Source organism: Myripristis murdjan, chromosome 20, assembly GCF_902150065.1.
Source record: "Myripristis murdjan chromosome 20, fMyrMur1.1, whole genome shotgun sequence".
In the NCBI taxonomy this organism is placed as follows: domain Eukaryota; kingdom Metazoa; phylum Chordata; class Actinopteri; order Holocentriformes; family Holocentridae; genus Myripristis; species Myripristis murdjan.
In genome coordinates, this window is record NC_043999.1 from 26,755,925 (window position 1) to 26,900,103 (window position 144,179).

The 144,179-nt window shown below is 40.7% G+C and overlaps 1 protein-coding gene and 1 long non-coding RNA gene across 3 annotated transcripts; one reads left to right on the plus strand and one right to left on the minus strand.

The window, feature by feature from the left end:
• Positions 1 to 12,640: 12,640 nt before the first annotated feature.
• On the minus strand, positions 12,641 to 99,423 carry tgfbr1b (transforming growth factor, beta receptor 1 b). The gene is given in 11 exon segments (XM_030078960.1): positions 12,641 to 21,474; positions 31,141 to 31,217; positions 31,220 to 31,270; positions 32,837 to 32,961; positions 40,749 to 40,905; positions 41,525 to 41,678; positions 41,680 to 41,693; positions 45,006 to 45,236; positions 48,746 to 49,024; positions 54,746 to 54,997; positions 99,327 to 99,423. Coding segments are annotated over 11 exon segments (1,536 nt in total). The 5' UTR covers positions 99,397 to 99,423; the 3' UTR covers positions 12,641 to 21,348.
• LOC115378636 (uncharacterized) lies at positions 97,395 to 104,345 on the plus strand. 2 transcript variants are annotated; one of them, XR_003930152.1, is made up of 3 exons: positions 97,395 to 97,529; positions 99,358 to 99,579; positions 104,109 to 104,345. It is a non-coding gene; the product is annotated as an uncharacterized LOC115378636 (long non-coding RNA). The 2 variants fall into 2 exon arrangements; XR_003930151.1 differs by lacking the exon at positions 104,109 to 104,345 and having other exon boundaries at positions 99,358 to 100,136.
• Positions 104,346 to 144,179: the final 39,834 nt, after the last annotated feature.

Consider the following 144,179-nt stretch of genomic DNA (forward strand, 5'->3'; position numbering starts at 1 on the left):
CACTACTCCCTATTTCACAGTAACTTCCCCAAGTTGCCCCCTCCCTTCAGCCAAGTGTATTTGCAATGTGATGCAGGTGAAATCTCATCATTACTGAAATACAGTGGAAAGCTGGTTTAGCTCCTGGAGGATGATTCAGACAGTCAGAGCCACAGTCAGAGTGCTTTAAATGATTCATGCTTGTTGCTGCTGCCAGCACCCTGTGGCAGTAATAAGAAAAGAAGTGAAAATAGTTAGCATCACCCAGGGATGATGGCAGACGCTGCAACATTATGTACTGATGTGTGTCTCACACACACAAGCGCACACACTTAGATTAGCCAGGAGACATACAGCCAGGAGTGTGTTTCTGCATAATATATCCTAATAAACACCGTTCTCTTAGCCAGCTGCCTACAGCGGGCCTTTTCAAACTTTTACTGTTGACTGTCTCGAGGCCCCGGACCCCCACCTCAAGTGATTTTGCCCCCAGGACTCAACATGAAAGGAAATTTGGTCTGTGACTTGTCAATTAAATTCAAAGTGGTGAGAATAAAACCAGAATGGTAAAAGAGTCACACTCATTCACACACATTTTTGGATTGTAGCATTGTCTAGTAAATTAACCCTTTGAAAGCCCAAGCAAATCCCTTTGTTTTCTTTCAAAAACATGCAGGGGAAAAAAAATACTGGAACATTAGTTAAAAACCAACAAACAAAACAAAAAATAACACAAAACAAAACAACACAAAAAAAAAAAGCTCTATACCTGAAAATTAGCAAAAGACATATCAGAAAATTAGCACAAAAAATTCTGAAATTAACCAAATAACAAACAAACAAGAAAAGTACTGAAGGTCAGGTCGGATCAGATTTCTTGTGTTTACATGCTTGACTGTGTACAGACGCCCGTTCATAAGCATTTCAGTTACAACACAATGAGAGCGCTCCTCATTTTGCTCCGGACCCCCGGTGGTCCCGGAGCCTCACTTTGAGCCGCGCTGGCAGGAGGCTGCTGCAGCAGGTTGCTGTGTGCGTCCAGCTCAGCCGGCACAGCGGAGCTCCTGGCTGAACAGGGCTCTGCAGTGAGCTCCCTGCAGCCTCCAGCCTGCGCTCGCCGCTCCTGTGTGAGAAAGTGCTGCTGCTGCACTTCTCAGCTCCATGGCTCGTGGGCACAGAGGCGCAGCGAGGCTCTGCAGCGCCGGGCGCCAGCCACAGGCTCGCTCATTCACTGCATTGATTTCCTCATTTTGGTATTGACCTTTCAGCTGTCTGCTCGCCCCAGGCTTCAGGAGTTACACACACTCACACAAAGGAAGGCTTGAGCTTGGAGAAGGTACGGTATATATTGTATTTCAAGCACTTGCTGGGTATGTGGAGAGAACTTTAAGCCACAGAGAACTTCTGCGATCCCTCCACAGTTGGGTTGTCACGTCGCCTTCTCAGATTCACACGTTTCTAGCTGCATTTGGTGCAGTTGCAGCAGCGTTCAGGCCACCTTTCCCCTGCACAGCGCTGAGGCGGTGGATACTTGAACACAGCGGCTGGTGACGCAGAGGCCGAGTCCCGTTTGTCTTTCCTACTGTTTGTGTCCCCTCCTCCCTCGCTACTGCTCCTCCCCCAGGGACAGGAAGCAAAGGAAGGGAGCAAAGCCAGAGAGAGAGAAGGAGGCAGACACCTATAGAATCAGGATGCTTGGTTCCTGACATGAAGCGGCCCTGTCACAAACAGAGCAGCAGCCAAGCTCTGCAGCGACTGGCATGTTCAAAATGAAAACGAGTGTTGTGCTCATTTGTTTCAGTTTGAGACAACATGCAAGATGGCGACGTCAAAATCAGTTACCAGGTCACAGAGGTAAGGAGACATTCGCTTCACAGAGCCAATTATCAGTTCTGTGGTTTATGACAGGCGACAACTTTGTCAGCCACAGAAGCAGAACATTATAACGTGGCTGATTCAACCAAAAATTCACATTTGAAAATCAAGGGATTTTGATTATATGTTGTGAATCTTTCGTGCCAACATGATTTGCAAAACGGTTTGTTGCAATGTAAAATGTGGCTAAATTGTAGTGAATGGGACAAATATTCAAAATAGGTCCTTAATGTTACCGTGACATGCTGTTACTACCTGAGTGTGAAAGGCAGGGCAGTATTTCACCTCAAACTGTGACTGGAGGTTTTTCTGACATGAATACACGATGGAACATCACTCCTTCATCCTTCATCCTCCTTCATCAAGTGGGAAATAGCCGTGATGGTCTTGAACTCATCATTTGATTTGTTCAGTTTTCAGTGTTTGAGTTTTTTTTAGGATAGCATATGAGAAAATGTCCCTAATCTGAACGTTTTCCAAGAGGAACCCATCGACTGGGCCTGTCAGCTGGGCATCACTTTGCAAGCTGCACCAGGCTGTTCAGGGCCCTGCTGGGAGCAGGGGGCCACGCCTCATCAGGGCCGAGGCTGCCCTTCAGCTGATGCTGCCACTCGGAGCGTGGGGGCCCGGCCTTCACAACATGGGGCTCCCACAGCCAAGCAAATTTGTTTTTTTTTGAAAGCTCTGTTAACTCAACCTGAAATTAAATGGATTTCTTTCCACAACATGGAAAAACACAATTAGCTAATTAACAATAAATTACACCAAAATAAGAGAAAGAAAGAAGAAAAGAAATGGAAAAAAATCAAGACAATGAGTAAATAAATAAATTACAAGAAAATTATCCAGAAATTAGCAAAAAAAAAGAGAGCCTTATGAAATTAGCCCAAAAATCAGTTAGTGAACAGATACCAGGCAATCAGGGAAAAAACAATAAAATTGACCAGAAAAAAAGAAAAAGAAATAAAATGATATTACAAGAGAAATGATATTGCAAGACAAATTACCATAACGTGCCCCCACCCACAAAACCACAAAATTATGAAAAAAAAATGTTTTAAAAAAGAAATGAAAAATTAAAAAATATAAAGAATTAAAATGAATTTTGTTCAGAAGATGAAATAAAACCATATGTATAGGTGGAGAGAGAGAGAGAGAGAGAGAGAGAGAGAGAGAGAGAGAGAGAGAGAGAGAGAGCAGACGGCGTGATCTGTCGTCAACCAGACGCTGACCTTGAGGCTTTCAGAACAAGCTGGAGGAAATCTTATTTTCTATGAACAGTAAAAATAAAAACTGCATCCTCCTTGGGGACGTCAGAGTTGATCTCTCCAGGGATGATGCAGCTAAAAATGACTTTGTAAATACATTACACTCTTCTTCCTTCTTCCCTACCATAAACACTTTCACCAGAGTCACCTACTCTGCTAAGTCCATTATTGATAATATCATCACAAACATTGGGAACGCTAAGCTGGAGGCTGGAGTTGTGCTTTCTGAGATTTCTGATCATTTCCCTGTTGTATTATTTCTTGACTTTGCTGGTAGGCCTTCACTCTCACTTCATAAAATAAAAACTAAAGCCCTAAAGCCCTCGCAGAAATTCTACGACGTCTGAGTGAGGACTCAGACGGGGCTACAAATATAGTGATGCTGATACCGCATATAACACTCTGACAAAGGAAATCCCAGACTCCATTCAGAGGACACTTACTGAGAAGACTGTCATGTGCGGTTCAACTGTTCAAAATCCATGGGCATATTAAAATCTGTTCATAAAAAAATCATAAAAGTAAACGTTATTAATGCTACATGAAAAACCCAAACACTACAATTAAAATAAATATGCTAATTATAGAAATAAACTTACACACATATTATAAAAAAGAGTAAGAGTAATCATTATATAGAACTTATAAAAGCATCGCAGGGTGATTCAAAGAAACCTTGGAAAGCGCTAAACAAGGTCTTAAATAGGGGCCACAAAACCAATGTGCTCCCGGACATTGATAATACACACATGCACTCACATGCCACAAGTCACATGAATTTATTGATAATTTTATCTCCAATGTATCTAATAAAATCATCCAACCTCAGGTAATGTCAGGATAGTTACCTGACATTACCTGTCAGGTAACTATCTGAATTCCTAAAACCAACTAATTGTGATGAAGTTTGTAAAATTGTCATGCACGTAAAGAGCTCACATTCAGTTGGAGCTGATGAAATCTCCAACAGCATCCTGAAAAGTATTGTTAATGTAATTGCTGAACCTCTTGTTTATTGTATCAATCTATCTTTACTTTCCGGGGTAGTGCCACAAATGGTGAAAAGTGCGAGTTACACCAGTCTTCAAATCTGGTGATAACGATTTGTGCAATTATCTAGTTTCTATCTTGCCTACTCTTTCCGAGGTTCTGGAAAGAGTAGTGCACAACAGACTGAATAGCTACCTGGACAAGCTAAACATCATTGTGCTATCCCAGTATGGTTTGAGTACTACCTGTGTGACAGTACTTCAGATCAATGATGCCATCGATTAAGGCGCCTGTGGTATTGGCATTTTTTTTTTATTTATCTAAAGCATTTGACATTATTGATCTTGACATCTTAGTTAATAACTTGCATCACTATGGCATCAGAGGACTAGCGCTTGATTGGATTAGAAGTTATTTGTTTGGGAGACACCAATATGTTTATGTAAATGACTATAAATCATTAAATAAATTATATATGGTGTTCCCCGGGGTTCCATTTTGGGGCGACTTCTCTTCATCTTGTACATGAATGACTGACTAATTCCTTGCTAGTACTGCATAAAGTATTGTTTGCTGATGAAACCAAATTGTTTTTGTCCCACAAGAATCCAAGTGAACCAATCTTACATAGTGAGCTTATGAAAGTATACACTTGGTTTAGATGTAATCAACTTTCTATAAATATCAGCAAAACAAACTACATTGTGTTTCATTCCAAAAAAAAAAAAAAAACAAACAAAAACTGATACTGAGCATGTCTGTCCCAAAATAAATGGACAGGATATTAAGGCCAGCTCCACAGCTAAGAGGCCAGCTAAGGCCAGCTAAGAGTCAGCTCCACAAAATTCCTGGGTATCCTCATTAAGGAATTTCTTAACTTCAAATGTCATATTGATGGTCTAATGGAAAAACTGTCCAAACACGTTGGTTTGTTTTTAAAGTTGAGACATTTTCTCCCACTCCCTGCACTGCTCACCCTTTACAAAACCCTATTTGAGCCTCATGTAAATTAGTAATGTCATTTGGTACAACACATTTCCAAGTTACCTAAAAAAGCTACAGATTTTCCAGAAGAAAGTCATAGGCGCCTTATTGTGGTCTGAGTTTAATTCTCCTATCAGACCGCTTTTCCATTGTTACAATCTCTTGAGGCTTGCAGAGTACAATTACCTCCAGAATGCTTGTATGATGTACCAGGTTGTTCATAAACTAAATCATAAATTATGTGATCTCATCCCAGTCTGCCTTCCTCTGCACACCCATGACACCAGAGGAAAACAGCTAATCACTGGAAAAAAAACAAAGGCTAAAATACACCAGCTTCAGTGTCGTGTACAGAGGACCGCAGATTTGGAATAAGCTTGATGCTACATTGAACATGTCACATCCTGTCTTCACCTTTCAGAAAAATTTATAAAAGCAACTCTTATCTAGATATGATTAATTACTGTGCATATGAAGAGTCTTATCTATGGATGAGTTGATCGGTATTCTGCTGCTATTTTCTTTTCATTAATGTTGCCCTGACTGCTTGTACCTTGGGTTCCTAGAAGTGCTTGAACTCTCAATGAAACCTATCTGAATATATACATGTATATAATATCAATCAATCAACCAATCAATATCACACATCACTGTACACTGAAATGTCAATATATTTCTTTGTGATGATGATGATGTGTGAAAAAACAAATCAATTAATTTAAAAAATATATAATAAATTCATGAGAAAAAAACTCACAGATTTACAAGAAAAAACCTGAAAATCCTGAGATTATAATTACAAGAAAAAAATAGTTTTCACCAGGAAATCCTGGTGATTTGAGACCAGAATCACAATCTTCTCATCAGCATCTAGACATTGTCGTGACTCTGGGCTATTCAGAAGAAAAAAACATTCTAATTTTTGAGGTTTTTTCCCATGAAATCATGACTTTAATGTCAGAGAATTTCATTTTTTTTTTTTTTTTTTTTTTTTTACAAATTCGTGACTTTATAATTTCAGAATTTTCAAGCCTTTTCTTATAAGGTATCCACACTCTATTGTGCACAGGAGTTGCCACTGTTTTATATTAGTTCTGCTGATTCACTCATCTTCTTCTGCGAGGACTGCACATTGGAAAGCGTTAGTACCGGTAGTGGGAGCCTGCTGCCTTTTCTTTTCAGTCTGTTTTGTATCCTCTTTTCCTCCCCTTCCTTTGTCTGGGTGTTTGTGCCCTTGAATACACAAAGGTATGCTGGCATCTGGTTTAAATTCTCCATACACCGTGAAGAGCAGGTCTATTAGGTTGCTCCGGGTGCACTGGGGTCTGCTCATGCCGTTGTGGCTCGGTGTTCCTGCCGCCGGTTGTAGCTCCAGACGGAGCCAGACGAGCCAGAGGAAGATGAGCCATTTTACTGTCATGTTGCATGACTATTGTGACAAGAGAAGCACATGTTTAACACACCAGGACATTAAAAGAAACACAGAAGCACAGCCTTCACACATGTTGCAAGCCACAGGTTGCCAACAGCGTCATGCATGATAAAAGTAGTATTAAGTTACCGTTTGGGAGCTTGTAATTCAGAGCCATCACCTCAGGCTGGTGTGGTCATAATGAGCTGTGTCACACCAATCACTGGAGCCAATAGTGCAAAATAAGAGCTAATACTTACCACTGGCCTGGCCAAGCTCTCAACACCCTGCAATCGATTCCACTCACAAATGAGCTATTGGCCACAGATTAGTCAATGCCAGAGGAATCAATAGAGGCATTCAACTGGCATTTTAATGCTTAGCCCCCTGCTAGAGGTATAGTGACAATTTTTATTCATCTAAAAGAGGGTCCTTCTTATCTGCAGCCTGGTGATGCTGCCCTCATGAATTGCAGTTGGAAAGTAAAACAAGTGAGCAGCACAGTAAGTTAAAGTTACAGTTCCTCAAGTTTGTATCAAAAAGAAGCAATATCAAACGGGTCACTGAACAAAATATGCTCAGATTTATGAGCTACAGAGGTTGATTTGTTGTTTAAAAACATGCATGATAACTGTCATATTAAGTTTGGTTTTATTTACGGCTTATGCTTTGTAACCTCACAACCCATTTTATTTTCCGTGACTTTACAATAAAACTTCAAAATGTGGGAAAAAAATATGTTCAAAAGTACACAAAAATATGTACCAGTGATTATTTTACACATTATGTTTTAGTCTCACTGCTTATATTGATCAGGGTTAGGCTTATGGAAAATGTGCCACCTAGACAGTTCCATAATTAACATTAGAAAAATTTAGCAAAAGTATCTAAAAAATAGCTACATACATAACTAACTAAATTAAAATAATTTCAGGAAAATCATTAGAAAATTTGAAAAAAAAAAAAAAAAAAAAAAAATACTACTACTAATAATAATAATAAAAAAAAACATACATGAAAATGATAGAATTAGCCAAAAAATACCAGAAAATCACTTAAACATGCCCCTGATTTTACAATTAACACAAACCAAAATATATTTTGGGGGCAAAATCACATCAAGTGGGGGTCCGGCGCTTCATGACAGTCAACTTGATGGTCCATAAAATGCAAAAGTTTGAAAACCCCTGACCTACACAATGCACCGCAGCCTTTTTGACTTCAACGTGAAAGGAATAAATCACAGTTTGTAATGCAGAGTGGAGTCCAGGACGCTGATTATGGCCCAAGGGCCTTATTTACTCAACCTGGACTATGTGCCATTTGACAGGCCTAACAGCACGGCAAAATGGCAGATCTGTAGAAATCTGTGGGCTAGACAAAGCTCACACGGGATTAACTGTCACCGGGCAAAGAAGCAGACCGTAATGAACTAGGCTGTAAATTATACAGCTGAACGCTTATGTACTTATGCCCTTTGATGTGCTGGGAGTCTGCTCCCTGTGCACTCAGGGAGTTTTCTTTCATGTGGAGGAATAATATGGCCAAAGTGTGTTCAGAGGTACTTTACAGAAAGTTTACCCGGGGGAACGCCTGGTTCTGCTCAGAGCTGTGAAAAAAGCTAGGGCTCAAACAAAGCTTTTTAAGGACACTGGTTTTCAAGCTGATCGACCGCTCTGAGCCATCCGCTGGCCTGAAGGGACCAGGCGGCCTCAACTTAGCAAAGCATTTATCAATAAGTTGCTCAGGGCTTCTGGGTTGGCTTTACCATTGAAATGTTATCCATACCAGACCGGATTCTTGATTTCTGTCTTCATTCACCACCAAGATTTAGTTCCTTAAAGTCACTAAATGTAATGAAATGGAGGTTAAGGGGCTGCGTTTTGTACAGTAATCCATTCCAGGTGGGCTTTAGTTCCCCTGTGTAGGGTAATATAATATTGTGTGGACCCTGGTAAGACCAACCAACTGTCTAGCAAAGAGAAAATATTTGCTTGTTGGAACTGAAATAGCTACCCTGATTGAATCACTTCACTCTTAAATGTGAAAGAAACAAATCCTAATCCTCAACAAAACCACTCCCTTCAGTCAGGAGGAATCCACTGATAGACTCCTGTCCATAGAAAGGACTTTCTTCTTATAGTTTCTTCACGTTTCCTACACCTAATGAAAACAATAAAATACATCTTAATGGAAAATTACATATTTTAGTTAGGGACATTGATAGCTCTGCACTACACTCTCCAACATTCAGTGAAAATGCTCTCCTATCCCTGAAGTCCAGAGCCACACAACCTACCAAAGAGCTGTGGCGTACTGAGTCTTAGCTGCCCATGCACAAAAACACTGACTGGACTGTTATAGGTAATAAAGTTTCTTGGCAGTCAGTTCCTTTATGGATTCAGGTGTTTTTGCAATATCCTGAAGTAATTAAAACATGCTCCACTGAATAGAAAGTTTCAGAATGACTGATGTATAGCAATTGTTTCCTTCTGCTCCCACCGGCCACCACTCCATTTGCAGGGGAGAACAAAGGATTGTGAAATGATACCAAACATTTACTATTTCCATAATTATACTTTACCTATCGTGAAGATTCCATAGACAGATTTTCTGAAATGGTATTTGGTTTGAATTCAGCACAAGAGTTGAGTGAACAAAAATATGAAAACACATCAGAATTGTGTCAATACTTCTAAGTAGAAGTGGCCTCAAAATCTTTAATTAATAAGCACATTTTTCAAACTCAACCTTCCCCAAAGCCACTTAACTCTACTTCTACTGGTAACTTTTCTGAGGCTTTTAAAGCATCTATTTAACTGCTACAGATCTGCATGAAAGACCGAGAAATCATCTTGACCTTATCCACATAAAGATAAGACATCTGAAAAGGAAATAATACAATAGCTTGCTGGGAACATTCAAGCTGTTAAGATTGTGTAACACAGCTGAACAACAACAGAAAACAGAGCTTGAGCACCCAATCTTGTACAAAAGAATTGCCCTAATCTTAAGGTTCCATTCTGTGCGGTAGACTGTTATCAGCACCTCCCTTTGTAATGGTGCTGAATTCAAGAGTTGTGGAGTAAAGCTTTTAGCTGTTGTAAACCCATTTTCTTCTCAAATCTGGTAGGAACTGTCAGTAACTCTGTGTCACCACTTCTGTTCTTAGCATGTACTTGTTGAACCCATTGAAAACAAACCTATCCACTAAATATGAGCAACTACCAACTATCTCCAAACTTCTATTATCTTCTTCTTTTATCTGCGGTGTACAGAAAGCCACAGAGTAACTTGAGTCGAGTGTTTCAGAGCAATTCCTGTCTGGTTTTAAAGCAATGGACACTACAGACTACCCTCATTACAGTGAACAAGAGCCCTCCTTGAGCAGCAGATTGAGTTGACAGTTCACGTTTAATGCTTTGAGATCTTAGTGCAGTCTTTGAGATTATAGACCAGGCAGTTTAAAATGACCTTCAGGTTCTTTAGGACAACACTGAAATAACTTAAGTCATACTTTTTTCCACCTAGTTCAGGACAGTTGTCTTCTTCAGCACATATTACATTTGGCGTTCCTCAGGGTTCCATTTTAGGCCCCATCCCCATATTTGGCATTTACAAAACATCCTACTTGGCTGCATCATTAAATACAATATTGTGTTACTTTGCTACACCAGTGACAGAAAAATCTAGCTAGTCCCTGAGAATGGATTAGCCATCTGAACCACCGGTTATTAGGCAAAGTCCTTGATTCATCCTCATCAAGTGGGCACTAAATGGCATCGTGAGCATGAAAATAATGCATACCATAAACCATGGCCATCTGAATCACATCTGAACCAAACTTTTGGAAAACTATGGAACAACACAGCGACATGAAAATCTGGCTTTTGAATAATCAACTGTGTGTATGCTGCAACTGCTGCTCCTGCTGGCATCTGAACAACTGTCTTGTCCTGCTTGCTTGTCTCTTGTATGTGTTTCTGTCTCATTCAGTGCATGTTGCTGTCCATTCTATGTATGGTCTACAGTGTGCTACTGTATGTACTCTAGTGTCATATATGTGCTTTTATGTGCTTATATGAGCTGTTTGTTCTGTTATTGTGTGTGCTCTGCTGTAGTACCTTGTGTATGCCATAATTACATGTACATTGTTGTGTCTGCATGCCATAGTCTGCTGATTGGGCCTTTTATGTGTTATTGTATCTCTTAAATTACTTATTTAGTTTTAATCTCTGTTACATATGCATTTTAAATGTTTGTCAGAGTTTTAAGCTGCCTTTTAAAACTCTGGCCAGGGACAGCTGATGAAAACGAGCCTCTGGCAAACTCTGACTCACTGACAGCTTAACTATTCATTACTGTGTACTGTCCCAGAAAAATAAACCAAAAAATAAATAACTAAAATAAAATTTACCACCACCACCAATAATTTCTGTTGTTGTTTTGATATATTCATTGATTATTGTTAAGCTGACTGAATTAAAAAATTATACTAAGGTAATATGCTTTTTCTCTTTGTTTCCTGTTTATTTTTGTTTTGCTTTCAGGGCGCTGAATTACATACAGTGCCACCAGAAAGTATTCACAACCCTTCACTTTTTCCACATTTTGTTACGTTACAGGCTTATTCTAAAACGGTTTTGAGTATAGTTTTCTAGTTTGAAAAATCTACATGAAATAGCCCATAATGACAAAGTGAAAATATGTTTTCAAACGTTTTTGTAAATTTATTAAAAATGTAAACATTTAAACATAATAAGTAGATAAGTATTCACACCCTTTTCTATGATGTTCAAAAGTGAGCTCAGGTGCATCCAATTTCCACTGATCATCCTTGAGATGCTTCTACAACTTGTTAGAGTCCACCTGTGGTAAATTTAGTTGATTGAACATGATTTGGAATGGCACACACCTGTCTATATAAGGTCTCACAGTTGACAGTGTATATCAGAGCAGAAACCAAGCAATGAAGTCAAAGGAACTGTATGTAGACCTCAGAGCCCGGATTGTGTCAAGGCACAAATCTGGGGAAGGAAACAAAAAAAAAATTCAGCAGCATTGAAGGTCCTGAAAAGACCTGTGGTCTCCATTATTCGGAAATGGAAGAAAAACAGGCACTGCTCATTGCCTGGCTAACACCATCCCTTCTGTGAAGCATGGTGGTGGCAGCATGATGCTGTGGGGATGTTTTTCTGCAGCAGGAACTGGGCGACTAGTCTGCATAGAGGGAAAGATGACAGCAGCCAAATATAGAGAGATTCTTCAAGAAAACGTGCTCCAGAGTGCTCTGGAGCTCAGACTAGGGCAAAGATTTATCTTCCAACACGACAATGACCTGAAGCACACAGCCAAGATAACAAAGAAGTGGCTTCAGGAGCAATCTGGAAATGTCCTTGAGTGGCCCAGCCAGAACCCGGACTTGAATCCAATTGAACATCTCTGGAAAGACCTAAAAATGGCTGTCTACAGACGCTGCCCATCCAACCTGACTGAGCCTAAAAGGATCTGCAGAGAAGAATGGAAGAAAATGCCCAGAAACTGGTGTGCCAAGCTTGTAGAGACATACCCAAGATGACTTCAGGCTGTGATTGCTGCCAATGGGGTTTCAACAAAATATTAAGCCATGGGTGTGAATACTTATGTACCTATTATGTTTAAATGTTTACATTTTTAATAAATTTACAAAAATGTCTGAAAACATGTTTTCACTTTGTCATCATGGGCTATTTCGTGTAGATTTTATAAAGAAAACTGTAATTGGTTTTAGAATAAGTCTGTAATGTAACAAAACGTGGAAAAAGTGAAGGGGTGTGAATACTTTCTGGTGGCACTGTAATAACCAACCATAACTCTAAGTCTTCATTATCATTTTAAAGCATGATCTTTAAAGATTCAAAATTGATGTGTTGAAGGGAGGAGGATTACAGGCACTGGGTAAGAAAATCTACAGCAAAGATATGAAGATATGATATGAACTAACATAACTAAAGTTAAATTCCAATAATACACCTTTAACCTTTTATTAAGATGATAGTGTTCAATTAAAAACTTCATTTGTCAAAAAGAATCTTTTCAACTGCAGTGAAACAACAAAATCTGATGAAAAATGATGAGGCCAACAAATACCGGAGACGTTTGTAATGAAACTCTTTGTTTCTTTATTCACACATTTTCTACTCCAGCTATGTTAGAAGTTAACATAAGTGTCAGTCCTCTAGTTCCTATGTTGATCTCTCATTCGTCTGTACACGCTATATAAAAAAGTCAAGATTATAATATGTTTAGAAATCCAAGAGGGTTGTGAGGTGAGGAGGTTTGGAGACAGCTTGTTGAGGGGTTTTAGCTTCAGAGTCTCTTTCCCTTGCTTCCACCCTCCTCCGCCTCCAGTTTGACTGATTTTTTACAAAAGAACGTATTGAACAAGGCATTTGTACCAGAGCTCAGAATGGGGCTTGGACATTTGTAAAGCGCTTTGACTGTACAGCTCACGCAGAACACAACCAACAGGTCATATACAGAGCATGGTAAAAAGAGGAATAGTATACTGCTTGGGCACAACACAAACACAATACAATGCCATCTGACAAAAAAGTACCATTGACGAGAAAAAAGTTTTATTCTCTTCAAATTTTTTAAGCATTTCATAGAAACAAAAAGAAAATAAATGATAAATTGCAAACTTGGAGTAAACAAATTGAGAATATATATACAGTGAGGTAAAACACATTGGTCTTTAAAGGAGGTATTTTCTTTTTGATTAAATGACCTTTTTAAAATGTTAATTAAAATATTTTTCAGCTTTTGGATGACTTATCTATAAAGCAGGTAATGCCGACATCGATGCAGAGACACAATCACATGCAGTCTTGTCATTCGAGGTGGAATAGAGAGGAAAAGGAAGAGAAAAGAAAGTCTTGTCAAACTTAGGCACCAAATGAAACGTGATAAAGCTTTCTTCTACCCTTGTTGCCACAAAGGCCTCACTGCAGCAGCCAACCAGAGAAAAGTAACGTTTTTGTCAATTGTCCTTTGGCTACACTAGAACCCTTTAGTGACCCAAACCATTCTGAACTTCAATCTTCAACACTTGTCCTTGCTTTTTGTCAATGCATACACTTAAGGAGAGCCAAGGTTGATAAGTAACAGTATTCTTGGATCCTCTCTGCCTATGTCTCTGAGACGATGGAGGGCAGCCACGATGTGCGGACTTGACAGAAATCGTTTGAGATCCAACCCTTCCTACTGTGCAGTAATCACAGGGTGACCTCTCCGTCTGAAATGCCACTGCTCTGTCTGGTCCTGGAGGGCCACCGTCCTTCGTCCCTTGTGGTTTTGGATTTGAGGTCCGAATGTGGTCCTCATCACAGTGTATGGATCGTGCTAGCATAGATACTGTAGATCATTCAACCTGTGTGATCCAGTGGGACTAACTGAGTGGGCAGACACGGAAGGCCCTAAATTTGCATAACGAGAAAGAGAGACAGAAATAGACCCGTGTGGTGGACATTTGCATGCTCATGAAGTTCGCAGACCTCTACCGCGACCTTTGGGCTAAATTATGCAGATTGTGCTCTGGCTCGGCTTTGCCGGATTGGTTGAAGACTCTGAGAGGGCTGATACATTCACAGCTGTTGTCGTTTTTCAGTGTGTGGTTTGAAGCAGTAGAGCTGCTGGCATAGTTCACATCGTGTCCCTGTTTCGGCCCTCCATCAATCCACACCAAGGAGAAAAACACACAGCTCAGCTTTTGTACCTGTCTTGGCTAAAATGTACAGTATGAAAAGGCTGCATATTAAGTTATCCAATGAATAGACCTCCTAATGAACAGATCATATCTGCATTATTGGGTTTGAGTCACAAAAGGGCTTGACCAAATTCACTTAGCTGCTCCCATGCGCACGCACGCACACACACACACACACACACACACACACACACTTCCACTAGATTTACCGAGACATGGAATTGGATGGTGGCTGCATTTCAGTATTGTCAAGTGAACTCCTCCCTTCAATCTGAACTAACACGGGAGGAGAGTAAAGGCAAGTTATGATTCTCAAAGAGGAGGTACTGTGGGTTTTCTTAAAGGACTCATCTTTTTTTATCTGTGATTATGAAGTGGTCTTATGGCCCTGACAGTGCTCTAAAGAACTGGCCACAAATTCTCCAATTCTAAAGCAGCCAAAAAACCCACAAAAATGTAACAGGATTTATGTTTTACCCCCGATGCCTTTTCAAAGAAAAGAGTGATGACCCATATATGACCCTAAAACCCATTTAAGAGACAATCATCCGTGCCAGTGTGCAGCTTTTCCTCTAAAGACTTGAACTTCAAGAACAGTTCACAAGAAGCTAGGGACAGATCTGAGCTGGTTAACTCAGCAGGAGCAGCGGCGCAAAGGGACTGGCTGTGGTGAAGTGTGACCCTTGTCGCTAGGAGATATCTGTATGTCACTGAGAGAGAGAGAGTGATGACAAAGAGAATCAAAAAATGACAAGAAAGAAAGGCAAGACAGAATCAGAGATAGAGAGACTGCTGTATAAATACCACAAGAGAGAAGAAGCCAGGTGCAACATTTTTTTTTTTTTTGTACAGTTAAGTCACCTTGGATTTGGAAAAGGAAAAGAACAAGGCTGCTGGTGATTTTAAGACAAAATGAAGGTTGTTGTCCAAGAAGAGGCATACCAGAGGTGCTGTTGAGTTTGAGCTGTTGTTGGTGTTGCTAATATGTCCCAGAGAATGACCTTGCTAATGGAATACATGTAACTGTACAATCTCATTAGCCCCCTTTCTATTTGAGGGCCCAGTGCGGCTAACCGGGGCTTACTTGAAGGGACATTTTCAATTTTGTTTCCCGCACCACCACCACCACCGAGTGCCCCTCTGGCTCACACATGAACCCTTGGCCCTGGTTTTCACTGGTAAGCCCCAGTTGGCCTGACTGGTTTGAGAGCCTTTTGCACAAAATATTTAATTCAGCATAGTCTCCCACCCTTCTTTATTTAATATAGCAGCAATATCCACTTACTTTCTTCAAATATCAGGATAGCTTTCTTCTTTTGTTTTCGGTTTAATGCACGAGATAGGTGCAGATATTTACAAGGCTTAATATGTTGGTTCCTGTTGACCTCTCTACATATATAAGCACACTTTATTCTAGAGAACAGGATGTAGCAGGGGAACTATTGATATGGGTGCATATGGCATCATTGAAGTTGAACTTTACACTTGAAAGGGGTTGCATGTTGGCGTTTGTTGAACGACACCAAAGGAACAAGGCTCGTAGCAACTGATAATGCAGTGACAGGCAGATGATGGCATAACTTGTCAGTGTAAGACACTTTCCTTCTAAATGAGTCAAAAATGTAATACAACCTTTTTATGCAATAAACTCCTGGAAGAAGTGAAAATATCCTTTGAGTGATAATGTGATCATTTTTACGCCACTAATAATACTGGGAACCAAACGTGACTTATTTGCAAAAAAATAAATAAATGACTAAATAAACAAAAAGCTCTGGGGAAAATGGGAAATAAATCTGTATATGTGTAAATTATTTCATTCCATGCTGTTAATCTTATCTTTCTACTATCAATTCAGGATTTACCTCAGAATGTGGCCCATGCCAATCAAAACGTTACGCATTGTCTGAGATTTGTGATTGGTTGATGCATTTCATCTACTCGATGCTGCGACACTGATGTGCGGATCACAAACCTGTGACAACTGATTCTCATAATTTGCATATTGAAGGTAAAATAAATACACCCTGAGGCAAATCTTGAAAATAAATCACAAGAGAAACAAGTAACAATAACATAAAATAATATGGAATTATGGATTTTTTTTATGTTAATTTATTTTTGTATTTTCAAATAAGTCAGGCTGGTCGTCTAAGTGACTCAAACATGTGAGTGATGGTTAAGCAGATGAGGTGTGATGGAACTTGTCATACTTGACAAATGTAAACTATGTTTATGACTATGACTATGATTGCTAAAAACATTATCCTCTGATCAGTGGGTTTATATAAGATATGGCTTTGTGTCCGTATATGTGGCTGTTTCCTATATAAACTTTTTAATGTGGTTATGGAGCCATTTCTTTTATCAATGTGCTTTTGCATTGTTGATTTAAAGCATTGTCAAATGCTAATCAACTGATAACATGATTTATATTTTTGGGCTAGTCTACAGGTCATTACTAATTAGCATAAAGTTATGATGGTGTGGTTTGTATTATGGATTACAAAATACTACATAAAATACATGATTTACTAGCTGAAAATGCACTATCTAACTCTGCATATTATAGGTTTTGCACATTTTTATGATTTAAAGCTGCGGTCCTCAGCCCTGTCCTCAGGAACCCTGTCCTGACAGTTTTTGTTCCAGCTATATTCTCGCACACTTGAAACAACAGGGTCACACCAATCAGCCAGTCAGAATTAAACCCTTAATTGGATCAGGCAGGCTCTCAGTTTGAGAGCCACTAATTTAAAGGATATTTGCCGAATATGGAGCCAAAATAAAGTGGAAGTTTTATTACACTGACCCATTTAGAGATACATTATCTGCTTATTTATTCCTACATTAACAGTTGCTGCAAGGGTTTCTACCAGGGGTCTGCAGAGGGACAAGCTTTCGTTATTAACCAAATCACTACCTCCAAAACATCTGGATGTCCTTTCCCACACACATTATATTTAGCCGAGGGCCTTTGATGGAGGAGAAGATCTCTCAAAGCGTTTTGCGTTTCGGTTTTTTACTGTGTGTCAAAGTGAACGAGCTACTCCAATGCCCAGTGATCTGTTTGCACAGTGGTCTTCAACCATGCACCTGGTTTTCCTTTCAGCCACACTGACTTCACCTTGAACAAGACAGGAGGAACAAACTGGTGAACTCCGAGGAGGAAATCAGTAGAAAAAGCTGCTGTAGCGTTTGGAACAGAATGAAAACCATGCACCATGATCGATAACGACTGCGACAGCGTACTTTTGCAGATCTTTAACAGGGCCAACTGCCAAACGACGATTAGCTTGAGTAGCGACAGAGCAACATGGCACAGAATGATCAAATCTAGGCAATTTGAGGATATTTACATCCAACGGCGGCTCTCACCCCAGCTCAGAAAGCGAGGCGGACAATTAAGTAGCAGCACATCAATACATTATGCATCCATAAAGAAAAAAGATCAAGACAGACTGACTCACTGACATCCATATTGCCACACAGGTAAACCTTGCAGTGGTTAAGAAGTGCACTTATTGCTGAACAATCGAGAGATATTCTGTGGGATTCACTGAAGCAAATCACTGTCTGGCAAATGTAACTTTATGTCTGAATTATTAACGTTTTACAATTACAATTCCTTTATTTTTGACCTGTGCACTAGAAGACCAGTGCTTTTGAATTCCCAATACACAAGCAAGTCAGTCAGATCATTGGGTTTAGGTGTATGGCAATATTGGCAACATGACAGACACTTGAACAAAAAAGAAACGGTTAAATCAGGTGCTACATATACTTTTTTGTCCTTTAAGATAGAATAATGACACTACCTTTATCATAGTAATCAGTTATAATATTTTTTTTTTTACAAAACAAAAAACAAACAAAAAACCAAATAAGAGCAAATTCCAACTCTTATGCATTGGTCCCTTAAGGCTTGCTAAGCTGAAATGACAAAAAGTTGTCCATGTTACAGATATTCTGGGTGTTTTTTTTTCTTTTCATCTTTTGTTTGAATTGTACATTCTAGTAGAAAAAGACCCAAAAAACCACTGGAAAACCTATGGCTTAGTAAATATCCATTTTGCTATATTTAAATGAATGTACCTCACCTTTTCTTTTTTTTTTGTCGTTGATTATCCTTTTACAGAAGAGAAAACGCTTGAAAAGACGACATGTGGCGCCGCACCGTTTACAGCACACACATATGGAAAAAAAAAACAGAAATCCAACGGTTTATAGGGCAACACAGTAATGCCTACAAGTCTTTTTTTGTGTGTGTGTGTGTCTCTCTTCAAAAAGTCGCCGCAGCGTTTGTGGCAACTTTTTTTTTGTTTTTTTGTTTTTTTTGTTTTTTTTTTTACAACTAGAGTCAGTTCAGGTTCTGGAGCTCGACGTCCAGACTCAGTCACTGGGGTAAAGAGCTGTATTGATGAGCTGTTGCTGAGGTGGTTGCGGGGGGTGGGGGGGTTGGGTGACATGGCACCAGAGAGTCGGCTGGGATGTGGGTGCTGTGATGTGCAGTGTGTCCCGTCTTGCTTTCCAATCCCTACTTGCTTCCTTCAGTGTGCATAGTATGAGCTGCTGTGCGCTCGGCAGGGCTCCCAGAGGACTTCTGACACACACACTTCCACCCACTCACTCACACTCACACACTCAAACACACACACACACACACACACACTTCCACACCAAACCAAACACACACAGTCCACACCAGTCGACATGAGAGGACTTGGGTTTTTAAAGCAGTGGCACTTTCCGGTAACCGCTGGCTTGGAAGGCATGGTGGCAGCTGATTGTTGTTGGTGTTGGTTGTTGTTGTTGTAGTTCTTGTCGTGGTTAGCAAAGCAGAGTATAGAAAATAGACACATTTTTCTACTGTATATTGCATATGTTGCAGCATGTTTGCCAAAAATGAATGAGGTCGTGTCCAGTTTTGTTTTGCAAAAAGATACACATCCCCTGCCACCAGAAAGAAAAAAAAAAAACAACAAAGAGAAACTGAATAAATTAAACTGACCTGTCAGACTCCCTGGCAATAAGAAAGGGAGATAAACAAGTTACAAAATGAAAAAAGAGGTGCAAAGTTGTTGCAGAGAGGTGTGACGCTGATCACAACACAACCAGATGAGGAACAGGTGGAGCCAGACGTTTGTGCAGGCCAGCAGGGAGGCTTGCACACACTGTCCCAGGTTCAATCCCACAATGCAACAGCAAATGTTGTGTTCATCCACAGTCTTGTGTCCTGTTGAGGTGTCCTTACCAAAAGAGACTGAAGACCTACCTGCTCACTCATCCTAAGTCACTCTGAGTAACAGTATTGGCTAAACGACTAAATTGTAATCTGATCAAAGAGTAGGGCTGCAATTAGTATCTGACAAATTCAATTTCTTCCCCCCAACCCCAATTTAGAACCCATCCATTTTCAAATAATCTTTACATTCTGATTTGCCACTGATTTCCTCCATAGCTTATTGGCCATTAACTTTGAGAGTAAGAAGATCCGCCTCCATGGACTACAGTGAGAACAGTAGTCAGTCTTACTTGGTCTAGAAAAATGGCAGAAGAAACGAATTACTGCAAAACACAGAAAACGTCTTCTAAATTTTGGAACTATTGTACAAAACTAAACAAAATGTGTGGTGCGCACTCTATCAACGCGAGATGTCTTGGCACTAGAGTCGAGTGATTTAACAATATTATTTTAAAGTGTGGAAATCACAGAACTTGACTTGAGTGGAATGGATTTCCCTATTCAAAACAACATGCCAGGATGGCTGGAGCAGCAGCCTCTTTATGTGTAACAACAGCTCGCTAGTTAGTTAGCTAGCTTCTGGATAAAGCAGGCAACTTGCTGAGGTGAGAGGTTTTGTAGTGAGGACCAAAGCAGTGGAGAGACGTCGAGCATCTCAGCCCCCTTCCATCAGCCAGCTCAAGTTCATAAATGCTTTTCCTCTCCACAAAACTTCTGCTAAACTATGACACTTTGTAACATTTAAGTTTTATTAGGGGAAAAGGTAGATTTGATGCTGACCGGCTAGGTTTGCTAGTCAACACAGCCCCAAGTGTTAATAATTCTTCTACATCTGCACCAAACTCAAGCAAGTGTGACGCTCTTTATGGTCTTACTGACTTGTTACCAAGACCTAGAGGCACCATTTTATTCTGCATCAGCCAAATGACCATAGCAAACAGAGCAATGGCTGTTTCTCCATTCAGGTTCTGTGGTGAAAACACCCGTCACAACAAACATGAGTCAGCAATGCAGCTGTCAATGTCACACTTCACCGAAGGCGACTTCTTGATTATAGATGGATAGATTATTCAAACGTTCAATGTAAGGTTACTGGAAAGATTATTTGAAATTGAAAATACTTCCTGATAAGTTGCAGCCCCACTGAAGAGTAACTGTCCCCTGAACTGAAGAATGAAATGCTAACTGACGAATGAGGTAACGGTGATGAAAATGTCACCAGAATGAGAGCGGAGCCCGGCCGAGGAACCTCCCGGGGGGTTTCTGGCTGTCCGGCTCGCTGCTTTGCATTTCCCTCTCAAGTCTGAGTGTGTATTGGCTGAGCCTGCGGTGGATACGGGGGCAGGACTTAAGACGGACACCGGCTACCGTGATGGGCCCTTCAGAGACTTCATGTGACGGGTGGAGGGAAGTAGAGGGAGCAGGTGGAGGGACTGCATTTCCACCCTTCTTTCGATTCCTCTGTTTTTGCCTTCTCTCTTCAGATCCATCGATACAGCCATCCATTCCCTGATGTGTGTGTGTGTATCAACCCATTGCAACACACATGTGTGATTCCTCAGTCTTAAATGCAACAATCATCTGCTTGTCAACAAATGAAAGGGGGGGAGAGAAAAAAAGAGCGAAGGAAAAAAAGTTCTCTCCTCAAAACCAACAGGGAGGAACAATCGATGAGCAAAAATGAGGATAATAAAATTGTCTATAATGAGAGTATTATGGTAACAATATGGATGCCAGTCGGATGTGTGTGTGTGTTGTGTGTGTGTGTGTTGTGTGTTGTGTGGTGTGTGGTGTGTGTGTGTGTGTGTGTGTGTGTGTGTGTGTGTGTGTGTGTGTTTGGTGGCGGTGTCTACATCTTGATGCCCTCCTGCTGGCTGAGCTGAGATAAGGTTTTCTTGATTCGCAGAGCGGTGAGCCGGGCAGCACCGTTGGCATACCAGCACTCCCTCATGATCTTTGCCATCACCCGCAAAGCCTGATGGGAAGAAACAGAAAGGAAAGGTTAACACTTAATGAGAACATTAACATTTAACAAGGAGCTATATGCAAGATTTTGCCATAGCACAAAATACCCGGGGGGTGATAGGACTGTTGATCAGCAACAACTTGGGGTGTAAGGATTCATTCATTGTCTTGATGAATTGATTTCAAATGCCAACTTGAATGAACTGATGGGCTAAAAGAAACTGAGAGAATGAATCGTGCTAATATTGGCCTGATTCAAAATAACGTAGTTTGAACTGATTTAGTCTTGATTCTTGGAAAAATACACCAATTTTTACAGCTCCACTAAACCTAGAATTCCAAGTCTGGGAAAATGTTGGCTTCTGCAAGAGAAATGGCAACTTAGACAGATGTTTTGCGGTGTGTAAGATGTGTCAGATGGAAATCAAGCACTTAAGAAACACAACAAATCTACCCAGCCACATTTTGAGGGGAAAACTTTTTTGCAACTTTTTTGAACACTTAGTGAGAACACAACAAGGGCTGGCCCTTGCAGTGCTGTCCAAAATGCTTGGCTTCCTGATGTAATCAAAAGGCTGGAGCCATGACACAAAACACCTAGCTGCCAGTGCTTTAGTGCAGAGGGAATTCCCCAGATGAGTGATGATGTTAAAGAAGGGAAGAGATCGCTCTGTGTAGCCGACCGAGGGACATCACACCTGACAGGTGAACAAGTTGGAGTGTGTTACTGCTACTGCCCATTTCATTTATCATTACTGGACCAAGCAGACTATTCAATATATTGTGTCCTCACATTCATTTTGTGTGTGTGTGGTAAGGTAACAGCAAGGTCAAAATACTCAGCTCAATCAATACATTTAAGCATGCTCCTATGGCCCCTTGATCTGTGATCAATTACTGATGTAATTTTTTTTGTTACCTTCATTTGCTTTGTGTTTTTTCCACTGCACAACAACGCTGACTCATCAAATTTATTTTACCCTGACTAAAGCTCTTGCCATTTCCAGTGAATATCTCAGCATCTCCAGCATTGGCCTGTAAACAGCATCTGTTTTGTGTGTGTGTGTGTGCGTGTGTGTGTGTGTGTGTGTGTGAGAGAGAGAGACAGAGAGATTTATTTGAATCTCAGAGCATCTGACTGTTAATATGTGAGTGGCCAATTTGTGGGTTTTCCTGCAGTGCTCATTAAGGGCATTTTCACACTTATGCCGATTACCATTTTGGATTCGTTTCTGCCCCTCAGAGGTTTGTTTTCACACAAAAACTTTTGCACTGCGGTGTGTTGACTCATACTAGTCACACTGAATAAAACAGAGGCTTGGCTTTCTTGGTTCTGTTTACATTCCACTGTTGCCATATTTTTTGGACAATATCTAAATTCATGCAGTGACAGCACTAAGGCGAGCCTGTCACAAAGGGCTCGGTCCAGCCACGTTCACTCCAAATGTTTCCATTTCATGATACCGTACACGATGGTTTATATGTTGAGTCAAAATTGAATTAATAGTTAAGAATAACAGACAGTCTCATACCTCATCATACAGGTGGACCTACCTATATGAAAAACAGTAACTACAGTAACCTAACATATAAGTAATGCATAAATGAAGAAATGACACCCTCCTATTTACTTGCAGGTGGTGTGTCTGAGCACAAATGGCTCTGCACATTATAAGTGACTTTCAGAACACTGTGTAAACACTGTCAAATGCCTCTCTGAAAGAAAAACAGAGCCACAGCTTGAATTTTAGTGAACAAATAAGGCCAATACTTCATCATAAAATCGTTTTGCATTGCAGGGGATATTGGTAGGGATTACTTATCTGGGGGTATATCTTTGACAGCTGGACAGACAGAATGTCTTTTGAATTTTAGGACATGGAAGATCACATTCATGTACCTGAGGGACATTCTTCAGCCCCTTCTTGCATGTCAGATGAGACGAATGCTTTTAGAGCAGCGAGCAGCAACATACATCTGGCGTCTAGCCACCAATTTGGAATACAGGTCAGCTTCCCATTTATTTGGGACTGGCTTATCTGCCGCCTACATTCTAACAAATGGTGTTGTTGCTGTCCTCCCATAGTACATCAGACACCTTCAGAAAATGAATTCAGAGAAAAGCAAATTCATAGTCTCCCATGATGTGATGGAACCAACTGTGGAGCTGTGGTTCCACCTGAAACCCAAACAGACTGCTGTAATCTCAAGGGTTTCTATACAATTATTCTGCAAAGTGTGCTGGACCACAGGTTGCACTTCTGGAACAGAAATGTAGGCTGGCCAGGAAAGGTGCATGCTGCACTCATGTGCTTATCAGAGGGAACAGAATAATAATATTTCAGAGCATTTTGATTGGGTGGATATGCCTGGAGTGCTGTTAGGGCATGCAGCACATGCTTGTGGTTGCACTCTGGGGAATGAAACCACATGCAGTAAGAACAAGCCTTGCTCAGGCTACCTTTAAAGAGACATTTCACTGCTTATTTTGTGGATCTATCTGTAGGAATTGTATATGCATTCAATTAATGTATTAAAATTAAAATGTCATAAGGGAGGCAAGAGAGAAAATCTGTCAAAAACAGTTATTTTTGTCATTGTTTTATCACTTTTTCTGCTTCTAAAAACTTTCCATTATTTACCTGCAGATGTAAGGAATGATTCAGAGCCATAAAACACCCCAAATATGATGAGGATACACTGGCTACAGCACTTCAACATCTTCAGGTATGCTCCTACATTTCATTCCAGTATGAGAAGGATACATAGTCTGAGAGGCAGCCAGTGATCTCCTGCAACAGGCTCTACCGGTCAAATGGTAAAGTCTCAGATTTATCCCTGGAGAGGCATGGTTGGTGGTGGGCTTAGTGAAGAAAGCAGCCTGACAGGAAGTGGTTCCTGACAGAATCAGCTGAGGGCAGCAAACCTTCCCAAAGCATAAAGATAACACAGACACACCAACTTCTCTGAAGTTTTTCCTACATACAGAAATCGGAGGCAGCCGCCTTTCTAAAATTTCATCACACCTTTCAAATCGTGGCTCTGTACAACAGAATTTTCTAATTTAGGAATGATACTGGGACAAGCCACTGCAGCACTATACAATAATCAGTCTGAAAGAGGCTACCAAAGAAGAAGAGCTCCAAGTTTGTGTGCACTGCTCACTAGCCTGACTACCTGTCTCCAGAGGCCAACGTTAGATTAACTAATGGAGTACACATTGTGGTGAAAAGTCCGGATAGTTCATCACAAGGGTGAATCTTAATCTCTTTTTTTCCAAAGCAACTTCATACATCTTGATAAATTTTTTTCCTAAATTACATCATCTGAGGTCCCAATCTAGTCAATTTTTCAGGTCACAACAAAGTCTATTTTCAATTTTGCAAACGTGGTGAATCACAGACTCTTCAAAAGAGAGTTGGAGACAATAAAGATGACAGGCGAAAATACATGACACTAAAATCAACAAATCAAGCCAGAACTCTTGACAATTACAAAGTCAGCCTACTACCACCTCAAAAACATAGTGCGTAGTCATACTGCTTGTTGTTGCCCTTATCCACCCCTCACAGTCAAGCAAACAGTCGCACAGACTCATGCTAAGAGTCACACAGAAATGATGCATGATAAACCACAGACTGCTGTAATAATATCCTCCAGACAGATATACAGGTTTGGCAGGTTAAAACTAGACAACATTTGCACACTTGCACACACACACACACACACACACACACACACAGTATGTAAAATCAGTTGAGGCAGCTAAACTGGGTGATGAGGGAATGTGTAGCCTGTTAGGTTATGTTAGGTAAGAGTGGTTCTAGACTGCATTCCAGCTGGTCCTCGGCAAAATGAATAGTTCAGTTTCCCTCATTTAAAAAGAACATACAAAGCAGTGGCTTTATATGTTCGATATTATTTAATAATTTAATTCACTAGAAATTCTCCTTGCACTTCTATTACACCACCATTTATAATGTAGTGTTCTACTATTCAGTATTAAACAACTACAATTTTCCCATGTGAGATTTTATGTGACTTTATTTGAGGGCCCTTAATTCCCGATTTAGACAATTTATAGGAAAAGAAACCTATAATAATCCTTTGTTCTAGAGTTGTTGTTCACATACACAGCTAGCTGGAGAAATGTCAGGCTAATTTGACAAAAGGCTGATGTGTCAAAGTCAGCCTGGCTTCCCAATTTTCTACTTCCATGGAAGCAGGTGTGCACTAGAAGACTTCAAACTAACCCTGTCAGTCTGATCATGGAGAAAAATGTTACGACTCACAGACCTGGAGGTGGCTGACCTGCAAAAACCCTGAACCAAGAAATATACCAATGGAAACTGTATTCTACCATGAGGTGACAGCTTTATTCATTCCAGTATTCTCCTGTGACTGTAAAAATCCTGTGTGGGTGGCAGAGTTCTCTGAAGGACAGTCTAATTAGAACAGCTGAGTCTGGTGGAGATTCCTTTATATTAAGGTGCTTTCACAGCTAACCGTCCACTTCCTTGGTCTGATTCAGGTGTGAGGCTGTTATTTTGCTGCATTTTTTACTTGGTCCGGTCAAATTTTACAAGCAAGTCATGCATCTATTGGACAAAATTTTTACAAGGGGAAACTCAGTATACAACACAATAATGTTGTATTTGTGTCAAATAGCATCAAGCAATGAAGAGGTTATGCAACTTAACAACATGTTCTTTGGTGGAGGCTTTCATTCAAAGCACCTTACAGTGCAATGACTGGTGGTCACAGTGGGGGCCAACAACCTCCTGTCTATTTTTGGAAATCAAAAGGGAAAAAAAAGCTGTATGTGAGAGAGACAGTGGCCTTGTCTCTTCAGACATAAATCATGAAACATTTATTCTGTTCTCAGTGTCTGTGAAAACAGTTTTATTTTTTAATGAAGTAGGAGACCTTGGCACCAGCTACCCACGGACCTAATATTTTCTGCAGGCAGCGGTGGAAATTTTTGAGGATAAAAAAATGTGGTTGTACTAATAGGTGAAACTGTGTGAGAAGCCTTCAAATTAAAGTATATTTTCAAGTGTTTCTGTGATCCAGATATTTTGGCCTGTATTTGGCTTTCATTAACCTGGCACCACTATGAATCTATGTGTCTCTGTATTAGGATTAAACTGATATCATTATCTGTGTGTATCATTATTGTAGTTGTCTTGCTGTATGTCTGTATTGCCGTGTTTGTATGCTGTTGCTCCACTAACCAAACCTTCCTTCACAGCCCTCTTCCCCTTTTTCCCTCAAGAGGTTTATGCCTCTTGACAGGCCATCACTGTAAATAAGAACTTGTTCTTAATGATCTGCCTGGTTAAATAAAGGTTAAATAAAAAATAAAAAAAATCTCATATCAATATAATTCTGTCAATGTGTTGGGAGAATATTAGCCTTTAATTAAAAATTGGATAATGGCTTGTCAGTGTCAACTACTTGTAATATGATGCTGTCTGAGAGGCTTAACCCCGACAAGAAAAAACAAACAAACCTCTAAATCACAATGGACTATGAAATATCAGATATTGGTAGGTTGAATCCAAACACATGTATTGGTCTTGAGAAACCTATATTGGTCAAACTGTAATGGGAATGTCCTGGCTAAGGTATTCTATGTTATACAACGGCAGATGGTCGCAATAGCCAGTAAGGGAGGGATAAAACTGAGAAACTCAAATACCAATACAATGAAATTTAATATTGTTCTTTTTCCAGAATAAATCTAAAATCCAAAAATCCACACCACGGCTGAAAAACTGGGATTCGATGGTTTGTTTCCTTATATGCTGTGCTACAAGTTTGATTTAACAAACCTAGCAGACAGCCTGTGGCCAGTATCTGCACTGTGGGAGAGAAATGTGAAGCTTTATTAGTCTGCCCTCTGATGTTTGCTTCCAAAAGAGGTGCAGCTACATCAGCCTATGACTAGTATGAAGCAAGAACTGTTGTTGCTAGTAGTGTTGGGCAACTTTTGGGCAAAGTGATTTGATCGGCAGTCTGTTGTGGCCTGATATGATTTTAGAAGCGTTAAATTTGCGGCAATAACTCAGTTAAAGTCTTGTGCTTATTGGAACAGTAAATGCAATGCTACTGTAATGTAATGATAAAATGAAATAACCTCATACCCTGCTTTAACTCAATTTTTCCATAATGTACTTTTTGTGAAAATGTATGTGCTGTTGTTTCATACAATCGAGTGCAAAATTGCATTATGGCCAAATGCAATACCTAAACTGCAGGAGCTGCAGTTTTTCGATAAAGGTAAACCGTGTGTCACAACACTGCTGTAAATAAAGTTCTGTGGTACTACACAGATGCCTTGGCCTATAAATTGTATTTTCCAGATGAAGAAACAATACATGTTTGCTACAGACCCCAGCAAAAATCACAGCATCATCATTTTAAAAGCTTTTTCAGTGAAAATGAAAATCATAATGCACAAAGAGCCATTACTACTAAAATTGTGAATCATACTGCAATATATGTAAAATTAATCTCAATATAGTTTTTATCTCCACCACGCAGAATGCCTTGGGCAGAGATATTGTTTTCACTCCTGTGTTTGTGTGTTTGTGTGTGTGTGTGTGTGTGTGTGTGTGTCTGTGTGTGTCTGTGTGTGTGTACTATGAAGAAGCTCTTGTGGTTGGTGGAAGTCACAGCCTACTGACACTCTTTCTACCTTGCTTGACCATTCTCTCTATCTCTCTATAGCGGTCCCTCACTGCAGGTCACTGTCTATCTTGCTCTACCACGCAGCTCTCTTGCTATTCTTCTTTGCGCTCATCTACTGTATTATATTTGAACCATACAGTAATTTAATTTGTAATTTGAAAAGCTTCTGACAATACAATTAGCTGCTGAGTCTCTCCTGAGTTGATGTCTACACATACGGTGGCCTATAGTCTGAAAAAGGGGAAATACACCTGGAGATCTGCACTCATATCATTTTACTGTATCGTCTTGCTCTATTTCCTACCTCTCCTGCATATATGTTGGAGAATTTTCTTTTATACACATATATTCTCATTTTCTTATGACTGTACATGTGAAAACAAATCACTAAATTGATCAAATACATAACTCATTGAGTTATGTATTTGATGATAACTGTACATTAAAACAAGCCCACACATTACTTTGTTGCCAGAAGTAAGCTAACTACAGTAAAACTTACTTCTCCATACCATATTCACCTGGATTTCTGGTCCAAACAAAGAATTCCCTATCAACAGTTTTTTCTATACATCTCTACTTGTCAAACACCTGTTTACATGGTTTCTAGTTTACTACAGGTTCAGTGCACTACAACATAAAATTTTAATGCTGCATAATTTACCTGACAAACCCTATTGATTGCATTATATCATGCATGCCTTGGTTGTGTGCCTCAACTCAGTATTGAGGTAGTAGTTCATGCACAAAAACTGTACATCAATCAAATTAGGAGCACAGAAATGTAAATGGGATGATGAGATCCTACACAAGAGGCAGCCTTGCCAGGCTCCATTTCTGTCATATTACTCCCAATCAGCTCAAATCAAATTCTCCTGCGGTTTCAACCACAACCAGCAGGCAAAACAATAAAGAGTATGTGTGTGTGGGTTTGTGTAACAGCACTGCTGTAGTTAGGCTGGAACTGAAACTTGAGACTACAGGAGAGACAATACACACACTTTCCCCTCCCTCAGGCTAAATAGCTGCTTCCTCTCTGGGGAGTGTGGGTATGTGTGTGTGAATCTGAGAGTGTGTAGGTGTGTGACTGCGGTGTGTCTCATGTAACAGCACAGTGTTACTGAGAGGGACAACGAGGATCAGACTCAGCGTTGGGGTCAACTGGTCTACCTAGGCTGAAAATAATAGCAGCCTGGCTACATAGGCAGAAAAGCTTCCTATAGTTTACCACTAGTATCAAAACTATCCATCTGTCTATATCTATGTCTATCATCTCTATCTATCTATCTATCTATCTATCATGTGCTTATCTATCTATCTATCTATCTATCTATCTAGACAGATAGATAGATAGATAGCCATCTGCCCCTCATAGAGGGATCTATGAGATTGTAATTTATTGTGATAAAGTTCAATGTACTTGGGTTATTATTACTGAAATCATGCTGCATATAGCTCATAATGGAAACATTTTCTGATAAATTAATTAAGATATATGTTTTTTGGCAAGACTATCTGATAAGGTCAACATATAGTTGCTTTAATTTTTGTTGTTGCCTGTTTTTTCTGCCTAAGCAGTTTAGACTATCAAAATATGCTTCTTGTAGTTTTGTATTGGTAACAGTTTCTGATGACCATGCTGCAATTGTACCCCACATATACACATTAAGCTCAACTGGATGAAAAGAAATGAAAATGAAATGCAACCTAGGCTGTCGGATTCAAATTTAAAGCTAGTTTAGTTTGCAAGGATTATTAGCTGCGTCATTACGTATTATTAAGTCTCGTAACAGGTACACACAGAAAAACTAAGGCTCCAACTAGGGCCTGGGATAGTTTTCCAGAGTCATGCCAAAGCAGAACCATTTCCTGTGTCCAAAAAGAATGTTTCAGATCAGGGATATCTGTAGAACCATTTCTTTAAATGGTTCAAAGAAAGAAGAGTCAAGGTACAGGAAACTGGAACCAAAAATAATTCTTTACCAGTGCTACAGGTGAACCTTTCAGAAGAGGCCTTTAAAGAATCACTTAAGGTGATTCAAAGACCCATCAAAAAGGTTGTCTGAGGAATCAGAAACTGTTCTTTCTGAAAAGTTTTAAGAACCTATTTCAAAATAGCTCTTGGTGGAGCCAGTTGGTTCAAAGATGAACCCATTTTAATTTTTCCCCCTCAAATGAAGAATCTTCCACCTCAAATGAAAAACCATCCACTAAGTAAAATGGTTCAGAATAAGAACCAGAAATACTTTGTTGACCCCCAGGGGAAAACGGGTCAGCTCCAGTTGCTCAAATTCTTATGAGAAGAATTAAATTATAAGAAATAGGAAAAAGGAATAAGAAATATAAAAATATGGGCATTAGAAATGTGTAAAAAAAAAAAAAGTATATATGTATTAATTTGTAAGAGAATTATGTGCATTAAGTCTAAACATGTGCATTAATCCTACAAAATATTACAACAATAAATACAGAAGTAAGAAATTGAGCATATGTATAAAGAAGTATACATATAAACACCATATATACATGGGGATACTGCACTGTTTAATTGTTGTCCGACAGGCATAAATTATTGCACAGTTAAATGATGATTCTTAAATGAACTACTCAGCAGAACCATTTCAAGGCCAACTTTTTTTCTGCATGTACAGCCTTCAAATTTTGTTGTGATGTAACTGTTACTTTCCAATTTCCCTTCGCAATACAAGGTTGTGCTTGAATAGTTACACAATGAAAGCAGGAGGCATGAGGCTGTTGTGTCTGTCTTTATGGGTGATGAGTGCTGGTTGACCAACTCTGACTAACACTTTGTGATAAAAGACTCAACTTGGTATAGCATCACTGATAATGTCATGCCAGCATATTCTGACCCCAAAGTAAGTACACGGTATGCAAAATGCCTCAGCTCACCCACCCTGAACACCCCTGACCCTGCTGTCTTAGTGCAGCAGAGACAGGTACGGTACAGTGAGGGAGGTCCTACCTCGCAGCTCTGCCAGCGATTTGGAATGTTGGGCCGAAGCTTCTGCTCACAAACCACCTTCCTCATCTCCTCCACTGAGGATCGGACTGCACCAGGTCATAGTACGGCAGCTGGTAGTCCTCATGAATGCCTGACAGGAAAAAGATATATGAGACATGTGAATGAGTGTGTCCTGGGTGCATCAAATAAAAATAAACATTCAGACAAGTCTACTTTCTCCAGGGTCGGTGGGGTAACTGTAATTATGTGATTATCACTGGAGCTATTTGGCTATTTGTTTTTTTTTTTCCCTGCATTTTTGCTTTATTTTTATAGGCACTGTGGAGAGAGACAGCCACCGGGGAGCTTGGGCTATTAGTTAATGGCTCATAGGCCCGTCCTGCTCTAACAGTGCTAACACCAGCTCCTATTCTCTATCTTTTTCACTCGCACATGGTCTGACAGCTCTAGTCAGGGAGGAGCCAGAACCACCCACCAGCCAAATTCAGGTACAATATGAAAGTGGCCAGTAGATTCCTGACACAAAATAATAATTTACTTCTGAGTGGTGAATTTGAACATCTATGTGGCTGGTATATGTTCACAAGTGAATTTCCCACCCTGGTGCCAGTTCTACCTGATGAGAGTCCTGTGTTTCACCTGATTTTCAGATCATTTAATGTCAGTTATATGACTTTATGCTCACCAAGGAACCTGCACAGTGTCATATTTTTCTGTGAAAGTGTTGGCTAGCTGACATGGAGGCATTAGAGGAGATTTTCGCTATTTTAAATGGCGCAGACTTTGGTGACAGATAAAATGCCTAACGTTGAAGTAATCACAATCCATGGCATCTTCATATAAATAAATGTCTGTTTTACGACTATTGTTAAAGCAGTATAACACAATAGATCAGGTCTCATGATTCGACTGCAGTTTGAATCACTAAACATGCAGTGTCAGGCTGTTTTCTCTGTTTGTCTTTGCCTTTATTTAACCCTTTAAAATTCAACTGATTTTTTTCAAAAACATGGGATAAAAAGAGATGAGCAAATTAGCAAGAAATCACCAGAAAATGAGCATGAAATTAGTAAAAAGTTGATACTGCAGGTAACAGGACTATAAAAATTTGAAGCAGCCTAACAAACATAGCCTTGTAAAAGAACACAAGTATCCAGTAATTCTACAAGCAAGTTGTCAGGCTGTGGATCAGTCGACTTGTCATTTATTAATCACAGTTCCTCTGAGATTAATTAATTTTAGGCATGCAAATTTTGGCATTCATCAAATTTTGAGAGTGCCAGCTAGAGAAACTTCACTGATACAATCCAAGGATAATAACAGAGCATAACAGAAGGGCTTAAGTTTTATTACCTCTGTTACCCAGTAATCCTAATCCTAATTCTGTTTGAGTATGCTGTAAACGCTGTTAGGCAAAACAGAATATTTGAATGGTATGACACAGAGTTATTATAGGGAAAAAGTGCTGATACAGAATCCATACACAATTACACAGATATGGTTTGCATGCAAAAAGCTGTCTGATCAGTCATCCAGTCAGTCCATTCAGATACTTGTGTGTCAGTCCTTATATGCTTCCATCTGTCTCTCCTTACCTCTGTTCATCCATCACTCCCTCCATTAATGTGTCAGCCCTGCCTTCCCATTTATTCAAAGATTCATCCATTAATCTACAGACACCACTTTCCATCCTCACCTCCCATAGAGCAGCGGCTTGCGATTTCCCAGAAGACCAGGCCCATGGCGTAGATGTCAGCTCTCTTGAAAGACTCAAAGTGTTTCATGTTTATGGAATCATCCAAAACCTCTGGAGCCATGTACCTGACCAGAAAGACAACACAGCTGATGAGTGACACAGGCTGACAGACATTTGGAGTGTAATAACACCACAGCAGTCAGATGATGGAACATCCCATGTGGCTAGGAGGACTTTGGACTGTCCATGTTTAAAGGGGTTTTTGTCCCACAGGCCCTCTGGTTTCATTAATACACACAAGTGCCTCATATATAACACCTACACTCTGCTTGAGAAATGGATGACTATCTTCTCAGTAGCCTAATCATCACTGAGTCGTAATATTGGGATACTGCACTGTGGTGTAGTGTTACAGAAACAAAGTCCAGTTAAAGCATAGCACACTTACAGCAAGTTAACTAAGCATAAGGGCTGGAAAAGAGAGTTGATATAAATCCCAAACAATGTGTGTTGGCGTGCATCTTTGAAAATAATTTTTCAGTGACAACAAATAATTTTTCAGTGACATAAATCTTGTTGTTTGGTGGCCAGATACATAGTAGCAAATATCGTTTCTGTGGGATAGAACCATAACGATGACTTAAAGGAAAACTTGGAAAAAGGTCACGTTCTGCAATTTTGGCCGAGCATCTTGTCTAGTGAAAGAAACCGCAGACAGTGCAGTCGACACTGATGACTATGGTGCAATGGTTTGTGTTGGGTTGCAATTTGTTAAGTTATTCCAGCTTAACCTTGGCTTACCAGGCCTAGCTAGTTTGTTCCTTATCTAACTTCCATATAACATGCAATAGGTCGTAACAAGCTCCACTGCTCTATGTGATGCCTAATGATTTTGGCTGCTAACACTTTGCATCATCCTTGCAGCCAGACACTAGAGGAGCTAGCTAGGCTCATCAATATTGTAGTAGTTGTCATGATGACACCATTACCTAATGCAAAATTGCATGTTTCTCAGTATGAAGGTTCAAACATTTATAGCAAATGACAGTTAAAGTCACACAATAGGACATTGTCTTCCCATTAGAAGATTCTTATCCTCCTTGGTAGATTTGGAAGTTATCACCACTAGGATTTCGCTGGTGGAATGGTTGCTGAACATGGAGAAAAACTCATATGATATGGCTGTCGTTCTGTAACAACAGCAACGTAGTGAAATTCAAGATCTCAACTCTTGCACAATGTAGTGTGAAACACTTCCGCTCCAAAATCTTTAAGTCTGGTTATTCAGCTTAGCTACTGCTTTGCTGCTACTCAATACTCAGATATTCTTTCTAATGCTGAGCTTTGGGCAAAATGGAAAGTGAACATCCCAAGTTATAAGTTCACTACCACCAGTTGGTTCAAAGTAGGTATCAGGTTTTTGCTAGTGGAAGACCTGATTGAAACTGCCAGTGGACTTTCCACTGCTGTGTTAGAAATGGAGCATTGCTGATTCACGGATTTATGATTCATGGAATCATAAATATTCAATATACAATCACTGGTATAGCACTGGCTATCCAACTAATTTACAAACACCACAGTATACAAAACACTATAATAACACTACACAATGAACTAAAAACCACTAAGTGCATGAGTGCCAAATACTATAAATACTATGTGTAAAGAACAATTTTCACCTGAACAACAAACAGGTGTAAAAAAAGCACGATTAAAAGACTGTCTTAGTATCAGTGTAGCTTAACAGTGGCAATGGTAGTAGTTGACAGGAAGTAAACATGAAGATTCTGGAGAATGTGTGTGTCACACTACATTGTGCAAGAGGTGAATAAACTCAAACAGACTGACTTGTATAGGAGGTGCTGTTGAATTGTAGGCAGCTCCACAGAGCTTAGTATCAGGCATCACACTGGTTTATAAGCTTCAAACAACACAGACCATATTGCAACTGCTGCTCACACAGCAACCAAAATGATTAATATCTCCATGCAAGTGAGACCTATCATTATTGATGCACGCACAAGCATATACACACACACACGAACACGAACGAACACACACACACACACACACACACACACACACACACACACACACACAGTACTGATGATGTCTAATAAGAAGGATTTGACAGTGCAATCAAATAACTCCCACACTGGGCACAAGAGAGAAAGTCTTAATTGATTTTTTTTTTTTTTTTTTTGTAACATGAGCAATATACAGATAAATGAATGTCAGATAACAGTATGAATGTCTGGTCCCAGCAGTTATATTATGCTACCGGTTCTACTGCTGCTTCAGATAAATTAGAAGATGGGAAAAAAATCTCACTGGATCAAAAGACCTTAATGTTTGCCAAACACAGTCAGTGGCTTCTAGGTAAAGTGTAATTATTTGCATAGCAGCAAGGGGGAATGTGAAGGAAATAGTAGAAGAAACCTGTCTAAAATGTCTCTGAAAAGCACACAAGCACACTCCTTGACTATATTTGAAACAAAGAGCTAAAAAGAACAAGGGCTGAAGGATACAAAGCTGTAACTTCTTGTCTAAATAAAAGTCATGCCTATGCCCTATCTTTAGTGTATAACCTTGTATTGATCAAAGCTTGACAATCACAGCTCATCTTTGTGAGAACGCTTAGGTCATGCTCATTATCAGGACTGTGAGGGAGGTGGCTCTTCATCTCTGTTACCCTTAAAATACCCAGTTGTCAGTTTCAGTCTTAGAAAGGGCTGACTGGAAGGCAACTGCACTGTAACAGACTCCACGTCTGTGGAGCAAAAATAATCAGCTCGATCACATCTGGCATTTCTATGTCATTTCTCCAGCACTCATCATCATCCGATCCGACCTTGAACTGGCTGATTCTTGTCTTTCGTCTCCTGTTTTAGGCCTACCGTATCCTATAAGATCTGCAAAAGCCAACTTAAAATGATACTTCCTTCTCTGCTTAGGGCTGGCATATTTTACATGGACAACAGCTGATGTACACTGTTCAGAAAACCTGACTGTTTCTAGTAAGCAAATCTTTTTAGACCTACACTAGCTCCTGGCTCTTGACCTGAAGCCATGAAGCTCATGAAGCCCTCTGCTGAACTAAAGGCCGGATCATGGTTCTGCGGAGACTTGACGCAACACACACACAGTTGCCAAGCAGGGCGTGTGTGCCCAACATACCTCTGTGTTAAGCAATTCTCCGCCACAATGCTATGGGACATGTTTTTTTTTTCTGCAGAGCTACTTAGACCCTGTGGCGTACGGTCGCTGCTCCTCCCGTTGTTGTGCTGGCAGCGCCATTTTTAAAAGGAGCAGCTGTAGATCCAGATCCAGCAATTTGAAATCAACCGACGATTCGAGATGCGATCACAACAGCAGTTCTTTTAAAAATGATGCTGCCGGCACAACAATAGGATGTGACTCCGGAGGGTCGAAATGCCAGAACTGCTGTAGTTCGGTGGACCAATCATAGCTCTTGTTGTCAGTGGAGGGCCTGCATTGGGGGCTATGTGGGGTCTGCGTAGTTACAATTTCTTGGAAGTGCGCGGCAAGGCTCTGCAGCGTTCGCACAACCCCCATAAGTTTCGAATACCCCCGTATGCTCCGCTTACGCAGAAGCATAATCCGGCCTTAATTTCGCTCTGATGACCTAATGCTGCTTTCATGTCACATGTGAGAGACTGTAGATATGAACAGTCCATCAATTCAGCTTAAAGAAAGCAAAAAGCATGAACAATTCTCACCTCATAAGTCATCTTGTGATCACAATTCTTGACAAGTAAATGCATTGTACTCCACCAAATTTTTATGATTATGTGTGAATCTGTTCAGAAGTTATGACCCTCTAAGTGATATGTCACAGCCACTACAATGACCATCTTTGGCCCATGGGTTTAAAAAGTTGGTTAATTTGTCCTTTGCCAATGAGCAACCTTCCCACCAAATATGGTAATATTTAAGCATCCATTCAGAAGTTATGTGATGACCGGAGAGATGGAACGGACAGACACCAATTCATAGCCCCCTTTGATTTCATCAGGCAGGGGACAAAAATGGAAGGACATAATCCTTGTTGGGTTTGGATTTGTGGTTGACATTAAATTTTTTTGCTAGCTTTAAAACAAACTAAAATCTATGTTCACTAAGTTCATGGATGTTACATTTGAAAAAGATTGATCAAGAGCAAGCATAATCTACAGAATACCTCGATAATGGTGTTTTGACAGCTTTAAACAGCTTCAGACCACTGCTTTGAACCAGCAGTGATTTTTATACAGTATCGTACAATGTTCTAGATCTCCTCCAGCCAGTGGTTTACAACAGTGGAAATCTCTAATGTACGATTAGTGCAAATCAGAGTTAGTAATATTAAGTTTAAAATGAGTTAATCCGGATTTAACAGGCATTTACCACACAAAAAAATCTGATGTTGATAAAGTATCACTGATCTGACCTTTTTAAATAGATCATTGTAATAATATACTATACTAATAATATACTATGAATATACTTTCCCTGTCATTTTTATCAAGGTATAAAATTCAATAATTTTTCCTAATCATGTGAAAAGCTTTTTCTGCCATACCCAATACCCACGATCGAACAACAAAAACAAAGTAAGAAAAAACAAACAAAAAAAAAACACTGTTGGCATTCCGGACGGTTACCTGACTTAGGGACAGGGACAGTTAAGATTGGTTTTTTTGGGATGGCCTGCTGGACAGTAATGAAATAAAGTTAGTCTGGAGCCCTGTATAGCTGTAACTCTGATCATTGTGAAAGATGAAAAGAATGTTAGGGAGGGTGCACTGTGGCTTTAATATAATGCTTAGTTTCCAGCCTTGGGGCTATTCAAGTCTACATAATAGAATTGGAGGGACAAAAAAGAAAGAGACAAGGGGAAAAAAACTTTGGTGGTTATGTGAAATAATCTACCAGATATCTAAGACACAAGGGTGGAAGTAACAAAGACTCTCGTTCATGGAAATGTAAAAGTTCAGTATGTGATTATTTTTTGGGTATCAGAAATTTTGGAATATAATATATATATATATATATATATTATATATATATACTATAAATACTACACGGTTGGAAAACAGGTACAGTAGGGAATTGCAATACTGACTCAATTTTGTTGTTCAGTATTTGTTTTTATGCTGTTCAGTATATTTTTCTTGGCCAAATGTAGATGACATGTTGTCATGCAGAGTTATTTCCATCACTACTACAATGGAGTTAAATAGAACATAAATTGAACAATCGAAACATCAGTGGTAATTGTCAGGCTTTGGTACCAGTCCCTGAGAATCAAATATCAGGCTTCTTTCTAGACTCACCACTTTGACGCAATGTTTAACAATCATAAAGTGACAAAAACATTGTAGAAGAAGCCGAAAACATAAATTCCTCTGCTGGTATTAAATTAAAAAATCTACCAAGCAATTATCGTGCAATACATATGTATAATGGGAGAAACTCACTTGTCATTCACCAACTGTTAAAACTACTGCTCTCTCCACTTGATATTCTGTGGATAGTCACTGATGAGTTAGAAATTAGGAAAACAATTATTTGAGAATGTTTTCTACTGATTCAACACATCTGAATTTCAGCAGTCTATGAAACAAATCTTCTCAGTTACTGAAAGGATAGTATAAATAATTGCTCCTCCACTAATCAAAAATGTATTCATGTGCTTTTACATGTTTGAGTTTGTGCAATGTAACCAAAGAAAAATGACAAACTCACTGTAATTGAAGCTAGAGCTAATGCTACTGATGATCAGTGTTGCTATGGAGTGCAACTGAGTGAATGGGAAGCCTTGCAGAGAGCTACTGCTCAAAACCAAATGAGTGGTTCATTTGTTCACTGAACTGTGTTCATCCAGCCTGTGTCTGGCAGTAGAAGGGCACAGACCCTCATTATAGCTAAGATTCATTGACAAGACTCAAAGGTCTTTCTAGATAGTTCAGGACACATTAGTTTTGCCCCTAGATAGGAGCTACTAATTGTATAACAACTGCTAGACTAATAGACCAAGCAAGCATGTGTGTGTGTGCGCACGCGTGCACACACACACACACACACACACACACACCCACACACACACACACACACACACCATATCTAACAGGTGGTGTTATGGAAATATCAGCAAAGTGTTTTCATACATTTAATGTCTAGGGAAAAGAGGTGGAGCATGAATTATGGAAACCTGAATGGCCTGACAGCAACAACTCCATAACTCCTGTGGTGTGTGTGTGTGTGTGTGTGTGTGTGTTTGAAAGTCTTTGCTGGATGGCGGTGGATGATGCTGCTTTTTTGAGACAGACAGTACTTCCATGTGATGAATCACACTCACATAAGGACTTTTCAATGCTCTCCACTCTCTCTCTCCACCTGATGTCTAAGCCACAGAGTGCTTTCCACTGAAACCATATACCCTCTAGCTGCCGTACTGGAGGTCCTCCGGACAACAACAGATTAGAATCGGCCAACCTATCAGCATGGGACAGATATGATTTAGCTGTTGGTGTAAATTCCACTGATACAGCGGGTTTCTGAACTGCAGAGTGGGCTGTTCCAAGCGAGCAACACCTGCTGTCCCATTAGGTTACTGTTGTTAAACTCATCTACAACTTTAGAAATGACAGAGTGATTGGCTTGCTGATTCAATCTGGTCTCTGACCTACAGAGCTGGCAGTCTACAGCCAGAAGCCATTTAGCCTACAATACTATTTGGTTTCTGAATTGCCAATTCTCCAGTGAACCCCCAAAATGGCAGGCAGCCATGGTTTGGCAGAACATTTCTAACAGCATTCCTAAGCTTATTTAAAGACCCCATTACATGGACTCTTACTTTCCTGATTTATGTATTTGCTGTTGAACAGGATCTCTGGGCAGGACATAGTGCAGGTAAGGATCATTCACAACTGCAAACCAGGGTATGTCAGTTTACCAGAGGAACACAATTTCATTTAAAGGAACAGGCGGATGGAAAGAGGACCATTTAAAGAATTGTGATGGTTTTTACTGGTTGAAATTTCATGAACCACCCACTAGTGCAGGATGATGTCTCTATTTAAGATACTCTTTTACAGGAAGTAGAGGTCATGTGTGGTCATTTCATGTGGGACACTATGGGACTGTGATAGAAAACCACCAACGTAGTTTTGTCAAAATGCCAAATTCCTAGAAGTTCTCAGTAAAATTGCAACCTCTGTGTTCACAAGCAGTGTGCCTGTGGGGGTATAGCTTTCAAACCTAAATTGCACTCCATTTAGGCACTGTTGCCATGGCAACAACAGCACAAAAAAAAAAAAAAAAAAAAAAAAGAGAAGAAGAAGAAGACAGGGCGTTGTGGCCAAATCACAGGTATGTTCATACCAAAATATTGAAAGAATCAGTCAATTAATTGCAGAGTCAGGAGCGTTTACTGAGAGAATCTCCATGGAAGCAGAGGAGGGCGTGTGACGATAGTGGTATCAGACTTCAGCCAAGGATACAAGTACTGGCCCAAGAAGGGCCAGCAATATAGGACACACTTCACAGAGTGCAGGTGAACATCAGCCACAGAGGACCCTACATGATGTACCTGCCTGCTGGTGTCACGCAGCACGGCATCACTAAGGGCAGCGTCACTTGTGACACAACCGAAGTGGACAGTGAGTAACATTAAGATAATGGGAGGTGCAGTCCTTACATTGCACTAGGATGGCAAACTGCCTGTATTCCACAGAGGTCGAAACAACAATCAGTGACAGACTAGTAATTTAAGCCAAAATGGAACTCAGTTGTATCCTGCCATGGTATTTTAAAAGTTGTGATCACACAGTATCTTCCATCTTTCCCTGGCGATGCAAATATAGAGCTGCACAGATTATATAGCCAATATTGTGTTCCTTATTACCTTTTGGTTCCCACTCTGTGGTTGGGGGCGATGTCGATGGTATCGGTGGCTGAGTCATGGCGGACAGCCAGCCCCAGGTCAGCAATGCAGCAGGTCCCGTTCTTCTTTACCAGAATGTTCTTAGACTTCAGGTCTCTGTGGGCAATGGCTGGCTTACCTGAGAGAACAGATGGTAATTTTAGATGAATATAATGTATGAGAAAACAAAACACGAAACATTACACTTAAGTGATGCAGATAGTAAATCCTTCAATGAAATGGTCAGTGTCACAACTGATATATTATCGAATGACCTGCTTTTTGCCAACTCTGAAAATCAATTAACACTAGGTATAACACTTCCTTTCCTCCTGCAACTTGGATGAGTGGATTTACTATAAAGTACAAGCACGCACTAACAAACATACTCTCTCCATTGCAAACTCTCCCCTACCACCTCTTGCAAAATTCATGAGAATTTTCCTTGGCAATTCTAGTTTCAACAGAAGCCCTATGATTGATGAATCTTGTTTTTTTTTTTTTTTTTTTTAAGACAGTGACACAAGAGAGCAATGAGCCAACCAAGCAGAGGACAAGATTAATATGCATATTAACAGCAGTAGGAGGACAAACTTGGCACGTGGCCACAGGAGTTCCAATGTGCTATTTTACAAAAAAACCAACCAAGTCATGCCTTCTTTTGCTTACTTGAAACACAACAGCCAGCCTCCGGACATGACAGTCACTATCCACGAGTGATGGGTTGCATGTATGTGTTTTGAGTGGGGGTCTCTCACCTTGCGTGCCCACAATCTCCATGTGAAGGGGGCCAGGCCGCTGGCAGTGGACAGGGACAGTTTTTATCATGCCCTCCACAGTGACAGTGTAGCGGTTCAGGTAGTCAAACAGAGAGCCGTGCTCATGATAGTCTGACACCAACCACAGCTGAGTCCCACGTCCCGTTATCTAGACAAACAGAAAGAGAGGAGAGGAACAGGTATAAGACACTTCAGAAAGCACCCAACTGCACAGGGCTACATGAATACACACTAAAAAAATCTGCTATTAATCTGCTATTACAGTCATGTTATTCCATGACTGATGCATGAGGCTTTTCAGTTGTGGCAGTATGTAACCCTATAGTAAAACCCCTACCTTAGGAAGCTGTTAAACCACCTAAAAATTCTGTAGTATAGATTTTAAATAGTGAGTTGTAGGGCTCCTTACTTCACACACTGTATCAGAGGATTTGTGGCCCAACTCTTCTGCATTTTATCCTTCACCAAATGTTTTCGGCTACTGCTTTCGTCAGGGTGGTACATAGATTTGAGTCACAAGTCTGTAAATACCTACGTTAATTTGTGGCATCTTTTTTTTCTAAAGCCCTGGCGAAGGCCTACAGTGATCCAAACATGTTTGGCTTTTTTTATGATTTAGCCACTACAGTAAGGCTTTTTAATGTTTCCTTCCTCATCACATTTCCTGATACTTGGAGTGCCTAAAAAGCCCCCTTGTTTGAAGTACTCGAAGCACCCGTCACATTCTCAATCTTGGATCATAGAGAGCATCTTTTTCAGTTGTGAGTCAAACGTATGTACCATCCTGATGAATGAAATAGCCAAAAATGTCCACATCTCGTTGTGTGCACTCTCCTGGACACCTGGATAGAAATCCTCCATTTTTCTTCAGTTCATGAGGTGGAGTGCTTCAATCTGATCTGAGCTTTATCTAGTGATGGTATCAGTCATAGACTTTCTCACGTCAACTCTACTGCTGTAAGCCTCCAAAGTAGAGGTTTTTAGCAAGTCAGCTCTACAGTTAATGTTGGCCAGGAATAATTTGTTGACATATTGCAGTAGGACTGATAAGACCCATAACTGTTTAAGTTCCAACTAGCAGAATATTTTCCTCTGTGCTGAACAGATGAGTTGCAACAGTATTAAATCAGAATCAGAAATACTTTATTGATCCCATGTGTAGGCACATGGAGGTTGGGGAGGTATTATGGTATGATTATGGTATGGCACATGGTATATTTATGGGATGGCAGGGAGGTCCCAGACCAGAGCCAACCAACTATAATTTACTGCAAATGGCAATAACATTTTAGTACTGAATTTTATTTTAAAAATTGGACATTTAAAAACGGGACATTTTAAACCCATTTTGGGCTGTATGAAGTTTACCACACATTATAGGAGAAAGTCCACCTCAGTGGCAGGTAGGGTTGGGTACCGAAATGCGGTGCCAATAGGGCACTGGTTCCGACATAAACGGTTGTAACGAGACCGAATAAGAAAATTCGACATCCCGCGAGACATTAATATCATTAAAAAACATGGTTTTTAGAAATTCTTTTCATGTCTTTATTTTTTACACCAAATTAAATATAAGAGTATCAATAAGGGCATCGATAAGTACCGGCACCGATAAGCGGTATCAGTATCGATACCGCGAAAATTCCAATGATATACATCCCTAGTGGCAGGAGGCTAACAGTTAGCATTTGGAGCATCCAGTCAGTATCCAGCACTCAGTAACAATGAGAGGAAGACAGCACCACTTCTGTCCTACAGAACAGCTAAAATTTAATGAAAACTTCCATATTTTAGTTCACCATACCTTTACAGAATTACTGTAGTTTGAGGGAAATATCTGTTTTCCCACATTAACATGCAGAGTTATGCAGCAAAGTGCCCATCTTCTCCATAAGGAGAACCTGTGGACTAAGAATGTGCTACTACTACTGAGCTATTATACAACATACAAATATCCGTATCAACCTTCAAAAACCTCTTTTCAGTCAATGGAAGGAGTCATGAATGCAACACATCGACATCTACAGTACACACACACTCACTCACACAGCTCTGGTCTGTGTGTGTGTGTGTGTGTGTGTGTGTGTGTGTGTGTGTGTGTGTGTGTGTGTGTGTGTGTGTGTGTTGAGGCAGCTGTTAGATTCCGTGTTATGTCTGCTTGGTTCTCCCGGAGAAGCGGTTCCTCCCCCATACTGTCTACCAGCCCGCCTATTCACAGTGTAACACTCGCCCACAGAAACTGTGCTCTCAGTAGAGCTGCCTTCTGACAACTAAAGCCTCAGAGCTGTTTCTAAGAACCTGAACCTGCACTGTTGTCTGCACAGGCCACAGGCACAACCTGATGAAGCTCAAATTCGGGCAAATAAACTGGACTAATTGCTTGGTGCTGGTATCGCTTATTATTCTGAAATTATTTCACCTCCCCCTAGCTGTAATGTAGGCCAGTAGTGGTGCTATCTTCCTCTCATTGTTACTGAGTGCTGGATACTGGCTCCTGGATGCTGTGGGTCTAATTTAACAAAAATTATAAATAAAAGTTCAACCACCCCTTTAAGGTTCACTTATATTTGTTATGCACATGTGCATTGACTGGAATAAAAATTAAGATAGGTATTATTTTATCATCTCAAAATTTGATAATTTCCATGCCAAAACATTTGCGTTTCCCAAGAATTTTATTCTTGACAGAGTGGCATGAGTGGTTTCCATTCCAACTCATTTGTGGGAGGACTGGAGCCAGTCCATGGACCATTGTGTTGGTGAAATTGGTGGTTTGAATGCAAATCTCAACTTCTGTTGCACTTCATCTCTACTCACCCCACCCTCTGTCACGAAGCACAAACTGCATATGAGTTTGTACAAATTTGTGGTTACAGACAACGATGCACATGTACCGTGCACAATCGCATGTTCTGAACATTTGGCTCCTCCATCTATTTTTCCAAATCTAGCAATTCACATTTTCTATATCTGCAAATTCAATATATCTCAGGAAATTATTCTTTCTTTCTGTCCTTACTCATGCCTACACTTCTAATGAACTTCTGAATCTGTTGACATTTTCATTTTATGTACAGTAAGCAAACCATAATTTCTCATTTGTAAATTTCACATATATATTGATATATTTGTGTTTTTAAAAATATCTTAATACATCAATTTCATATTTTGACATGTTGACATCTTGCACACAAGCCATTTTCTTTGTCTATGTATGCTCTACAGCTGTCATTTCAGTTACAGTCATAATACTGTAACTCATGTTATTCATACTTGTCACTGTTAGTTATATGTTGGAAACACTGGACGTGTTTACTCTATTATTCAGTACCTTTCATTTTCTCTATTCTTATTGCTATTTTTCTTTTTTCGCTGTTTCATCCCCCATTTCTTCACAGGGATCAATAAAGTTTAATCTTTTAAAACCCAGATTCTGTGGGCTCTGATAAAGGCTCCTAACCTTTGTTGTCGGCAGCGATGAAGCCCAGGATGTTCTCGTGTCGCAGCATGACTGTCTGGTAGATCTCAGCCTCGCGGAACCAGGAACGCTCCTCGCGTGAGGAGAAGATTTTTACTGCCACCTCCTCCCCACGCCATTTCCCCCGCCACACCTCCCCGAAACGCCCTTTCCCAATGCTCTCTTGGAGGATGATGGTCCTGGCGATGGTCCTCTGGACCAGCAGCGGCAGACCTACCACAAACAAATACAATATATTATATACATACATATATATATATATATATATATATATATATATGAGAAAAACACAAGACAACAATGTGAGAGAACAGACAAACACTAGGGTTAGAGAAAGTGATGCTGAATTTTGATGAAACAACATTTTTTTTTACTGACTCAAGCCTGGTCTTGATGTGTGTAAACTGGGGTTAGACTGACAGGATACAGTATTGCACTCTTACTAAAAATCCGATCTGGTCAAGTCAGTATCATCAGATAGATAGTATCATCAGATGGAATTTGTAGAACTGATCAATAGTACACAGTGGACAGCCTTAGCATGCACAGGTTCTAATGAGGACATTTTGCTTCTTTTTTATCCCCATGAGCATCGCACGTTTTCTCATTTAGCACAGTAATTAAAACAGTATACACAATAAAACACAGCAGAACACACACACACACACACACACACACAGACACACACACACACATTCTACTGGTCTCACACACACACACACATACACACACACACACACACACACACACACACACTCTCCTCACGCAATATGGTGCAAAAAGCTAGAAAGCTGCCATCCAAGTCTTTCTCTGGCAGCCTGCTGGAGGTGCAAGTCTCCTTGGAGAGGCGCTAATTTATGTCTAGCGTGAAGTGCAGCTTTTGCCAGTCAGTGTGTGCATATAGTTGCTACAAAACAAAAAGGCGAGCAAGTCATGGTAGTATGCTGCTCCAACAAGAGGTCTACTGCAGCAGATGGCAGAATCATCCATCTACCGCCATCTCTACACTCATGAAAACACACACAAACAATTCATCACTGTCATCAGTTACATAATGTAAATCCTTTGATAGTAATCAATAGATTGTTTTGTTGTGAACGTGGCTGCATTCAGGCTAAACTGCAAGTGTACAACAGACAATCCACAAAAATAAAGCATGTTTAAAAGATGGGAATACTGCAAACAATAAAGCCAATTACATGATATTTTCATACTTTGCAATTGGGCTGTGACTGTGTACACAAAACTAAATGGAACAAAAGTGTTTTTCATGGGTTTTTAAATCAATGCACAACAACAAACATTGTCACCACTCTTAATCTCCAACCTTGTTTTGAAAAATCTAATAAAAGTCAGCCTCTCTGTTGATCATGGTGAGTCCAGATCCACCTTCAGGGAGCAGTGACTAGTGATGCTGCTGAGTGTGGAGATGTGAGCACTGGGAGGCAGACTAACAGGCACTGGAACGTCCACTGAGATACAATTAACAATTAAAATGTTATCAGCCACATGAGCAGAGGCATTACTAACTAACTGATCAGAGGACTGAGGAGAGAGCTGAACACCTGTGCATGGCTCAACTCAGCAGCTCAATTTCGGCTGGATTTTAGATGTATGTCAGATAACACAACTACTTTCTAGTCAAACTTTTGCTGGATTACCATCACAATGTTGCAGAAGCACAATGATGATCTGAAGTTTGGCTTTGATAAAGAGCCAACAATGGTTCATTTACTGTTTACTTTCACTGCTACAGACACACATTTCATATCCAGCAGCCACCACAGTGCCACCCACACTCCTTCTAAACGCTCTGCCTCGACCACATCGCTAAATAAGAAGTGGCAAGCCAGCGTGTCCAAATGGAGCCCAACTATATCCTGTGAGTGATCCTGTGAGTCACAGTGTTTCAGTGCAGCATAGAGGTGCCTCACATTAAAAAAAAAAAAAAAAAAGTAAAATAAGCGACAGTCTTCAGAAATAAATGTAACTGAGATGAGATGAACTGAAAGTATGCATTTCACATTCCTTAATTTTCAAACTTTGTATTTTACTGTAGTTTTTGTCAAAGATCTAATTTATGCAGAAGTTTGTGGTATAACCACAACAACAAAAAACATGTTTTCCCTGACTGGCTAATATGTATTAGGGTGTTTTTTGAAGTATTAATTCCTTACATCTCAATGCAGTGAAAAGACAAACAAGAGGGGCTCTGCCCAGTGATACAATGTAATGTAATTCCAATTTTTCAAGCAATTTACAAATCTTGAAAACACCACATTAAAAATTAAGCATCAAGCCTGTGTGATACAATCTGCACCGTTACTGTTGTGACCCACTGCACCTCTAGTAACTGTGCATGTGAATTCATTTGGATGGTTACAGCTAGTAGCCAGTTCCTCTTCACAAGTAGAAGTATTTATAAACTACAAGGGAGAGGATAGGGTAAGGGAGAGTGCAGGGAGAAGATGCACGCACACACACACACGCGCGTGCGTGCGCACACACACACACACACACACACACACACACACACACACACAGAAGCTGCAGTTGAGAGACAGAGTGGGAAAAACAGAGAGAACAGAGAAGGAAAAGTCGAACAAACTCGGGATGACAGCTGATGATGAAAGCTACCTAGAGCTGCAGGGCCCAAATCAGAGTCAAATCAAATCAGTGGTATGCAAACTCATTGCTTTTCCTGTGGCTTTTTTTAAAAAAAAAACAAAGTAAAAAAACAACAACAATAAAAAAATGTATGCAATCACTTTAATTTTGGGGCGGGGGAAGCCACCTCCATTCACCAGTCATGGGTCGACTGACCAGTGCATCCCTAGTCACAAGAAATGTCCAGTGTCCACTTTATTAGGTCCACCTGTACAATCTAATGCAGCCATAAATTCTACTTCTTAAGAAAGTTTATAATGTTCAGAGTGTGTTGACATTGTGGAGAATATGTACATTTAATTCTATGTTTATTAATGAGGTTGTAGTTTGCAGAGGTCTTGTACTGGACTACATTATATTGAGGTGTTTCTAATTTTTTGTCCTCCCTATTTATATACATGAGGGGGACAGAATAGTGGAAACAGCTCTCAACAAAATGCAGTCCAGTCCAACAGCAGCACTAACTATGAGCTCAATGCCAAACATAGAAGTGAATGAACACCTCTGTTACTGTGACAGCAAGAAAAGCTGAGCGTTATAGGCAGCAGGAAAGCAAACTTTATGGCACAACAGCTGGACTGGATTGTATTAGATTGTGCAGGTGAAACTAATAAAGTGGCTGCTTAGTGTATGTCACCTTATTTTGACCTGGAATTGTACTTAACCATTTCAATAGTTCATCAAGTAAATATATCAAACAGTTGCTAGCTTCACAAACGCTGAAATTCGATTGCTTTTCTCCATTTCATATCATTATCATTTGGTTTTGTTTGATTTCTGGTCAGACTAAGTAGGGAAGTTTAAAATATGGCTTCTGACTAGGAATTTGTCATTATTTTTAACATTTTAAAGACAAAATAATTAGTTGATTAATTGACAGTGAAAATAATCATTACTTGCAGCCCAAGATACATCATTCACAAGTTTCATTAAGTGATGGTGATGTCTGACAGATTGAATGCAACAAAGAAATGAACAAAGGGACTAATCTGCAGCCCCCTACCCCTACAAAGCCAGCCAACGACCCCCCCGGAGCACAGGGTGCAGCCCCCTACCTGAGCCGGAGCCAGAGGTGGTCATGTCGTAGATGAGGTCCTTAAGTGTGGTGCCTACAGTGATGAAGGGGTGGTCCATGGAGGGGTCCTCTTCATTGGGCACCCTGTGGTGGTGGTGGTGGTGGTGTGCCCCAGCACCTCCAGCTCCAAGACCCAGACCGCGGTGGCTGTGGCAGACGTAGAACGCCAAGACCAGCAGTAAACACAGTACACACACTGGGCCGGCAATCACTGCTGCCAGGGCCACAGGGCCCAGAGGGGGAGTCTTCTCTGTGGGCACTACGGGACGAAGAAAGGATAGGAAAAAAATAATATAAGAAAAAATAAGAATAAAAAAATATGAATAATAATAAAACCACAGCTAATAAAATGTGGCACATAAAAGAGCACAATAAAGATATAAGTCAACATATGAAATAAAAATAAAGGGACCTTAAATAATAAAGATAGGGATGAATAAGGAATAAAAAGACAGATGAAGATTAAGATTTATCTTAATTTATTGCTCTTTCCTGTGTTATTGCTGACAGCGCTGATGGTGACAGATCTCTGTGTGTTACTAGCCACTAACTGAGGTTTGCAGAGTTACTTCAGTAGATAGTGAGCTGCAGTGGTGACAGAGGTTTCTGTCCTGTCATGGTAATAAAGCAGACTGGAAAGTTTGTGCGCTACTTTAAAAAATAGCATCAATAGGCGTCTTATGTGAAGTGGAATTTATATATGACCTTGGGGAAAAATAGAGAATGTTACAAATATCCTACTGTGACAGGATATTTGTCACAGCCATAACAGTTTTTGGCACCTCACTCTGGACACATGAGCTGAATTGTAATTTCATCTAATTTACCTTTTGCTTCATCATTTGGTGTACATTTGCTTGTATGTGCATGTGTGGAGATGTATTCAGGCATGCATGACAGAATTCATATTTTATTCAGCAGCAGTATTTACCATGAGCTAATCACAGCTTGACATCTTGCCAGCTATAATGTTATTTGTGAACACTGAAAATACCATTACACATGAGTAAGATGCTTCATTCATTGTAGGGGAAATAGGGGAAAACCCCAGACTGGAATAGCTTTTTCCCGGCCTTGAGATCAACATGTGAGCAAAAGTGTGATCGACGTAGGCAGCAAGTGAGAGATCAAGTGAGAGAGTGGAGGCTGCTGGAGGGTTAACTGTCCATATTGAGGATACTAATGGCTGGCCAGTACAAAGCCTAAAGTGCTAGCCACAAGCCAGGAAGCTGTCAGGCCGACTGGAGCTAGGGCACACGCCATCTGCTAGCCTGATGGGATATTTGGCCTATTCTTAACACACACATACACACAAACACACACACTTTCAACTACAAGGCCCAAAACAGCAGCCACAATGTCTTCATCCTATCAACTGAACTGTATGTCGATGAAAGAAAACCACTTCTCATCCAGAGGTTCGTGCACCTTTTTAATCCTTGTGATGAATTTAAAACCCTTTGACAGGAAGGCTTGGGGTCACGGTGAGAAGAATCCAGCCTGGGGGAGTGTCCTTGAACTGCAAAGATTTTGCTTTTCCTTTAGGATTTCCTCTTCATAGGTCAACAGAGGATCACAAGAAAAAGTATTTTTCTAGTTAAAAATTTACAGCCTCAAGGCTTTTATAAATAATTATGTAAAAGAGCCTCGCAAGGGCAAATGAACACCTAAAATATTCTTAAGGTTCTATCAATAAGCATCCCCAGGGGTTCTGGAAAGAACCCTTGCACATTTTTTTACCTTCAAAAAAGAGGGAGGAAACATACTAACCGAAATATGTTATAATTCATTAAACATGCAGTTAGTGCAGTGGTTAGACCATGTCTTCCAAAGAGTTTGACCTGTGCACTGGGAGTCATGACTTAGATTCCCACCTGGGCTGTACAGTGTCTGATCCCTCTGACATCATGTGACAAAAATTGGTATTGTTGGTAACTGTGATGCAAAACCAGTGTAAAAAAAAAAAAAAAAAAAAAAAGATTTGAACTAGAAAAGGCAAGTAAGTTCAGAGAACAGATTTTTACAGTAATAATTTTCATGTTGCAATCTATCTCTAGAAGAAGCAGAAGAAACAGCACAGCACAGAACACCTATTTCTAATATTTGAATATTTTAAAGTTTTATTTTTTAGATTTCTACTGTCCCATAGCACAAAATGGCCATAATATGTCAGAAAAGGTTTGCAGGGTTGATAATTAATAGTAATGACTCAATGATAACTTTGTTGGGTTAGATTTCAAAGCTCACTTTAATTAGCACAAAGTGTCAGCTATCGACAGCTTCAAATAAAAACATTGATACTGACCTCAATCAAACTCTAATATGAAAGCCCTTTCTGCTTGTTGTACTATAGGCCTTTCCGATTTTTCTTTCTGCACACACACACACACACACACACACACACACACACAGTTCCTAGCAGCCTCTTCACAGCCTCTTGTTGACTTGTTTGGATGATTCAATCTCCAAATGTTGAATTGCAGAAGAGCAGAAGAACTGCAGGACAGACAATTTTTATGGCTTTTACCACAAAACTGCTGCTGACGAAGCCTTTCTGATCAACTGCTAACATGATAACAGTGAAAATACAAAAAGGAGAACATGAGGAGCATGAGAGAAAAACCGAAAGCTGACAGAGACAGTCTGAAAAACAGTGTGAGACAGTATAGATGAAGACAGTATTTACTCAAGACCTTTATTTATAGTGAGCAAGCATTTATTTAATTTAAGTAGGTTGAGTAAAAAATGACTGCCTCACTGGCAAAGTTTGCAACAACAATAAATAAATAAATAAATAAAATGACATAATGTCGGTAAACTGTAGAAAAAATGTTAATTAAATTGTAAAATCTAAGCAAAACAACCATTTGTGGCCCCTTTGCAAGTTGAGCTGATTCTCTGTAGGCTCTCCATGCTGTGTATCACTTCTCATTCAGCTGCAATGTGAATGTAGCCTTAGCTGTAAGAAATGAGCTAACTTTCAGTGCTAAACCAGGCACTGGCACTGAGACAAAGACAGCGGGTTTACATGAAAGCTTTGCTAAACATTCATGCCACAGACAAAATGAAAAGATCCTTCTCCTCTACAACAGAAGGCAGCTGAAAGCGGCACAAAAACAATACAACAATTGCTTTTGCAAGCTGGGAGAATAACAGTAAGTGAATGTTTCTAATGCAAACTGATGGGGCACTAAAGCCTGAATCAATCAGGGATGAGCTTGCCATTCTGCCCAAGTGTTCTGTGACACATCCTCCATTCTTTTTGTCCAAACAGTTCTTGGCCTCCAATATCCACCAATGCCTGAGATAAACAGCACAGAAACACTTTTCTTTTTATTTTATTAACCCTGCCAAGCTTACGGAGGTTTATGTTTTGACTACATTCTGTCTGCTTGTCTGTTAGCAGGATATCTCAAAATGCTATTAATGGATAAGCAGAAAAAATGGAGAGGTCGGCAAGGACAAACTGATTAGCTCTCCACACTTATTGACCAAAGTAGGAGCTTCAGCTTCTCCCTTAAAAGCTCAAATATGAATTCCCAATGGGTTCATGAAACACCATTAAACTTTGTATGCTAAGCTTATTAGCAGAGAGAAAAAGAGGCAAAACCTCCAACACTGGAGACTGAAGTGACTGTCTATACCAGTTCTGTCAGGCTGTCACATGCATTTCAAAGCATAAACGGAGCACCAAAGGAGCAGCCTGTCTTTCTGTGCAGTGTGTAGTGCAGTCAGTCAGCCCGAACCTGCTCAGGTTCAGAACCCTCCAGGTTCATTAAAAAATAACAATAGCAATAATATATCTATCTCTAACAATAACAAAAATCCCATGGTCAAATACTGCAACTCTACTCAACTGAGTTTTTTTTCTCTCCATATACAATGTTTCTGATGATATATAAAGCATACCTATCTTTCCATAGTGGCTGTGAAACCAGTCGGGTTAACATTAGAACCTAGACACCCACAGTGCATTTAAAAGTGCGCCAGAAGACGCAACAAAAAGAAGGGCATCAGAAACACCCTGTCTTGACGTGGTCCAAACTGGGTCCCAAGGCATGCAAAATACATGCAGGGCTCGAAATACTTTCTGCTTTCTGCAAAATTGCAAGTTGCCAATTTTTTTTTAATGCAATCTGGAAAAAACTTTCTGCAAATACCCAAGTTGTTCTTCCTGCCCTACTATAACCTACCTAGCCTGGCAAAGCTAACAACAGCATCGTGCATGGCTTTGTACAGAATGTAGTTTATATTGTGTGAAACAAAAACAGAGCTAGTCTGTATGCACAGAGCTGTATTGCTCACCCTTTGAAACAAAGATTTGAGAGGTGCATTATCTTCTTCATGTCATGTGTCCACTGAGGATGGGTCGGGTGGTTCTGGCGTGGTTCCTTGGGCCCGGGATGGCCCCGCTGGTGGCTCTTGCGATGAAGCACCCACTGAGTCCTCTTCCCGGGGGACCACGCCAGAACCTTTGGACTCGTCCTCAGTGGCCCTGGCTTCTGGTAATTCGGGACTTTTTTTTCTTACTGTGAGTTTCCGAAGGGTTCCGAGAAGAAATCACACTGAAATTTGTTTATAGCCATTTTTATTCTTTATCGGACGTATTACAGGCTAGATTAGGTGGAAAAGGACAAAATTGCACATTGTTTTTATTTTTTTTCTGCAAATTGAAGGTTGCAGGTGGGTATTTCGAGCCTCAAACTTTTATTTGAATGTTCAAATTGATTTGTTGGCACTGACATGACAATGCGGAAATCTTGTGTTTGTTAAGAACAGCTGAGGATCAAGCAGTTTTCTGAAAATGCATGACATGGATTGTCTATGCACTGCAAGCAACCTGCAGACATCTTAAGCAGCTACATCCGCCTTCCTTGTTTTTGAGACATCACTCACACGCACATTTGTCCAGCTGGTTTAAACTCCATGATCTGAGAGAATCTGAGATCATTTGAAAAACATTGCCCATAAGTTCCAAGACTTAACATATTTGTACCATTAATGATGGGACATTTTCTACTAACTTTACCTACCCTCAATCCAGCAAGCTTATGTAGAAAATGTTTTTTTTTGTTTGTTTGTTTTTGGTGAAAAATCTGGACCAAAACTGCTCCTCTATTTTTAACATTTTTGTGAAAAGAGCCCCTTTTTGCTCTTAATCTTAATGAGCTTTAAATGCAGCGGCCATCAACTGCCAGAGGAGAGGATGAGAAATCAAAACAAGGCTGTTCATACTGTCTGAGCACTACGGGGACAACAGAAACATCCAAGCTGGCAAACCTCAGCTTATCTTACCTTAAATAACTTTTGCCAATGGGAGTCTCTGTATACAGTTAAAAATTAATTTTGTAAATGGATATAGGTGGGGGGCTGATGGAGATCTGAAGTGGGGAGTGTGTGCCAGCCATTTACTCCACATGCATTTAGTGCTGTATCATTACTATTCTTTCACGCCAGCTAGAATATCTTGTGAACAGAAGGGATGCTGCTGAGGCCAGGGGCATGATGAGCCTTTCTTACTACAACTCTGGCAGGTGTCTTCACTCACTGAACTACAGGAGAAATGGAACTGCTATCCCGGGCAACACTGGTGCCTTGCCGCAGTGGGCATTCATTATCTTTTTAAGGAGCTGCCTCTTTTGCCTTGGATCACTGAAAAAAAAAAGCCGCTGGCTTGATTTTGTTCAGTTATCCTCCTGTTTTTTTTTTTTTGTTCCCATGTTTGTTTTACACAGCAAATGATCAGTTCTGTGGTTTATGATTGGTGACAGTTTTGTTAGCCACAGAAACAGAACATTATAACATGGACACTTAAGCAAAAACTTCAAATTCGAAAATGGAGGAATTCTGATTATTTAAGTACCCCCTGCACGAAATGGTTTGTTGTAATATAAAATGTGGCTAAATTGTGGTAAAAGGGCAAAACATTCAAAATCACTGGTACGGGTCGTCAGAGTAATGTCAATGTGGGTAATCTTACCAGGGAAGACACTGGGGTCAGGGTTCTTGTTGCAGTAGTCGGTGTTGCAGCACATGGGGTAAATGCCCGTCTCATGTTTGACAGACGGGGCGCAGATGAAAGGACGGTCTCGCGGGATCAGTTCATTTTCGTGTACACACATGCTGCGCTCGGTGGTCTGCCGGCTGCCAGACTTGCGGATGGCGACAAAACAAACGCCGTCTGTCGTGCAACTGGAGTTAGCGCTGCAGCGCTCACAGTAGCACTGGAGAGCTGGAGGAAGAGGAGGACAAGAAGAAGGAATGAAGAAGGGGTGGAGAGGGAGGAGATAAAGAGTTTAGACTAATCAATTATATAATGGAATCATAATAACACACTGTACACTTTCAGAGTTGTGCTGAAACATACATACAAACTTAGAAGTTTTTTTGTTTTGGCACTCAGTGTCTTTAAAAGTGTTGGGTGTTTCAACCACAATTTTATACCTGCAATCCTAAACCTGCAAGTAGCAGTTTTACTACAATAAATATGAGTGGCTATAATTTTGTAAGTTGGTTCACTGTGTGTGATCCTCAATTTCAAATGACAAAGAGCCACAAAAATTGAAAAACATATGTCTCCTGTCACTTTTGTCCCTCTCCGAGACAAAAACACTCAATGTTTTGTGCACTCTCCTCCAGGTAGATAAGGAAAAATTCTTTGGCTGAAACACAAACCGACAGAATTGAGGCCTAAAATTAGCTCAAAGAAACATGCTCCGATCTGTCAACAAAACAGCTTTTTTATACTGCTGAAAAGTGGCGCACTGGGACTATTCAACCCAGATACCTTCTTTACTCAATTTGTTTAAGACAGTTTAAGGTGTTGACTTGCTCCCACAAAGCCTGCTAGTTCATCACTGCTTTGCACATCAGCAAACATGCATTCTTCATATCAACATATGGGGCAGATAGTGAAAATTCTGACATATCACGTCCGGTCCTGTCAGTGATGCAGCTCTGATATTCTGATATGATATGCTTTGACTGATTGTGGTGGATATTTGTTGTAGAAGCCATCGTTACTACACTGTCTAAGGGAAGTCTAAACAGCAAAAAAAAAAAAAAAAAGAAAAAAGGGTGTGGGGGATAAATGTCTGAGCACCAACATGGAAATCAAGACTATGATACAATGTCAGTTTACTGTGTGTGCCACTACCCAAATCCCAATTTCCATGCAGGAGGCCAATAATCAGGTTCCCCCAGCAGCCCTGACATAACCCGGGCCTGAGCAGGGTGCTGTAGCCTGCAGAGTGACCTGAACGCTGCCTCTTGTGGGGGAAACTTCCCCCTGAGCTATGTCCTTCCATGAATTGTGAATAGTGTTTGGTCACTAGTGTATTTCTGGGAATGAATGATAAACTGCCTGTTATTACTTCCAGGTGAAAGACAGAGGTTGCACAACTATAAACTCTGAGCAGCCTTTATAGACTGCCGGCCTTTTTCTGCAGTCACCCATATGTTGTCCAGCTGTGTTACAAACGTGTGTGTGTGTGTGTGTGTGTGTGTGTGTGTGTGTGTGTGTGTGTGAGTGTGAGAGAGAGAGAGAGACAGAGAGAGAAACAGTACACTAGAAAGTGAGAGCATGGCTTTTTTGAAGGAAAATGAGACAATGACTGTGTGTGTGTGTGTGAGGGGGGGGGGGAGAAAGAGGGAAGAGAGAGAGAGAGAGAGAGAGAGAGAGAGAGAGAAACTGTGGCAGCAGTGATGTAATGTCTCACATTCTCTCAATGAGAGTTCTTCCCAAACTATTCACCCTCACATACACACAGTGCAGAGGAAGCAGTGGGAAGCAGAAGACATTTCATTGTGTTTACATGCACTTCAGTAATTAGGTTACTCTCCACTATGGGTGGGACTCACCAGTGATCTCATGATTCAATTTAATCACAAAGCTGTTAAGTTAGACTGATTTGAAACAGCACTGTAAACTAGCTAAGGCAGCTGTAATGCCAACTGAAAGCTACGTCACTGCGTCGTAACTCCGCCTGCACAAATCAGCTAACACAGGGACAACTTCAGCCTGAATAATGGAGTGGAAATGGAAAAGTCATTCAGTCTGGATATCAGGCTACATGGCACCTGTAAATACTCTGAAATTGTAGGTCAAGCACTGACCGAGTCACAAGTGTGCTAGACGGCGTGCTCTGCAATCCTGATGGTCTCAAGCCATTAGCAGTGGATTCACAGAGGAGTACAAACAAACCAGGTCACACACACACACACTGCAATGTGTTCTTGGCCCCCCAGCACAGGGCAGACAGATAGCAGGTGGGTTTCAGACACATATATGCATGGCTAGCTAGATGAAAGCAACACAGCATCACACCTTGCAAGACAAGACCTTTTAATTATTGACAGGACGTGCAGGCAGGCAGGCAGCGGTGTGCAGGCACTGGACATCAGACAGCAGCTTAACACAGAACACAAGTTAAAGGGGTGGGGTATGGTCATTTTCATGAATTGAACATTAAATCCATATTTATAATAATTATAAAGTCTACTTGTATTTTTACTCCCTAATTTTCTGGCAATGTTTTAATAATTTTTGTTATTGTTTTCATTTTGTTTGTGTTTATATTTTTTTGTTTTGGTAATTTTTCTGGTCAATTTTGTTCTGGAATCTGAGTTGAACGCCTTTCACAAGCATTTAAACACAAGAAATCTGATGATTAATCTGATAATTAATCTGACTTAAGCGACTTTGCCCACTGCAAGCGACTCATTATAAATACAGTTTTCTGCTAATTTTTTTTCTAATTTTTTGCTAATGTTCTGCTGCTTTTTTGTTTTAATTTGCTGCTAATTTGCTAAGTACCTTTTCCCCCATGTTTTGGAAAGACATAAAATGAATTTGATCAGGTTTGAAAGGGTACGTACAGCCTCATCATTTTGCTATGCCTGTAAATAAATGCCTGTACACACTCATGCAGAGGAGTGAGCACCAACATTTACTTTGCTGTTCTGACATGGCTCTCTCAAGTCATTTCTACAGGCGGTCCTTATAAAGGAAAACAGTAGCTGGTGGAGTGACATTACTTACGCTACAACTGCATCAATGCATGGACGTAGCTGCTTCCCAAACAGCTGAGAGAAAAGGCTTAAAAAAAAAAAAAAAAAAGCAAAACACTGGATCTACAGGATGTATACTAGACTTTTACACCCTCATCATTTTTACTATCATCTTAAAGGAGAGAAAAATCTATAATCTACCATTATCAGCCACAACTCCATATCACCAAGTCCTACTAGACATAAGTTATAACAACCACTCTGACTGATTTCACTTTTCTGCCATGAAAAAAATAAGTCATATCAAGTCATGGTTGCTATTATGGTTTGCTCCTGAAATGGATCTTGACACGCAGCCTGGAAGTGGGCAGGCAACTGGAATTCCTAAGTGGATCAAATAAATGTAGTACGATTCAGGCCTCAGGCAGGCTGACTGAAATGCTATTTCCACAGTGCCGTCCTCATTAGTGAGCACTGCTAATTAAAGCTAAATGCTAATGGCAGTGGGGCTTTTAAGTCTAAGGAGATTCTGTGTTTTGGCTGGTGGTGGTATTGTACCCGGATGATGTGTAGCAAATGATAAAGTAATAACTGACCAACTTTGCAATAAATGGCTCAACGCCCTGAATGAATTGAAAATTAAGTAATCACCAGTTACACTAGTGATTTGGTGAAATATATACAGTGGTGGAAAAATGTTTTCGGACACCCTTAAAATTTTACACAATCTCAAATATTATCATGAAATATTTGTGAAAAAATCTTTTTTGTGTTTCAAAAGGTGTGGCTGCATTAGACAGATACAAACAAATACAAATTATATTTTTTTGTTTATTGTTTACAAGAAAAACTAACAAAACTATATTCTTGACAAATTCTTCCGACCACAGAATCTTCTTCCAGTTCCTGGCTGTCCAGTTCTTGTGCGCCTGGGCCAACGACGCCGGGCTAACCTCTGTCTCTCATTGATCAGGGGCTTCTTGATAGCCTTGTAGGACCTTAAGCCTTGATCTAAAAGTCGGCCACGTACAGTGTGGGTGGAACACTGGACACCAGTTTGGTTTGACCACTACTGCTGAAGCTCCTGTGATGTCATTCGGCGGTTTTGCCTGCACATGCGGATCAGGATGCGGTCATTTCTTGCTGAAGAAACCCTTGGACGCCCAGATCTTGGTTTGTCTTCCAAGCTGTTGGCTCGTCTGTATTTCTGCAGAGTGGATCCAACTGCCATTTTATCTATTGCCATTTTATCAATTCAAGTGAATTTTCATAGTGTAGGCTACTGTGAATGTATTATTGTTGTCACTGGTCACCAATATGCACTCAGATTATGAAACAAAAAAGAATAAAAAATTATTTTCGCAAAGAAGATACCATTCTGTGGACACTTTCTGGTTTTGCGATACTATGCTGTTTTACGTTATTCATGTGGTACCACACATGCGGGAATACAACACACAACAACACACGCGGGCAAGCAGAGACATGAAAACATGGAGGAAGAAGGCTTAGAAAATGCATCATTCTCGCAATCGCAACCGACACCGACAGAGCCCCAGGAAGCCCAAATGGACCTGGGCCGGTGCCGCGCCCACTCGGTCAGGTCTGTCGGATCTGACAGGTGAGCGGTGCACACATACTGCCATATATAGGCCTACCTTTCATTATAAATCAACTTTTGTTCATACGCGGCTGCAGCAGCACAACAGACAATGACACAGACAACATGGTTGATTAGTGACTGCGCAATGCGGCCATTCGCCGGTAATCGTGGCATCAGGCGAGCCTACCTGCTGGTTTACATATGCAAGTACAATACATGTGGATTTGCTTAGACCCCCAATATTAGACGAGGGCGTTTTTTCAGGGCATTTTCAATGGAAAAAATATCATCTTATATTCAGATGAATACGGTATGTTATATAGTACATTTTCAAGTTATTCTATGAAAAACTATATCGTGGTATATCGTTATCATGATATAAAATGGTCCATATCGCGATAGAAGATTTTTTTCATATCACCCCCTATTAGCAGCTAACGTTAGCTCACTTTGGGATTTTTGTGTAGCGGTGATACTTCCGAGCGACAAATCTACATTTGTCCCATATCTGTGGCTGTTTGGGCCTGATTATGACTCAAGATGAGATTCTAGTGCTAAAAATGTTTTTGTCATAATACAAACCAACACTTCAGTACCAATACTAACAATACTACACTCAGCACTTTAGCAGTAATTCACTGCTAAAGGGATAGAGAAGCAACGCTGGTTAGCTATCATCACTGACTCTTGTTAGAAGGTCATTTTCTGTCTTCTTGTAGTCGTCCATGGCGGCTGCAACACATTCAGCACAGAGGTGGGAAGTAGGAACATCAGACAGTGAACGGAAAGCTCCATTTGCCAGCTAGCTATATGTGACAGCTAAAATGTGTTGCTGGCTCAACCTAATTACAAGGAAAATATGGTAAACTAAGAAAACGCAAAACTGCTTTGCCTGTTCCGTTAGTAAAATATTCCATAGCAAGAATAACTTTTATTACACGGATTAGCCGGCACAGTTGCAAAGACGTGACTAAGATGGGACCAAGCCAGCATCACACACTGTCCACACTGATCGGAATCTGGCTCCTTAACAAGATGGGGAAAACTGCTCACCCCTTTACACCACTTTATTCCAGTGTCACGTTCAGTTTGCACTTTGAATTAAATGGCAGCAGCTTTAAACTAAAGGACTGGTGGAATGTTTTAGCAGCCATGCTGACACTGGAAATTAGGCTGGTGAAAGACTGACTGTCAGTTTGAGTCAGTGTTTGATTTACCAAATGTATATTCCAACATGTTGTGTACAGGGACTGCATCTGATGGTTCAAGTGGAGGGAGAACCAGACTGAAAAATATTTAGTGTGTGTGTGTGTGTGTGTGTGTGTGTCTCCAGACTGATAGTAAAGCAGGAGAAGCAGAGAGAGAAACACAACTAAACAAAGGCCATCCAGAGCCAGCCAGACTCCTGTGACTCAGTCCCAAAACAGGAAGTTAGATAAATCCTGTCTGTCCTACCCAACCACACACACACACACACACACACACACACACACACACACACACAGAGGCACGCACACGTCAATGATAGATGTTTCAAGCTGTCTAGACGACCAAACCTCAATATAAATAAATGAAACGTTTCATGTGCCATAGTGTGTGTGTGTGTGTGTGTGTGTGTGTGTGTGTGTGTGTACAGCATGCATGTGTGGAATGTGTGCAGATTTTGCCATTTCCTTGATAATGAAGTTGACTTAAAGACAGGGCAGCTGGATAATCCCCATAAAGTTTTATTTGCAGTTCTGTCCAGGAGTCACAAAGGCGTCATGATTCTCTGGAGCTTCCTTTTCTGAGGTTACTACTGATTCAATGTGGCCCCAGCAAACTTCCTCAAAGAAATTTCAATGCTCACACACTATATTCATTTCATTTGCTGTTACAGCAGCAGGATTTGATAAACAATTTTGATTTAGTCTTTTGACTAAAAGGCATTTTAGTTTTGGTTAGAATTTTGTTACTTTGTTTCTCGATTTTTTCAACAAAAACATCAGTAGTTGTAGTTGGTGCGGACAATAGTTTTAACAAATCATTTTCCCTTTTTCCCTTGGTAAATTTGTGGAAATTAGTCTTTCAGTTATTTTTATTTACTGTTTTTATCTACCTTTTGTTATTTCACTGTGATTAATATCAAATATACAACTTGTCTGTCTCCTTGCAAATGGAGGTTTGGACTTCTGTCATTGTCATCTCTTTATGTGTTAATGAAGATGTCATGATATTTTGTTAGTTTTTGTTCATTTTTGTTTTGTTTTTGTCTGATCTCCATGCTGGAAAAAAGTTGTTGGCGAATACATTTAGTCAACAATATGAACACTGGCCAGCACTGTGACTTTGATACAACTTGTTATGAAACCATGTTTGTCTGAATCATTATTTACTCTTTTTAATAAGACCATTAGGGCCAGGTCAGAGCATGTTTTCAGAGTGACAGAACAAGGTCAGAGTATAGTCTTCACACGTCTTAATGAATTCCTGCTTCCCTACACCCACATAACCACAGTACAACGAGACCAGAAATTGCTTGTTGTGGCAAAACAATGTGCTGGCATCTTTTAACTGTGTGTGTTATATCAGACGTTCCAAGTTCAGTCATGAGACAGCGCTTTCAGAAAACATTTTTGTGGTGAGGCATTTTATAGCAAGTGGCAATCACTTCAGGTCCATTTCAATTTAATGAAATGTTTTTGGAGGACAGATGATTTATCAAAAATAAAAACACAGTTGCTCTTTTAACAACTTGACTGTAGTGTGTTAACATAATAAAAATGTAAACAAATAACGATAATTTTGTCCCAATAATATATATTTTTCAAAAATGCATATCATCCCAGCACTGCAGATCTTTTTCACACGTGGAGTGTATCTCTGACTTCACTAGCATATCTGCTGCCTTCTACTGCCATTTGTAAGCAAAATTACTTCCAGGTTCACAAGTTACAAATGCAGTTAGACATGCACTCAGCTTCATATCTTTGTGTGTGCGTGTGTGTGTGTGTGTGTGTGTGTGTGGCTGTTTTCTTTTCTTCCTTCCCAAACCAAGCAGCGACTTTGTGCCGCAGTGGTAGAACAAAAAGAAAATGTGCAAAAAGTAAGTGAAGTTTTACTGAATTCATCAAATCCAGTGTGTGACAAATGAAAGATTATCAAAGAGCAAAAAAAAGAAGAAGAAGAAAAAGAAATTTACAACAGCAGTAATTATTTTTCATGCAGTGCCAAACAATTAGACAATAAAATGCATTATTTATATTTACAAAATCAGCTTGGCTTCCAATCTCTGTGCCCTCCAAACATCACGCCAACAACTTTAAAGGTTTTTAAAACTTAAGCTGATCTCAATAAAGTGTTCAAGCAGTATTGAGTATTTAGATGAAGCAGACATATCAATGCGCACAGACACACAAACACACACACACAGGTTTTACCATGCAGTGTGTGCCAAGTGTTAATTGATGTTAGGTGTGATTCAGGCCTTTGCAGGAGAACAGGAATTAGTCAGTGGGCAGAAGAGGAGGAAAAAGCTAAGCAGACTGTCTGCCAGGCTTCCAGATGAAAGCCTGTGTTGTTGTCGCTAGTCGTCTGGTTAACACAAGAACAGAAAAGTGAATGACAGCAATCCTGAAAGCAGACACAAACACACACACGCCCATGACTCTAGTCTTTAATTACCACTGCTGCTTTCACAAAGCCAAACCCATCACATGCTACAGCGAGCTGGAGCTGAATTTAAACTGCTAATGCACAAGACCTGTTCTGCTGTTTTATTAAAAGGATTTCTGACTGGATGCAGTTCATGGAAGTTGTAAGGAAACTACACTTGGAAAACAACAAACAACAGAGTAAAGCAGAAACATTAGTAGTTCAACTGGGCAAGAAAATGCTCTTCTGGACAAATTGTTGTGCTGGTAAATGACACGGCAATCTTGGTATGCATCCGGAAATAACACACAGACACACACAAACAAACACACACACACACACACACACACACACACACACACACACACACACACACACACGCACAAGAGATTGCTGGGATAAAACAGGCAGCCAGACTCAGTAACTGGTGTCGGTAAAAGCAAGGCAATTTGTTTGGTGTATTTGTTAGATGTCATAAATAAGGAGAAACATTCTGACTTCACCCCATCGGCCCCTCCATCCTCCCTCCGCTGTGTCATTCACAAGTTAGTGGAGCTGGCCTGCTCCAGCCTGATGCAGAGAGGATTGAGGGGTGCTTTATGGCCAGCAGTCATCCAAGGGGATAACAAATGTCCACAGGATGCTGGGATACTAAATATTTAACCCAGCACATTTTCCACCCTGCTGTCCCATCGTGTGAAGCACCTCTGTGATGAAACTAACTCACCCACCTACTGCATGTTTCAGAGATGTAGCCTGTATGTAGCCTGACTTCTTTTGTTTACTATACCAATCTACTGGAAAACTGGAACACATTTGTCTGCATACCTGGTAGATGAAGACTGTGTAGTTACAGTTCTATTACCAATTATTTTTTGGCTGCTGTGATGATATTGTGGTCATAGATTAGCCTGTGGGAAATGCTCTAATGGCAGTTTTTTTCTAAACTGTGCCAATGTTCACTCTATCACCCTATTTATTTTTTAACACATTCAGGCAACAGGAATTTTTAAGTTCAAGTTTATTTAGAGCCCAATATCACTGTTAACAGTCTCAAAGGGCTCACATTTGCAACTGAAATGTTTGTAGCATAGAGCCCTGTGCACATCCCTTCTAACTAGCTTGTGCTCAGGGAAGAACTTTGATCAGATGTGAAATACCACCATCAGAAAAGCCAACACACATAAACACCTGCCTGGGATCAGTTCACCTGCAATTTAGTAAACAGATTTTGTTCAAGAAGAAGAAAAAAAAAAAAAGATTTTTGTATCAAATCTAGGTTTAGATTCTAATCATAACACCACGTTGAACAGTTGTGGGCCATTACAACAAACACCAGAGAGGAAATTACAAATAAGATTAGCAGTGTAATTTCACCCTGAGAGTCAAAACAAGTATGAGTCCCACTATTAAGAATTTAAAAGATCAAGCAATCCAGCTTGTCTGCAGATTTCTCAAAGTCAGTTTAAGGCCAACTGAACAACCAAAGCAAAAAAAATAAACATCTGCCGGTTTCTAGCTGAACAAAGCAAATGAAACCGAAACTATAACTGAGAGGTAATTGAAAAAAAAAGGACATCAGGAAATTAAATGTAAAACAACATGACGTCCAACATGTTTGGCATGTGTTAACCCTGTTCAGCACCAGCTTCATATAGCCAACACTAAACAGAACAAAACAAAAGCAAATAAGGCCATATATAGTTCTACTCACATCTGAAACAACACAATTCATGCTTTCTGTATTTCATATGCTTGACGTTCAAACTGTGCCTCAAGCACACACACATGATTTAATGCAACCAAACTGTCAGTACCACTGTCTGGGTGAGAAACTTTCAGCTAAAATCAGACCTGCATTTCAAGTTGAGAAAACATGACCTTTAATCCCTACATTTAGACACAGTCATGATATTTTTAGTATTTAAGGTGGTTATGTTTTAAGTATTTATTTAACCCCTCTTTGCTAATTAGTTTTTCCCCATGACTACGAAAGAAATCAAGTGAATTTGCTTATGGTTCAAAGGGTTTACACATCTGGATCACAGTCAGATTTCTTGTGTTTAAATGCGTGTGAGAGGTATCTGAACACACCTTTTGTAGCCTGAGCAAATTCACATGGTTTCTTTCAAAAACATTGGAAAAAGCTGATGCAACAGTTTGTAAAGCTAAAGGTTAAAAGACAATTACCACATGGAATTTTACCAGGAATTTTTTAAAAAAATTAGGGAAAATAAACAGGAAATTAGCAAAAACAGAAATTTCACAAAAACAACAGAAAAAGAAAAAAGAAAAGTATTATACCAAATTAACAATTGCAAATACTACAAACATTTATTTAAATTTAGATTACGAGAAAATGACCACAAAATGATTTCCAAAAATAAAAAAGCAAGAGTGAAAGCAAGTGAAATAAAACCTGTCAAAATGAAAGGCTGTCCACAGGCTCCTGGGTTTCAAAGAGTTAAGAGAAGCAGAGACGTGCAAAGGATGTGTGGATACGTGGTAATAAGGTCAGTTCAAGACTTCAGCTGAGTGCTGGGAGGAGCACATTGTGACTGATATGGAAGAGGTCAGATAAAAGCAGACAGACAGAGCTGCATAACACGGCCAGACAAGTTTACTGATCTATGAGGGTGGCTGGGACGATGCCAGGCAGACATGCAGGCAGACTAAACACACAACATGGACCAGTGGCATGTGTCATGCTCTCAACACCATTCTCTCCTATTTTATTTGTGAATACAGCTCAGACAAGGGTCCGGAATATCCAGAAGTTAGGGAGCTTCTAAGTAAGTGTGTGTGTGTGTGTGTGTGTGTGTGTGTGTAAATACTGCAGTATCTATGTAAGACGGGAATCTGAGTCATTTTTTCAGAGCTCTCCTGTGTGTCTCTTGTGTTCAGTCTAGCTTTAATCCTGCTGCTACTTCCTGGTGCTCCCTCACAGCTCTGTCTCCAGTCACTGGGCTGTAAAGTGACCTGGTCACATGTTTAAGTCTGACCGTCTCTGTGTCTGCTGCCCAAAGACATTTCAATGACACAAACCAAGCTTGAGGCTGCTTTCATTTCATAAGAACAGAGAAACACTGTTATTGATGCTAAGCACCACGCTTTATTTGAATCTATGTTCTGCTAGGGTAAATGTAAAGTGAAGTGTAGGACGACTATAAAGTGGCTGGTTAATGAGTAAAAACTCCCCTTAATAAGATGTGAGCTCCCCTAAAAACATGGTGCGGCAGTTCTTAAATTTCATGCCCCCCTGCTTGAATAATTAAATAATGTGAGCCTGAACGTGGTCGAGCCTGTGACAGATGTGAAATGCATCTTCAGTGATTGACAGCCGCATGACAATGAGGCTGGAGTGAGCAAAAATTGAAGACTGAAGATAGCCTGACAGCTGTCCACTTGTATTGGATTTCTCAGGACGGTTGTTAATACCATGTGGGAACAGCCTCATTGGTGCAACTTACATTTAGCATTTTTATTTCGGCAATTATTATTGAATAGGCTAATTAATAAAAAAGCATATTTGTTGAAATAAAAGTCAGCCTCTCTGTTGATCTGAGTGTGGAGATGTGAGCACTGGGAGGCAGACTAACAGGCACTGGAACGTCCACTGAGATACAATTAACAATTAAAATGTTATCAGCCACATGAGCAGAGGCATTACTAACTAACTGATCAGAGGACTGAGGAGAGAGCTGAACACCTGTGCATGGCTCAACTCAGCAGCTCCAAAACCTGACACATATTCTAGCTAAATTCTAGTGAAACTGTCATTGGATTACCATCACAATTCTGGAGAAGAACAAAGATGATTCTGAGGTGTGGTTTTGATGAAGAGCCAATAATGATTAATGTACTGTTTATTTTCATAGCTACAGCTACACCCATAGTCCATTTGAATGCTTTGCTCCACCCACGCCGCTACGCATGAAGCAGCAAGACTGCACATCCAAATGGAGTGCAGCTACAGCTAACTGTGATCCTTAACCTCTAGGTTAAACTCACTCACAGGATCATAGAGGTGGTTTCATTTCTAAAAATGGTAGTATTTTCTTTAGCTAACTGATACTCAACTGATAAAGAACAACCAGAGAAGACTGTTTAGCTCAGCTTTCATTCTTTCTTTCTTTATTATTTATTATTATTTATTTATTTCTCAAACAGATCCAACAAAATAAATCCCTAAATGTAGGATACAAAAAACACCTCTCTAAACAATACCATCAAACAGAGTCCACATGTAGAAAACACATGATGCACTCAAGAAGGAGCAGAAGGAAGCGAAAAGCTTATGTGGTGCTGCCTCTTCCTTACAATATCAAATCACTCTATATAAAATAAAATAAATAAATAATTAAATAAATTTTTAACACTACAAAATACTCTTCCCAGCAGGTTTACATTGTCAGATGGTAAAATCTCCTAAAGAAACTTGGAGTTGGTGATGGCAACTGAGTTTTCCAACTTTCTGAATTCTGATGTCATCAACAAGGAAATACTTGTGGTCAAGTGTACAGGATGACACTACATATTTACTTTAATAAAACCAGTAAAACAAAAAAATGTTTATTTTTTATAGTCAGAGAAGAAGCAATGGCCTTGCCACCTCTTGCTGCATGCCATGCGGTCAAGGTTTTCCTTTCTCCGCATTTCGGATTCTGGTACGTGCCTATGAACTGCAGCGACACCCTGAGGCTCAGCCCCATGCTAGAAGCTACAGGCTAGCCAGCTTCCTCTCCAGTCATTCCCACCACTTTAATCCATTAAACACCATTTCACACCCACATGCTGTAGCCAGGCAACAGAGCCAACAATGCATAGCAGAGCTGGCAGTCAGCAGTTAGGGCCAAACCCCCCATTCCTCACATTTATCCCCCCCATCGCTCCCCTCCTCTCTCTTCCTTGCCTCCAGCCCCTCCTTAATTATATTCCTCTCCTGTCACATCCTCCCTCCCCCTTTCCTATCTGCATTTTCCCCCTCCTCCCTCCCAGCCTCGTTCCTTTTCTCCTTCTTGTAACAATGGACGGGAAGACGTAGAGACAAGTGTCGAGAACAAATAAAGTGAGGGAAGCTACAAGCAGAGGACAGTGGAAGTCAATATTTCAGCACAGAAGCATGAAATGGATTCTGTGTAATCTGCCTGGCCGCGGCTGTGTTTGCATCTGAGCCCAGTGTGGGATTTACTATGCGCTTAAACTGCGTCCCGATAGGCTAAAGGCATTATTCTGGAGGCTGTGTTATTGCCGATAGGATGCAAATTAACTCCTGGGGTGAACAAGGCTTTTTGGTAGAGGAAGACACGGGCCATCCCAAACACTTATTGTGATCCTTGCAATTGTATTTTCAGTAGTCGTATTTGTAAAGGACAGGGCTAGCCTAGGCTAGCCCAGTGATTTTCAGTGAGGTCTGGGGACCCATGGGGGTCCATGAAAGCCTTCCAGGCTCTCAGGCCCTCAGTGAGATTAAACTATTACTCATTTTACTATCATTTAATTGAAAGGAAACTGGTAAGAAACACTGAAAAAAAAAAAAAAAAAAAAAATCTTGTTTTTGCAATCACTTATTTTCACGTTCAATCTGAAAATCTAAATGGAGGAAAGGAAGTCATTATGGCTGGGCAATGTATTGATGTTTATTGATATTTTGATATAAAACTACAGATCATATATGGGATTTTGGATAAGGTAACATTGTGATATAGCGTAATAGTCTTTTCCTAGTTTTAAAGGCTGCATTACAATAAAAGGATGCAATTTTCTGAACTTATCAAAGTGTTCCAGCTGTTCTGTTTGCCTCTACCTGTTTGGGCATCACATCCACATTGCAAATGATTGTTTATCAAAAATCTCATTGTGGAAATATTTTGTTAAAGCACCAATTATGATATTTGATTTTGTGCATATCACCTAGCCCTAGAAGGCATCTTGCACTGCAAAAATGCCCAAAATAACAAGTCATCTCATTTAAAACGGAATCTTCAAGACATCATTTAGCCTAGTTCATACCAGGCAGAAAAAACTGACAATGGGAAAGAAATCAGGGCTAGTCAGAACATCCCCATCAAACCAGTTTTCTGCCTTTCATTTTCCTCCAAAAAATCAAAATCTTTTAATGTGAACTTCAGTGTTCCAATCTTTTTTCCCCCCCAAACAAATTTAAAAAAATCTACCAGAGGGATGAGATAATCCCATTTGTTTTCAATGCAGTTTTACTTGCTATAAATATTTTGATTACGTTTAAACAGGTAAGAATAAAGTGGGTCAGCCCACTAGGATCAAGAAAATGACACTTGATTCACAAGAAAATTCTGGAAACCAGATGATTTTCATTGGAAACAAGTGGGACTGTCTCATCTCACTGAGATTTTTTTTTTTTTTTACTTTATTTGAAGAGAAACAAAATACAGTCACTGAAAATACGGGTTGGGATAAAAACATTTAGCTCTGATTTCTTTCACTTGAAATGGAAGTCTGTCACACTAATGCATGTCTATTTGGGGGTCCATGACATGAAAATGTAATTGGCCTACACTGCTTTGTATAGGCCTATAGAGTTGAGTGCTGAGGTTTGTCCTGATCCAGCCCTTGTCCACCTGTCTCCCCTCTGTCTTTCCCTGAGACATTTTTCAGTCAGTTTCTTGAACAGCCAGACTTAATGATGATTGTGTTTGGGGCCCTAGCAGTCACTCCTACTTAATTAATAGGTGGCAGATGGATGTTTGGGGGAGCTTGTGGCTGAGGCGAGGACAGACTAGGCAAACACAACTGGTTTCCTGGATGAAATGGACAATCCAGACAGCCAATAACATTAGTCACGTTTTCACAGTAATAGGTCACTCAAGTTGGTTCAATTCAGGCGTGACACTGCCACTTTGTTGTATTTTTCATTTGGCGTGTCCATATGGCCCTGTTTTTATATGAACCAATACTTAGGGAGGTGTTCATCTATTGGCCATGACGGATGGTGGATGAAGGAAACTCCGGTTGGACAACAGCATATTGGAAAAAACTCAGCAATACTGGAACCTTGGTATTTTTACGTTTTCCCGCATGAAACCGGGAAATCAGTCCTGGCAACATAACAATATGGTGATATAAGACTATATGTTGTCTGGGTTTTTGGATTTTGTAATGTTGTGTTATTGGCAAGTGTTGCATTTTCCTGGCTGCATTAAAGGGATTACGCCAGCCCCCTACTAATCAATCAAACATTAGTCAATGAGAAGAGTTTTGAAAGCTCATTAATGTTCAGGCTTAAATATGGATATGGATACAGACAGAACCTGTCCATACTCTACATTCATTTCATCCATATTTGTGCATGTTTTCAGGAACGTATGGATATGGACGAAACGGAGCAGTGCCACTGGAAATCGTGGGGGCAGTGTAGCCAATAGTTCAAGAGAGACTGGTTTATGAGTGAGACATGAAAAAAATCCCCTCATTGTTAACATTAGAGAAAAGAATTCTGCGTCCTCCTGTGGTGATGTGTTTAATGACCTCATGCACAGACCACCATCATCTACAACGTCGCCTCCTCTTCTGCATCTTTGTAGAAAGTCCATTATTACGACCTCCTCCACCGTCACCGATTGCTTCACATCCATGCCGATGGAAATGACCCACAAAAGTATGTGGCCAGTGAATGTTACATCATTTGAAATAGATTATTGTCATTTATTTTGCACATAACAGGAGTATATAGTCGACCGAGTTTGCATTAGTCGATTAGTCGCAGGAAAAAAAACCTTAAACTCAATTATATGGTTGCACTGTGCATGAAATGCTAAAGGACTTTTATAATGTCAAACAGACACAGGAAGTGGTGACTGTCACTCAGTGAGACAGGGACAAGCATACGCGCAATCATTTCAAGAGGGTGAAGGACAACCCAACAAGGTGACCTGCAAACCCTGCAAACAAAGGTTCATCTATCATCCATCGACCTCAAACATGACTTATCATCTGAAATATGTAAGTAGCCTAACGTTAGCCACCTAGCTCGACACATTTAGAATCATTACCGCTTTTGTGTGTGCCTGTAAAATTTATATTACTTGTTGTTACTTATAACCTTCTTTCTAAGCCCTGGAACCCACACCATCTTGTGATGCTCACAAAAAATACATTTAGATAATTATTATAAACAGGAAATGACTAGTCACCGAAGGGCTTGAACTGCTACTAGTTGACTAGGAAAATCTTTGGGTGGGGGCAGCTCTAAAAGGGATGCAGTTTTGTGAACTTATATGACTGTTCTAGCTGTTCTGTTCTTTGCCTCTACGTCCTTAGTCATCATATCCTCATTACCACTGTGTAATGTGTAAATATATATTAAAAAAAAACAAAAAAAAAAACACCACAAGTCATCCCTTCAGTTTTGTCACAACATCAATATTAAAGTATTTGGTGTTTGGTTTGAGGTGTTCCCACCTCTCCAAACCAATCGAGTTACACAATGTGATTTGATTAAAACAGACCAAAACAGGCCAAATACAGTGATTATACACCCAGAAAATGTATCCTGTCCCAACGAAACATATCAGTGACTTGCTTCAGCTACCCCAGGAACATTTCTAGCTGAGATTACCTACTGGATTTTGAGCTTCATCAGATGTCCTGAAGTAGTTTTAGTCCTGTCCAGACCGGTATCTTCTGTTTCAGACAATTAATGAATGGTGCACCCAGCAGCTTTATTGTAAAATAACCAATAAAAAGGCTTCACCATCATATGGGCCACTTGAACAACAGTTTTACTTGTTTTGCTGTATTATACATGACATTTAGCTGTCCTGGATTACCGCATCTGCCTAGTAAATTATTTTACTCTCTGCATGACTAACTGAAATTAAAATGTGAATGCATAAATAAAAAAAAACAAAGAAAAAAAAAATCACATTACTGGACTTGAGTTGCACTTCTCTGCTTTCCATGTCAAAGCAACTAGTATACACAAAGTATAAAGCTCAGCTTGCAAGTTTTTAAGCAAAAAAGGTGTCAATATTAATTAAAAAATATATATATACTACACCAGCTATCATTTCAATTTAGCTTAGAAACTTTAGGAAGTCCAATAATTCAAATTTATATTTGAATGAATGAATATTCCCCCACTACCCACAAAACCCAATGTAGCAGCCACAGTGAATCACATCCTACTACAGAAATCCTATTCTGCACTATAAGCAGGAAAAAAACTGTTGCAATAACTCTTCCATTCTTCAGAACTGTCATGTCATGCCAATGTCATTCTAATTCCTCATTCACTGAGGAGCTTACAGCTCATGGGCTGCAGCCTAAATGTCAAACGATAGAAATGATAAGAAGGTATCAGGCTGAGAATCCAAGAGAAGTTGCCTCCACTCAAAATATTAGCGACACTTACCATTCATGTGTTTTCCATTTTGCAGAATTCATATATTAATCACTGAACTGCATGTGCTGGTTAACATTGTACATTGAAACAATTTTTGAGAGAATTTAGTTGTTTCTGCATTGAAACAAACTGCTGTTGAAATAAATCACTGAAGGGTTTTTGACCTGAATTGTAATGTAGACTTCATGTCCTGCAGTGCAATACATTACAAGACAAATGTCCTGGCTGGCTACTGAAGCTAACAAGGAGCTGATGAGCAGGCAGTACTGACAGAAAAAGCTAACCAGCCTCAGAGACACAGTGGCAGCAGAAGGAAAGCCCTGTCCACCTGCTGCTGGAAGCAAAAGCCTTCTATGAGCCACCGGGACAGCTCATTAGCCGTATAGCAAAGCTGGGCAACAGTGGACATGCTGTCAACCAGTATCAGCACATCCACCACTAATTTCCCTTATATTAGTCCATGCTAGGGGGAAGGACGGGCATGACTGCACAGTGTTCACTGCACATGTGATGACTTCAGCTGAAATGTAGCTTTTAAATGTGCAAGGGGCATTTTTACATTACAGACAAACAAGAAAAACTGCAGTGTAACAAAATTATAACCAAATTAAGCTGTGATTATCGATAATAAAATAATTTTGTTGCCGGGAATTTTATCCTGTCCAATATACATTAATGATTTTCCCCAGCTGCCCCAGGGACATTTGTAGCTGCAGTTACCTATTTTTTCACTTTAGTTTGAGATTCATTTGATATCCTGGGCTCACCTGAATCCCATACAGATGTGTATGTCAGGTTATACCTTAGTCACAATGAAGTCTAGGGATGAGAATCAGCAGGGAGCCAGTAATACGATACAATATCATACAATCCACGACACTAGTGCATAAAATGTCTTTTACAATTTAATTTAAATTAAAGACTGAGTATCAAGTCAGGGTCAGCAATGTCGATCTAAAAATCAAACTAACTGATCAATTTTTTTTTTTTTTTTGACACGACATGAAAAAAAATCAGATACCCTCTATTTATCAAAATGTTTAACTTCTACTTCTGTGCCTTTAATGGTTACCTCATGTTTTAATAGTAGGTGTAACTAAAAATTCCAACAGTGTGTCTTTGCGACATTGTAAAGAATAAGGCCAGTTCAATATATTAGAGAGCACTACATGTCCCTGGATCCCCCAGTCAGCTACTTTTCTTGTTTCGCTGACTAGTTCTGTTTGAATTCAAGTGTCATCTTCCTGCACAGCCATTGAGCCCTACTTGTCCTTGCCTGCCTAGGAATATGAATGACAAAAGACAGGGTTAAGGAATTTTGTGTTTACCCTGAACAGGTTTCACTGGAACAAAGCCTGACGTAGGATCAGTGAACTTCACTGGTCATATCAAGTTCTGGTAAAGATGTAGAGAAAGGAAACCTGAACTGAGATCTTCCAGCATTCTGAAGGATGTACTGGACCTGTGAATAAACCCTCAGCTAAACCAGTTTCAAAAAGTAAGACATTATCAGTGCTACATGAAATTTGATTTAACAGTCAAAAAAAAAAAAAAAAAAAAATGAAGATCCTGCAAACCTGACCATAACTACTGAAATGCAAAAAAGTCACACAAAAAAGAAGTGCTCAAGGAAGTTTAATATTTAGGTATCCAATACAACTAAATATTAAAAAGGGCCCATACCAGGGATTCTGAATGTTTAGCATAATGTCTACAAAATTTATATACAATGTTAATTTACTATGCTAGTCTTTTCCTGAAGCAAGCAGTGGCATTTTAGAACTGATATAGTTTTCCTACTTTTTATTCAGTACAATATGAAAATGAATTTTCAGAGACTTATAATTTTCTTCACAGCAGTATTCCATCACTGTAATAAAACTGTCCAAATTCGTTTTCCTAAAAGCAGCAGCACTGTTGTGTTTTGATGACTTGAAATTGGGTAAAGTGAAATGGAACCAGCGGACACTGTGCTAAAACTTCGCCAAAAGCACTGGCTAGACAGTGGCTTTTCTTCTAGTGAGAATAAACAGCAAGCTGCATTCCACATAGCTAAGTTGCTGCTCTGCCCTGGCAAACATGTGTAGCAGCAGCAGAGGAATGCCAACTCACTTCCATATAGACGAGCTTTGGGCTCGAACCTGAGCCAGGGAGCAGAGGAATGTTTTAATGACTGAAATATCTTCTGTACATCTCAGATCCAACACAAGACACTGTCCTCCGGTGGGTCCCTTTCTTTCCCCTTAATGCTATTCTTCTCTTTAAGCTCAGGTTTATTATTCCATCACACAAAGAGTCTGTCTAGTCTCGCAGTTTAGCACTTTGGTTGCCTTGCTTCCTCTTTCATGATGCGTGTCTTTCAACCGTCAGAATTATCTGGCCTACACTTACATATACACTGATACACAGACCTGAGTGACACACTTGGGATGATACCGCTGTGGGATCAACTTTTGAGTTTTACACAGACCTCTATTTGTTAATTTTGAAGAGTCTTTGGCTTCACAGATTCCTCAGCTCCTCCTGCAATGAAATGCTATCCAAAAAAGTGAACTAAAGATGATCAGTCATACCTGTTTCTCACATGAAGTATCATTTGTAAGAACTTCTACATCATTTACAGGGTTCCTTCAGGTATCAGAAAGAGAAATTTAATGCTTCTTTTTTAAAAAATCGTTTTCTTCTTCAAATGCACATTTCAGTTACATTAAGTTCTATAAATGAGGTTGAGCACAGAGTTTGTCTATAAGAGTTTACATTTTCTAAGTATTACATTGTATTATGTTTTTCACCCACAGAAGTTGGTATGGCTAAGTAAAAGAACCTCCATGGACTTCTCTCTACCAGTAAGTAGGGCACGGAAGTATAAAGTGAGCCAGGTTAATGTAGAAATGCTATTTGCCCAAAAGGTAGGAGTAGCAGGTCAGTAGAAAGGAAGTATTAGGGTCAGAGAATGACTGATCAAAAATGAGACAAACTCAAGACCTGCAGACACTAGGGGCTGCATGGTATGATATAAAAAAAAAAAAAAAAAATAGATATATTATTTTGAAAGAAACAGTGATAGTGATATATTTGCGATGTTTTCATTTTAGCTGGAAAAAAACCTGAGGATGATGTGATTTTTACTGGGGTCTGCACCAAATAATTCTTTTTTTTTTTTAATCCAGAGAATGTGATTGGTAAGCCGGGGGATCTCTGTAGTTGGACAGTACTTAATTTGTAACTGTATACTGTCTCCTGTAACCTTTGTCAAAAAATTGCAGCTGTTGCGATTTGGATATTACACTTATCTATGCTGCCATTACAATATGATGTCGATTAATTGTGCAGCCCGAGCACACGGGCCAGAAAAATTCTGATTTACTGGCCGAGTGGACTAGTGGGGGAAATATGTTAGGTTGGACACTGTTTGCGTTTGTGTCTTTGATATTTTAATTATGAAGCAATTTGTGGACATTCACAAACATGTGATACAAAAGAAGTTAGAAAAACCTCTGATGTCAAATATTATAATTAGCACCATCATCATAACTATCATGCTGGACGTGAACAACAGTAAGAGGACCAGGTAAAGGTTTCAATAAAAGATATATCACTGTAAGCTCAGTGCCAGTGCTCGCCACCTCCTCCCAACAGAGCTCTGCATTATCAATGATGCAAGACCAGAGCTCTAGCTAACTGGTGGCCATTTGTCTTTTTTACCCAGGAGAAAGAGACCTTGGGCTGGAGGAGGACGAAGAAGATGTAGGAATGAAGACTCATCTGTCAGGCTTGATTAGAGGCTAAGACAAGAAAGTTGGGAAAGACAGGGTAAGAAAGCGTGAGAAAGAGCAAGACAGAGAGAGTGAACACTAATGTTGAAAGAGGGTGAGAAAAAGAGAGATTGAGTAGCCAGATAAAATTCTGCCCACAAAAAAAAACAAAAAAACAAAAAAAAAACAACAACACCTGAGTTGAATTCAGTAAATAGTTCTTTAGCTTGTGGAGGAAACAAGTGGCTCTAATAAGCTGCAGTGAAACAACTTTGTGCCACTCAACCTAGTGATTACTGTGGCATTCAAATTACTGACCAGAGCTGATCAGTAATTCCTAACTGTGTGTGTGTGTGTGTGTGTGTGTGTGTGTGTGTGTGTGTGTGTGTGTGTGTGTGTGTGTGTGTGTGTAGATACCTACATTAGCTGGCTAGTGGCTACTGAAGTGGTTCAGCTAAACCAAGCTGTCAAGCCAGTCAACATAATAGTCCCTTGCAGCATAATGACTTCAGCACTTCCTAACTTGACACTAAGAGACCTTCACGGCAGGCATTTGGAGATGAAATAGCAGGTAAACATGGCTGTTACCAGTGACATTAATTAAGGTTCCATTCCACGTAAGTATATCCGTGTCAGCATGAACAATAAATGGAACAGAAGTTTAATTAATTAGTGTCATTAGTACACCTGTGCTTACCCTGCAACTTCATGTCAAAATGCCCACTGTGAAAAAGGTCTACTGACTGATCCTAAGTCCCGCCCTTCCAAATTTCAAAGCAGCAGACAGGAGCTTAGAAAACACTACCTCTGCACAAACCAAACTTCTTTCTCTGTAGATAAGAATACAGTTCCTCTAGATGAGGAAGGTTTTTTTCTGTGGTTTATGCTGTTGCCTTTTAAAAAATCCATGGTGAAATGTTGTGCCTGCAGCAGAGAAACACAGTATCCATCCCAAGAGACTAAACAGTGGAGTGGACAAGACACCAAAACCACAACAGGACCAAGACACTTGCCTCCGAATGCAATTTTGAGACCAACCACACATCCAAATGAATATTAATATTAACATGCACACCTATATTATCTCCAAGGTAAGGTATTTATGAAATGTCACTTTTTAAAACAAATAAATAAATAAATAAAAATAAATAAATAAATAAAATTATAGCAGGACATGGATGATGTTAGTGGGATGGGGCTCTGTATAGTGTTGCTGCTTCAAATTGGATTTTTTTACACACTTTTTCTAACTTTATATTCTGCTTGCTAATGTTAGCTATTAGCAAGATAAATGGCTATTGTTTATAAGTAACTTGAGTTATATAGAGAGACAGTAAGTGAGCCATCCAAAGTGGCATGCATAACCTACATACACACACAATTGCACTGCCCAGCAGAAAATATCAATTATATTTCAATAAACTACTTGGTCAACATGCCAGTTGTTTAGACAAGTGACGTTGCCATTCAAAAGTCAAATGCACATTTACTTGTCTGATCAACATCGAGCCCAGCTATTAGCAAAATAGTGTTTTGTAAATTTGACATGAGCTAGGCATTTCTCTACACTTTATAACTTATATTTCTCTTTATTATTTTATATGTATCATGTTTTAATATGAGGTCAACATTGTGCCCACAGTGTTCTAACTGTACAGCTTTTTATGTTATTAGGTGTGTATAGGAAAAATTGCCTTTGTGGGATGATAACATTGAACTGAACTGACACTGAGCCATATGATTGACGGACTGACTGACCTGAATTTGGCTCAATGAACAGGTGTTGTAGCATACAACAAATTTTATTCCAGTTGCATTTCTGAGTTTGCATTGAGACTTTCACATCACATATTCTGTACACATATTTGTCTTTTCTCTGTGGTCGACACAGGGGAATACATCTTTTCAGGCAAGGCTGCTGTCTCAGCAGGACTGCACTACATGACAGGCTAGGCCTTTAGATAATGGGCTCCGGGTTGGTAGCTGTGCTATCTGCTGTAGTGTATGAAGCAACTCTAGAGAGTTGAAGTAAACCTTCCATCCCAGAAAAAATATTCTCAGACTTTTTAGTCAAATACTAACAACATGTGATTGTGTGGATTCAGAAGACATGTTGCATTGTCTGCTTATGCTGTGTAACATCCCAAAGAGTGGCTGTTAGCATGGCTAGTGACAATATAGCTAATGTTGGTAATGGAAGGTTGGTAGGTTCATGCTTTTTGCTAGCTCTCCAGCATGAAAAATAGTTGTCTGAGGTCACTGGAAAAGCTAGAATATATGATGGCAGACTATGCATTTGTATGAATTAGTTAAATATCCTTGCTGCCAGTCAATTAACAGTGTCTGGTCTCTTTAAAGGATATGAAGGACAAACACATGAGCTAACAGCCTGAAAAGCCTTTACAGAGAACAGTCCCATTCAGTTTACACTCCATTCAGTCTCAGCTCCATCTGCCACGTCACAAGGCAGCCAGTCAAAAGATGTTCTCCAAAGGCAAGATGAATTACAAGGCCAGTGGACCCTGTCAGGTTTACCTTGGAGTTAAATAATGGGTCATCTAAATACTAATAAGAATGGGAGAAACAAGCTGACTGTTGCAGTGGAACCAGGAGGGCAGTGTTTACCAGCGTTAAGCTTTTGTTTAACAGTAAGAAAAAATCCTGTGCACTTCCGAGGTGACGTGAAACCATTTTCATCTTGTTATAATGACATTCAAATTACCTCCTTCAACTGCATAACTGTTCTGCTTATTGCTCAGGTGAAGATCCACGGAGTTATTTCGTCTCCCTTCAAATCAAATGCTCAAACTGATGACAGATGAAAAAATAGCTTGTGGAAAGGTGTTTCTTTATAGATGCCTGCCTGTCAACATCCGTTAGTGTCAGATGAGCCCCTGCAGCGGTCTCTGACTCTGAACACGAGTGTTTGACTACTGGGGCTTCTAGATACAGATCTGATAGCGATTACGACATAGACAGCTCAGGCCTACTGTTTGAGTGCTGTGAAAACAGCACTAAAATAGAGACTAAAGGTAATATCCTTCTCAAATTCACATTATTTCATTTTATTAAAAGAAATTATAAGTCATCAGAAAAAAAATCATATATGTAAATATTGTTCTGTGTCAGTGGTTCTCCAACTTTTCAATGACTACATTTACATGCACACCATAATCCAGTTCGGGTCAATATTCCGGTTAAGGTAACTGTGCTGCAGCAACTGGAATATTCCGTTTACATGTTACTTGGCATGTTCCCGTGTTTCAGCGTATTCCAGTCTCTTACGTAATGTGACACTTCTTCTTTTTCTTCTTCTTCTGTCGCTATTTCTATGTTTTCTCCCATCGATATCTTCCATGATATTAAGTCTTTCATTAGCTGAAGCCAGACTGCAGTCTCCTGGCTCTTGCTGCTGTTTGCCATGCCATTCTCCCCGCTTGCAGGTAACCATAACAACAAAGACGCCACAGAATTCCTTGTGAGTCGAGCATGCGCAGTCGTGACTGAATATTCCAGTTCGGGGCATTTTCCGACTAAGGTGTTTACATGCCTCAATATTCCGGTTGGAACAGGCATATGCCAGGGGTCTTATTTGGAATTCTCTCCAACCGGAATATGACCTTAATCGGGTTCGGTGCGTGTTTACATGACACGTGCGCAACCGGAATATTGCAAATATTCCGGTTAATACAGGAATAAGGTGTGCGTGTAAACGTGCTCAATAATGTATCCCCTTTGAAATATTTTTTCAGTCAAGTAGTCCCTGACTAGTGCAATAAAAAAAAAATTGGTATAAAAAAGCCTATATAAAGAGGTCCAGCCCAGCTCCATCAGTGTGCGAAAAAACAAGCTGGTACTGAGGAGATTCGGTTGTTTCTGTTTTTGCTTCGTGTTTTCAGCTGTATCGCTGCTACATTTCAACCACTAATCCATTTTCTGGATTTTTCTCTTGGCTTCCCGGTCATAGTGAACAAGTGTCCTTGCTCAACAACCAAGGCAGCAGATTTCAACCACAACTACAGACATGTGATGTCTTTGGGAAAACCCAATACTGAATATAAAATGATTTATTAGACTTACCGTTAGGTTTTTAGCATATGCTGTTTTTTTTGTTTGTTTTTTTTGAATAATGCATGACTGTTTTTTTCTTTTAAATAACATTTTTTAAAAATCTCATGTTCCCTGCAGTACTCCAACATACCCCTAGGGGTACGTGCACCCCCATTTGAGAACCACTGCTTTATGTAGGCTAACGCTGTGATGAAGTGTTGTAATTTACATTTCACTTTCTTACAGCTTACCTGTTCTACCTCTACTTTATGAAGTAATTTCCTAGATAATTTCCTAGATGATGAGACCTTTTGATGATGAGAGAGGGTTTGAATTTGTTACTTTCAATCAAAGTGGGAGCATGAATACCTATTGCGTATGAATGTGTGAAATAAGCACTGGGTTAGATGTTTTAAACAGAAAGACAGTATAATAAAAAAAAAAAAAAAATCAAACTCCATAGCCCTACCTGCCTCACTTTAGAATGTAGAAGTAAACAGTTGGTCGAATTTCCATTTTTTGTGCCGCACTTACATTAGATCACTTCCCTGCTAACTATCTCCATTGGCTTATTTGACGATGTGGTGAGAACTCTTCTAAAAATCAATCAGTTGTTGTAACAGCCTTCAAAATAACCACAAAATAATAGTGAAATAATGACAGATTTTTCAGCATGGGTGAACTATCCCTTTAAGTATGGTGTAAGAGTGGGGTTTCCTTCTACAGCACAGTACAATAAAAAGTCAACATCAGGTTTTATAAAATGATTTGCATTTCATTCTCTAGCACTTAAGAATCAGGCAGTGAAGATGTGTAATACCTTGAAACGGGCCTGATGTCATTAGGCCCAATCTGATTTGGGCTAAATTAGCCATTATTTTGACAGTGTTAGGGGAGAAAAAAAGAAGGGAGGAAAAGAAAGAAAGATTGCCATGGCCGGGCTTTAAGTGGCTCAAGTGCAGCATAGAAGAAGCCCCGGGAGACGCTTCAAATGAAAAGAGAGGATATAGTTTAATCTAATACATTGACTCTCAGCAGAGCGGGGGAGGGGAGGAAGACTGGCACAACAGCCTCACATCACAGAAATCAATAGCAATTGTATTCCACATCCCCCCACACAAAAGCCATAAAGTTGCACATACCCAGGCAAACACATGAACACACACACACACACACACACACACACACACACACACACACACACACACACACACACACACACACACACACACACACAATGACAGAACCTTGAAATGTCCAAGGCAGTAATTGAATTATCTTACATTAGGTGTTCAGTCTCTATGCAGCAGAATGAAGAGGAGAGAAGAGGACGACTGTGCTGCAGAGGGAAAAGAGCACCAGTCCTTTCTCTCAGCAGAATTCAGCAATTTACTATTGAAAAATTGATTTTTCCTTGGTCTGTTTAGAGAACAGCTTGCTTCTGGTGAATCACATTCTGACATGAAATAGGCTGCAAATGAAGATAGAATAAAATGAAGCCTGGACACTCCATCCAGTGTGTGGACTCGCTTGTTGCCGGTCTACCAGATGCCAAAATGCTACTCTGAAAGGCTGTTACTGCTGTTTACAGGTCTGTGTGCATGCCTAAGGGTTGAGCAGCAGCATGTCCAGCCTTCAAAAGCCAGCATAGAGTTTTACTTTAACTGACTGGCAATCTCTGACCCAATGAAAAAAAACTCCATAATTTTACAACTTCAATCCCAAAATCCTCTCATGCAGTCATGAAGTGTGCATGCACATGTGCTTGCATTTCATCGGGCAAGCAGCTTGGATGGACTTGTGTATGCATGCTTCACTGACTGCACATTAGAGGATTTTACAGTTGTCTTTAGAGCAATATTTGAGCTAAGATAAATGTGTTTGGGAAATACTAAGCATACAACTGGATACTAGAGACTTGGATTATACAACATGAAGAGTTTGAGCTTTTTAAAAGGAACTTTTGATGGTGTACAGACCCAATTTCCATTGGGTCAGAGATGGCTGGCGTTTTTGGAATATGAGTTTACAATCAGGATTTGCGAACAAATATTTCTCTGTTGGGGACTGAAGGCAGCACAGTGAGTGCTTGATAGGGAGAAATATGCTAGGTTATTAACTAGATGATTCTATGTATTGTTGAATTGAATGCTGAATTGAATACTTGAATGTAATACATCCAGCCATTACTTTTTTCCACAAAACTTAGGACAAGTGCAAGGATTTTCTTGATGTCTCTCAACAGGTCAGTATGATAGAAAACCCTTAAGTACTGTAAGCTGAGTTAATCTACAACAGCCATTTTCCCAGGTGATTAAGTGCAGCAAGTCAGTATAACAGCAGTATCTGTTTCAGTAGATTTAAAGTTTTATAACATCCGAAATGGAACTCTGGTGCATAAACACCTGACTTAAAAAAAAAAAAAGATGGCTAAATGAAATTATAAAAATGTTTTGTTGAAATTAAGGCATCATTCATTCAAATTTAAGACCGTCTTTTTACCTTCAGGCACCCTGCAAGAGGACGTTGAGCTGCAAAAATCTTCATTGTCATGTGACAGGTAATCAAATCACATCTGCTGCTCTTTGTCCTCCATTTGAGACCAACAGGTCAACATCCTCAACACCTCACCATCCAAACAGATCTGGCCTCAGCCTGGCTTGCTTCATCCAGCAAGCCTACGTGGTTTGACTGCAGTCAAAACAAAAGTTGCCCCAGGCCAGCAGACTACTTCTCTTTCAGGGTGATAATTAATTTATGTTTTATACGGAGGAGATATAATGAACAAGGAGACGAAGCAATGTGAGTAGATGGAAGAAATGTGATGAGATATCAGGAGTGGCCATCGCCTTAGCAAGCCTTTGCTTTGCTGCACAGCAAAACCAACCTAAAACCAGTCTGGACAAAAATAGACAGCTTTTCATGAGTGCAAATATATTCAAAGTACTTTGAAAAATCCATAAAAAAACACTATTTCCACCTCCAGGGAGACAATGTGTCTGTGTAAGTTTGATACAAAATCCCATTTTGAGGTCTGACAATTCTAAAAGAGCACGGGTTTGACATTAAGTGCTTTGAATGAAAATCAAAACGTTCAGTGCTGTGCTTTTGCCTAGGATGGGGAAACGCAGAACTGTTAGACATTTCAAATGATGTCCTGAATTAAACGCCAGTCGTAGCCAAACTGTCACCCAGATCCACATCACAGCCTTGCCTCTTCAGCAGCCACATCCATGGCTCTGAGTGTGGCAAACCTTTCAGATTACATCTCACCAGAGATTGAAGCCCCCTCAATACAGGCTGTCAGATGACTCTTTACCAACAACGACAAAAACAGCAAGCATTCTCCAGAAAGACAGACTGACAGTATGTTCTGCGTTCAGCTGAATGTTTAAGAAGAAATTAAACTCACTCATTCTCATACATCCATCCACAGTGTAGAATAATCCTGCACATAGTTCATCTGCTAGCAGCAGCCAAGACGTATCACTTGGACAGTAGTAGCATGGATGAGATAATCTACAGGAATTCAATATCACATGGTAATCTTTTTCAAGGCTCAGGCCTGGCCTTGTCTGAGGCTGATACTATATGAGGCTTTGAGCCAGGAACGCAGGATATGTGGTTATTGCTCACAACAGATCTACCTCCTACTTTCGCTAGATAACAGCTTTCACAAAGCCAAATTGGATAGTTCACCCCTTTTGAAAACATTTCACTCCCCCCCAGCTGTTACGTAGGACAATAGTGCTATCTTCCTCTCATTGTTACTGAGTGCTGGATACTGGTTGGATGCTCCCAACGCTAACTGTGAACATTAGGTGGTTATTTTGAAGAATATTAGCTGGGGGAAGCCCACTTCAATGGCAGGAGGCTAACAGTTAGCATGTGGAGCGTCCAGCCAGTATCCAGTATAGGGATGGACGCCAGGTACCCGACTATCCGAGGGGAGAATTTGCAACTCGGTTACAAATTACTATTCGGTTATCCGCGGCTTACAAAAGTGCCCAGTCCAGCTTAGGATCAAACTACATTTATACAACACGTAGATCCGACCGAGCATTCTGATTGGTCAATCAGACGTTTAGAATGTGCTCAAATGAAAAAAAAAAAAACTCATCACTGAACATATTACTCCTCCCGGCAATATTAGCTATTTCTGGCGTCTGTGTGGTTTCCATGGCAACATGAAACATTTCACTGAAACCAGCATCAAAAGCTGCTGTCAACTTTGTTCGCCTGCATAATGGACCGTTTTGTTGTCAATTTTGATTTATTTGGCGACCTAAGTTTGGATAAATGGCTGAACGAGGAAGACAAGACAGAAGAGAAAAAGCCGAGATACGCGAGAGTGACGAGCTGGATGAGCTGGAGAGGTCAGGAAATGAAGCCGGTATGGCCCAGTCAACGTCTTGGGCCGTCAAATGTCTACAAGACTACCTGACAAACACCGGGCAAACAGCTGATTTCTCACCTGTAAGGAAAGAAGAGCTAAACAAGATCCTCCGTGAATTTTATGGAGCTTTAATTTCTATAATAGAGAATGAAATGCGGACTCAGCACCACGGACAGTACCTGTAAGATTTTCCATGTAGATGTGCGGCTATAACTTTGTTCTTGTTATTAATGTGTTAATGTAATCAGTTATTAATCAGCCTATTAATCGTAATTAATTTGTTTAGTCTTTATGAGTTGCCTAGGCCATTGATTTAATAAATTTGTCAATTTGTTTGCATCTGTACACTGAAGCTAACATTTAATAAATCAACACATCTGTGAAAACTGTCGTCTTCATTTCAGAGGTAAATTGATAACAGCCTGAAAAGGTGATTAGCAAAAGCCCCCAAAAGGTGGGGTTGAAATTATATAACTCTGTTCAGCCTTAATGTGACTGCTTACTGTTACTTTTGCTGCTTAGCCACATTAATCAGAGCTGACGTTAAATTGGAGTGACACACCCCCAGCTGAAATAAAACATCTGCCGGTGAGTTTATTAAAAAGACAGATGTTTGTTGTGGTGCCGACACTGGAAAGCCTATATTTAAATATAACTGTTCATATAAGTTGGTTGTAGATCAAGATAAGCTATGCTGCTGAGTCGCTGTCACGGCACCTGTTAGATTAAAAATGACTGAGAAGTCGGCAGAAGTATAACTATCAGTCCATGAAAAAATATTTTTTCCAGTGGATATTCTAGTAAATAAATAATTTAGTCTAGTATCTAGATAGATAACATTTTCAATTTTCAGAGAGAGGGTACCTACTTGGCTATGCGCATCCACACTGAAGACTGCTTAACCCTTATGGGTGCAACCCATAGCCAGGCAGCATTTATACATGTTTATTATACATGTTTATTTTATTTACTTGGACATGGATAAAACATGAAAGCAGTCTACCACCAAGATAATGATGACTGTGAAAAAAGTTTTCTCCTCGATTAAACAGGGGTATATTGATGCGCTGTATATGAACGATTTTATGTGCCCCCTTTTAACCTAATTACTCGCGTACTCGAGTAGGCCCAGATTAGGTTACTTGGTTATAAAATTAATCGAAATGCGCATCCCTAATCCAGCACGCGATAACAATGAGAGGAAGATAGCATCACTACTGTACTACAGAACAGCTGGGAGGGGGGAGTGAAATAATATCACATTTTCAACATGTTTTACTACCCCTTTAAGACCAAAACACAGAAAGAGGGAGCAGACAAAACAGACCACTTCTGGCATAAAATAGCTGAGGAAGGAACTAAACTATAAATGTTTATCAATTTCTATATATAGAAAGAACTGTTTAGTCCTTGCTATTCACAGAGACAAATTGAACCAGATATCAGCAATAGGCCTATGAAATTACACCTCATTTATAATTAGTGCTCTGAGCAACATACCACAAACCCCTCTAGTTCACCTAAGGCATACTATCATTTATACTATTGTGTGTGTGTGTGTCTAGTCACATGAACACCCCACCCTTCAGCACCTTAGCCGTGCACTGAATTAATTACTTATGTCTCCTTGGCAACCACAATCTCTGCACCCTGATAGGCACTCTTACGTGTCATCACATTGAGAAATCCCTGCATCCAATCACAGCGATAACAACAACAATAATAATAATGATACACTGCCATACGCATAAAATACACACTCAGTGCACTAGGCTTAGATAATATATAGGGGTGACTCAGGTCTTTAATTTTTTTTAAAAAAAGAAAAAGGGACACAGTCCAGCAAGTGTGGTCTACCTCTGATAGGATGATATGATGCAGTTTGACTGTTTATATATTTATTGTAGAACTGATCAATTCTACACTGGTTGTCTAAGACGGGGTTTCAGTGCTGTTCTAGTCGGGCGTGGAAAGCCTTTGGTAGAGGACAGAGTCCTGCATTTGTCCAGTTTTACAAACCTGTGTCTGGCCCGAACTCGCAAAGCTCAATACTACACCTGACCTATTACCCGCAATTTTCTCTAAAATCAATTCTGGATAATACAAGACCTACAACCCAACATGTACCCACTGTCAAATATATCGCTCTACATTCTGTTTAAAAAGGTTATTTTTAAGTCCAGTTTGGCTAAACAGCAAAGCCACTCACAAAGTCACTCTCACCATCTGTAATCACACTGCATTTTATCCTACACGTCGGACTTGGCCTTCAAGGACATGATGGTGTTCACCTCTTAATCCATGCTGTTGATGATAGTTGTATGGCTTTGATTGCTGTAAGTCCCGGTCAGTCAGGCCATTTCCCCTCATTTTTTTTTTTTAATATGTTTGAATGAACGAAAGGTTTTTCTGATTTTTTATTTTTAAACATGGGTAAGGGGCAATGATTCAAAAGAAAGACTAAATGTGTGCATATCCAGGTGCGAGACAAAAACTGCAATGCAAACTGCAATACAGACTGAAACGTTGCCCATGAAAGAGAATAAAAAGCAATAAGCAAATTAGCAAGAAATTATAAAGAAAAAAAAACAAACAAACAGGAAATTAGTAAAAACATTAAAAGAAAATGACCATAAATTTACTGAAAATAGAATTTGGTTAAGAAGGTGAAATAACACCCACAGACTCCTGGGGTTCACAGGATTACATTATTTTTTATTTTGTTATTTTCTTTGATGTATCCTGTTATACTGCTGCATCACTCCATTTCCTAGATGGATGACGTTTTATTTAATATTATATGAGCAGTTAGCCTACATGTGTAAACTTAACATAAAAGTGAATGTAGAGGAAACACACATTAAACCCCCACCCACACACACACACACACACACACACACACAGAGACTACTGCTACTGCCCACAGGTCACGTAGCCCCTACACACAGTTCCTTAAATCATTCTGAATGTGTGTGTGCACGCATGTGTGTGCAATTCCCCCTTATTCAGCGGGACCTGTCAGCTACCAGAGTCATTTCCATAGGTCACAGCCCCACCCGCCCCATTCACCCTCACCCAACCCCCCACCCAGCCTGCTCCATTATGGCCGGTCCTTTGTCCATACCAGATGTGGTGTGTGTGTGTTAGTGTGTGTTGGGTGAGGGGGCCCACCGTCCCAGACCAGACCAAACCAGACCAGCAGAACCTCCCCCCTCTGTCACACACACATACAAACACAGAGAAACAGCAGAGCAGAAAGGCTTGCTGTCTACCCGGTGGTATTGTTTGTCCTTGCTGGTCGGAGCTGAAGCCAAAGCTCAGTAAACTGGAGCTGATAGTTTACCAGGGCAAAAGCAACAGGTACAACACACTGGCCTTGACACTGGGTAAACTGGAAAGCCAGCTCCAGCCCTGGAGAGGAACAGAGCAGTGGATTAACGTGTCAAGGATTTTTAAAGGGACAGTTCAACCATTTTGGGAAAAAAAAGTATTATGTCACTCTCCCCTTAGCTGTTCTGTAGGACAGCAGTGGTGCTATCTTCCTCTCACTGTCACTGAGAGCTGGATACTGGCTGGATGCCCCACATGCTAACTGTTAGCCTCCTGCCATTGAGCTGGGCTTCCCCCCAGCTAACATTCTTAAAAATGCGTGGATAGTACCAAATAATAAAATGCACATACTACTACAAAGAGCACATGGATGATAGTTTTGCTCAAATTACCTTCTATCTGGATTTTTCCTGTTATCAACATCCAGAAAGCTCTGGTAACTTCTGTGCTTCCTGCATCACTCCACACCAGATAGATAGATAGCCTTTATTTAGATGAGCAGTAACGACCACAGAGATGGAAGTAGATTGATTGAGTCTGTTATTGTTTGTTGACGGAAATGTGGCTGATGAGAGCTTAGCACCAGACAGAATAACAGGAAATGATTGCCCATCTATGGGCTCCTGGGTTTCAAAGGATTAATATGACAACTAGAAAAGGAATGAAAATGGAAACAGCAGTCTAAATAAGTTGGTAGTTACTGTGTTGAAAATGGAGCAAATAGCTTATGTTGTGTGGTACTATCTGCGCCTCCTATTGGCTGGACATTAGCACTTTGCTGGTAGTCACAGCTACTTCAACTAGTCCTTAGTGGAACACAGTGTGTGTCTCGCCAACTTCTTTCTTCATCATCACAAAATGAGGCTGAGGCAGCATTTTTTACCTACAAAACAAAGATCAATTGTGTGAAGACAGCTGCTTAGAGTGAGAATAGAAGGGGAGGAGAAGGCAGAACGCCGGCCTAGACCGCCATGCTCATGAATATGCAGCAGCCTGACCCACAGGTTACACAGCCAGGCAGCATCCCAGCAGCTGTTCCATCCTAGACACATACTGCACACCCACACACACGCAAACACACACACTCGCACACACAGACTGAGTCCTTTAACTAGGAAACAGACAGACAGGTTGAGGGTTGAGAGTTAAATGTAGGACCATGAATCATGGAATCTAAGACAATCATCATGGTTGTGATCTAACGGCCTGTCCTATTCCTTTTCACTGTTTACTAATAAAGATGACTTCAGTTAGCCAACATTTCTCATCTAATGAGCCTGTCAGGCAGACACACAGGACAAGGCAGTCTCTTTTGTTCCAAACAGACTCTGGTTCCATTCCAAAGGGAAGCTTTCCTCTTTTAGCTCTTTCCCACCACAGGAACTGGCCCCAGAACCCTTCCCCATGCTTGCAACAGAGGTGGAGTTTTGGCTCTGAACATCTTTTAATGATCAACACAGGTAGCATCAAAGTATCACCCCTGAATTAAAAAAACAACAACAAAAAAAAACAGGTGTGAGCAAACAAATTACTGAGAGTCATTCTATTAAGAGATCAACTGATTAGTAATTGACCCTCTTTCAAGAGTAAGACCCAGGGATTTTTCAGTCGAAACGGGCATTTATGGCACTGTGAAGAGGAGGGCTTGATTTATCCCTGAGTACAGGCCACATGGGGGGAGACAGACTAGTCATGCATCACAGGGCTTTCATAATTCTATGTACCAAAGACTGACATCAAGTTTGGAAACACAGTATTGTTTTGCTTACCCTTCAACGCCTCCCCTCAAAAAAGCTCTCATTTGCTTATTGCCTCTTCCTTCCCTGTCTGCTCCTCTTCTCTTCTCCAACAATTATCTGGTGTAATGTTTCGTGAGCTACACTGACAGAACATGTCACTTCCCTTTTAGTTTGATTTACATTTCCTGAGGCAACAGAAAAACTTAATGTCATTTCCTTTGAGACAATCAACTTTCTGTTTTGTTCAATACGACTGTTTGCACACTTCTACACAAACAGAGAGAGGGTTCATTTCTCGTGCACTCCAATCACAACCACAGCAACTTCTCACTGGTAAAATGACCAACAATGACCAATTCAAAACCAAACCATATTTTCGGATATACAAGTGTGTTGGTGCTGTTTGTTGCTGCATATTTTACTTTGTGTTTATTATTATTTTCTTCTTATTATTATTTATTTATTATAGAATTGATCAACACTACACTGTGAATTTCCTTCGGGATGAATAAAGTATCTATCAATCTATCTATCTTTCTATCTATCTGGTTGGCTATGGGAAGCCCTTAACCTGAACTGACTTTAGTGCATACAGGGAATGAATGCCACCCTTCTTTAAAAAAAAATAAAATAAATAAAATAAAAAATAAAAAATCAGTAACTGTTGGAGGGGTGGCAGTGGAAGTAAAATTAATCAACACTAGCTACTGTAGGGTTTGAGCTCTGTGGCAGGCACGGCTGAAAAATACCTGCCGTGACATCACTGATTGGGTGTGGCCATGAGTGCAACGTGCCTGAAAGTTTAAACCCCTAGAAAGCGGGCCAGCAGGCCTTCTCTGCCATATGTGATTTAGTGCTGACTCACTCTTTAATGGAGGCCAGAGAGAGGAGAGCTGTTTGAAGCAGCTGCCCCACAGCGAACGCTGAAGGCTGATTTAAAGTCAAACGTCAGCGAGTGTGCGCCAGCCTGGTCTGCAGCACATAGTGCTCAGGTGTGTACCAGAAGGAAGCATCATGCTTACCAAACACAAATATACTGAGAAAGCTCAAATAAAAATAAATAATACACAACGAATGAGATCTTGTGAAGTCGCTTGTTGGATTCTAGTGTTTTATGCAGAGCAATCATGTGCCGTGGAAAGCCAAGAGTTAGCAGGTTTGCCTTCCATTTAAAGACTACACCAAGTGATTTAACTGGTTAGATGCTCTCTCAGCTTAAAGGAACAGTCAACCCATTGGTAGCAAGAATGTTAGCCAGGCAACATCCTCCTCAATGGCAGGAGACAAACCATTAACTTGTGGAGCAGCCAGCTAGTATCCAGTTAAATATCACATTTTTCAGCATGGCTGAACTATCCATTTAAAGCTATGCTAACCTGTTACTCTGGTGCAGATTACTGTGATTGGACACCAGTGGTACAGAGAAATGGCAGCACCATTTAACCAATCAGGGTTTGTTTCTTTGACACAAAGGCCAGATATGCCCGATGCACATCTCAGATTCAGGATGAGTGTGTCTGTTCCTATGCGACCAGCTGCAAGTTACCATTACCCAAAAAGCCCTCATGTTTGCCCCTCCACAGAGACGTGTATATCCATGGAAGTATGTTTCAAGTTTAGTTGACTGAGGTCATTCAGCCCTATGTCCTATTTCAGCCATTAAGCAAATGTCCCTCTCTCCATGGACACGCAAACACACACAGTGCATCAACACGGAGGTCATTAGGGGTTGGTTTGAAGTGTTGCAGCTCTAGAGGCGCCCTGGTGGCTCAGGGATAAGAGGGTATACCACATGTTAAGGCTGAGTCCTGATCACAGCATCCTGGGTTCAAATCCGACCTCAGGCCATTTGCTGCATGTCATCCCCTCTCTCTCTCCTGCCTTTCCTGTCTCTCTCTACTGTGACTGTGTTGCAGTTCTATACCCAAGCAAGTCCAGCAAGATGTCCAGTAAGGTACTTTTAATTTCACTTTCATTTTAGAAGTTGAAAGTCCAGTAAGAGCATACAAGATATGATGAAGTTTTAATTATACTGATGTGAAACTGGGATGCTGTAGCAGAAAACAATAACAGGCTACAAAATGTTTTTTAAATGGTCAAAGCAAGAGAATTAAGCATAATGTAAAGAACAAGTGACAAAACATACAATGATTGATAGATAGATAGATAGATCTTTCTTATAACAAGTTGAAGCCCCTTTCTCAGGATCCACACTTCAATTGTCTAATTAATACTTGTCTAACTGGTCTGTGTCTCTTTATCTACATCTGCTCCTTTTATGTTTGATCCAAATTAATAGAAGAAATCAATAGCATGCAAAGGCTTTGACATGGATTCATCTCATCTGCGTACTTCCCAAAGAGAGTAAGTGTCCCTTCTGAGAACGATGAGCAAATTATAGGAAGTAGTATCAAAAAATGAAGTAAATGAAGTATGACAGAAATTATGTGAGAAATTAAAAAAAAAAAAAAAAAAAACAGGGATATGTGCGAATAACCATAGATGCATGAACAAAAAGAGGTTTCACCCTCGTCATTGTTATCAGTTCACCTTCAACACACTTTCCTCTATTAAAATCTGTTTTGAGTGAGTAACAGGGATCACAGATGGGGAGGCCTGGACCAAAACATATCAAATCATCACCCCTGTTAGTACAAAGAGTCACAAAGTAGTGACTCCAAAATGGCTACTGGACGCATCATCTAACCTGATTCCCAAAAATCGCAATGGGTAGATGTGAGAGAGATGCACCCCCATCCACTCCAATATGAGAGGCAGGCAAGGCAAGCAGTCTTAAGTTTAGGCCCTTGTAGAAGTGAAGATTAGGGATGTCACGAGAACCGATGCTTCGGTATCTAGTCAATGCCAATAGTCCAAAAGTACGACGGTACCTGGCCCTGCAGGCACCAGAGGTACCGGATGTATTTATTTAGATTCAGTATTTACTTTGATTTAGCCTTAAGCGGGTCCTAACATTTTCCTCCAGAACTGACGGGGGCAGTAAACAAACTATTTAGGCTTGTTCAAGTGTGCACCAAAGAAGAGAGAAACATATGAGAAAGATGGAGCAGCAGCTCCACCCTGGCTTGTCCAAAGGAAGCACAGTGAGAGTCATGTGTGGAAGGATTTGTGTTCAAGACGGATGCTCAGGGGATAAGAATAAAGTCGCAACACAAAATATGCAAATGGTGCCACTGAAGTTTCCAGACAAAAGGAGGAAACACTTCCAACTTTGCGAAGCACCTCAAAGACAGGCAACCCAATTTATTCAAATGATTCACGCTGGGTGACTTTCTATTCATGTTAAGTAACAACCAATCCCAAGGGGGATCATGTTATCCTTATACTGAAATAAACAATACCTAATTTTAATTTGTGACAGTTGACATTGCTGTGTAGTCAACAACTTATTGTTTGTTTTAAAGATTGGAGGGCTACATGTCACTGTTCTTTTTGTAATTTGTTTTTCTAATTATGTGTAAGCCAGTTTATTATTTCCATAATTTCTCTCATATGTCTGCTGGATACTGCAATTGAAATTCTGTGCAACCTAATAATTTGTTATTTTAGCACAGCTGACTTGTTGTTTCCTTTAAACATTTGAGGGCTTAAATAGCCTACGTCTAATACTTTGAATACTTTTTTTTTACCGTAGTATCGAAACAGGTATTGAGAATTGTGGAAATTCATTGGTATTGGTATCGATTAGGCCTACTCAATTTCTGGTATTGCAACAGTTCTAGTGAAGATATCCATTTCCTCCTTTGAAAAGTGCTTCCTCATTGGCAACCTTTCCAAAAAAAACAGCTACTTAACATCAACTGCAGCAGAAATGTGCCACATATGAATACATAAGGACATAAAAGCAACACAGCTCTTGGAAGGGTGCTTCTTCAAAGCGATTGAGAGGTCAAAAATGCTGATCAGCAACTGCAGTATATCACAGGATGATTTGGTTCAAGTTTAAGATATAGAAATTTTTCAGAGACAAAGCCGAATCTGAAGGGTCGAAACAAGAAAAAAAAAAATACAAGGCAAAAATGGCCCTAGGGCTGGACAATATGGACAAAATCAAACATCATGATAACTTTAAAAACAACTACAATGCTGCTTGGACCAAGTAGCATGTGTCAACATAACCATGTGATGATGAGACAGGTTAGTTCATGACTCACTACTCAAACACAGGACTGTCTTCCTCAAATCCACTTCCTAAAAGATGACCTTATAAAAATGTTCTAGAAAATTGCAATTAGCCAAACAATAACTCCATGTTTTCTTATTATAGTTTATAAGTATTCTGTAATGCGTGCCATAATGTATTCTGTCAGTGGGCCCAAGGAAGAACATCAGCGCCAATATCCGATGCTAATATCAGATCGGTGCATCCCTACAAATGAACTGACCTGAAAGAGTACTGTAGGGATGACTATTGGTGCTTTCCTAAGATATTAACACAATGATATTTTTCATAAACAATCATTAGCAATGTGGATATGATATAATATCCAAAATCCCAGACAGTATCTAGTCTCATATCATGATAGATATAATATAGATATGCTTATATATAGCCTAGATATAATAACAATATGTCGCCTGGCCCTCAACAGTCCCATTTACAGGGTTTAACATCCAATCACAAGTGGACAGTGGAGATGGACTGGAGTTCACACCCGGCATTAACCTACATGTCCAGTGACTTGTGATTGGATGTGTGATCCACCTTAGATCTATCCTTCCTTTCTTTTCTTATTATGATTCCTAGGTCTGCCTAATCCTTTAGGTGGGCATTATGGTTTTGAAACTGCATGAATTCTAAGAGAGGTCACTGTATAGCTAAGCCTTGGGCTTTTTCTTAAAAGTAAGTGCAAAGTGCAAAAAAAAACAACCTCTAAATCAAATTTGAATTTCATGCCACAAGTCCATTATCTCCACAAGGAGACTGGACAATCTTCCAGTGTTGTCAGGGGACACATCAAGATGCATTAATGTTTACACTGCAAATTCTGCATGGTCCCTGACTACCTCCAAAGGCAAATTGAGTGACCGGATCACAATATGTCTCCAAGACGCATTGCACCCACTTCACACCTGTCCACTTGTGATCAGACCAGCCAAGACTCATGTTAAAGCCAAGTGAAAATGAAGTTAAATAATCACACAGTGTTTCTCTGGTGCCACCATTTGCAAGAAAAAATGGCGAAGAGCATTTTTGGGCTGATAAAAAATGGCCCATGAAGCAACCATAACAACAAACTGTATCTGAAGCTACTGAGTTTGCAATTTTTCAGCTACATTTAGCAGTAAAAGGGAGAAGACCTGCCCTACCACTTTGCCTTAGAAATGTAAACTATCCACAGACCGTGAGCAGCCAACCTGTTTCAGCATCTCTGGTACTACCAGTCCCCTCCATACTGCTGTTGCTATGGGACACCGTCAGTATACTGCGGCAGCCTTTTCTTCCCATCGTGTTGGCTGACTGATAAAAAAGTTTATGTTGTATCATAAACTGTTTTTCTTAAAACTTGTTTCAGCTGACAAAAAACAACATTTTTCAGCATATTTTTTATAATGGTCATTCTGGAGTGCTTCCTATAGGAATACAGGCAAAAACAGACAGAGGCAGATGAAAAAAAAAAAAGCGCTGTGTGTGAACACACCTCAATGTTGCATTTAGATCATAAAGGAAACAAATACTAGCAGTCTACCTATTCAGATGGTAAATTACTACTTGGGAACTTAGGGTTAGGCACTGATGACTTTAACAAGATACCTGTAGTCAATTGTGGGGAATGATACAATCAAATAAGGTTTCAAATAAGGTTTTCATCAAATAAATCATTTTGAGATCACAACAGGACAGAACTACTTATTGGGTTTGCGGACAATTTTTGTTTTTCTGTAAAAACATGAACTTAAAACACTAAGTTCATATGTGTTAATTGTGACAAAGTTAGTCAGGAGTATCCAAAATCCACAGAAAATTACAACTGTGGCATCCTGAGGACTACAAACAAGCTGGACTTAATCTACTTGTTGCTTTGGACCATCAACCTGATTATTATTCCTATTCCATGTAAAATAAATCTGTTTGTCTCTCATGAAAAAGTAGAATCAGCAGTAGAACTTGTGACCCCACCCCCCACCCACAGCCTCCCTATGAAGCAATGCAGAGTGGGGGGCCATTCATGAACGCATCGGTGCCTTTGAATCCGATGGCCACTGGCATGGCTGCAACCTCTCAAATTAGTCGTGGTTCCTTGGGCCGGGACAACGGGCGTCCAGGGTCACCCACATGCCTGGCATTCCTCCACTGCTAGTACTGACGGCAACACCGCGCAGCACCCAGAAAAACAACGCCAAACGGACATTTCCTCGAACAGGCAACAGATGCAGAAATGGCCTCCAACGGCTGGGAGCAGGACAAGAAAAACATTCAAAAATGAAAGAAAGCACAAATTATCAGCTCACAGCAGCTTCAAATGCACAAATTTCCACAGCAGTATTGGCCTTCACACCTGTATCAGTTGGGCTAAAAATCATCAATTACTGCAATGAGGGAACCTCCACAGGGCTAAAAGCAGCAGTTATACTATTAAAAAAAAAAAATTAATCTTGTACCAAACTGCTGTTGAACTGCTACCCATGCCAGGTAGGTGCACTTACAAGTCACAGGGTTAACTGTGAAATGGGAGGAGATGCAGGACACAGTGTGAACAAGGAAAATAAACCAGATGCATGCAGCCTGAAGAACATATGCACAAAGATACAACTGATCATGGGACATTCAGGTGACAGACTGACAGGCTGTAGGAGACACTCCATTCTTGCCTGCAACATGTCCAGTTTTGTCCATGCAAAACATGCCAAGTTCGATTTAGTCTCAAGTATACTGAGGCCTTTGCCCCCACCCCTTCCCTCTCCCCTCATCCTTTGTCTTCTGGAACAGTCAGGCTTGATTTTGAGGCTTCCCATGACAGTGGCTTGCATTTGATTTGGAGTGCTGACACAACAATCACCCTTTATACTAGCCCACTCCAAATAAATGTGGCCTGTTTACTTACAGGGCCTTGGGGGTGAGGGGTGGGGGGAGAGAGGGAAGCGAACTACTCTGGATTGACAAATGCAAACGCAGGACTGAGGGAGAAAAAGTGAGTGAAAGAGAGAGAGCAAGAGAGACAAAGACTAGGATAACGCTTATAAGGTAATAGGCTGAGTGAGGCTGGTAGGAGGATGAAGCGAGTAATAGTGACACTGCCTAATTTAGCAACATTTCCATCCTTCACATGTGCGCATACTTTCATGCACATATTCTGCATGCAAATATTGGGAAAGCTAGTGTGTGTGTGTGTGTGTGTGTGTGTGTGTGTGTGTGTGTGTGTGTGTGTGTGTGTGTGTGTGTGTGTGTGTGAGAGAGAGAGAGAGAGAGAGCCACAGGGGTGTGGCGCTGGAAGCGTAGCAGCAATGTGACATGTAAAGGTGTCAGCAAATGATCTATCTTAAAGGTCATATCCTAATTGTCTCTGCAGATGTGTGTGTACAATGTAATGTTCAATGACAGCACTTACACACCTGAAATTTGCATTAGCCCCCTCCTTTTTTGTCATTCGTGGTTATCTGTATCATATCGGGTTTCTGTGCACGCCATGACAATCCTATTGCTGCACAAAGAAGGTGGAATCCCCTTGTCTGCTCCCCAGCCACCACATCAATTCACTTACTCCCGAGCCTGCGTTTGATTGGCAGCAAAGGGCTGTGTGAGGACATGACAGTGCTTATGGCATAGGAAGGTTTTGGCTAGACCTTTATGTATTAAACACGCTCCTACACTGAAGATGAGGCTCCCTCCACACAAAGGAACAACGTGAGTCTGCAAATCAATAGGGGAAAAACTATCGGCTGTTCATATTGTTCAAGAGGACACGCATTCTCCTTTCGCAATCACATGCTGCCCACTGAAACAAAGGAGCAACCGCGATCGCGATGCAAATCACAGGAGCGACATGGCAAATGTGAAATACACAACGGTGGTAGCTAGTGTTATCGCTCATAGGTGCCGTCGTCTGCCTTACGGAGAAACTGTTAAACAAGATTTCGTTCAAAAATATGGCAATTTCATGGGCATTCTTATCATGCACACCTCAAACGTGCACACCTCATTAAACACCACTCAGTGTCTTATTTTCTTGTTCTCTGGGCGAATCTTTTAAATTCGGCATAAAAGCTATATATAGAAGCGTTCAATTCAATAAAATTTCAACTTTAAAAATGGTTTCCCACTCATCCCGTTCGTCTCCGACCAAATGCATTGTACTGGACGGCAGCAGTCACCCAAAGACAAATTTCCAAAGTTTACTGAAATTAAATGTTGCTTGATGAATTGCTTGCATGCCGAATGTACCAAAAGACCCTGCTGATTCGTAAAGGGTCTTTAACCATATTCTATGAGGTGCGTGCTTCAGGCTATAGGTAAGGCAGCGTTAACTTCCAAGATTTTGAACGATGTTTGGCGTGACTTTCTCTTGGTAGAAGCAACTAACAAGGAGGGTGGAGGAACGGCATATACTGAGGAAAATAATTCTCTATCATTTGACAAGAAGCTGTGGCATTATGTTACAGTGAAAAATAAGCCTACACTGCTAAATTCTAGGTCAATTACAGAGTAATGTTATCATCAACTGCAAGGATAACTATGATCTTCCAGGCACAAAACTGTAGTTATACTGTAGCTATGTGGAGAATAGGAAGAGGAGTTAACATTTAAGTTATAAACACAGCTGCCACAAGGTTGGCAAACTAACTAAATCGCGCTGACGAACTATAGCTATATGCCAAATAATGATTAACCGGCGAGTTGGAATGCTGGCTAACTATTGACAAATTACAGTAACTAATTGGTGATGAGGATGGATAGGATGGAAACAGTATTTGCCTGGCTCCACAACGAGAATTAACTGGAAGGGAGAAATAAAACATGACTTTAAGGTTTTGCTGTGACGACTCACAACATCTGCCGAAAACAAAACTAGAAATAACGGTTTTAGTTTTTGTTTTTGAAGTAAATGCAAGATGAGGAAATGGTTACTGGAATGAAATAATGTAACACCGCAAGATAACGGTAACGTGGAACCAGACAAACATTCAGCCCCAAGGCAGCGTAAAGTTTCGGTACTTCAACCACGAACTCGACAACAGCAGCGATGTGACACGGCCAGACCACAGGGGTAAATCAATAACCGAGCTTTGAAAAAAAGCAAACATCAGCTCAATGTGATGCTGCCAACTTTGTATTTGCTAAAGTGAGGACTGGTGATCACTCGGACGGACTCCAAGGCTCTCTCTTGGCAAACTAGAGTACAAATGCCGTGGCAAAAACCTGGCCGAGAAGCAGCCAGCTTTGATCCTGAGCTAAAGCCCTCGGCCCTTTTAGCCACAAAGTGACTTTCAGCTCCCTGCTTCTTTCTTCTCAGACAATAAACATTCCTCAGACAGGCAGTAGCAGGCTGGCCGCCGACCTGCGCCATCTTAGTTAGACAGACTGCTTCTTCAGGCTTCTTGAACAAAGAGCTTCTCTAACGGGGCTGCACCCCGCAGTCTAACTTCCCGAGAGAAACAACACACAGGAAACACGGCTAAACCTCCTCCAAATAAAGACACTTACCGGTATTTTCTTGTATCCTTGTCCCGAACAGGAGGACGAGCAATAAGAGAAGACATGGTATTGCATCCATCGTGGCTGCGGACCAGACTGACTGCCTGCTGCTAACTTCTCCCTGCTCTGAGGAAGGGCTACATTGATTGGCTAATACAGCCGCCACGCCCCGCCTTGCCACGGCAAGCTTGGAGGAAGGAAGACGCTCATTGGCTGACAGGGCTGCCACGCCCCGCCCGGCCAGAGCAACGCTTCCTCTGCTGTAAACAAACACTGTTGCTATTCAATATAATGACTAGCCTAATTATTGGCAATTAGACCTATATTCATATTCTGTTAAGGTAAATAAGAAAAAGTCAACTAGGTCAGGCAAACACCTACTATTCTAACAAAAAATATTAAATTGTCAGAAAAGAAAACTGGTTTTACTTTACGTATCACTCAATAGAAAGAAGATATTTAAAAAAATATGATCTGTCAGTCAGTGGTCACCATAAGGAATTACTACCATTAATATCAGCAAAGCATTACTTCACATTTTCCTTTCCAATTAAATTACCATATCCCTTAGTAATATAATTTTTACTACTAATTATCAATGATGTGTGCTATGAATTTACATCAGCGATTTACTGTATGTCAGCCTAAAAAAGTGAGTATACTCTATTCCACAAAGAAATCTGATGCTCCATTCCACAAAGAAATCTGAGGAAACCGAGAGTAGGTGGATTACCCTTTAATGGCATTCCTGTTATTTTCAATCAATCATTGTGCTACAATAATTTTAGCAGGAATGACAATAAAACTGAGTGCACATTTGTAAAGGCTCAGTCATATATTCTGATTTTTGCTGCAGAAAGAGGCTTATCTGCAAACAGCCTTGAGCCAGGCAACAGCTATGGAGGATACTGCAGTATAGCTAGGGGCTGAATATTATGTCTCCATGCAGATGACTGCCAAACAGGCTGTGGCCTATAATAAAACCCAAAGTTACATGTATTTGTGGAAAGAAAAGACAAATCTTTTGTGCCATAGGAAGATGGAAAGGAAAGCGAGGCTCATGTGACTTTGTTAGACAGACAGAATGTGTCACCGTGTCACCGACTGAGGGAACATGTAATAATAACACAAGCAGAGAGATAACATTCTCAGTGCCGCTGCTCTGCCCCGATAAGATATTGTCAGTGACATGCTGTGACGAGGACAATTTTTGAAGGTCTGTGTGCATCGTCCATATGTCAGTCTTACTCACATACACACATACACACTCACGCACTCACGCACACAATCCAACATAAGCCCCTCACACTGACGTTCCATATTCCCCTCCTTTGTGTGCATATACATGCAAACACATGTTCCCCGCGCATTGTTGTATGGCTTAACTCTCCTTTGTCTCTACCATTTCCACACACACACACACACACACACACAGACTGCTCCTTTGACCCCCACCCAGCCCCCCACCCCTTGTCCCTGGAGAGTGTGACAGAGATTGATGATGGCCTATTATTTGATCTCCATCTGAGCCCTGCACGGCCCCGCATATGCACTGTGCACACACGTGCATGTGCGCGCGCACACACACGCACATTGGTAACACACTCACACACTAATGCATACATTTACTCCAGAAATCCCAGAAAGAAGAGAGAATAAGAATCAGAGAATTGGCTGGTCAGTGACTGCAGTGATAGATAGACAGACAGACAGACAGACAGACAGACAGACAGACAGACAGACAGACAGATAGATAGATAGATAGATAGACAAACCATTTTAATACATTGGATGTTATCTGAAATCCTTCATGCCATAGGCTCAGATAAGCACTCATGCAGAGACTTTACACCAATGTTGTTAAAGGGAATGGAGAGATTGTCACTAGGATTGTCACCCCACCACACACACATACTGACTCGCTTGCACACTCACTAACACACACACACACACACACACACACAAACCTCATTTGCATTTACAATTTCAGCATTTAGCTGACTCCTTCCAGAAGAGCTTCCACTGAGTGTAACAACAGATTGAGTTTCCAGTCCTCGATACCAAAATTACAAGTCATTAACAGGAAGAAGTGTAAAGGTCAGTACTAGTATTCCTTGACTATGTAAAACATAATAGGAACAGAAGAAAGTGAGAAATAAGTAAACCTTTTTTGACTAGAGGAGAGAAGGTGTAATATAGTGGGCAGATGTTGATGTGACGTAGGGGAGACCAGGTACAGTTGTAGCACTTTTTATGATTTTCCCAAATAAATTAAAAACAAGTTACACCAGAATAGCCAATTTGCTATATGATAAACTTCAATGTGTCAACTAGAGAAACAATGTCCCAGTGTACAGGGACAGTCATAACACATGCAGGATGATGGTTGGAACATGTCTAAAATAATCATAATTAATCAAATGCTCAAAATGAAAAAGATAAGCTATTATTCACATTGTATTAAAAGTATGATTACTGAGTAATAAAAGTATGATTAAAAACATTGTTATCGCTTGAACCTCAAAAACATAATTTCAACCTAAACATCAACAGATAAGGGATCAAATTAGAACTGTCATCTGAAGACCCACAGCTGCAAAAAAAAAAAAAAAAAAAAAAAAAAAAAAAAGGAAACACTGCGTACATTGTCAAAAATGCTTGGACAAGAAATCTTAAAATAACTTAAAATAAACATATAACATTACACAGGCCCCCTTTACAATATAAATGAAAATACTTGTTACTGGTTGTAACATGGCGTCAAGACTGTCCCAGTATCAGCAGCTATGTTTTCACCTCCCGTGAACTAGCCTGACTGCTAGTTTTACACATTAGTCATTTCTATTTTTAGCTTAGAAAACAGTAATTGTAATAACACTTGTTTGGATTCCTGTACATTTTTCTCTCAGTACACTACCCAAAAAATACATCTGATAGAAGAGTAAAAATTTTACTTGAATAAAAATTGCTGGTGACTTTCTTTGGGAGTTTCAGATGTGGCTCCATTGTTGTGAGCAACTGCACTGAGCATGTGCAGAGTGAGCGTAATCAATCTACCTTATTTCCAATTGGAGGAATTGGAGGAGTTAGATCCGTACCATGTTACAACTGTACCTGGTCTCCCCTAATTTCATAGTAAATGGGTTTTCATCAGATAGTGGAACATGGGGAGTGACTTTGCTGCTCTGACTGCAGTGGGAAGGTCAAAGGTCATTCCATCACTGCAGGGCCAGGAGAGGGAAGAATGGAGAGATGACAATAGCCCGGTTTCATTAGTCGTTTAATATATACAAGCTATCACTTCCCCTCACCACTTGGTAATTCATAGCAGCGCCATATGTTAGTGGCTATGTGTGGTGGGTGGGAGTGTGATCATAACACTTGACATGTAATGCAAATGCCCTTAAGAAAGATTACTGATTAATAATAACTAGACCAGCCAGGGATGTGCTTGCTGGACCCCGTCCATAGCAATGTTTACTGCCACCACTAGGAGGCTCCAGCAGGTTAATTCGTCACCATCCCCAGCAATCGTTTGAGGAAGATTCAACTGTAAAACACATTAACACTGTTTAAACACAAATATGCCTGTTTAACCTTGTGGTTGTGGTGCTGTTTGATATTTTCCTAGTTTAATTTTCAGGAGCTTCATTGTTGCATTGCTTACACCTACCTTAGCCTGTGAAGCTATCAGGGTTGAAACTCCCTTTAATGGTGCCACAAGGACTCCACTATTTCATTTAAAAAAAAAAAAAAAAAACGTCTGACTCCTTCAAGGCCCTCTCCAAGTGGGAGCCTGGCAATAATTTAAATCCTCCAAATACAGTTTGTTCACTTATATTTATTTGTTCTTCCATGGTAGGTCATGCACAGGAGACGATTAAGAATCACAGTGCTTTCTTGGCAAGATGTCTTCCTGAACTTTATATCTTTGTTGACTCAAGTTACTGCCATACTGAGCCATCATGTCTGCCCATCAAAGCCTGTTTTTAATTGTTTGTCAATGAGGAGTGCCCATTTATTGATGATGCACCCATCTCTGTTGGATTTGTGCTGGTTTTGACATATAGAAAAGTATGCAGAGATGTACGTTCTGGGACTGACAGGGAGAACATCCATTTCAACGACTGAATTCATGGGAGGCATCTTGAGCATTGCTTATGAGAGAGGCAGAAATGGCAACCAATGGTACTAATCTGACCAGATTCTGCCACTATGTTAAAGGATTTCCAAAACAAACAGACAGGAACTCTGTGAAATTGCTATCCGGACAGTAATGAACAGCGTTGCCGCGGCCTCACTCCTTCATCATCTGGGGGTTTGGAGGTGTGCAGTTTGACTTTGACTTGCAGATGTGGGTGGTTAGGACTTGACCACATTCTGGATGTCTAGAGGTGCAGGACTGGCCCATGGACTGGAGGTGTTGGGGGGTAGGACTAGACCATGCTCTGGATGTTTGGGGGTGCAGGACTGAATATTCTGGAGGTACAAGGATGTAAGATTGATAAATATATATAAATATTCCAATGATGAATCAATAATTATTAAAAATATGTGACACTGTACAGTTAAATAAAACTGTGTTTAGGTTAACTAGCCAAGAGCATAAAAAGCTTATTAAGACCTTCACTCTACCTTCTTTACCTTCACTTTGGATGACAAGAGATTTGTCATTTGCTTCTTTTTTTGTTCAGTTAGATCTTCTATCCTTTAGTGAGGTCATTAGTTGCTCAATATTCTTTTTCAGCCAGTTTGCAGTGTGTAATGCAGAATCATTTTTTGTGCTTCTAGGAGGAGTGAAGGTGCTTTCGCCACTCAACCCCAAGATCCAGTAGAAAAGATGGGGATGGGACATATATGTGTCACTGGGTGCGTCTCCAAAGGTCTCATGTAAATGCTATTGAAAACCCTTTCAGTCTTAAATTTCGGAAAACATTGTGAAAATCCGGTATTGTATCAATGTCTCAGCAACATGTGGCAGGTGAATATTAATAATAATAAGGGTCCATACCAGTGATTTTGCATGCTTAGCTCAATTTATAAAAATGTCCCAAAGCAAGCAGTCATGTTTTAGAACACGGATATCATTTTTCCTCCCTTTTATACAGCTACTGGTTTTCATTCATTCCACTACAATATGAAAATTAACTTTCATAAACTTCAAATGTTTGCTTTACACAACAAACTCTAAATTCTGTGGTTTATGAATGACAATGACTCTGTTAGCCACAGAAGCAGAGCATTATAAGTTGGGTATTTCAACCAAAAATTAAAAAAACAAAACAAAACAAAACAAAAATGATATGCTACGAAATCTTTTGTGCTCTGCATGACTTGCAAAATTGTCGTTGTAATGTAATAGGTGGGGAAACTGGCCAAACATTCAAAAGCATTGATATGGTCTTTTAAATATCTCTGCAGGTCTGGCATGTTTCTCTTGCAAAACGAATTTGTCATTTTTTCTCTCTCTAGTTTGAACTGGTGCTGGCTGAGACCTGTTTCTTTTGCTACCTCCATAAACAAAGAACCAGTTGTGGTATGATTTATAGTGTCCTCTCAAATTTTTTCATTCATTCATTCATTTATTCATTCATTCATTCATTCAACCTTTATTTATTCTCAAAGATCATTGAGATTAAGCCCTCATTTACTATGACATCAAGGGTACATATTAAAGAAAAAGACAAAACACACAATACAATCACAAAAAAATACAATTACTTAAAACAAGTATAGGTGGATGTGAAATTATTTGTAATCAAAGCTCTAAACAGACTGGTGGGAATCAATGAATTAATTTTTGTCGAGAGATTTAGGGGCACAGAAGTTAAAAGCACTTTTGCCTAAGTCAGTGAGAACTCTGGGTATGTTTAGTGTAAGCCAATCATCAGAGACGGGGAGGTAAGGCCTACAGGACCAGTTAAACGATGAGGTGATGTCAGGTTGGGTGCTCTCCAACAAGGGCTTTATAGAACATGTACCAGTGAAAATCTCATCTGCAAGAGGGGACCACCCAATCTTGTGATACCAGATACGGTGATGGATACCATAAGGATAACCAGTGATAAATTCATGGGTAGAGTGATAGACAGAGTCCAATGGCAGTTTCTATAGGTCACATCACCTTAATCAAAAACTGATTAAGCATAAATAAATTTTAAAAATTGCATCAACAATCATTTTCCTTCACAAAAAACTGAAAAAGTGTCTCTACTTGGATATAAAAAGCCAATTTTCTGTCTCAGTTAAAAACAGGATTATCAACATGGACTGCACTGTGTTCTTTACTATACAATTACTCTGAAAGAAAAACAGAACCTGTGCTTGAATTTTAGTTAATAATTAAGGCCAATACTTCATCATAAAATCGTTTTGCATTGCAGGGGATATTGGTAGGGATTACTTATCTGGGGGCACATCTTTGACAGCTGGACAGACAGAATGTCTTTTGAATTTTAGGACATGGAAGATCACGTTCATGTACCTGAGGGACATTCTTCAGTCCCTTCTTGCATGTCAGATGAGACGAATGCTTTTAGAGCAGCGAGCAGCAATATACATCTGGCGTCTAGCCACCAATTTGGAATACAGGTCAGCTTCCCATTTATTTGGGACTGGCTTATCTGCCGCCTACATTCTAACAAATGGTGTTGTTGCTGTCCTCCCATAGTACATCAGACACCTTCAGAAAATGAATTCAGAGAAAAGCAAATTCATAGCCTCCCATGATGTGATGGAACCAACTGTGGAGCTGTGGTTCCACCTGAAACCCAAACAGACTGCTGTAATCTCAAGGGTTTCTATACAATTATTCTGCAAAGTGTGCTGGACCACAGGTTGCACTTCTGGAACAGAAATGTAGGCTGGCCAGGAAAGGTGCATGCTGCACTCATGTGCTTATCAGAGGGAACAGAATAATAATATTTCAGAGCATTTTGATTGGGTGGATATGCCTGGAGTGCTGTTAGGGCATGCAGCACATGCTTGTGGTTGCACTCTGGGTAGTGAAACCACATGCAGTAAGAACAAGCCTTGCTCAGGTTGCCTTTGATAACAAGCTCAACAAGCCGAAGTGTCGAAGTGTCAAATCATCCACCTGAATCAGGCACACTATGTAATTTTTATACCATCTAGCAGCTATTGCTGACGTCTGTCTACAGATTCAGTTACAAGCTTAGTATTTCATTTATCATTAGAGGCTGTATTTTTGTACTACAACACAACCTATGGTAACACATAAAGTTAAAAATGTTTAAAAGAGCTGCAAGAAGTATCAAGTCAAGTCAATCAAGTCAGTGTATATGCAAGTCGTAACAGTCACTGAGATTGAGAGTGAAAGTGAAAGCAGTAGCAGTGTCCTGCTTATAGCTATGGCTAACTTCCGGTCTCAGACTACAAATTTTAGCTGTGATTTTCCAGTCACAAACTTTTGAGACTGGGGGCAAAAAAAAAATTACATTGGAGACAAATCACTGCTTGTGATCAATCTCAAGCTGTGACGGTTTTCATAAATGTTTGAAAACTAGTGCTCTTTTTTTTTGGCACATAATAGTGCACACGTGATAAGGACAAGCTGCACCTTGTTGCTGGAATCCAAAAACAGTAACAAAACAGAAACAAAAACAGTAGACCCTGCTAGTGTTTCAGCCTCTTGCATGAGGTTTCATGAGAAGAAATTTCAGACCTTGGCCATGTCCTTCCAGAAGTCAGATCATGCCCCTCCTCTGCGCTCAGCTGAGTAGTGTCTGCACTAAAATAATGCAAAAAAGATGTAAAATACAGGGCAGATGTGGTGCCCTGGTGGCTCACCAAGTAGAGGACATACCATGTGATACTTAGGTTAATCTACATTGGCCTGGGTTTGAATCTTACCAAGACCCTTTGCTGTATATCATCCCCTCTCTCAGACTGTCCAATAAAAGAGAAATGTCAAAAACATATTGTTGTGTAGTTTGAGCAGGTTCAAGGCTACACTGTGGTTAGTTTACTATGACAACATTATTCCAAACTGAGAGTCTGTGCATTCAGCAGCTTAAAGTGTGCGTGTGTTAGCCTGCTAACAACAGACTCTGTAGTCTCTCTAGTGCTGCCCAATACAGCCGGCATCAGCATGGCAATGTGTGTGGGGATTAGGGTTGGGTATCGGTTGGGTTTTATCCGATACTGGTGCCTACTCGGTATTTTTTAAATGGTTCTGGTGCTTAAACGGTACTTAAAAAAACAAAAACACACACACTTTGTCAAAAAACAATACCCTTTTATTTCCAGGGCCAAATTGAACACAATATTAACTTAAATAATTAAACAATATAAATACAGGTAACATATGGTACTGGCCTGGTGGTTGGGGACCACTGACATAGATTATCAAACAGGGTGCATTGTTTGGCTTTTAAATAAACTCCATGTGTTGCCAGATGTTTAATTAAATTCGACGTGTTACCTCCCTTGCATGATGTTGCTTTAAGGCGTCTGTTGCATGTCGCAGAGTCTGCGTCCTCCTTAGACGTGAAATGTAGCCAAACCTTGGAGCGTTTTGCCTCCGACATCTTTATTGATCCTCTCACTATCAGTTCTGATCAACAAGTGTGCTGAGTAGTGGCACTGACGTCATGTTGAACAACCGCAATTTGGCGCTGGAACACCAGGGGGCGGCACCGAAATGAGGCACCGAAATTTTCATTCTTATTCGGTCTCGTTACTACCGTTTACGTCGGAACCGGTGCCCTATTGGCACCGCGTTTCTGTACCCAACCCTAGTGGGGATGGGCAGGATTGCCTGTTTTCAGAGTTCAAAAGCTCTGCAGCGCATGTGCCCAGACAAATTTTCTAGATTGGAGTAAAAATGGCACCTCTTTGTGAAAAGGTCAACATGCCACATCCCGATCTCCTGATGCAGACTGTCTGGGCTGTCTGGATCATTTTCCAACATGTTGGAAATATTTGTTGTTGCTCTTGGAGTGTGAGAGGGAAACAATGAGCCAGTTTGTCATACTGGCCAAGAATACTAATAACTGAACTTTAAGTTATGACAAAATGTTTTGACATTGTCTTTGCTGTCTGGCAGTGTGTACCAAAAGTAAATGAAGGCTATCTGGCTGCATGACTGCATATAGAGTGGACATGAAAACAACATTACATGGATATCTCACCTCCAGCTCTCTTTGTGACACTAACAGTCTTCGCTGACCAGAATGACCCAACCATGAGCGGTGTGCAGATCTCTGGTGCTCTTCTTCAGTCTCTCTGCACATAATAAGAATTAACCAAACGGCAGCGAGTTGCTAATGATCCATTGTTACAGTCATTGTTGCTACCACACAAATTCTTTTGAACCATTTGGCTTTTTGAATGGCTGGCTATAGTGCCGCGAGTCCCCACCTACAAAACTTCAACATGTCGTGAACTTCCATCTGAAGTGTGCCACACTTGAGGCTATGCCGTCTCTTGCCGTTGAGTCTTATTATGTGCAAACTCACATCACTGCCTCATCCTGAAGTGTGTGCACTGCTCTGATGCAAGATGGAATTCAGTTGCTCAGTAGGTCAGATAGTGGGAGATGTCCTGCAACATTTGGTGGTGTAATATGCACCTGGCGTAACAGTGGATTGACTGGTATTGATCAACACTTGTAAAACCCTGGTGCTGTGTAATGGTCATCTGTACATTTGAACAAGCCAAATATTACATATTTTACCTTTAAGCATTTTTATTGTTTAAAAATAAAGAACTTTGGAATCGAAATTTCAGTTCACTGGCGACAACAACAATATTTAACAGCTGATGAACAAAAAAATTGTTTTCAATAAAACCAACAAAAATAAAATAAGATTAATAAGAACACAGGTGCAGGCTGAAGCCATAGCTTATTTTGCCTACCCTTCTTACTAATACTTATACTAGTTCTTACTAATCTCAGGCATCAAGAATCTCAACATCCATGATTACAATGTCCATACCACTTGGTAAAATATTTGTCCATGTCCATTTGAAGTGTTTCAAGTAAAAGCATAATGTGTAACCAACATTACATGACACTAAAAATAATAATAAGCAAATCAATTGCTACCACTCCCAATCAATTTTCAAGGCACTTTCCATTTTTCATTGATTTTTTTGTTTGTTTTTTGTTTTGATTTTTCACATTCAGGAAGCTATTTTGTTTGCTCCAACATAGCTGATAGCAAAGCATTTCATTTGCATTTTACTTTTTTGCAGCCTCTCAACGGTTTGTTTACAGTGTGGTTGATAGTTGGATGGAAATGGGGCTTCTATCTGTCTCTCTTACACACACAGTGGCAGGCATGCAGTGTTTGCCTAAGGGGAACAGACTGTGCCCCGTCCTGAAATCATTCTCTGACTCCACCCTGATATCTGGTGGTGTGGATGGAGGCTTGCCAGCAGTCCAGTGTACCACTCCTCTGCTTTTATTTCTGATGACTCAGTCTTAGCCCTAAAAAAACCCTCAAACGCAGACTCATTCCCAGGGGAGCAAGGAACAAACTACATTTACAACAAATCAGTACTACTACTAGTGTTGTAACTCAATAGCTTTTTGTCAGCTTACACCTTTATGAGTATTTTAAGGTGATATTCTTCAATCTAATAGTCTTGCTGTATATTGTGTATTGGATTGTGTTTATGTTGTTGGCAGCACTGCACTGTACTATACACTGTAGAGAAAGCAATAAAAAAGCTTCACGTAGATGATACATTTAAATAGAAGATTACACCTAAGGGGTAATCTAAGGTAACCCTTAGTGTAACTGATATAAAACATATGTGATGTAAAATGCATCAGAATCATCATGCAAAAGAAATGTCATAAGTCCCTGATCTACGTCTACATAAGTTAGTGATTTCTTAAATTTCCAAGGTTGCCTTTCAACAAACTGCAGAGAAGGAGGGTGAATTTGCTGCTTTCAATCAAACATGGCTGCTGCACGTGTTTAAATATAGCTAGCTAACTAACTTGCTGATTAACACTCTACGATAGTGGCCCGGGCCATTAATGAAAACACACATTCCCTCTTCAGTCATGCTTCCTCCAGCTTAGAAACCATGCTAAAATCACATCAGTAGTGTTAAAACATGCAGCTTAGCAAACTGGTCATGCAGTCATTTCATTCTAGACTTTGTTACTGCACTGGCTGCTTTACCTGCCTCAGCAGCTCTGTCACACAGCTGCAACTGCTGTCGTGACTGGGATCAGCTGGAGATCTCATATCATGTCCACAGTGGTATCCTTGTTTCAACTCCCAAATTAAATATAGAGTTGGATTTTAAACTCTCCTAATCACCTTTAAACCCATATGAAAATGTAACACATGCACATACAGTGGTGTGAAAAAGTGTTTGCCCCCTCCCTGATTTCTTATTTTTTTGCATGTTTGTCACACTTAAATGTTTCAGACCGTCAAACAAATTTAAATATAAGACAAAGATAACACAAGTAAACACAAAATGCAGTTTTTAAATTAAGGTTTTTATTATTAAGGGGAAAAAAATCCAAACCTACATGGCCCTGTGTGAAAAAGTGTTTATATGTATGTATGTATGTATGTATGTATGTGTACACACACACACACACATATATGTACATACACACATACATATATGTATGTATGTATGTATGTATGCATATATATATATACTGTATATATATAGTAAAATAAAATAAAATAAAATGAAATAAAGTAAAATAAAACAAATAACTGAAAATATCAAATTTCTTCATAAACCAAAGTAGTGCTTAAAAGATAGGATTTCTTTATTCATATGCATTGAATAGCCTTGTAAAAATCTATTTTAATTTGGTACATTGTCACATGGACACACTGTCTAACATTGATTGATTGATTGATTTGATTTATTGGTCCCCGAGGGGAAATTCGTCTTCACTGACTGTACATGACAAGAGAATTTCACGTCACAAACGTACAACAACAAAAACAATACCATATAACAATACCAACATGACAATACATTCCTGACATTGCATAAATAGCAACAGCAGTGGTGGACAGACATATCAGCGTGGCTTGCTGTTCAGGGCAGCTATGGCTGCGGGGATTAAGCTTCTTCCGAGGCGAGCCCTCCTCATATAGAATATTACAATCACATCCATCCTCCCCTAATATTTTGAGTGGCCAGCTTCCACTGTCATATATGTATGTTGAACAGGTATGGATGCATGCATATGACCATATAAGTTTAATATGTTGTTTTCATAACTGTGTCTTTATAAGTTACACATACACAGTATGTTCAACACATATGGACTACACATACATCACCATGCTCAGAGGAGGCAGTGGTATATGTTTGGTCTGTGTATGACTATATCTGTCATATACAATATATGGCATCATTTCTATGATACATGGTGTGTTCATATATTAGATTTCCACATGGGAAAGCACTTAGTGGTCTGGTTTCCTGCTGCATCACTTATTTATTGATGCCATACATACCAGTGAGGCCACTGGTGTGGTTGTCCCTTGCTCCAAACTACTAAGGGTGACCATACTTTCACTGTCATGGTCCCCACTCTCTGGAAGCACCCCTTCTGCTCTGATCTGCAGTCTGTTTCATATTTTAAAAAATGCACAAAAATTAAAATTAAAAAATACACTATAGGGTCATTCCATATGAAATCAACCAATTCAGAAAAAAATCTTCCTGACCCCTTCAGAACCATCTGATTTTTTCTACAATATCTTCTGCATATTCAATGAAGCCATGCAAAATTTAACATTCATACCGTATTTTCTGAGTTACAGATCCTCAAAGTACATATATAACATGAGCCTCGTATCAAAATGTAGCTAAAAATGAAACCTTTCATATGCGATGACATGTTTTAATCAGCTACCTATCCCACATGGTGATATGACCCTTGAAAGTTTTCCCAAGCTGCGTGTTTTCCAGTCTTCTCTGGTGAATTATCAGAAAACTGGTACAGTTTTGCTGCTGAAACTTTCATTTTTTGCAAGATATTGATTCCAAAAGTTGGCTACAGAAACCTGTATGTACTTTGAGGAGCTGTAACTGCTGATTCTGAGAGGGTCAGGTGGGAGGCACTTGTTGAATTTCCATGGAAATTCCATGGAATTTCCTATCCAATCCTCATCAATAGGTCTTACTACAGCATTGGGGGTGGACAATAATCAGCAAAATTTCAGAGAGTAATTCCCGGAGGGGACATGAAAAAATTGCTGTCTGGCACAACTGTACCTCCCTCTTATACTAAATAGGTTCATTTTGCCTACAGATAAACCTATGCACCACCCTCTTTCTCTCTTACGCTCCTTTGAAACTTGCTGTACAGTGTTGAGCCCTCAGCATGTTCATATGTTTTAAATTTAAAACATATGAACATTATATTATAATTTATAATGGTATTAAAAGCAATAATTCTCTAACCAAATTTCTCACTGTTCTATTTCTACTACAGTCCATCAAAGTAACTTTACAAGAACTAGAAACTCAAAATAAGCTCTAAAACTAGAGGAAATACCTTGAATAATCCAACTACATCAAACTATTCTTCAAAAAACATATTTATTGTCGTGTCAACAAAAAACACAGCAAGATATGGCATCAAATAGTGACATACAGTATATGTTTGAGCTGTACACTGTCAGCTTAAACAGTGAGCTGAAAGAGGCAGGTTTTGGACCAAGCAGGGGCAACGTTATGGATGGAGGGGTCTTGTCCCCCTTGACCCCCCTGGGATTTCCTCCTATGTAGTTGGTGCTAGATCAGCCATAGTGTTAGTGGAAGAGCACCCCTTCTTCCAGCTTTCCATGCGGAATCTTCTTGATTTTCTTCTGTTGCTGTCTCAAGAGATCAGTGTTATCAGCTCCAGTCACAGAGTAAAAAAGTAACCCTTTTCCAGTTAGTCCACCAGCAGCTCTCCTTCTGCATCCCAGAAAATGGTGGCCATCACCTTGCCTGCAGACATCACTGTCTTGCCTTAGTGGGAGGTGGAGAACCAGGATGTTTCCACTGCTTTAATTGTTCTTTCATCTCTGATTGGAAGTGATTGGACCCAGGTCTCATCCATGGTCACAAATCCCCACAGAAAACTCTCAGGATCCATCTCAGAAATGGGAACATTGTCCCTTGGTATGCTTTGCTGAGTCAGTTCGCTGGCTTATGAAGCTTCTTGGACCTGAGTCAGCAAAGAAACTGACACCTTGGATATTTGAAGTTTGATTTGGAAGATTGCATCGATGCAATCCTTGGAGATACGCAGCTCGCCCAGCTTTCTACTGTAATTTGTAGAGCGTGGTCTTTACTTGCTCTAGGATTAGGGTTAGGGTTAGGGTTAAATTGAGTCCAGCATAACAATTTTGTTTTGTTGCGTTAGATCAGTCAGTCTTAAATAGAACAATGGAACAAACAGGCGATAAGGACAGCAGAATCTACCCTGTCTTGTAGTGTCCACCCACTTCACTCACAAATTCAAATCCTGCCATGTAGTCAACCCATTTTTTTTTTTTTTTTTGAGAATCCTCCTCATCATCATCTGACCATGGTGCTCCTCTGTCTTCTGATGTTTTTTTGAATGCAAACTATAGACATTTGTAGAACTTTGTGACTTGCATGTACAAAAATCTGCTGAGAGAAACACAAGATTAAAAGGATAAAAAGAAAGCACATTTGAGTATAAAAACAATAACAAAAACACACGGAAACTGTTTACATCATCATAATCATCATCACACATTTCATTATTATGAGTGAAGACCTTGCATCCATTCCTGACAATAATCATCAAAATATTTTACATTGAAAAACATTTCTGCCATCAAATTCCCGTGCAGCTATGCTGGAGGTATCGCACTGTAAAGCCACACTTGACCAGACATCCACAAGAGTGAGAGAAACCCACGGTGTTGTTATCAGTGCCAGTGTTTTAGGGTGGATTTTTCCTTCAACCAAAACTCTTATCATAATAATTGCTTACATTTCTTAAATTCAATCTGTTGTGTTATGTAATATTCCACAAAGGGCAGTGAGGGGTCCTGGGCTGAAGGAGCTCTCAGGCCGACCATTTAACACCTTTTTATGGCACAGCCCTACTTCCCTGGCAGGGAACTAGCCTATCAGATCAGGTTCCCTGTGTGCTGGCCTCGCGGTTACTTGCTTTGAAGAGCAAGTGATATATGGAAACGTCTGCCGTGGTACCGCTCATGACTAACAACCTCCTCGGGAGGTGGGAGCTTTTAATATCTTTGAAGCCTGTTGGCTTAGAAAAAATCTCTCTGCAACAGCACACTGAGGAATCTCTCTACTGATTTTGGAGATGGATGTTAAGTGCTTGTGGATGGAGGACAGGAAGGAGAGGAGAGGAAGGCAGGGAGGGGGAGAGACTCAGAGCACCTTGATACTCTCCAGATGTCATTCTCCTCTTGAGCTAAAAGTGGCATATTATGCTAAACACCTCTTTTAATGGATGAGTCTGCAGCAGGGGCAATCAGTCAGCTACAGTGAAAGATATATCCATTTACATTATGCATGTCTCTTTGAGAGCAGGCCATCTCTGTAATGTAAAAGGTATTTAACAGTAACTAGGGCAGGGGAAAATATGCTAAATAAAGAGAGGTGCTTTAATTCCAAGTTACAGCTGTTCAGTGAATTACATGGCTGGAGATGAATAATTACAATCTAACAGTGGCGTTTTCAGCCATGTGACTCCTAAAGTGAGAGCGGGTATACAACTACAAATAGTGGTGATCTGACACTAGAGTTTGGGCCAGCAGACTCAAACACATAGAGTGTACAAAATTTCAGATTCCAAATTTTTTATTGGTTTATTTATTGATGGGGTGGAGGGGTGGTGTGGTGTGTTGAGAGTCCTGGCTTGAGCCTTTGAAGCCACTGGATCACTGAGCCTCAAAGTTCTGAACTGAGACTTTATAAATACAAGAAACTTCACAAGTAAGTCAACATGTGAACTTAACTAATTGGTGTTTGTCTTTGATGTAGGAAAGTTTGCATTGCTCAGCCTAAGACGGTAGAGCCTGCAGATATCCGGCGTGGAAAGCTACATCAATGAAAGTTTAATAAGTTCTCACCAACTTTGATACTACTACCTCTGCATATTAGCAGAGCTAGTCTAAATAAGGAGATCCTCCACCTCCAGGGATATGTGGTTCCACCTCCACCTCCAGAGGGCGACACAGAGCAGTAATGGGACTTTTCCCAGAAAATCAGCTCTCTAAATCATTTATTTATTTATTTATTGTGCATTGGTGAAAATGAGCAGCCGCTGGTTAAGAAGATTCACATTTCTATGAGCTTATGGGAGTGAAATCTGAAACCATATAGCAGTAAAAAATACTTTTTTCCTCTGGTTCTGCAGTCAGTCAGCAACATGTAGCCTCAATGCTAGCGGATTTTATTTTCAAACCATGGATTTCACCTCAGCTTATAATTCAGTCTTCATTATAAATATCAGGCTGTGGAACAATGACAGTAACAGTGCAGTTACTGGTAAATATTTGGAATCAAATGTAGTGATCATTTTCTAGCATTTAGCTTCATTGACTGTCATATACCCTACTCTGTTTGTTTCTGAGGGCTCAGTACTTCCCCCAGTGGATCAAAGACTGTACTGTAGTCTACGTTTCTGTCCCATAGCAGGTCAACGGCCGTGGTCCAGCTTTCTCACTCTAAAGACATTGTTATTTGTCTCTTATTTCATTACGAGTTTCTGAATCACAATCTGTTTTACTGGCAGGCTGGATTCAGTTTAGAAACCATGAAAATGACTTGGGTGGGCTGCTCACAGAAGCCTGTGCATTGTTTAGCATGTGACAGACTCCTCTTACATACATTTAATTCTTGGGTTTTCTTTTCTTTTTTTAATTTAAATTTTAATTATTCAATTGATTAATTTTTAATGCTACATTTTAATGTATGCAGGGGCGCTGCCAGGAATTTTGGGCCCCATGAAAAAAAAAAATAATAAAAAAAAATGTATATATATATATATATATATATATATATATATATATATATATATATATATATATATATATATATATATATATATATATTTACTCAATGATGGTTTAATAATTTTATATTAGTTTTTACCTATTTTTTGGGGCCCCTGTCAGGCAAGGGCCCTTGGAATTGTCCTAATTTTTCCCCCATATACGGCGCCCCTGAATGTATGTCTTGTCTTGATGTGGCCAAAGGAAAGTTTCCAGTTGTATTTCATTTGTTTTAATTTCATTGACCACATGCAAAAATTACAACACTAAAAATAAACAATGTTAAAGCAAAATGATCTTAACTCTTAAAGGAATGGAAAAATTCACAAATGCCAAAGTTTAGCCTAATTTAGCTCCAGCTGCCCTCCATTGAGTGACACAAGCATTCAAAGAAAGTGTATTCCATAAGGAGGATACCCTGAATAATATTTTGTTCTTTACATTGGCAGAAATAGATTTCCTCTATACATCTATACATCTGCAGGAGCCTAACTGAGAGGCCCCACAAGGAGCCCCAGGCCTCAGTCATGTGTGGATCAGCATCAACAGAAAGACTTGAGTGTTTTCTGTGTTATGCTTGCAGAGGTTATGGACAGCAATGTCTTACTCATAGTTTGATGTGATAACACTGTGGTTTTCAAAGCAGGGCCTGGGGGCTTGTAAGGGGTGCTCAGTAAAATGAGGTATAGTTTAATTTCACTATCATTTCATTCACTGTTTGAACAAGTCTCATATTCAGTCTGAAAATCCCTGAAAGGGAGAAAAAGATAGCATCTTGCTTCACAAAAATGTCAGTGACAAATATGATGTCTGTACTGAGCCTTCAAAACTTTTTTCCAACATGATAAAAAAAAAAACAACTTCCTAAACAAGGCAGAATAAGATGGATCAGCCCAGTAGGATGAAAAAAAACAATTCTAGAAACAACTAGATTAGCATTGGAAACAATCCCGTATCTCATCCCATTGACATATATGTCATAGATAGATAGATAGATAGATAGATAGATAGATAGATTTGAACACTGAAGATGAGACTGAGAGATGGAGATATTTTTGGAAAATGAAACAGACTAAAAAGGTGCTTTGGTAGGAGAGAAATAATGGTCAGCCGCTCCTGATTTCCTTCACCTCAAACTGGGGTCTGCAACAGCTTAATGAATGTCAGCTTAGGGGTTTGGGGCACTGAAAAAGTTTGCAGGCCTGTCTGACTTATGTTGCTGCACTGGCTGCATGCCCTTGTACTTCACACATCAGTATATTCCAGGCCTGACGCAGATCCTGCTGGCCTGTGAGCTTGTTTGGAAACACCACCTGCTGGATCCACAGACGCTCAACCCATGAACAGACCAAGCACTAAGCGCTGAGCAGCTGTTAACTGGGGCTTTGTTATCGTTGCATGGGAATTTTTTTTTATTAGGCCCAGAAAGGGCGGGTACATCATGTTCGTTTTGAGCCCAAAAGCAATTCAACAAAATGCGATACGATCATTGTTGTTAATGAGAATCTCCGGCAGCAGCATTTTGTTTTGCTTCCCACAGGGAGAAGCCTTGTGGGAGGCTGATAAGGTGAAGGCCCTCCGCCCACGTCCCTGTGGCAAGCTACTTTTGGTTGGACTTGCTGGCATCATGTGTTCCTCTCTAACCCGAACCCTGTCTTTGAGCCTTCTTTTGTATCATCTGAGCTTTTATTGGCAGCCAATTAGAAAAATGAATCTTTCAGACACAATGCAAATATACTGCATGGGATATAGAGGATCAAACACCACTGAAGCTTTTTTCTCTTTTTTAAAGCTCAATGCAGGATTTTAACAAAGCAAGCCTGGCCAAAGTTATTGACCGCTGTGAGAGAAAAAAGCATGCAGTGCAGTCTTTGTCCATCGGGGGCAGTGCTAAGCACTTGTTAAATAAGAGGAGACTAAGAAACCGGTGCTACATTTGATTCCAAATATTTACCAGTGACTGGATTGTTACTGTTATTATTACATGACCAAATATTTATAACGAAGACATAATTATAAGCTGATATGAAGTTAATATTTGTAAAATGATTTCTACCAGAAATGAGGCTGTTGCCTGGTTGTGTAACCATAACAAGGTTGTAGCACTCTACGTCGCCCCTTGGAGGTGGCCTCAAATACTTTTGTAGGGTGGAATATCTCCTGATGCAGACTAGCTCTGGCTGAACATTCTTCCATTCATGCCAAAAACTTTTTAAGCCTCCTATTGTGTTAGAAAGTTGCCCACACCTTTTGTCCCATTGGGTCAAATTGACTTGCTATGATTTAACTCAGCCCAAAACACAAAAAACAGTGGTTATCATCCAGTCCTCATAACTAACTTATCATGCATTCATAACCATTTAAATTTTTACTTTTACTGTTCCAAGACCATCATCTTTCAATATACCAGCTATTTTCAGTAATAAAGGTATAAATTCACTCATTATATTTCCTACTGTGAAAGTCAACAGATAATTATGTTATCTGACTATAATAGACTAGTGACATCAGTGGTGTTATGGGTCAAATTGACCCAGATTTGACTCGAGCTGTGAGCGGGAAAAAACAACAAACAGACAGGATCATTTAGAGGAGTCGTAGGACCAGGGAAGTTACTTTGTGGCGATAAGGCCAACTCCCTGAAAATAAATGGTTATTTCTCTCAAATTTCAAGTGGGGAAATATGCATCGACACCCTATTCTAACTATCTCCTCAACTAAATGACCAGTATAAATTTTAATAAGCATTACTTCAAAAAGTTGGCATTAAGTTTAGAGTTTATCATATTATTATCATTACTGTGATGATACTTTGTCTTCCCTGACGTCCTAGTCACTGCTGTCTGTCTCTCTCCCACTGTCTCTGTCTCTGAGACCTTCATTAGCAACACAGTTAGATGAGCAATGCACACAAGTGCATTGAACTAGACTGAGTGCAGGTCATAGGTTCTAGTTCTTTGACAAACAGAGCAAAAATCTATTATTAAAGGATATTCATTGTTTGACTTTTTATAACTGCACTGGATGATGCATTTAATTAAAATGCCTTATCATTTTTGAATGAGGTCTTGATAATTAAGCTAGATTAATATTGATTTTATATGAATAGTTGGCTAGTTTGTTGTGGTATGTGATGATTTAGTGTACAATGCAAATTTTGAGACCAAGCATGAGCAAGTGAACTGAAAACAGATGATGAATAGTACATTGTCTTTATTATTTTACTCAGCGATGCCTGACCTGGTGTAACATTTTTCCTCAAATCAGTTATTTTGGAGCAGCAGTGCAGCTGGGTCGGCATTAAAGGGATAATTCACCCATTTTGAAAAATGTGATACCACACATCCCCCTAGCTGTTAGGACATTAGTGGTGCTATCTTCCTCTCATTGTTACTGAGTGCTAGATACTGACTGGATGCTCCACATGCTAACTGTTAGCCTCCTGCCATTGAGGAGGACTTCCCCCCAGCTAACACTCTTAAAAGGAATCCCAATGACTTGTAGGCCTTAATAAACCATGATTCTTCTCTTATACTTGAATATGTTGTTAGAAACAGATAAAATATGGTAATTGCTTTAAAAATCCACATTGTTTAGTACATATTTTTACCTACGGAGGCAGCCATTATTTTACCTGTGCAATGCACCCTCGGGGCAGTGACGTAAAAAGGTTGCACTAGGGAGAAGAGCTATTAGCACCGTGTATACTTACCTTCTGCCGGTATCATCACTATGCCACATTGTACACGTTTAACACTGTGAAATTGTGCAAACTATGAAAAAAGTAAATAATTTATGATCACAGGATTATGTGATCACGGGTTAATGTTTTGATTTAGGCTACCTCAAAGCTCTCAAGTCTCATGCACTGGGCGTGAGACACACGCATTTCAACCCATTCACACATTCACACGCCACACTTTGTATTTCTCATGCAGAGAAATTACCAGGATAACGCCCACCAAGTTGCGCCGCTATTTTTTATAACAATGGAACAGGTAGAGGTATTTTCTGCATTTTTATATTTGACTGTGTTTTCAATAATGAAAGTACAGTCAATTATAAAAATACAGGCTATGTTTGGTCTGCTTGGCTATTATGACCCTGACACACATGCGATTTCAGCCGTTATCCGTGGTCGGCAGTAGCTTTTGTGCCTATTATTACTATTATTATCATTATTACACATGTTGAATCAGCTGCTCATTGGGCTTTTTCTTTTTCATATATCCATTTTTGCAGAGCTAGCCTGTTAGATAGCAGGAGCATTTGGGGTGTCACATTATACCGGGCTACTGCGACTGTTTTATATTTTTTATAAAGATACCCATTATATAATAGGCCTACCCATAATAATTTTATAACAATACCCATAATAATCTGGAATATCTTTTAGTTTTTTCTTTCCAGACCCCTTTTACTGCTATATCCTCATAATGTAGGCTATAAAGCATGTGACCGCACTGGATGCTAATCTAAAATAATTTATACTGGAATACGACTAATCATACATCGATAGCTGGATCTATATGCTTACTTTGAACAGCTGCTGACAAAAACTTGAGCTCCTGACAACACACTCTCTCTCTTGGTTGTCATGGAGACACAGTTGTTGCACAGACACCATGGATTTTGCCCCACTTGCGCCTCATCATATCTTTGATGGTCATCATTTGGAGGCTTGGGTTGAGTAGTATTTTCTGTGTTGTCACCCTCACGAACATTGCGTTGGACAGATGACATGTTTGTTGCTGTAAAGTCACAAAAACGGGACCAGTGCAATAAGCGGACAACCATTTGATGTCACTACCCAGAATGCAATGCAACGTCAACAACAATGGCGACCTACGAGTGAAATTATAATTTCAAATTTTATAAAAACAAAGACATCTGAAATGTTTTACGTATCACATTAATATGACTGATACCAACATTAATCTTATAAAGCCTACATGTCATCATAGTCGGGGTTCCTTTTAAAAAAATAAATATTGGATGATGATTTGTGTCATATTTTTTACAGATTGATGGTTCAAAAAATGTTGATGTTTCAGAAAATAATGGTAGAGCTATTTTCATGTGCAGTCTAAGCTCTCCATGTTGGTCCTCAGTTACAACAGTGGCAAGAGCCTGAAAGGTCCATCAGACGTGTGATAGAGGCGAGCAGAAGAAAAGAAGCTAGCCACAACATTACAGTTGTCATTTAGTGAAATGTGAACCAAAAACTGAATTTAAACAATAAAGACTTTATTGTCCCTGGACTAGATATTTCTTCCTGGGCTGGAGTCTTCTTCCCTGTGAAGAATTTGTAGAAATTTATAGGTAAGACTGATGGCTGTACGAGCTTTATTTTAACAATCTAAGTACTCAGTCTGAAGAGCATGACACAAGTGCATTCAGGGTGTGTCCATGTCCACTTTTGCTGTTTTAACGGTGGGAAAAGGTTGGTTGCACCAGGTGCCTGGTTCAAAAGAGTTGTACTGAGTCTCTTCATTAGTCATGGGTGTGTTTTGGGCGTAACGTGCAGTAAACCAATCAGAGTGCCATCTCCCATTGACTTTAACAGCCAGGTACACTCACACCTTGGTGGATTGCTCTTATGATGGTGGATATTGTAGGTAAGAAGGAAGGCTTTTCTACAGAGGGACCAGATCTGCTTGAGTACCAAGTGAAAGCTCACGAGCAGATCATCTACGACAGCAGGACTCCATCTGAGCTCCCTGAGGTGAAGCAGCGTCCCTGAGTGTGGAACAAGCAGAGCACTATCTTGATGATGAGCTTCAAATAACAGAAAAGTGCAGCACTGACTTCAGACCCACAGTATGTTTTGATGGCAATTTTTCAACTTTTCCAAACTTTTACAATTTCCAAAAACAGACCCAATATAATCGATTTTCAAGTAATTATTTGAAGTTTAGTTTCTTATTTATTGAAATAGTAAGCAGTTGCACAATGAACCCCCCCACCTGTGCCATCCATTTACTGTCACCTGTGCACCCCCACATACAGCTCAGTGCATTTAATGACTGCCCCCCATTGTTCAAATCAATACAGTAAGATATATCTAAACAAAATAATGACATGCCAGCAAAAAACAATGCCACATGTGGAATGCAGGACTCATACTTTTGTTGAACCATCTTGCCAGTCCGTCTGCTCAGGTGGACCATAAATACAAGACATCACAAATTACCTCAGCTAAGGAGGACTAAAGTGATAGTTCAGATGCTTACCCATATAGTGAAATTTGCTGCTGTATGCATCAACTGACTAACTGGTTTGATGCACAACATCCCATACTTGTAGCAATTTCAGTACTTGTGTGTTGCACGTGTGTGCATTCTTCAAAACACTTCACTTTCTATCATGTTGTGTTCCAGTCTGTAGCTACTTCATTCATTTTGGGAGTTCACTCCTGGTGAAGCTCCTGTTCTCCCCAAAGGGAAGGAGTTAACAGACAGCACACTCACATGGAGCAGTAAATACCACTATATGGGTAAAAATCTGAATCAGCTTTTCTTACAGTATGTGTACTCTGCAACAACTTTCAGTGCTGATGTAATGAAGATCAAGAGGCCATTATGTTGAAATACTTCAAAAGATTGGGCCAAAAAGATTTCAGTGAGCACAGTAATGACTGTGTGAAGAATAAGGATGGGAATTTCAACGACTATAGTAGTTGCGTACTCTATTACATAAAAAACAGTCCTCGAGAAATCATTTTAAAATAACAAAGCAAGAAAAGAAATGTGGATGAAATTTTGACTTACCTTTACTCATGGAACTAATAAAAGCCATGCTTGCTTTTCTATCTTTCGCATGGCAAGTAAAAATACAAGTTTGCTGTTTAATAATTGTACAACAGCCCGCATAAACAAAATTAACAAACTTTCTCTGATGTGCCGCTATATTGCATCCCCCCAACAGAGGTGGGCTCAGCTGACCTCAGGAGGGCTACAGTGCCACCCTGTGGATTCAGGTAGAACTGCGAAATTCAAATTCAAGAAAGGGATTGGAATAGCTTTTTCTGTTCTGCCTCGTATCTGATCTGCACATAAAAACTTTGCTGCACAGGTCACTTCCATAAAATCCTCTCATGCACAGCCTGCCCAAGCACATGTGCAGTGCAGTTTCAAAAGCATCAATGAACAGAAGTGAACCACTTGTTTTAGTAAAAATCTGTTTGTTTGGTCTCGAGCGCATAACTGGATACTGTAGACTTAGATCATACAGCATGACAAGTGTGAGCTTTTTAAACAGAACATTTGATTGCATTTTGCTGCTGTAAAAGCATGGACCCACTTTTTTTTCCCCACAGGATCAGCGACGGCTAGGGAAATCACTAGCTGAAACCGGCGATATAAGTTTACCATGAAGCTTGTAAGCAAAACTGTTTTTGTCAGGGATTCAAGACAGCCCACAGTGATTACTTGATATTCAATATTCCATTCTATAAATCTGCTTTATAGGTGAAGTAATCAAGTCAGCATGTGTTGTGCATTGTCTAGTGCTGGGATTTTGCCGAGTATGATGAGGCTTGGAGTGCTAGGCAGGAAAATCTGGGCCTCAGCATCTGCCTTGGTGGAAGTTTCATGCAACACAAAATAAACAGAAAACACTATTAGAAATTACAAGTATCATATTCGTAAGGCAACACACACACAGCGAGGAGCTTGTATTGCTTTTTGCCAGATCCAAGAGGATTCACAGTTTCAAAGGCACCTGAGCTTGACACAAGATAACTGAGATTGAGGAAGGCTTTTTTCTTTCAAAATCTTACCATCCCTCACAACCTCAAGCACATTTAAATGTTCCGGTCAGTGCGTTTTTGACACATTACGCTGCTTGCTCACTGATGGCAGCTTCAGTAGGACTTTTAGAAGGTATTCCGCTAGGAAATTCTGGCAAAATTGCTCTTCAAGCATCAAAACCAAGATGAATCAGTACAGAAGTGCTGCATGGATTGCAATTATATCCAAAGGCCCCGCAGATAATCCATGGATAGGGCAGTTTGGGCCGTGAAAATTAATATTCTAATTAATGGTGAATGGGTGAAAAAACATTTTTTTGATTTATTTAATACTTTCAGAGATCCCTCCACTTCAGAGATGATAACTCCGTCTCCCCATCAAGAGGCTGTGTGTGCTTACACAAGAGGCACAGAGGTGTAACTTCACTGATTATTTGAATCTCCAGACATGCTGACAGAAACAGTCAGAGTCTACTGTTTATTGATTAATGTTCTGTGTTCTTCTACACATCCAAAAGGTCACACACACACAGTCCAGGTTCATACAGATGAATTGTTTGGAGTAAAGCAGCTGTCCTCCTGATAAATCCTGAGCTCTATCAGCTGTCTAAAAAATGTTTCAGAAGCTAAAAGTCGGATTCTTTTCTCCTGTGCGCTTGTTGAAATTTGTTTGCTGGATTACATCTGATCTGAACCTCATTTTAGATCCTCCTGAAGTTCTCTCTTCATAGTCCATCCAGGGCCTGAAATTCTTTTTTTTTAAATGGGAGGGAATTCCCCCCTTACATGCTACACATAGGGGGGATTTATACACAAGGTGCCGCTACCTTTTTGGGCTTAGCGAGCTAACTTCAGGCTTAACCCTGGCTTTTCTGTACCATAAAGGTGGCTTACTTTTTATCGGGCTACGTTGCCGTGGTAACATACGCTGAACACCTAACCTGCTCTGGAGCAGGTTAAGTTCAGGATAAGAGCTCAGCAGGTAGAAAAGCCCCACCTACTGACCAATCAGTTCTCTTGGAAAATGGCCTGCCCGTTGGCTGAGAACCCAGTGGATCTAGGTGCACAACTTGTCAGTGTTAATTTTGTCGGCTATTTTTTAATTTAGTTTAGTTTAGTCTGAGTCTTGTGTCAAATGCCCTTATTAGTTTTAGTCATATTTAGTCAACTTGTATTCTTTTTTGTGTAGTCACATTTTAGTCGACAAACAGTCTTGGCATTTTAGTCTAGTTTTAGTCAACTAAATTACAAAGTATTTTAGTCTAGTTTTAGTCAATAGTCTTTTTTAATCTTTGACCTGCATCATGTTGGCTTTTTTTAAATTTAACAATATGTTAAATTATTATTATTTGAAAATGTAAATTACTTATCAAACAGACCTAACAATTCAGCTACCAATGAATGAGCAGTAGTATGCATGTGATAACATAGACTAAAACACACACACACACACACACACACAGAGAGAGAGAGAGAGAGAGAAGACTGAGCTGCACTCCCTTCTCTGAGGTGCAACCCTGTCATTCATCATCATCATCATCATCATCATCATCATCATCGGCATCATTACCATCTGTCTCTCTGTACCTCTTTCTCTTTGTGACATCACACCGTCTCAAGCCATTGTGACGTCATCAACCAAACATCACATTTGTAAATGAAAATTGAATTGAATTATACGTTGTTCTCTCTCTGACGTCACAGGGTGACACATCACAACATTAGCAGAGGTCATAAATAGACCTTGAGTTGTGTAGAATTTTGTTCCACACTGAACCGACAAACCTGCGGGCTTGTTGGGCGCAGTGTCCGGGCTCAGCCGACGGGCTTCACTGTCCGGGCTGAGCCGACGGGCTCGCGCCTTACTGGCCCCTACTTGTTGGATCAGTGTGGGACCAAACTCACTCTTTGTGCTTTCTCTTTCAGATGGAGGATTTGTGGGATCCCCGCCCATCGTGGAAGCAGGAGCCGGAGCCCGAGCTGCACCCTGGAGAAGGACGAGTGGGACCGCCGCCCATCGTGGGAGGCGGAGCCGGAGCTGCACCCGGAGAAGGGAGTGCAGCTCAACCTTCCTGTGTGTGTGTGTGTGTGTGTGTGTGTGTGTGTGTGTGTGTGTGTGTGTGTGTGTGTATGTGTGTGTGTGTGTGTGTGTGTGTGTCCAGCCTCATGTCCACGCGAAGGAAACCTGTAGCCAGGACAATAATTATATTATTTTAGGTTGCTACGTTTTTATCTACACTCAGAAATTTGTTGTTTTGGGCCTGGCTTAGTCAATGTCCAGGGCTGCTTTTTAGTCCCAGTCCGCCCCTGCTCGTTTGGTTACAAGACTTTTGTAAACAAAATGTCAGACGTTGTAGTGAATTTTGATTTGCTGGGTGGCCCGAGCCTGGATGAGTGGTTGGAGGAGGTGCTTGGTGTCTGTTAAAAGACGCTGAATTCACCACCAGCAACAGTGTTTTCACCGGTGTGGTAAAGAAACCAAGCCATAACTGAGGCAGACTGCCAGAAGATGAAGCACCTTCAGGCACGAAGTTCAGACACACCTTGGGGGCTTGTCTGTAAAGTGTGGTTTGACGTGCAGCTTCATATGGGACGCAGGGCGAACGACGGCAACCGCAAATTAAAGCCCGACTCCTTCAGCATTCGCCACGACGAAATTACGTAAAATATGTCACCCTGAATGCACATAAAAATCACAAAGATGATGCCGAAAAAACATAGACAGCCTGCGGGGATTCATATATGAGCAGCCGGGTAACCCGCTGTGTCCGGTGGCCTCCCTGGAGAAATAGCCTCCCTCTCCCTGCTGCCTCCTGATCCACCTGCCTTTTATCTCCACCCAAAGCGGACACAGTGTGACTGCGCCGATGTATGGTAAGTCAACAGTAGGCTATACTTTTATTATTATTGTTACATCTGACGTTAGACATACAGCTGCGCTAAAACACACCTGTCGGGAAACGCACGCCACCATCCCTGCAAAGAGAAGTCCAAACATAATTGAACACTATCTTAACAACTGAACTATTAATGGAAATATCCAATTCAGCATTAACGAGCCCAAATAGCCTGATGTGACATGATGATGGCGCTAGATGAAAAAGCAATCTTAGCGTCTGTGTTGCTTGACAACCGTTCTGTCCACTCTATCTTGCTCGGTGGAAGAATGAATAGTTCTCAGTTTTTCTTGTGTGTTTATTTTATGGGCTATATGTAGGGTTTCCGTTTTTTAAAAAGCAATAAGCCCTTTGAAGCCGTGAGTTACAGTGATTTTACAACTCCACTGCGTGTCGTGGCTTAGATAAGAACGCCCTTCAGCCGTTGTAAAATCACTGTAACCCACAGCTTCTCGGGGCTTATTGCTTAAATAATGTTGCACTTTCTGTTCGATCTGAGTGTGTTGTAACAGTGTAACTTGGTTGGTTAAATAAATGGAGAGAGAGAGACAAAACCTCCAAAGATATATTTCCGTTTACAGTTTTGTGCAGAGAGAGAAATGAAGTCTGCTGAGTTAAACGTCTTTGTCCAGTTCAGCACTGAGGGGAGGACAGCGACACAACAGCCACTCGTGTGCAGACACGTCCTTTTTTATTGGCCCACTTTTTTTATTTTTTTATTTTGAATGAATGAATGAATCTCTTTATTGTCATCATATTGAATACAGTGTATTCAATATGATATGATGCCAGTGTACTGGCTTCCCTGGCCAGTGCTAAGGACACGATAAGTTAAGACAAAAAAAAACTAAAACTAAAAACTAGGTAAAACCTAACATATAAGTCAGGCAGCAAAGCAAAAACTAAACGGATGATCAGAAGTGATAAGTAAATAATAAATAATGATGTAATGAGGTAGGGGCTCAGTGAAAATTGCACATGGACTTCTTAGTGATTGCATGTGACAGTTAATGTATATGTAACATGGTCAGCTGTGCAGCATAAATATGTGCATGTATAAAATATTATGTACAGTAGTTATTGTTATTATTATTGTTATTATAATTACACAAAATCTGTATGCCTTTTAAATTTATTTTATTTTTATTTATTTTCTTTAATACGTGACAGATTGGGCCTCTGAGTCAGTGCATAGGAACAGGAACCTAAATTTGAGTCTGTACCACGACGTTCTTATATTGTGTGGCACCGCCCCTATATATTGTGTTTTCGCGCCCTTACCTCCCCTTTTGTTGTTGACCTCCATGGGAGAGGTAAGCGGCCTTGTAGTTGGGAAGTTTATGTGAGTTAGCATCGGCTGATTGTATTTATATGTTTAATAGCTAGCTGTGAGGTGCTTGCTACGTGTTTCAACATGTTTATGTATCATTTAATTTTTAGGGGCGCAGTGTTTTGGAGGAGCTGCCTTATGTCAGGTACGATATGTTTCATTCTTAATTTTGTGTCATTTTGTTCCTGCCCTATGTTATGCCCTATGTTATTGCTCCTTTTTCTTAAGAGCCGGGCAGGCAGCAATGAGGTGACCCGGCTCACGACAATAAAAACATTCGCGAGCCTCCGGCACGGCAGTCTGATTACGACGCGCACTTTTGGGAGATTTAACTCTCCTGTCAACAGGACCTGAATCACGCCGGCCGGGCGGAGAAAACACACTCTTGTGCGTGAGAGCGAACTCATCTGCCAACACAGCAGCATCGGTAAGTGACGCAACCTTTTGTTCATTCAAATAGACAACAACTTTTTCCGGAAGACAGTTTTTGAATTCCTCCAAAAGCATGAGTTTGCGCATTTCTTCCATAGTGTTCACTTTACTGGTCTGGCACCACTTATCAAAAAGCGCTCCCTTTTCCCTCGCAAAGTCCACAAATGTCTGGGTGGCATTTTTTTCACTCTTCCTAAATTTTTGCCTGTAGGCTTCAGGCACTAATTCATAGGCCCGTAGGACAGTGGCTTTCACAATGTCATAATTAAGACTGTCCTCTATTGACAGAGAATTACAAACTTCCTGAGCTTTACCCACCAATTTGCACTGCAACAAAAGAGGCCACACCTCTTTAGGCCACTTTAGTGTGGCTGCTATACGCTCAAAAGCATTGAAATAAGAATCCACCTCTGATTCTCTAAATGGTGGCACTAGTGCAATGTGCTTACTCACCTCAAAGCTGTCACGAGTGTGGGGACTAGGTGAGGGTGAAGAAGGGAATGAAGGTCTGGCAGTTACAGCGGTTCCCTACTCTAACTCCAGAGCCTTAACTCTTAGGTGCATGGCTTCCACCTCCAACTCCTTTTGTCTCACCTCCACCTCCTTAATGCGCAGAGTCAGTTTGAGCTCCTCTGCAGTCATACCACCTGTTACTGGGAGGGCCTGGAGTGGGGCAGGAACACCAGCAATGTCACCCTGCTCCGCTTCCACTGAAGGGGCCAAGTCACCAAACAAACCCCGTTCACTCAGCTTTTCCAGCAGGAGCTCCTTCAGCTCCTGTTTCTTTATTTTCTCTGGCACATGCACATCAAAAAACTCAGCAACCATAACAAGGTCAGCTTTCCTACACTCATCCAATTTGGCCTCGGTTGGTTCAGTAGCAAAATCTTCTAATTTGAACTCTGCCATACTCACACCACTGACACTGCCTCCCTCCACCAAAGAAAAAACTGCCAGCCAGACAAGTAGAGAAAAACAATACTCACCACAACTTACCTGACGCGCCACAGACACACGAAAAGAATCGGATGAGCCCCCAATTCATGTTATGTCCCTGGCCTAGGGGAACCTGGATCCATAACATGAAAAGAGCCCCCGCTCTTCTCATCCCCAAGAATGTCGGACAATAGGGTGACATTTACAGAGCAGAAAGATCCTCTGAGATGTGTACTCCCAGGAACTTGAAGGATCGAACCCTCTCCACACAGTCCTCTTTTACACTATATTACCAAAAGTATTCGCTCACCCATTCAAATGATCAGAATCAGATGTCCTAATCACTTGGCCTGGCCACAGGTGTATAAAATCAAGCACTCAGGCATGCAGACTGTGAAACAAGACATTTGTGAAAGAATGGGCCGCTCTCAGGAGCTCAGTGAATTCCAGCGTGGAACTGTCATAGGATGCCACCTGTGCAACAAATCCAGTCGTGAAATTTCCTCGCTCCTAAATATTCCACAGTCAACTGTCAGCTCTATTATAACAAAATGGAAGCGTTTGGGAACAACAGCAACTCAGCCACGAAGTGGTAGGCCACGTAAAGTGACGGAGAGGGGTCAGCGGATGCTGAAGCGCATAGTGCAAAGAGGTCGCCGACTTTCTGCACAGTCAATTGCTACAGAGCTACAAACTTCATGTGACCTTCAGATTAGCCCAAGTACAGTACGCAGAGAGCTTCATGGAATGGGTTTCCATGGCCGAGCAGCTGCAGCCAAGCCACACATCACCAAGTGCAATGCAAAGCGTCTGATGCAATGGTGTAAAGCACGCCGCCACTGGCCTCTAGAGCAGTGGAGACGCGTTCTCTGGAGTGATGAATCACGCTTTTCCATCTGGCAATCTGATGGATGAGTCTGGGTTTGGAGGTTGCCAGGAGAACGGTACATTTCACTGCATTGTGCCGACTGTGAAATTTGGTGGAGGAGGAATTATGGTGTGGGGTTGTTTTTCAGGAGCTGGGCTTGGCCCCTTAGTTCCAGTGAAAGGAACTTTGAATGCTTCAGGATACCAAAACATTTTGGACAATTCCATGCTCCCAACCTTGTGGGAACAGTTTGGAGCGGGCCCCTTCCTCTTCCAACATGACTGTGCACCAGTGCACAAAGCAAGGTCCATAAAGACATGGATGACAGAGTCTGGTGTGGATGAACTTGACTGGCCTGCACAGAGTCCTGACCTGAAGCCGATAGAACACCTTTGGGATGAATTAGAGCGGAGACTGAGAGCCAGGCCTTCTCGACCAACATCAGTGTGTGACCTCACCAATGCGCTTTTGGAAGAATGGTCAAAAATTCCTATAAACACTCTCCTCAACCTTGTGGACAGTCTTCCCAGAAGAGTTGAAGCTGTAATAGCTGCAAAAGGTGGACCGACATCATATTGAACTCTATGGGTTAGGAATGGGATGGCACTTCAGTTCATAGTATGAGTAAAGGCAGGTGAGCAAATACTTTTGGTAATATAGTGTATGTGGAAAGGGGCATGGGCCACACTGTTCCTCCTGAAGTCTATGATTACCTCTTTGGGTGTGGCAATGTTTAGTAGCAGCCTGTTTGCTGAACACCATACTGATACTTAATGGACCTCATCTCTGTAGGCTGTGCGCATCTAAGGGCCTACCGATGCCTTGTTGCCACCTATCGGTGTGGACATGGAACAACAGTAGTTTACAAGCAAAAAGGGGAGGGGAAAAAAAAAGGCCAGCCGGCCAGCCGCCAGTCAACTGACAGCACCGGCCGTTCTGGTATTCTCCAGAACGTCCAGATTGCCAGTCCGCCCCTGCCGACTACAGTGGTGTCATCTGCAGATTTTCCGATGAGGTTGGAGGGGTGGGAGGGGGACTAGTCATGTATGCAGAGGGCATATAGGAGAGGACTCAGCATGCAGCCTTGAGGAGAGTCCATGCTGAGTGTGAGGGAGGAGGAGAGGTGGGGACCAAGTCTCATGGATTGTGGTCTGTCGGAGAGAAAGTCCTTTATCCAGGCACAGGTGGAGGGGGGGAGGTGTAAGTCCAAGGGCTCTAGTTTCCCGGCGCAGAGCTAGTTTCGACCGGCGAAACGGCAGAGGCGGACCGTTTCCAAGTTTCGCAGACTGATGTGCGCCGAGATGCGAGTGGCGGCGCAGCGGGGGGAGGTGCAGACAGATTCGGCTTGGTGCAGTGACAGTTTCGTGCCAAAAGGCTTCGCCGAGGTGCGCCAAAAGCTCGCCATCTGAAACCACGTCTACTGGCGCACGTCACCAAAACCTCACAATCAGCACAAACGGTGCCAATCTCCTTTGATCTGACATCAGCTGTGACGGGACAGTTGATATGGAGATATATGTATGTGCTGATTGTGATCGTAGCATTGAATAGTGTTTTTTTTCGGTATTTATTGCATCGTTCATGTGCCTGACATCCCGGAAGCCTGCCTGTGAGGTTTTGGTGACGTGTCCGCACTGCTCGCCGGTCTCCGCTCCGCGCCTGTCTCCTGAGCTCCGCTCCGCCTGCGGCAATAGACCTCCATGTCAGCTGTGTAAACTTTCATTACGCCTTCACGCAGCGCATTTTAAAGGCGAGGACAGGGGCTCATTTGATTGGTTACATGTGAATCGGCTGTGTCAAACCCACTCCACGCCTTCTCTCCTCCCCTCCGCCGGTAGGAGGGACGGCGGAGTACTTGCGCCACCGAGAACGGCGTGCCAAACTTGGCCACACCCAGTTGGCGAAGCGCATCTGCGCTATGCCCCCGCCTCGCCAGGTCTGCGAAACTAGAGCCCCAAGAGTTTATTGATCAGGATGTCTGGGATGATGGTGTTGAAAGCTGAACTATAATCTATGAAGAGCAGTCTTACATAGTTTCCAGGGTGTTCCAGGTGGCTCAGCGTGGTGTGAAGGGTAATGGCAATGGCATCCTCGGTAGATCGGTTAGCCCTGTAGGCAAACTGATGAGGATCGAAGGATGGGGGGAGGCAGGCTGTGATGTGTTGGGAAACCAGACTTGATGTGAGAGCGATAGGTCTGAAGTTGGAGCTTTATGTTGAAAGTTTCATACCTTGACAGTTCTTTGCAAAGTCTAACAAATAATTGTGACACTGTATTTAAGCATACTTCCTGAAACTCTCCTCAGGGTGTCTACAGGTATGACAGAGTTCAATTTAATGCTTTTTAAGACCTTTATAGGACATTTTTTTGTAAATTAAGACTCAAGGATTATTGAGACTAACTTCAAGTGCCATGTATCTGATCCAGTGCAGAAGTTAGCTTTTGGTTTGTATTTAAATATTGTAGCAGCTGATGCAGTAAATCCAGCCATTTCTTTTCTCCACAGAACTTGTGACAAGTAAGCATAAGGATTTTCTTGCATTGGTCTCAGCTGGTCATGATAACACATATTATTTTCATATGTACTATAAACAGTTGGATTCATCTGGTATAGCTGTTATCCCAACAGGCCAAGTGCAGTAGGTCAATGCAAAGACAGTATCAGGTTCAGAAGATTTAGAGATCAACAACATCAGAAATGCTGATTCTGATATAGAAGAACTGAAATATTAAAAAAAGACAGATAAATGAAACTAGAAAAAAATGTTATGCTGACATTAAGAAATCAGCAGTTCAAATCAATACTATTAATGTCTAGTATTTGTAAAACTGAATGTAAGACATTTCTTTGGACTTTGGACCTACAGAGACCCTGGTTAACTGACTAATCACAATTGAGCACAACACTTTCTTGATGTTATGACGATGTCATGTTTTGCATGGCAGAGTTCAGAATGTGTGTAGAACAATGTCACTTACTGAAATACACAAACAGAGGTCAGATGATGTGGAAGTCACCTTGTAGATGCTGGTGGCACAAGTAACCCTGGAAAGTAATAATGAAGTACAAATAAGAATTACACACAGGTCTGCCTTGTCTGGCATAGGCCTGTTTTTCTTCTCAAGTACACATTAACATTTCCCATTTGAAATCTTTGAATGTTGTGTGGACCACAATAAATGATGAAGATGTTTATGTAGCCACCATACGTGGTATTGCACTGAGGTAGTCGTGTAAGAACAAATGAAGCACTGAGTGTAACAGATAGAGTTCTCATCAGGCCTGAAAATTAAGACCCGGCCCGACTGGGCCAGCCCGAGGCCCTACCCGACCCGACTAATTAGCCGAACTTTAGGCCCGACAGCCCGATAAAGCCCGAAAAAAAAAAAAAAAATCTAGTAGCAGTGAGAGAACGGACATAATAGTTGGCGAAAGGCAGCTTCAAATGTTCAGTTGTTCATAAAACATAAAAGTAGGCTATTAATTTCTCCGTTCTCTACTTCTCTGTTGTAAAGTGTCTTTGATTTATGACTCTGCCGAGCAGTGGTGAAATTACTGGCTTGCGCCCTTTCATGTTACTACTCCAACCCCCCCGCCATGATGCCACCATCAGTTGGCATCAGGCGGCACCATCAGTCGGCATCAGGCGAGCCGGCCGCGGCACCGGCCGGTATCAAGGTGTGTTCACACCGGACGCGATAACGCAAATTCGCGCGTCAAGTTTACATTAAAAGTCAATGCAAAGACGTGATGACGCGCGATTTCGGGTCGGGCGGCGCATTTTGCGCGATACACGCGACGCATTGACGCTTCATCGCGTCGCGTTGACGCTTCATCGCGTCGCGTTGGACGCTTTATCGCGTCAAACGCCTCATCGCGCAAGTTGAAAAATTTCAACTTTTGACACGACATCGCGTGATGCTTTGACGCGATAGCCAATCAGTGTTGATATTCTCCCTACGTCACCTATGTCAAGAACTGCCAAAGGAAATCGAAAAATGGAGGACAATATTATTGTTGCTGTGTGCGGGTTACCGGGCTGCCAGGCTGCCGTGTGCAGGCTACCGGGCTGCCCTGTGCCGGCTGCCGGACTGCCCTGTGCCGGCTGCCAGGCTGCCGTGTGCGGGCTACCGGGCTGCCGTGTGCCGGCTGCCGGACTGCCGGGCTGCCCTGTGCCGGCTGCCGGGCTGCCCTGTGCCGGCTGCCGGGCTGCCGTGTGCGGGCTGCCGGGCTGCCCTGTGCGGGCTACCGGGCTGCCGTGTGCCGGCTGCCGGGCTGCCGTGTGCGGGCTACCGGGCTGCCGTGTGCCGGCTGCCGGGCTGCCGTGTCCCGGTAAATTTTGCAATATGTGTCCGTTGCTAATGCAGCTATTGGATGTAATTTACTATTAACCATGCTAGCGGTAACGTTAACCCGGCATATCTGTCTCGCTACGTGTGTGCGTCTTGTCAGTGGATGTGTGTCGCCACAGATGGAAAAGTCTGCGGGACACCTACATCAGGGAGAGGAAAGAGGGAGAGAGGAGGGCGGGTTCGCATCAACGCGTCCATCGCGCGATAGACGCGATTGAGGAAATAAATGATTCCATGGTCACGCGGCGCGTTTCGGGCGTTACGCGCGATTTCATCGCGTCTGGTGTGAACACGGCTTCAGGCAGCTCACCTGTCAGATCCAGCAGACCTGACCGGGTGGGCGCGGTATCGGACGGTGTCGCGGCCGGCTCGCCTGATGCCGACTGATGGTGCCGCAACATGTGCGGGTCAATACGGTAGTCTAGAAAACTGGCGATTTTTTTTTTTCTCGTGCGCCCCCAAGTAGATTGCGCCCTGGGCAGTTGCACTGCCCATAGCAAAAACCGTCTGCTGCCGAGTCTGCCAGCACAGCGGGATACTGCTGCAACTCTCTCTCACTTGTTTGCGCTGCGCTCGCACAGCTGGTTGTCTGTCTGTCACTGAAAGTTTAGCCTCCAAATCCAATCCAGTCTCTCACTCTCTCCACCAGTCACATAAAAATGAAACGTCATAATCAATAACAGAACACATAATTATATTTTTTTATTAAAAAAAAAAAATCCCCCACAGAACCCGAAGCCCGAGCCGACTCGAGCAATTCATGTAAATTTTAGGCCCGACCTGACCCAAAAGTGTCGGGTCGGGTTGGGTCGGGTACGGGCAGAATATGAGAACTCTAGTAACAGAGTGTTGAGTGTTTTTTCTATTAGACTAAAACTCTTGGAATGGTTCAGGTCATTCACCCGACAAAGACTGGCGAAAGCAGGTGACAGTACCGTATGTTTCTTGAAATTTAAGAGTTTCTGATTAGTGCTGAAAGGGCACAATCATTTTCCCCATCCCTAATGTGCAACATTTTTCAAGTCTGAGGATTCAGTGTGAGGTTTCAAAGTGCATTCCTCAACCTGACAATTCAAATTCACACACTTATGAGATGCAACTGGTTACATCTCAAAATTGTACTTACTTACTTACTCCAACTCCAAAGATGCAGCCAGTAGTGAGGAAAGGATCCTGAGCCTTCAGGTGGAGCTCATGGGGAAGGACTCCAGCGAGAGCAAAGCTGTCATCAAAGTCACAGAGCTGCAGGATGCTCTCCTAACTGAGAGGAGTGAAATCCAGAAGATGCAGGAACAGCTCCTTGCAGATCAGCAGGCTGAGCTGGAGATGACTAAGGCTGAACACAGCACCAGCTGTCTCCAGCTGCAGATCCAGCACCATGAGGAGAGGATCTCCCTTCCCAAGACCAGAGCAGACCTCAAGCAAGTCCTGGAGGAGAAGGAACAAGAGTGGGCCAAGAGAGAGGCCAGCATGCTGGACAGGATAGCAGAACTGGAAAGGGAGAAAAGCCAGCGTGCGGCTAAAAAGCCCAAGATCTGGAGGATTATCACACAATCTCCTCTCCACTAAGACGACACAGATGAGAATAGAAGCTGAAGAGGAACACTAAGCCCAGCAGCAAAAAGGATTCTTATGTTTCCTCTAGAGAATAAATTTGACACACTAACATCTGTACACACACAGACACACACACATGCACACCCACATCAATTTCCAACCCACCACCCCAACAACCACAAGGTTTTCTCAATATTTTCTTTGCCCATTTAAACATAAAATATATATATATATATATATATATATATATATATATATATATATATATATATATATATATATATATATATATATATATATAAATCAAATAAATGCAATGCTGTCTATTATGTTATTTCTGTGGAATTAGAAGCTCCACCACATTCATCTGTGTGTGTGTGAAGTGAACAGTAATTGTGTGGTTAGATATAAACACGGTTTAAGACAGGACCAAGTCTCTCTCTCAGAGTCACCATGGAATAACAAGGTTATAGGTATTTTTTGAAGAAATAATGTAATAATTAAAAATGTGGTATAGATATAAACTTCAGACAAGCTCTATTTTTTCTTTGCACAGTTGCTACTTGTTGTCGATGGAGGTCAGTTGCGGTCATGGATTACTTCATACAGCTTAAATAATATGATATTGTGCATACTGTTATGCCTTGTATTTTGTACCATCTCAAAATGTAATGTGGGCTCATGAATAATAGATGGCTGGAGTCTAACAAGTGCTGTTTTTTTTACTTCAGCAGGCTGACGGTAAAGCAAATGCCCTCTTGACTTTCTTGTTCTCCATACACAGTATCTCAACTCAAACCTGCTTCATGACCCGCCTGGTGCTGTTAAACAGCAGAAATATAAATTAACTAAGTGCCAGCAGTAACTGATCATAATAAGTAAAATCCCTCTAGAATAAGGTAAGACTGTAGTTGTCCTATGGTACCAAACACCATTACGCCAGTGGAGTTTGGAGTCGGACCCTGACCCTCAGATTTTCAGAACTTTTACCCCCCACTTTTCTCTCTTTACTCTTCATTGATAGCATGTGCAGGATGGATAACATTTGACAGTGGCATATAACATTAATATTTGCAGGGTTTTTTTTAGACTCTCCAAGTTTTATCTTAATATTCATTCCATATTCCCCCATTCTCTTCCACTATTTCCATCTCTTTTTCCTTTTTCTCATCATCCCACCTCTCATCCAGCTCTCCATGCTCCCCTCCAACCTGTCTGTGTCTGTAACGGTGAGGCATGTTGGCGTCCACAGATGGTGTCCGGGCAGGAGTGGGGACTGATGGGACAGATGGGAGTGCTGGTCCCATTAGCACTCAGTGTGGGGCTGGCCACCACCTCGCCCAAACTGCCACCTGAATGCACACAGGTGGGCAGAGGAGACACAAGACAGATGAGTCACAGATGATGAAGAGGTTGAGTGGTGATGAGATGAAACTTTAATTATTCCTGGGGGGATTATGGGTCTTTACAGCAACAATCTAATAAGATACAGCAAACAAACAGACAACAAATACTTGATACTTTCCCTGTGGTATTGAAACGAGTGGCCTGAGTGAAGGCTGGCCATCTGACCCATCCACCACCCCGACCAACACCTGACACACACACTGTGATTCATCCTAAACGTAAAATGCAACATATAATCTTCTAAAACTTAATTTAGAGGATTATGTGTTGCATTTACTAATTACTAAAACGTAATTTAGTCAAAGTCAAACAGGAGAAGGTGAATAGATTTTCCCTTTGAAAACACACCTGCAATTATTTTTTGATGACTAGTGGGTGTCATGCTGGTCTTAGGAACAGGAAGTATTTGCTTGTACTGCACTATGTTGCAAGGACATACTGTACACACACACACACACACACACACACACTCACACACACACACACACAATGTATTTGTATACACAAACTGTTTAACACCAGTGACACAAAAGGCTGTTTGCTTTTCTCTCGTGGGCCAATAAAATGGAAAATCAAATCCTCTGCTTGATTGCCTTTTTAACTGTGAAACAAAAAGCTTTGCAATTGTTTTTCTTCAATCCACTGCATCACTTTTTCCTTTCAACAAGGTTAGAGGAGCACTTTGGAGGTGAGTCTGTGAGACTCCACCTTCTCTCTTCCTCCACTGTTCTCTCTGTCCACACAAACTGCTGTTCAGTTATAGCCGTGGTTTGGTTTCTATCATGTCAGATGATGACATTTGTTTGAACTTTTTTGTTTCTTTCTCCAACACTATCTACTGTATTAGTAACAAACACTGAAGCTGATTACAAAAACATTATGAACCTTGCTATTCTAATTGGAGGTAACCATCACAATCAACAAATGTGTTTTATTTATTTCAGTGCACCAGAAGAAGGTGTTGAGCCTACTGGTCGACATCTGCAATCGCATGAAAGAAGCACAGCCTGCCTCTTCAGCTGTCCACATTGAGAGGATGGAGACCATGGAGGATTTTGAGTTGGAGGAGTAACACCTCTCTGATGCACAGGCCTTTGATACCCTGGTAGGTTTTACATGAGTGGAAGTAATGGATAGCCTAGCATAACACAATACAGTGCACCCGCACACTGTTAGATTCCTCTGGGGAGTGCCAGTCAACTTTATTATGGACTTATTCCAACAGGTGCTGCAAATTTCAAAAATCAGTGGGCGAAACACCAAGGACTGTGTCCACAAAGTCTTGGACAGGTATCTACGACATTTTTTTTCTGTGTGTGGACCAGACTGCATGTTCTCATTTGCCTTGTTTCTTCTTTCTGAGCATGTCATAATAGGTGAAAATTAAGTGAAAATACACACAACAAAATGCATTGTGAGCTTATAGACTACCTATTTTTGACATTGGATAAAAGGAGGACCACCCTAGGGGACACTGATCAACTAGTAGAAAGAGTTTATGACATGTGTAATGTTATTCCTACATATATCATTCACATTAATTTATAAACGTAATTTATTTTTCTTTAGGCTCTTCACTAACGACCTGATGGCAAAATTTGATATTAAGGGGAAGGGAAAAAGGGGAAAAGGCCTTTGGAAAAAAACAAAGGTCCATAGAGCTATACAAGGTAAGCCCATATTTCATGTTGACCAATCTGTAAATAATGACTTTGGACAAAACATTTCCTTCCCTGTTGACATTTTAAAAAACATTGCCAATTAACTACCATGGCTATCTTATCATTTGCTGAGATTGTTTTGTATTAATTTAATATATATCTGTGAGATCAAATAGTTAGAGCAGCTCTGAATTCCACTGTTCATGCCTGAAATATTTAAAAGGTATCCCATGTGATGTAGTGTTGGGCTATAGGAACCCTTACAGCAAGAGATGTTTTGGTGTGTGTGAAGTATTAAATGCTTGTGGGGGGGAAATTTCTCTGATAGGTATACAGTTTACTGTTTTTTCCACCCTACTTCTCTGGCAATATATTACTCATTTTCTGTTTTCTTTTATTTATTTATTCATTTGTTTGTAAATGTTCTAGTCAGTTTCTAGTAATGTTTTCTTGGTAATGTTAAGGTCAGCTCAGGTTCTGTAGCTGTAAGAATATGTGGACACCTCTCACAAGCGTTTAAGCTCAAGATGTGTGACAATTCAGCATCACTAAGCAGGCCTTTAAACATGTAACTTTAAACATTATAAATTCAAGTTTTGTTGTTGTTTAGATGTCATACACTGACACAGAAAAATTGTGATGAGATTAAACCAGAAGGAGTTTAAGGAGAATAATCTGTCCTGCATTTTCTGCATTGTTACAATTTCTAGTTAATTAATTCACAGCAAAATTAATCTCATTTTGCTGAGTGCCCCTGGGGGCCGCTCTGGTGGTCCCTGGACCCCTAGGAAGTTAGCTGGCCGGTGAAAAAAATATATTTGACCACCCATTAGTTACCTTCAGACAACAGCTAATGTTAGCATTTTACCACTTCTGACCTAACATTACCACTTGTTCTGACAGCAGCACAGTCAACGTCACATTGCAAGCTTGATCATATCCAGTGTTTTCCTTCCAGACTTTAGCTAGTGGTCTTACAGAGAAACGAGTCCAAGGTGTCCAAGCAGTGCGACATGATAAGAGCATGTGAGCTTCCCACTCTGAGCGTAACGTCAGAGGAAAACCCTGGGCCCCGCAGATGTGGAAGATCTGGGTATTAAAGATTAGTTTTGGGGACGACGTGCAGCAGATCAGGTGAGCCACCGGGATGCTGCCAAATGGTTTTGGCTTCATGAACGACGCCCCGCCTCCGACACTGCAGCCAGCTCTCTGTCTACATCCACGCCTGGATCCCTGGACCCACTGATCAACAGCACAGCATCCACTCAGGGTTTGGCCTTGGCTTTTACTCTGGGACAGGATTCACCACAGTCAGCTCTGTCACAGTGTACACACACAGACAGACATGTAATCAGTGTGTCATGTCTATCTGTTGCGCCATCAGTCTCAGAGGAGCCACTTAGCAAAAACTAATCTTTGTCCTTGGCCTGAGTTTTATTTATTTATTATTTTTTTTAAAGCACTAGTGGAAGTTTTATTATCTGTAGCTGCGTTTGAGGAGCTGTGTATGTAACTCATAATCCCACTACATGGGTCTTGTTTACAGATTTTCTCTTTTTGCGAAACAGTGCCCCGACAGTTCCCGAGTGCAGTTCCCTCTTCCACCACTGGAACATCTGCATTTGTTTACAAGCTGGAGGATTAGGAACCAATGAAAAAAGATACCAGAAGCCAAATAACATGTTGATGGACCAGGAAGAGTATTACAGGATTTTACAGGAATACAAGAAAGCATATTTTTATGTACTGTTATGTTGGAGATGAACACTAACATAACAAAACAAAAAAGAATGGCAGAATGTCTTATTTTTGCTGGATTACTGCTCACGTTTCCAGGCCGTATTGTGTAAGTCTGAATGTGTAATGTTGTGTGTGTCATGAAATAAAATGTTGGACATGATACAGGCTGCATTGCACACAACTGGATTGTGTATTTTATTACAAGTCAGCTGAGATAGGATTACAAGGTTGCAATGTTTCAAGGTTTACTTGGCATGAGACTAACAAAGACTGACAAAACTGTTTTGCCGTGAGCTACATTTGTCTATTTGCCTGCTAGCCTGAGATGAAAGCGAGGTTAGATGACTCTTGGACCCTGAAAAAAACTTCAAAACTCTGTGAGAAAGGTGACACTAATGACACTCCAGCCCATGTCGCAATCTTGGATAACTAACATGGGCAGGGATGTCCACCCTGCTGTTTTCCTGTTAGCAGTGAGACAGATCACCACAGGGAACGTCAGGACAGTGGAGACAGTTTGCATTCCCTTTTTCTTGCATTTTGTATGTACAAACTTTCTCTGCATCATCTCAAATTACAAATATTTCCATCAGAATCAGAAATATCCTCATAACTGATATTTAGCTGAGGAGAAATCCAGATTCATGTTTTTATTCACACGTGCATTACTGACACGCAAATCCAACTAGACCAAACTAATATTGACCTGTTTGGTGAGAATATGCAAAAGTATTTCAAAAGTCAAACATGACAGTATAGGCAGGTCAACTTGTGAAGATGTAATATATAACTGTAACGGCCTCATACTGTTATATTCTTTGATTCCAGCCTCACAGCCTTGCATGAGGCCTTGTGCAGCTCTGGGATGGAGCTGCAGTCCTTGGTCTCCTCCAGCTCCTGGACTTGTTATTGGAGCTCCGTCCACACCTAGGAGAGGCGTGTCAGTGTGTATGTAGCCCCAGCTGGACAAAACATGACATTTAGTGTACAGCAGCAACATGAGGGTGAGACTAGAACCTGGAAAAAAACTGGGAAAACCTGGAATTCCAGGGTTCTGATGTACACTACCAGTCAAAAGTTTGGACACACCTTCTCATTCTTGTTTTTTCTGTATTTTTTACTACTTTCTACATTGTAGATACATACTGAAGACATCAAATATATGAAGCAAGATATATGGAATTATGTAGCAAAGAAAAAATTGTGAAATAACTCTAAATATGTTTCATATTTTAGATTCCTCAAAGTAGCCACCCTTTGCTTTGTTGACAGCGCTGCAAACCCTTGACCTTCTCTCAGTGAGCTTCATGATGTAGTCACCTGAAATGGTTTTCACTTCACAGGTGTGCCTTGTCAGGGTTCATTTGTGGAATTTCTTGCCTTCTTAATGGGGTTGGGACCATCAGTTGTGTTGTGCAGAAGTCAGGTTACTACACAGCCGACAGCCCTATTGGACAACTGTTAAAATTCATATTATGGCAAGAACCAATCACCTAAGTAAAGAAAAACGAGTGGCCATCATTACTTTAAGAAATGAAGGTCAGTCAGTCCAGAAAATTGCAAAAACTTTAAATGTGTCCCCAAGTTGAGTCGCAAAAACCATCAAGCGCTACAACGAAACTGGCACACATGAGGACCGACCCAGGAAAGGAAGACCAAGAGTCACCTCTGCTGCTGAGGACAAGTTCATCCGAGTCACCGGCCTCAGAAATCGCAAGTTAACAGCAGCTCAGATCAGAGGCCAGATAAATGCCACACAGAGTTCTAGCAGCAGACCCATCTCTAGAACAACTGTTAAGAGGAGACTGCGCCAATCAGGCCTTCATGGTCAAATAGCTGCTAGGAAACCACTGCTAAGGAGAGGCAACAAGCAGAAGAGATTTATTTGGGCCAAGAAACACAAAGAATGGACATTAGACCAGTGGAAATCTGTGCTGTGGTCTGATGAGTCCAAATTTGAGATCTTTGGTTCCAACCGTTGTGTCCTTGTGAGACGCAGAAAAGGTGAACGGATGGATTCCACATGCCTGGTTCCCACTGTGAAGCATGGAGGAGGAGCTGTGATGGTGTGGGGGTGTTTTGCTGGTGACACTGTTGGGGATTTATTCAAAATTGAAGGCACACTGAACCAGCATGGCTACCACAGCATCCTGCAGCGACATGCCATCCCATCCGGTTTGCGTTTAGTTGGACCATCATTTATTTTTCAACAGGACAATGAGCCCAAACACACCTCCAGGCTGTGTAAGGGCTATTTGACCAAGAAGGAGAGTGATGGAGTGCTGCGGCAGATGACCTGGCCTCCACAGTCACCGGACCTGAACCCAATCCAGATGGTTTGGGGTGAGCTGGACCGCAGAGTGAAGGCAAAGGGGCCAACAAGTGCTAAACACCTCTGGGAACTCCTTCAAGACTGTTGGAAAACCATTTCAGGTGACTACCTCTTGAAGCTCATTGAGAGAATGCCAAGAGTGTGCAAAGCAGTAATCAGAGCAAAGGGTGGCTATTTTGAAGAAACTAGAATATAAAACATGTTTTCAGTTATTTCACACTTTTTTGTTTACTACATAATTCCATATGTGTTCATTCATAGTTTTGATGCCTTCAGTGAGAATCTACAATGTAAATAGTCATGAAAATAAAGAAAAAACATTAAATGAGAAGGTGTGTCCAAACTTTTGACTGGTAGTGTACGTGCTGACTGCAAACAAAAATTGGTGGCCTTGTATCAGGTTTTATTTTGAAAACATATATTTTGAAGTAAAATACATGCTAAGACATATTTTTTTTCCTGAAAACTACTAGAAAAAGACCAGAAAATCGACCTTTCACAAGAATTTAATGCTTCAAACAAACCAAATTTCCCTTTACTCAAACTTCAAATGGAGGTCCACGGCTTTTTGAGAATCAACTGATGGGTCC